The sequence below is a fragment of the Mastigoproctus giganteus genome, chromosome 11, assembly GCF_048544385.1.
Source record: "Mastigoproctus giganteus isolate SK-2022 chromosome 11, ASM4854438v1, whole genome shotgun sequence".
NCBI classification, from domain to species: domain Eukaryota; kingdom Metazoa; phylum Arthropoda; class Arachnida; order Uropygi; family Thelyphonidae; genus Mastigoproctus; species Mastigoproctus giganteus.
The window spans coordinates 8,268,455-8,412,633 of record NC_143585.1 but is presented as its reverse complement, the minus strand read 5'-3'; the positions used below and the strand labels follow the sequence as shown (position 1 = coordinate 8,412,633).

General features: G+C 39.6%; 1 protein-coding gene and 6 non-coding genes across 9 annotated transcripts; 2 read left to right on the top strand and 5 right to left on the bottom strand.

Moving 5' to 3' along the window:
* Positions 1 to 26,753: 26,753 nt before the first annotated feature.
* Positions 26,754 to 100,500, bottom strand: LOC150077677 (alpha-tocopherol transfer protein-like). Of its 3 annotated transcripts, none has more exons than XM_090384663.1 (6): positions 100,357 to 100,500; positions 65,423 to 65,584; positions 59,183 to 59,428; positions 44,712 to 44,905; positions 34,416 to 34,526; positions 26,754 to 27,435 (listed from the first exon to the last, which is right to left on the bottom strand). In XM_090384663.1, the coding sequence occupies exons 2-6, from the start codon at positions 65,571 to 65,573 to the stop codon at positions 27,208 to 27,210; spliced, it is 930 nt and encodes a 309-aa protein (XP_090240789.1). In that variant the 5' UTR covers positions 65,574 to 65,584; positions 100,357 to 100,500; the 3' UTR covers positions 26,754 to 27,207. The 3 variants fall into 3 exon arrangements, with proteins under 3 accessions (XP_090240789.1, XP_090240791.1, XP_090240788.1); XM_090384665.1 differs by lacking the exon at positions 100,357 to 100,500 and adding an exon at positions 96,167 to 96,270; XM_090384662.1 differs by lacking the exon at positions 100,357 to 100,500 and adding an exon at positions 75,193 to 75,279 and having other exon boundaries at positions 26,755 to 27,435.
* On the top strand, positions 37,239 to 37,310 carry TRNAG-UCC (transfer RNA glycine (anticodon UCC)). The gene has a single exon. It is a non-coding gene; the product is annotated as a tRNA-Gly (tRNA).
* On the bottom strand, positions 38,210 to 38,281 carry TRNAG-UCC (transfer RNA glycine (anticodon UCC)). The gene has a single exon. It is a non-coding gene; the product is annotated as a tRNA-Gly (tRNA).
* On the top strand, positions 42,656 to 42,727 carry TRNAG-UCC (transfer RNA glycine (anticodon UCC)). The gene has a single exon. It is a non-coding gene; the product is annotated as a tRNA-Gly (tRNA).
* On the bottom strand, positions 46,980 to 47,051 carry TRNAG-UCC (transfer RNA glycine (anticodon UCC)). Its single transcript has one exon. It is a non-coding gene; the product is annotated as a tRNA-Gly (tRNA).
* Positions 50,329 to 50,400, bottom strand: TRNAG-UCC (transfer RNA glycine (anticodon UCC)). Its single transcript has one exon. It is a non-coding gene; the product is annotated as a tRNA-Gly (tRNA).
* TRNAG-UCC (transfer RNA glycine (anticodon UCC)) lies at positions 58,363 to 58,434 on the bottom strand. The gene has a single exon. It is a non-coding gene; the product is annotated as a tRNA-Gly (tRNA).
* Positions 100,501 to 144,179: the final 43,679 nt, after the last annotated feature.

Here is a 144,179-nt window from a genome sequence, read left to right as displayed (position 1 = left end):
GGATTAAGCAGCCGTCTAACATCATTGGAAGATGTGTTTGATTTTGCTTCAGTGATAAGATCATAATTGCAGACCTGGAAGAATTTATTTGGATTCAAAGTTTAACAAATATTGAGCTAGGTGCAAAAGTTTTAAATCGATGGCTTTAGTGATTTGTTGGTGGCTATCTGTTGAGGAAGAGTTCTGTTAATTTTTTTTTAAACATCTGCATAGCAGATAATGTCTGATCTGTTGGCGATGAATGGGATGTGGATGGCTGTGGCGAGTTATCCGGAAAGTATACTACCTTGTGAAACTGCAATGAAAACTTTTCGAGTCAGCATAGACTTTCAGATTTAAAACATCTTGGCGTAATTTTAGATGACAGGTTAACCTTCTCCTCTCATATTAATCACCTTGCCTCGAAGATTAAGAAGTTCGCTGCAGCAATTATCCGAATTTCCAAATTGGACTGGGGACTAAATAGGAAGACTCACTTATTATATTATACAGCAGTATTCGTACCAATAACAACATATGCTTCTGGAGTCTGGTTTCATAGAGCCGTTAATGTTAAACTCCGTTCCAAGCTCATCTCCATTCAAAGGATTATGCTGCTTGCCATGCTCCGGGCCTGCAGAACAGTGTTCTCTGCTGCTCTGCAGGTCTAGTGGTAAGACTCGACCTGCATATCATCTTCAAAGGACTATGCTATCGTCTAAAGCAGGGAGTTCCCGGCGAGATTCTCGGCATCTCATGCAACTTAACTGCTAACATCAAAGACGAGAAACGGAGAATCTGGAATGAACTTACCAGTGTGTGGCAATCACGATGGGATTCCAGTACTACTGGTAAAGTCACCCGCTCTTTTGTTCCTGCAATTACCTTCTCTCTCAACAAGAACGTCCGCCAATGGTTTTCTCCCAGCCTAACAACATCGTATATACTTACTGGGCACGGCTCCATCAACTCCAAACTATTTCAATTTGGCTTGTCTGACACCAGTCTCTGCTTGTGTGGTGCTGAGGAAACCTGGACGCACATTCTGTATCACAGCAGCCTGTACCACGATGACAGATCTACACTACAAGCTGCTGTCAGCAACTTCTCTGAAGGAAATGAAGTGGCGCTGACTGAAAATTCTCAATCGTTCTCAGCTCTACAACAATTCTCCTCTGCTGTTTTGACCAAAAGAAAGCAACTCTTCTCAAGTTTATCAACATATCAACAACAAGGAACCAACCCAACACCTGCAATGTCTATCGATATTTCTTAAAACTGATATTGCCTGGCATGTACTATTTTTTTTTTTTTCGTTCTTTCTAGGACAGAAAAAGACTGCTGTCTTGCGGTTCCTGTGCCACAATTTATACTTCTGATTAGTTGCGTGATGTGATTTGCTGTGTGAACATGTTACATGTTCATTACACTTATAACATTGAACTTAACCCGATTATATGTATATATCATTGTATGTATCATTATATATTGTATCATATATATGTCATTGTATATATATCTATGTATGTACATAGCGGATTTGCCAGTTTCTGGATAGGGGCCGCTTGTTGTGTTTTTTTTTTTTTTTTTTTTTTGTTAATAAAGAAAAAAAATAGACTTTCAGATGATGTATTCTATTGGATAGAAGAAGAAGACTTAAGAAAAGATAGTTGTTCTTGTTGTAGGGTTTTAGGAGCATCAGCGACTAAGGCCATATTGCTCCGTGTACACTGTCTGTCAATTGCGTGTGTTCTGAGGTAGATTTTCCGTTTGCTGGATGATAAACCCGAGTTTCCGTGAGAAAAAACCATGTTACCCTTGCCTAAGACCGACTAACTCACACACGTTATAAAGCACGTCCATAAAAACTCCTCGCATCATCCACTCGAACTCAGGTCTTTTCCACCCGGTGTGGGGAGAACAGCGATTCTACCAACTTTGCTACCACAAAAGCCAAGGATGTTGACTTTGATTACATAGTATTTTTCACCGAAGTGGAGGAGGCTAGAGATTCCAGGAAGAAGAAAAAGAAAACTAAAAAGAAATCCAAGTACCGGGAGCCTCGCTCTCCCCCTCTGCTTCCCCTTGATGATAACAGTAAGTCTCCTTGTGCCGAGCCCCCAGATTCCGACCCAGATCCGCTGATGTCATCAAAATTAGAATTTAGCATGTCGACACCAGTTGCAAATTCAACTACTAAAAATCCAGCTTCAGATTCTTCTCATCCACAAGCCTCACCACCACTTCTGAAACTGGCCACTAAGGCTTCTTCTGCATCTCCAGCAGCCTTCCAACTTGCTGCAGTTCAACCGATATTGCCAACCCCAAAAGCAGCTTCCGCATTACTCTTAGCAAGCGATGCTACCCCGGTTCCTGCAGTAACTAGCAATACAGCCTCTACTGCCCAACAAAGCTATTCAGCTGCAGCCACTCCTGCTACTCTAACTGCGGCTGCTCTGACACAATCGGCCTTTGATCAAACTATAGCGGCTGGAATTCAAACCTCCAGCAAGCTGGCAATTCCATCTACATTAGTCCCAACTCTGACTGTCAACACTGATAATACTTCATCTCTATCCCTGCATCAGGTAGTAGCAATGCTACACAAAAAACTGGTTGCGTTCCTAAACCAAGACTCCAATAGGATTACGAAGTCAGCTAGCAATACGGTACAAGAGCTTTGGAATAATTTGGAGACTATCTCCACAGCTCTCCTAATAGACAATGAGAAACTAAAAGCAGTTAATGCTGAACTCAAGTCCAAAATCCAGCTATTAGAAAAAGTGGTTGATACAGTCTCCAAGTTCTCACCAAATCTCTCAGAGAGTTCTGAACAAGACATGAGCCCTCCTTTGGAAATTCCGCTGGCACGCACCTATGCTGCTGCAGTGAAAACATAGCCCTCCGGAACCAGACCAGAACCAACCTCCAACCTACGGATAAATAGATCAGAAATGCAGAGCCCACAACATGTCCTACTACTGAGAGCCACTGAAGATTCTGAGTTAAAAACAAGTAGCGCGGTAAAGGACCTTGTTCAAAACACCCTGAAGAATGAATTTAAATCAATCAAAGTCAAGTCACTGCGCCCTGTAAGAAACAGAGGAGTTATTATTGAAACTGCCTCAAAACAGGACCTGGAAAACATCTCTACAGCGAGTTCATTTCAAACTGCTGGGGTTACAGCTGGTCCTCCAAAGATGAGTAACCCATCAGTGATCATCTATACTATCCCCAATTCAATGACCAACGACGAGTTGGCAGAAGACATGTACCACAAAAACCTGGTGGACTATGGAGTCACCTTGGATGAAATAAAGAAAGGAGTAACATTCAGATTCTCCACAAGTGCGAAAGGCAGCTCTACTGCCCATAGAGTCATAACACTAGATCCCTATCTTTACAAAAAAGTTATATCGCTCAACAGAATTTTTCTGGGATGTAGTTCCCACAAGTTCAGGCCATTCACTGTGGTAACCAAGTGCTTCCTTTGCCTGGGCTATGGGCACACTTCTGTCCACTGCACCCACACTTCTCCAACGTGCGGACACTGTGCCCGAAGCGGACACGTTCATGCTGAATGTCCGTACCGAGACGAACTTCCAAGCTGCATCAACTGCAAACGGAGAAAGAAAGACCATCAACACTCAGTTAGAGAGGTAAATTGCCCAGAGCATCAACGAGCTCTAGAAACTGCACGGCAAAGGACCACTAATGGATAAGAACCTAATTTCTCAACAACAGCTTACCAGACCTGCCCCGGCGGCATCATCCTCAGCAGCCAGTAATAGTCAGAACTCCAGCCAAATTAAATTACGCATCATGCAGATAAACGCTCACCATTCCCGCACAGTTGCGGATGAAATAAGACAGGCAGCCGAGACTCACCAAATCGACATAATTGCAATACAGGAGCCATACACCATCAAAGTCCCAGCAGAAAACACACACAAGATAGTGGGCTATTCAATGCAGACAAGACTCATACAGCCAGCTAGCACTGACCCTAAGACCTGCATAGTTGTACTCAATAAGCAAATTGATGTCCTTATAATTCACGGGCTCTGCACGAAGTTTGCTACTTGCATCCAGGTTAGGTTCTTTTCAATCACACTATATATCATCTCCCTCTACTGTCCGCCTTCCAGGGATATAGATGACTTCCTAAGATATATTGAGTTTGCCATTGACCTTCTTAACTCTAACAGTATACTAATAACAGCAGATGTTAATGCCAAATCCCCATTGTGGTTCTCAACTTCCTTGGATGCACGTGGGCGACTTCTAGAGGAATTAATTCTGAACAGAAATTTAACCATCCATAACCTACCCAACAATCTTCCGACATATTGTAGCACCACTGGACAATCTAATATTGATGTCACACTAACCACCAATGACTTACGGACATGCGTCTGGGATTGGGTCACAATACCGGACTGGACGATAAGTGACCATCGGGTCATCTATTTTCACATTGGGACCAGGCGCCTGCCGACAACTACTAAGGAAAGAGTGACAGAATTAGTAAGGTTTTCCCTAAGAACAGTCGACTGGGATGCCTTCGACTTCTCCATCAATAGAGACTTTCCAACACACGACCCTCTCCAATATGAAGAAGCAACACCAGAAGAATACAGTGAAGTAATACAAACAGCAATTACCAGAGCTTCGTATAGAGCAACAAGGAAGAAAGTCCCATGCAACAGACCTTGTGCATGGTGGAACACGGAACTTATGACACTAAGGAGGGAAGTCCACCGCGCACGAAAGCAGTATCAGAACCGACGAAACTGGCCAGCAGCAGACGTCGAAAGTCTACACAGGGAATACTTGAATAAAAAGAATACATACACCAAGGCAATAGCAACTAGAAAGCGAGAAACCTGGGCTACATTCGTCCTAGAATCTGGAAATTCAAACCCCTGGGTGTTACTGTATAAAATCACACGGGGAAAAACCTTCACAACAGATATCTCTGGCACTGTCCAGGCTGATCAAAATGAAACCACCAACTGGACTGACTCTGTCAGTGCCATCATAAATAAGCTCTTCCCAGACGACAACCCTCAGAATGACTTGCCGGAACACAAAAGTATCCGGAAGAAGAATGCCGAATATATAACACAGACCCAAGCTGAACCCTTCACCGGTCTGGAATTGAATCAGGTCCTCAAAAAAGTAAATATGAAAAAGTGCCCGGGACTGGATTTAATTGAATATGCCTTCATCATTAGATTTCACAAATTAAAGCCAGAACATCTTCTATTATTGTACAATAAATGCCTCCAAAAATCAAAGTTCCCCCAGCCCTGGAAGGTTGCACTTCTCCGCCTAATACCAAAACCAAATAAACCAATAACAAACCCTCGTTCATACAGACCAATTGCCCTGCTGGCAAACCTGGGCAAGACCTTGGAAAGACTAATGGCCATCCGAATCACGAATCTCTTTCTCTCCAAAGGTATGATTTCACCAGCCCAATATGGATTCACCCAGGGCAGATCATGTGAAGATGCCCTCTCTGATTTGATCCTGCATCTGGAAACTTCGCAATCCAAATATGAACTCGCTCTGTTTATTGACTTCGAGGGGGCCTTCGATAATGTATGGTGGGAAAGTGCACTGGAACGTCTTCGCACAGCAGAATGTCCAAACAATCTTTACTGGCTGTTCAGAAGCTACTTCTCACAACGTACAATAGTAGTTAAGTCAAAATATCACCAAGTCCTTAAACCCATCCACCGTGGGTGTCCCCAGGGCTCTGTCCTGGGGCCCTTGGTGTGGAATATGGTGCTCCAGAGCTGGCTCAGTAACAGTTTTGAAAAAACGAAAATCATAGCATTCGCCGACGACCTCACCATCGTGGTCGCTGGTCATTCCAGAGCAGCCCTTGAATCCACAGCACAGCGCGTACTCAACCATCTCTCTACCTGGACAACAATCAACAAATTGCAAATCAACCCTGCCAAAACTAAGATGGTGGTGTTTAAAAACCGACTCGACTTACGAAGGCCTCCCCAGGTCAAAATCTACGGAACCCAGCTAACCTTCGTAGAACAGACAAAAGTCCTGGGAGTAGTAATAGACAACCGTCTGTCTTTCTTCCCCCATCTACAGCATTTGAGTTCCAAGACCAAAAAGTTCTCCGCCGCAATTATACGGATCTCAAGAAGTGAGTGGGGACTATCAAAACGAACCCTTCTTCTTTATTATAAAGCTGACTTTCTCCGAATAGTAACCTATGCTGCCGGGGTCTGGTTTCACAGAGTTCCCATCATTAAGATGAAAGAAAAGCTAAACTCTATACAAAGAGCTATGTTACTGGCGACCCATCGAATCTGCCGTACAGTCTCTTCTGCAGCTCTCCAACTTATAGCAGGCACCCTCCTTCTCGACCTTTATGCAATCTACAAAGGGCTCTGCTATCGAATTAAAAAATGTATTTCGGCAACGATCCTGGATATAGAACTCTCACTAACTACGTATATAAAGCAAGAGGAATCTCGATGTCTCAATAAAGTCTTCAATGTATGGCGGACCAGATGGGATTCTTCTACTCTAGGGGTTGTAACTCGGAGTTTTCTTCCGGAGGTAGCCTTTGCAACCACTAAAAAGAAGCCCGATGGTTCTCCCTCAGCCTCGAATCTTCCTTTCTCATTACCGGACACGGTTCTCTAAATGAGAAACTGCATACACTGGGACTCATCGACACTCTCTACTGCTTTTGTGGACAAAGTGAAAGTTGGAAACACTTGCTTCTAGAGTGTGTACATTACAACGATATCAGAAACCGTCTCCGGAATAAGATCCAGGACTTCCCACCAGCAGATCTGCATCAACTGATATGTACCCAAAACAACCTCGAAGCCTTCCAGACCTTTGCAGCTGAGGTATTTGCCTGGAGGAGGACACTGGTCGTCAGTCACCGACGTGGAAATGCCGATCATTAACAATTCCACTGCCAACTGAAAGTCACCCCTTCTACTGACTATTTTTTTTTTTTTTCTAACCTCCGTTCTGCATTGTTTCCGGGTCCTGCCCTGGAACTAGGAGCAGCTTTGGCTCACCTTTTCTTCTTTCCCACTATGTGCAGGATAGATAACCACTCTCCCATTTTTTTATTATTTTTTTTTCTTTTTCATTCTCTCTCTGCTGGCACCCGATTTACATCTTTCTCTTCACTGTAGCCAGGGTGTGGGATTAAAATTATTTATTTATTCCTTAATTATTTTTATTTTTTATTTATTTTTATTTTATTATTATTATTATTTTTATTTATTCTTTTTTATTTTTCCTCAAACCTGCGTTCTGTACTGTTTCCGGGTCCTGCCCTGGAACTAGGAGCAGCCTTGGCTCACCTTTTCTTCTTTCTCCCTCTGTGCAGGATAGATAACCACTCTCACATTTTTTTTTTTTTTTCTCTTACTCTCTCTCTGCTGGCACCCCGACTTACATCTTCCTCTTCACTGTGGGATTAAAATTATTTAATTATTCTGTAATTATTATTATTTATTATTTTTTTTTTCTATTTATTTTATTATTATTTTTTTTCTATTTATTTTATTATTATTTTTTTTTTTTCATTTACTTAGCTTCATTTTTTTTTTTTTTTTTTTTACTCGTGCTCTGTTCTGACAACTGGGATGTGGACTATCATTGGTGCCAGACAGCTCTCCCTTTTTTTTTTTTTTATCACAGGGAATTTATTTTATTTTTCTTATTTTATTTAATTATTTATTTTATTATTTTATTTATTTATTTATTTTTTATTATTTTTTTTAATTTTTTTATTTTTTTTATTTTATTTATTTATTTATTTATTTTTATTTTATTTATTTATTTTTTTTATTATTATTTTTTTTTTATTATTTTTTTTATTATTTTTATTTTTTTTTTTATTTTATTTTTTTTATCATTATTTTTTTTTATTTATTTATTTATTTATTTAATATATTTTCTTTTTCACCACGGGGAATTATTATAATTATTTATTTGTTTATGATTATTATTTTATTTTATTTATTTATTTTTTTTTTATTTATTATTTATTTATTTTTTTTTTTTTTTGTTTTGTTTTTTTTGCACCACGGGAAATACATTTTGTTTCTGATTTTAGTTTATTTAATTTTTATTTTATTTATTTATTTTTTTCCCCTCTCTGGAGTGGGCCCCCAGAGAAATCTGGCCCACCTTTTGGCAACATCAGATGGTTCAGAGTCTCGTATCGAGACAGTACGTGCTCCATTGGGACTGGCCCACCTTCCCGTGGTGTGGACGAGTACCCAGAATCATCTATCCAGGTGACTGATGCTTCTGGGTAGCCAAGAGGACAGAACAGAACAACAGAACACACACACAATACACAGAAACCGACGTCACACACATCTGGCCCATTTGTAGTGATACTGTTCTTCACAGAGATACGAGGCGGAGTTGAACTCACGTTCTAGGAGCCGCCCTTTACAAAAACACATGTCTACACATGTCCATACTGACTGTGTCAAAAGCTGCTTGAACGTCTTGATAGATGATCGGAATTGTCTTGGAACGAAATAGCACTGTTTATTTCGCTACTAAACCAAACTGTATTAAATCAAAGAAGGTTTAGTACAGTTGACTGTGGGTCCAGCGCATCATGAGTAGGGCTTTACGGTTGCATTTGGGTGGTAAATATTGGGAGTAAAATTTCTTCATGAGTTTAAGTAGTGCTGAGGCTTTTTAAATTGGCCTCAGATGGTTTATGGCATTTGGTACACTGATTTTGGAACTGTTGTAACTAGGTAAACAGTTCACTGAGTGAGAAAGTCCTTTAGAATGCCATTATATATGTTAAGAAGGACATCTACTATAAAAGAACACAGATATTTAAGGAGGAACTGAAGCACCTTATCTACTCCAAACGTTTCTGCCATTGGCAAAGATTTCATGGCGTTTATAGGTTGTTCTCTTGAGACATGAATGTTTATCAGAAGGAATTTGTTTCTCCTTCATTCTCCAAATGGAAATTATAAGAATTATTATTTACCTGAATTTGGTGATATGTTCAGGCCAGACTGTAGGAATGTGATCGGCGGGAAATTCCACTGTAGCCTAAGTATAAGGCAGTTTCCCTTTTCAGAGTTCTTTGAAGATAGCTTTTGATGGATCCTGCTTTTCTTTTTTCTGTTGAAGACCACCTTTTACTTTGGAGTATGCCGGTCTATCTTGTGGGTCCTTTCACAGTGATTGAAGGTGCTGCTTAATCTTGAATAAAGTAGGTAATTGCGGAATCCACCAAGCATTTGATCTTGTGGGGATGGTTATTTTCTTGGATGCACAAGTAAACTAGATTAAACCATCGAGTAAGAAAATAAATGGAAAGATCAAGACTACAGCCACTGAGGGCGCCGCAGGGAAGAGTCGGGGCAGTGAAAATCGTAGTTGGGAATGCAAGCATGATATTTGGTATAAATGTGAACCTTCTAGATCTAGAAGGTTCTGCCCTCTAGCAGGAAGATCATTAGCAATATTAAGGTCAGCTGTTGCGAGTTATTGCAAAAGGCATAAACAAATTTTCAAGATAGTGTAATTGTCACGGTAGATTAAAATAGTTGCATATGATATGGGTTGCATTCAGATGCATTTGGTCAGTGAACGAATCAGTGGCTTCCGAAATGACGGCTGCATCCGATGCTTGGGGAATATAAATACTGATCACATCAAGTAGTTGTTTATTAATTGTCGACGTGCAGATCGCTTGAAATGTTTCAGTTTCGCTGGAAGACTTCTTAACAAATAAAAAGTTATCTACCTTGTACATGATTGCAGCACCACCTCCCGCGCGATTCTTCCTTCATGTGAAAGATACTTCGTAGCTGTTGTATTTGCAATGCTTAGGGACCCTTTTGAATATTTCAACCACGTTTCGTTTGGCAAAGTATGTCATATTATCGAGACAAGAGAATCAGTTACAGAAAGTCGAGCTTATGTATTTCTAATGCTTCTGGAATTATTATAGAATATATGTAACTGGTGACCACACATGATGTTTATTCTTATTAGGCATCTCAGAATACAATAGACTTTGGCGGTGAGTGATCAGAGTATCCTTGGGCGGTGAGTGATTCTAACTGGGATTGCGGAAAGTAGGACCTCTTGATGGCATTTTTGCAGTTGAAAAATCAGGTTAATACAGGTTAATACAATATCTTATACAGTAGTGTGTGGAGAAAGTCTGGTAGTCTGGTGACCAAGAGACTTTTTTTTTTTTTTTTGTTTGATTGATGCCTTTTTATTATTATTATTATTATTATTATTATTCAATTTATTCCATATGCTTCACCCCTGAACAGCCTTCAGCTAGGAGGGTGCCTATATACATTTGTACATTATAACTTAGACAGCAAACATAGAAGTCGTACATAAATTACGCATATTATTATTATTTCTATTTTATAGAAACAGTTTCTATATAATATTATATACATTAGTTTCTTTTTCCAACGAAATAACATCTAAAGTGAGCAAATATAGCGGATAAAAATATATACAGTGACATGAGCAAAAGGTTGAGACATATAAACACATACGCGTCCTAATGTGTGCATATACCGCCAATACATATACATACAAAACACATAATGATTTAAAACAAATTAATTCCTCAGCAAAGTAGAGTTCATGGGAGATTCCATCCTGAAGGAGATAATCAGGAAACTTCTACAGTTTTATGTGGTGGTACATGTCCTGTATCTTCTCAGATCTGTACGCTTTCTCATCACAGAACTTGTGAGGATCAATCTTCAGGGTGTTGTACGTTTGGAGGATGTTAGACGGAAAACATCTTCTAAGCATAGTTAAATTCTGTAATAAGCTTCTTAGGGGAATCCATGAACTATTGCAAAGGACGCGGGAAAGCCTAGGACCTGCAACAAGATTATGGACATTTGGAGCGTCAAAGCGATCTGTGAGGAGTTGACAGAGATTACGCAGATTTCCTGTAATGAGCAACTGATTCCAAGGGGTGCAACCAAGGTTAGTATACATGACTGATCTCGAGATGGTGAAAGGGTGGCCATTAACACGGTTCAACCACCTTAAAATCCAGTACTCGATACCCATGAATTTTTTGATGTTAGTGAGGGAAGCAGAGGACCAGATCGTCGAGGCATACATGGGAATCGGAACAAGACATGTTTGTATGTAGTGAGTGGCAAGTTTTTGGTTGTTTACTCCAGTAAGTTCCTGTCTTATCGCCCACATTGCTGACAGAGTTTTTGCTTTAGTGTTGGCAAAGTGCTGTTGGAAGGTCAGGCCTTCATCCCAGGTGAGCCCTAGATCAGTGTGATGAGAAACCTTTTGCACTCTAATACCATTTATGTAGATGTTTATGTTCATCTTCTTCTTCAGGTTGGTGAAAGACATTTGTGCTGACTTGGTCGGATTTATAGATAGGCCAATATTCTCAAGATAATGGTCAAGTTCTTCCATTAGGGCAGTGGCATGGGCGTTGATTGCTTCAGATTTGTCACCGTGTTTTGACGAGATGAAGAGTTTTATATCATCTGCGTAAGAGCTGCAGTCAGGATGCGTAGAGAGGAAGGGGTCCAAAGCGGCAGCAAAAAATAGTGCGGAAAGGACGCCACCTTGGGGGACTCCTCTGTAGACGACGTGGTTCGATTGGAAGGTTCTATGTTCTACTCTCAAATGCCTTTGTTTGAGAATGGAAGCGATGACTTTTAATAGGCCTCCCTGTATTCTGAAATGCCTTTCAAGTATTGTCATCAAGGAATTGATTGAGACATTATCGAAAGCAGATTTAATATCTAAAAATACTACATCAATCTGTTCTTTGGCGTTCAGAGTCATTTGGATCCGAAATAGGGTGTCCATTAGATTAGTCACAGTTGATCTCTTTGGAATCACAGTGTGTAAATATGGTGGTCTTTTATGGAAAAAATGCATAACAAGAATTGGCAGCAGAGTCTTCTCGAACAATTTTAGTAGATTGCAGCTTATAGAGATTGGACGAAAATCCTTCTTGTCTTTCGGATGTTTGACTTTAGGCACGGGTTTTACAATATAATGTTTCCATATTTCAGGGATAATTCCAGTGTGTAGGGTTTCTCTAAATATGTGTAGCAAGACCTCGATGATGAATGGACTGCTTACTTTCATGATGAAGAGGGGGAACATATCGGGGCCAGAAGTAGATTTATTTGGGAGACTATTTAATGCCTGAATAACATTTTCTTTGGTTATGGTGATTTCTGTTAGTAGAGGTCTGATATCAAGATTGGATCCGGACGGAGTCATGTTATTCATGTAATTTACCAGCCAACTGGTATTGTCTGTTGCGAGAGAGTTATTCATTAAATTAGGGTCTGGAGAGATTCCGAAGGTACTGTTCGCCCATTCCCTAAATAAAGTTTCATCCATGGTGAAGTTGGTATTCTTGTTGTTATTGATTCTTTTAGACTGTTTAAGCTTTTTAGAAATTGCAAAGTTGTACTCTTGGCGTTTGTGCTTTAAGAAACAGGCTCGTTCTTTTTTGTAAGCGATGTAGTCTTCAGCGGTTCTGGTTTTCTGCCATTTTCTGTAAGCCTTTTGTTTTCTTACAAACACAACCTTCATATTGTTGTTAAACCACCAGTTAGATCGATGTGAGATCCGAATCTCCTTAGACGCACCAACACAAGCTATTTGAAATAATTCTTCAGCCAGGATGGAAGCGGCTTCAGGCCCTGACTTTTCTAACAGACAGTTCCATTTATACGTAGTGAGGCGATGGAGGATTATTTCTTGCTTAATGAACTTGTTTGAAAAGACTCTTCTCGTATGCAGCGGGCCACATCCTTCAACCGAGGCATTAGAGAGGTCGGAATGGGCATAAAATTCACAATCTAACGGTTGATGATCTGATTTGAAGAAGATGGTTGGTTCGATAAGTTCCGCATGAGGTATGTTGTGAAAAATGAGGTCGATCTGCTGATTTCCGCGAGTTGGGGGAGTTTGAAGAGGATGAAGGTCGAGCATATGTAGCATGTTTTCCAGAGAAGACCGAGCCGTTGAGTACCTTGGCAGGGGCATGTTGAAGTCCCCTACGAGAATAGTAGGGACGTTGGGTTGGAGATTGGTAGTGATCCAGGTCGCTAATTCCGTTCTAACCTCTAGGGTGTGTTCTGGAGGGAGGTAGACAGTGCAAACCTGTATTCTAATTTCATTGAGGTCAAGGATTACAGAGATGGCTTCAAAGTTTTCGGAACTACTTGAGTTGGTCCTATGTCGAGAAAAGGAATTTTTATAGATAATTGCAACTCCACCACCGCGGCGAATGGCGCGTCCATTAACTTGAGAAGCATAGTTCAAAGGGAGGCAAAGAGTGTCAATACATCGATTGTGGTTCATCCAGGTCTCCATTAAACAAATAATATCGTACTCTGCAGTAAGGAGAATAGATTGAAGTGTATGGAGTTTGCAACTTATGCCTCTTATGTTATGAATGTAGCATCTGATAGTTAGAGATGCCGGTGTGGATGGGACACTCTGTAATTGCTATACCTGAGTATTATTATGTCCCCTCTGGAGCACGCTAGCTTTTCTGTTTTCATAAGGTTTAATTAGAGTATTTTGTGGCCATGGGTCCAAGCTTATTAGCGGTTGGCAGTGGTCAGCTGGCTTTGAGACAATAAAAGAGGCATAAGATGCGTGCCGCGTACGTAGTTGTCTAACATCTACTCTGATGGAGTATTCCTTCCAATACATTTCTATGATTGCCTGAGTAGTGGTTTTTGGATTTAATCTTGACACAAAGATTTGGTCCCGAGTCAGTACAGCCGTTATGTTATAGTTATATGCTGGGCACGTCTTTCGTTGATTGGGTTTCTGATTATGTCTTATGATACCCTTTTCATTGATGTTTGTTAGAGATGGAGGGAAATACGACACAGCGCTGGGATTAAGAGGTTGGTTCTCTTCGTGGGTGCTGTTTTGGTTGTCTCTACCTTTGGGTCGGATGCCAGTTGGGCTGATAGCGGTAACGTCGGCATAAGACCGCCAAAACGATTGTTTTTGCTGTGGCCGGTTTGGGCAGCAGCCGACTACCTCATTGACTGTATCTACTGAATTAGTGCCAGCAAGTGTTACACCCCTTATCTTCTGAGTATCCTTTTTCAACGTATGCTCTGTTGTCTTTTTTTTTTACTGTATGAATTTCAGATGAGGAGTTTTTATGCATTGAGATGCAGCTCTGAGAGGAAACGGTTGCACTGTTATGCGGATGCTTATCGATTTTTTCCTGTTCGAAGATGACAAAACATTCTTCAGCTTGCGGTATGTGTCCATTTGTTGCTGAGATCATCACTGGGAACTGTTTGCTACACGTGGATACTGGTACTCTCTCTGGCTCTAGTGTGACACCGCTATCAGTGACCCGTTGTCGGGTTTCTGTTGAGATCGCGTCTGAATCATGATATTCATTATCCTGTTGTTTGTACTTGCCATATTCTGTACTTTCAGGTCTCATTGTATGTTCTGATAAATTCATTATGACTTGCTTGAGGGTGAATAGCTCTTGAGAGATTTCTATATTTTGCGCTCGAAGTATTTGGTTTTCGTCAATCAAAACCGCTAGATTTTCTTGAACGTTCTTCAGATTCAGAGCTATACTTTCTATTGCTGCTGAGAGTTGTTCAGGGGCTTTTCTTGTGTTCTGAAAATCCGTATTTACCGTTAGCAGTGCATGACTACTCTCGGCATTGCTTATACTTTCAGTTTGAGTACTTTTATTCAGATAACGTGTACTGATTTCCTGATTGTCAGAGGCTCGATAGGACTCTCGATCTAAGTAATCTTGAGTGCTCAGAGGAAATTGTGTAAAATTACTATCATCCAGCGATTCATTTGTTTCTTCATTCATTTTTGAAGCTATTTCTAACGTGTGGTCACTCTCAGGAGTATCGGCATCGATATCCGTTAGAGTTTCAGGGTGTTTATTTTGTGGTTCTTGAATGAGAGCTTCATCTGGCGCCTTACAGGAAGTTATTTGTTTCGTATTTTCTTTACACTGATCGCAAATAAATAGCCGTCTTTTAGCTTTGGGCAATTTAGTTAGGTTTATCTTGGTACAAGAATTACATATCAACCCGAGGCATTTAATGCATTTGATAATCGTTTCTTCATTATGTCCACAAATTTTACATATTAATAGACCCGGAATGATTTCTTGCTGATCCATAATGTGGACTTAGTATGCAATTCTGTATAGTTCTGAAATTGTTCTGCTACCTTTAGTGCACTTTTAAGATTTCTAGTACTTTCAGTGATTAAGAGGTTATTGTGCCACCTGTGGGGTGGTACATTGTTTGACCATTATTGCTTGCGGCATTGTCATGAGATTATCTGGAGCACTCGTCTTACTTCTTAGTTGACTACCTATAGGCAGCATTTACACGTGGTGAATCCCAAGGGGTTTATCCCGACAGCGATATATCCTGAAAGTTCTTGTTGGTAATTAATGTACAAAGCTCAGAGAACTGCCTATTTTCATCTTAAAATACAAATAATATATTACCTGGATAAATCCAATATTTGAGTGATGTATCCTCTTGTTCAGCTCACAATGATGAATCCAACCATACTAAATTATAAGTTAAACTTGACGGAAAAGTTAGTAGAAATACCTGAAAAACGAAGAGCACTAAAATCGGGCGACTGCACTCTTCCAATGTTCAGGTTATTTTTTCCAATGTTTTAGGTTATCTGGCTCGAAGATTCGATGTTTGGGTTGTCTCCAGATGTCCCCATATCCACATTACAGATGTATCATTTGTTGCCCCTGTGGTTTATGTGTGGCTTGGCCCATCCAGTTTTTTGGGAGAGAATTATTATTAGTTTTATTTCTCCTAGGAGACATCCGGTTACAGCCATTGACTAGGGTGTGTCGATACATATTCGGTTATGCAACAGAGAATAATATTATACACAATTTTGTTATGCAACAGAGAATAATATTATACACAATTCTGTTATGCAACAGAGAATAATATTATACACAATTTTGTTATGCAACAGAATTACATATAATGTAAAATCACGCAATTTTACATTATATGCAACATTCGTTACTAAATTATACAATACACGTAGCACTTATTATCAGAATTATACAATACATTAATAACTTGTAATCTGTTTAAGACTTAATAAATAAACGAGAAAATTTTATACTGCTGCGTTTAAAGCATAACATCACCGTATTTACATTAGCACGGATATTCGCAGCAGAACAGTATACAGAATACAATATCATACAGAGTAAAATGTTCATTTTTACTGTTTTCAGCAGCCTGTTTCTTCTGTGGGAGTAGAGTGGAGTAGGTAAGGCATATCCAGGAGAGTGTTTCCAGATGAGGTCGGGATTCCTGTCAGCTACTGTATCGAGGTTCTTAGTGCTATTTATTTTTGCTTACATCTGTAAATGCAGGTAGCAGTTTTCGAGAACTTCTTTTCTGAAAGAAGAATAAGCTGTTAACGTGCCCAATACCCTGTAGAAAAGGGGGGGGGGTGTTGGGAGCAGCACGCTTTCCGTATCTCTTTGGCATCCTGAAGAGAGCGAGAGATCGTTTGCGTTAGGTTTGAACTAGAAGATTGGTGCTTGTCTGTTTAGTATCCCTGCAGAGAGATCGTTTGTGGTAGGTTTGAACTGGGAGACTGGTGTCAAGAGACAACAGACTGACCAGGTAGGTTTGAACTGTGAGACAGCAGATCAAATGAGAAAGAGGAGGAATAAATACATGACCGACAAGGCGAAGTATGTTTGGGCCTTGCACTTGCGCATGGTTGTTGAACAAGAAAATTGGCTTTTGCAGGTTCCCTTGGTATGCTACGGCTTCCTTGAGCGTAATTAAATGTAATTATAATTCATTAATATACTTTAAGTAATTAAAATAATTAAAATCGTTGAACTACTAGAGGAAAAGGCGAATTAAGGTTGTTTAGTTACATATATGAGATAATAATTATATTAAGTGTATTAAAGTTAGGAAACTCTACTTATCTCCGCAGAAAACATATTTATGAATAATTCTGCAAAATTCAGTTGTATCTTGGAATGAATGCTCTTCTAAATGCGCCCTATGGAAATAAAAGAAAACTTTAAGGGGGGTGGGAGGGTTGTTTATTGATAATTGTAATAGTTTTTAAATGTTCATTAATTCTTGCAGCATTTCTTAATTTTTATCGCGCTCTCATATTTAACTTTCAAGCTATTTGAAAGTTAATTAGAATGGCTCAAACTTATTCCTGTTTTTTCGCTAGTTACAAGTTTCTTTTTTTTTATTTTAATAGCGGAACGACATAATTATTACTACGAATTATATTTCCAATTAGACATTGTTTCATTTAAAAAATATACATTTTTTTTTTCAGTCAGTTCTCATTGTATGCATACCTTTAATCAGATACATTTGTCTCTAGATTTGTATTAAACCCACATAGTAATCTGCGTATTAAACCAGCCTCTTCAATTTCTTAATACAGTACTTAATACTTATAGTAATTTATTATTATTACAACATTTGTTACTAGATGGCGCCATGAACTAACTGTTCGCCACCGATCTAGTCCATATTTTCCTTGACAACATGCAGCTTTTGCGTCACGTGTACCACACGAAGATTTGTTTTTAATATAATCATTACACCAATCTGCATAGATTTTGATGTTTCCAAAATTTACGGTGTTTCTCGGTGCAGTTTCCGTGTTAATCCAAACATTTTTACCAATCATGTTCTTAATTAAAAACAGTTTGACTTTAAATGGGATTTTCATTTTTTTTATTAACATACACTGGCGTACAAAATTTAAGGACCAGTCAGGTTTTCACCTGTGGTTTCTCATAGGAGTGGCCTAGATAAGAGAAAGGCATACCAAAGAACATTGTGAGGTACAGAAATGATGAAGGAAACAACACCGACACAACAACGGAAACAAAACGGTATTTCAAAAATGGCAACAGAGCACTGGCTGCCATGATACAGATGCATCACTGCCAAAGATGGAACAAAGGGAAGAGGTGGTCCTCAGTAGGAGATATGGCCATCCCTAATGTCGATGCAGGCTTTGCACCGCCTGTCCATACTTAGAACAATGTTGTTGAAAAGTTCTTGCGGTAACATCCTGTATTCCTCTTGTCAGCGCCATCTTCAGCTGGTGAACATTTTCTAGTGGATGTGGACGTTCCGCTAGGCGTCTCCCCAGAGCGTCCCCTATGTGTTGATGGGATTTAGATCGGCAGAAACGGGTAGGCCAATCCATACTTCCCAAAAGCATATCACAGCTGCAGTACGATGGGGTGTGGCGTTATCATCCATAAACACGAACTCGGGGTCAGTGGCACCTCGGAACAGACGCACATGGGAAAGGATTACCTCAATAAAGTAGCGTGCACCGATTACAGTCCCGCCTTCCAGTATCTGGAGTTGTATATGTCCATCCAAGATAACGCCTCCCCAGACGAGAACACCTTGACCGCCATATCGATCCCTTTCAGTGATGTTTTCGGGGCGATACCGTGTGCCAACCTCTGACGTCCAGTCTCATCATTAAAGAGTACTTAAGTAAAGATTTTGCGGTTATAACGTTTACAAATAATGTTGGTCCTTAAGTTTTGCGCACCAGTATATATACAAATATACATATGTACAAACACTTTTCTTATACTATCATCCGGTTCTGCAGGGAACCGGATGGTGTATAATCCTTCTGATTATACACCATCTCATAGAATAAATAACAATAAATAACAAAGAAAGACTCTAAGGAAAAACATGTATGTGTGTATGCATGTAACTGTTCAGTGTGGACATGTGTATACGTAAGGGCGGCACCTAGAACGTCCGTTCAAATCCGCCTCGCATTCATGTTAATTTAGCAGACTCTGTAAAATAGGCCAGACGTGTCATGATGTCATGTTTGTGTAATCAGTGTGTGTTGTGTTGTTTGGTGCTGGCCTCTACCCAGAAGCAGCAATCACATGGAAAGCTGCTTCTGAGTGCTCGTCCACACCACGGGAAGGTGGGCCAATTCCAGTAGATGGAATACTTTTATGGTCTCAGATGAGACAACAACAACAAAAAATAATAAAATCCACTGTGGGGGATCCACTCCAGAGTATAAAACAAAAACAAAAATAATAATAAATAAATAAAAATAATAAAAAATAAAACAAATAATAAAATAAATGAATAAATAATAAAATAAAATGTTCAGTGTAAAATGTAAAATGTTCCGAGTCACCTGGAACAGAATTCAACTCACTTAAATTGGGCCTTCTTAATACTGTCCGGTTGGAAATGTTTTCGTATGTGGCCGCAACAACCTCAAGAGACAGTTGATGATAGGACATCGTAGGATTCCGCCTTGCTGTTAGAGCCAGATAGCGGTCTGGTTTACCTAACCCTCGGGAGACCTTGTCTAGTTCTAAAAAAACCAAATATTTAGGTCATCCGAATAATGAAATTCATCTGCCGGGTTGTGTATCTTATGTCTGTTAATTGCGTGTGTTCTATGGTCGATTTGTCTATTTGCTGGACGAAAAACCCCAGTTTCTGGGGGAAAAACTTGCTATCTACGCCTAAGACCGACTAACTCAACCACGGAGTGAAAAAAGCCATTAAAATTTCTCGCGTCATCGACGGTATTCGAACCCGGGCCTTTTCCACCCGGTGTGGAGAGGACGGTGACGATACCACTGCGCTAAACGCGCAGACCTTGTCTAGCTCTACTTGTAATGGTTCCTGTCTTCCGAAGCTGCTTCCATTGTGCCGAGACGACACAGCGTGACACATTAAGCCAATGTGCCACCTCCGCCTGCGACTTCAAATCATTGAACTGCCCGCCATCTGAAAGAATCATCAAAACGACGATGAATTTTTCCATCCTGAGTACCGAAGATGTGGCTTTCCTACTGAGCTAGCCAAAACGCATCAACGAAGTGATGTGATCGCAAGATGTGTTTTCATAGGCATGAATAATTTGCATAATGTGTGGCTCTGTAAGGTGGTAGATCGATTTCTATTCGATACTCCGAATTTGCATGCCGGGATGCCTATTATATCAAATATTCACCTGCGGTGTTCACAATAAAATATTCACGAAAGACATTTTGTTCTGTTAATTTTGTCGAGCAGTGTAGTTGGGACAGAAAGTTGAAACAAACAGCATCAGACAAAATTACACATTTTTGTCACCTCTCAATACACTTCCGCACGCCGGATTTCTATAGATCCTCTGACTGTCCTTCAAACCACGAGTAGGCAGCAGAAATCACCTCATAATCGGCAGCAAATTGGCTTCCACAAAGCAAGGACTTCGGTGAAGGAAAGAGGAAGAAATCTGAGGGTGCAAGGTCGAGGAGAATAAGCAAGATGTGGCAATATTGCAGTTTTTCTGGCATATCGACAACATTTCATGTGCGTATTGTTCCCTTTCCTTCTTTTGTGTTACATTTTCGGTAACTACGTTGTGGAGAAATCATGGCACGATATAACATCGTTGTTGAAAAGGGTATATGCTGCAGATTTTGGAATAAAATTAGTTTACCGAGATAAATTGGGGCCTCCCATAAAGTGTGCCGTACATGTGAGGAGAGCTTGCAACGGGAAATGTGGTAAAAAGAATCTCCCATTCCCATGGGGCGCAGGTAACCTCGGGATACCGGCGAGCGAACTCAACGACCTAGTGAGAGATTTAAATCTAAAAGGGTCTGCAGATTTTTTAGGGTGAAGATTGAAATCCAGAATCTGCTGGTTTCAGGAAGAGTCTTTTCATGGTATCGATATCATAAAGAACAATTGGCTCACCATTTTTCCGAAGGAGGCTCAGTGATATATTACAAAAACATTCCTGCAGCTATATGTCTTTTTTTTTTTAATGATCTACCAGTCACCAGAGTGGAGGCTATTTATTAACTCATCGAGGCAACGCTACAAAGGAATTCTTCATGGAAACAAGTATGCACCCATTCTTCTTGCTCATTCGCACACTTAAAAGAAAACTCCGAAAATGTTAAGCTTCTTTAGGGAAAAAATTCAGTGCAAGGATCGTGATTGGCTAGTGTGGGAAGATTTAAAATTTATTAGTCTGCTACTCGGCCAACAACTTGGTTACCCAAAAATGCCTTGATTCCTGAGCAAGTGGGATAGTCGGACAAGAAGTGAACATTATTAAGGAAAATGTGGTTACCAAAACAGTCGCTGACACTAGTTCAAAGAATATTAAAGTAGAGCCACTAGCAGATCGAAACAAGGTACTGTTACCTCCTCTGCATATAAATTTAGTTTTAATTAAACTGTTCGTCCAAACTCTTAATAAAGAGGTATTTTGGCATTGAATTCCCGTCGCTTACATACAAAAAAATTCAAAGCAGGAATTTTTGTTGGAACTCAAATCGTGAGCTGCTGCTGGACTATTTGAAGAAACCATTGACCAAACTGAAAGAGACGCCTGGACTGGCTTTAAAAATCTGGTACTCAATTTTTTGCGAAACAATAAACATCCAAGTCATAAAACGATCGTGACTGACGTGCCGGAGAAGTTCAGAACACTTGAATGCAATATGAGTGTTAAGTTACACCTCTTGCACTCTAATCTCAACAATTTCCCAGAACATTTTTGTAGTTTAAGCAAAGAAAGGTGGGAAAGATTCCTTCAGGATAAAAAAAGAAATGTTAAAAATGTACCAAGGGAGATGGAAAGGCAATATCATGGCCAACTTCTGCTGGATGCCAAAAACAGAAAAGCCACCGAAACCAGCTGCTTGAGGAAGTGAAAAAAGCGCAAGTTTAACCCACTGTAGAATATTAAAAAATCCAGTTTTCAGACGTCTATGATTGACAGGAAAACGTTGCCTTTGTTATTTTTGTCAGTATTTTATATAAAAATAGGCTATTTGTAAAAGCTCTAAAAATACAAAATAAACTAAAAGCACTTCCATCAATATATATATTTTTTTATATGTAAAATATTTGGCAAATTTCAAGTAACTTTCGAAATCTCCATTAAAAAATGTAATTCAGAGTTCTTATCAGCAGTAAAACATTTTTTAGATCTTGATTCTACTGCAACAAGATGCGGGAAAATTAAGCAGATACGCTGAGAAGTGACTAGGTTTAACATTGAATATTTATTTTATTATATTCTATTGTTGTTTTTGTAAAAACCGAGTTTCCGGGAGAAAAAGCCATGCTACCTTCGCTCGAGACCGACTAACTCAGCCACGTTGTAAAAAAAGGCTTCCTAAAATTTCCTCACGTCATCGACGGGACTCGAACTCAGATCTTCTCCATCCCGTGTGGGGAGAATGGCGATTCTACTAACTGTGCTACCAACAAGGGCCCTCAAGACACTGTGCAAGCTCATGGTGTAGAATTTCTCTGGGGTGGTCTTATTTGCTAACAGAAGATACAGTTTTTACAGGGATGGTATACGCTTAAATGGAAGGGGTGCCAAGAATTAAGGGGTAAAGGAATATTAGCTGATGTTATCAAGGTGGATCGAAAAACTTCTAGCCTCGGGGAAAAACACACGAACTAAGAGTTTAACAGATCCGTAGGCAAAGGTGAAGCTGATTCTTGCACTGCTTTTGTTGGAACATGCAACAACCTAGCAAGCAAGGTGTGGGACTACAAGGCCATCATACGACAAAGAAATACGAGTACATAAGCAATGTTGGGGTTACTAAGACCAGAAACAAGTGCGCGTATACTTGTTTGTACTCTAATAATAATTTACTAATAAACGAAGGAGGAACTTGAAGACAGGGTCGAATTTACATATAAGCTAAACAAACCTCCGCTTAGGGCATCACATTATTGGGGCCTTGCTCCACCTAAAAAAAATCCTTTTTTAATATTGTCACAGGTGAACAGTAAGAAAGAGAGAGAGAGAGAGAGAGAAGGGACTCATACTTGTTATAGTTTAGGGCCACAAATTTAAATCCTGCCCTGCTTGAAGTATTAATTAGATCATCAATAAAATCTAAGGCAGTGCTATCAGTTGACAGGGGTGGCCAGTGCAATATTGAGTCAGTTTGGTGTGACATAAGCACTTGGAAAACAGAATTGAGTAGGAGCTTTTTATAGGCCAAATTACTGCGATCAGTAGTACGAAGGTTTATACAGACACACAAATGGGCCAGTAAATCAGCATGTCTTAACAGATTCTAAGATTGCATAGCAGATTTTATCATTCCGGATATGGATTGGTCACTCACACAATAACATAATTTTTTTGGATTTATTGGATGGCTGGTTTCAATACCAGCAACAAAAGGAAACAACTGCAAAGGCAACAGCAAAACATAACGCTATTCATCTGATTATCATTGAGAATCTTCATGCATTAAAAATCTGAGAAAAAAAAAAAAAAAACACTGGGTAGCAGTGATGACAGTGTGTTGATGTTGTTGTTGTTGTTATGGGCGTTTAATGGCGCATAAGTGTGTGTTGATGTGGCATTTACTTAAAGATATAACTGTTGTCAAGAATAAAGGGAAGGATTTTCTTTTTATAAATGGGTCAACATTTGTATTTACATTCACGAGTAAAGAAGGTTTTTAGGATGGAAACACCTGAAGTACACCACGTTATAACTGGGAGCTAAATTATTTTGTGATAACCGAGAAAAAAATGGAAGAAAATTGTTGAAGCTAAAAGTAAATAAAGAGCCTGAGACTGATGGCATCTCTCCAATTTTATTAAAAGAAGCAGCAAAAGAGATAAACACAACTTTGACTATGATTATGAGCGCGTCCTTGGATTCAGGGGAGTTCCCTACAGACTGGAAATCTTCAAATGTGTCTCCTGTTAATAAAAGAGGTCAAATGGGAGACGTCAGCAATTAGAGACCTTTAAGCTTGACTTCTTCCGGGGAAAATAACAGTGAATGGTTTAATAAGTTTTGCAGGATCACTGTATGAAATGCACTTATACTGCACAGTAACAGAACTTTCCTGGATTTATTGGATGGCTGGTAGCCGAGTGGTCAGGAGCGGGAGTGCAGTACACGCTCTTTGAGTAGACCGGGGTTCAAGCCCCTTACTGCTAAATACGGTCGATCTGCCAACCCGCACTGGATCAGCGTGGCAGATTATGGTCCATTTCCCCCACCATGGATTGCTGAGGAGGCTTCTATCCTGCAGTGGGTTGATAATAGCTGCAGTTCACCTTTTTTTTGTTTTACTTATACTGCAGTCATAGCATGGATTCGTTACGGGCCACCTTGTCTGATCAATCTGATTAGCTACTATGACATTGTCACAAAGGAACTGTAAAAAATGCGCAGAGTAATAGTTTCGATATCTTATAAAGATTGCCGTGCAAATTGGAGCGGTGTGGCATCAGGGAAAAGTTACTGCTCTGAATGAAGGGAAGGTTGATTTGCAAGAACAGAGAGTTGTTATTAAAAATCATTAATCTTTATAGAATCTTATTGAGTGAAGTTCTTCAGTGTTCATTGCTGTTTTCAATATTTATTAGTGATATTGTTCGGGCACATCAAGTTGGTCTTAGTTTTCTGATAATGTGAAGGTTGACACTGTGATTAATGACAGTAATGAGGATATACAACAGCAACACCTAGAAAAAGTAAACAGATGGACTGAGACGTGACAATTGAGGTTTAATATCATTAAGTGCACGGTGCCGCATTAGGACAGCAGTAATCCAGGAATAACATACCAACCATGTGGCATAACACTGACGATTGTGGAGAACGGAAAAGATCCGGGTGAGGGTTATTGTGTGCAATATGACATGATTCTCTCAAAGCAGTGCAGGCAGAGGCTGACAGGACAGTTCGTAAACTCCACGAAACGTCCTGTGAATGATATTCAGGAATTTTGTAGGGACAAGGGAGTGATTATTCCCTTACACATGTGGATATTACACATAATATCCAGATGTGGATATTGTGTAAGGCAATATCCACATCCTTATTTTGGGAAGGATGTGGTCTGTTAAACGAGTGGAGACGAGCGCGCTCGTTCAGCAGTGAGACGTGCAAAATTCCCCTCCTGACCCCTCTGAGAAGACCTGTTTGAAGCAATTAAGTCTTTAAGTGTACTGAGTAAACTAAATCTTTGTGGAAATCTTATACTTTCTACTTTCTAGAGTGATACACATCAGAGGATATAGATTTAAGGAGAAAAAGGATCGTTACAGAATAGGTTTGAAAATTTTCTTTCAGCCAAAGAGTAATTAATTGTTGATTGAGTAATTGATTTATGATAAAGTATATGATAAGAAGAACCATATCCTTTATTAGAAACAACGATCTGGTGTTGTGGTAGTGAGCAGTAAGTGATTTAGGAAAACATTTTAGAGGTGGGGATAGAAAAATGATGCAGGTAATTTTTTCCTTTATTATTATTGTTAATTTGTAAGCTTGCTTCCTTACATCATTTTCTACTATTAACGATAATACTAATAATATTACTAAGAGTTCTTGGAGATGAGAACAACAGGAAGAATGGAAGCAGGAGAAATTGTGGCAGAAGTGACTGAGTGTCCGTGACTCGCAGCTTGTAAACAAATTGTGGACGTAGTTCCAAACACACAGTTTGTGTTGTGAAAGACCTGTCTGCGGCTGTACTCGTGTCATCTGTAAGCAAGATGGCCATTATGGATTCTGACTGATTGGCATCGTGAAGACTTCACAACACGACAACTTGCTTTAGAGCTCGTTAGGATTTACAGGAGGGCTTTTACTCAGTCCTTTTAAAGGCTTGGCGGTAGTAAAAACTCTCTCCCAAAGCTCACCCTTGAAATGCTCTAAACACTAAAGAAACTATTTGAATTAGTGGCAACATGATTTCGATTAGATGAACGAACGGTGCACCACGGCGCTTTTCGCTGATGAATTGAGACAGAATATTCAATCATATTCTCGATGAACTTTCATCTGGAGGTAACGAGAAATCAAATTCCATCCCGCAAACATCGCCGAAAGAGACACGTTTGAACGTGGTGGGATCATCGATATCATGGAATAATATTGTCCAACCACATCACGCCGGATTGGTTGACTGCAATCTGCAGTTGAACACCATTATTTATATGGCGTGGTGAGCGCGATCTTCTCAACTTTCGCTATTGAGAATCCACAGAATGTTCTTGAAAGATGTACTGTTGTGAACATTATTGTGGACATTATTTTCCACATGTACTTCTCGAAAATCTATCAACACCCACTGAGTCACCCTCGTGGGTGACTCAGCGGGTATATTACCTTCCTCCTACCCAGTACTCGATTAAAATCATCTGCATGCGAAATTGAAGTCGAATATTTTATAGGTTCTGTCGATATTATCAGTTTTGTCACTGTTTCTTAGGTTCCAAAATCCAGTGTACGTTAAGATGAAACTTATCATCCGTTCAATCACTGTAGATCAGCTAACACGTATTTTTGGTTTCAGTATATCGAGAAAAGCATAAAAGATTTATGCTTTTCTCGAATATGAAAGATTAAATCAATGTATTTGAAATTATTTATTTATTTTCAAACTGCTGTATATTTTATTCCAAAAATTTGCGAACCGTATGAAATTATTTTAAAATATCATTTAAGGTATATAAGAAATTTTAGAAAAAATATTCTATACGTGGTGTAGTCTTTGAGTTAGTATTTTTATTTACGTGTTAATTCTATTCGGAGGTTTGTTTTAATAAAATAACCTCGAAAACAGTAAATATCGTTAAATCTTTAAATTTCAATGGTTCAAAGCTCAGTGAAAAGAACAAAAATTACGTTGTAATAACTAAAGAATCTAACCTATACCTTACAATACAAATACAGACCGGGTATTTTTTTTTTTACTTTTGTGGGAAACAGGGACACATTGTAAATGGAGAATAACTGAACGTTGTAATTGGAGAACTGAATTGGAACTGAGCATTTTGAAATCCGCACAATAAACATGAGAATACTCATAATTTACAATTATACAAATATGCTATGCTGATTCAGTCCATTAATTACAGAAGGTTCATTTGATTGTCAAGTAATCTTTCAAAAATCATCTTCTTCCTGATGGACACCAAGATTATTGATACCATTTAAAGGAATTAACTAATTCCAAAAAATCTTTGGCCTCCAGTTCAAAACGACGCCAGTTTCAAAACGCTGTTTGCTGAAGTTTGGCGTCGGTGTTGAAAATTAACGCTCTCAGTGACGGACGGACAGAGCCGGTTAATAATTGGCCCACTCGAACCAGCCTCTTTTTCTCCTGGATGGAGCAGATTCCTCATCTACGTAGCCGAACTTTAGATTATACTTGAAGGAGTCCTCGCTGGCCAGCAGTTTCGCCGCCCACTCACTGTTGTCTATGGGGCCCAGCGTACCTCCGAATTCGTTGGGAAGAATTGAAGGTGGAAAATGCTTGTGGAGCGCGTCGAGGTTTCTGCCATGGAAATGAGCCTGAAAAGAGATTAAAACATGCGGTACTTTCTGGATATTGCCATCGAACACACATACACGCACACATACACACCAGATAGGTAGAACACCGATTCTCAAGGCCCCCCAACCAAAAAAAGAAAAAGAATAACTTAAAGCTCTGTATTGCGCATAAACTCAAATTTTAGTGGCAGGTATTCTTGATACAATATTGGGACGCTGCCTCATCTAATGAATAATAAAATATACGTATAAATTACGTATCGGTATCAATATACAGCATGTTTTGCATGATGCAAAACATGCACGATGCTCTTTATGCCTTACAGCCTTAAACTAAGTTTGAAATACTGCACACCTTTTGACATATTTCATATTAGGAAAATATTTCATAACTGCGATATGGAATATTTGTGCCAGCTATCCTGACGCACAATTATTTTGGATATTGTCAAGTGTAGATCAGTATAACAACTATCATAATTAGGGCTACTCGAGAACGAACTTATCTGCTTATGTGTAATATGACATGTGTTCTCTGCTCGATTTAGCTGTTTTGTTGGACAAAAAACCCGAGTTTCCGGGACTGGGGGGCCTTATTATTCGCGCCTGTGACCGACTAACTCAGCCATGGAGAGAAAAAAGCCAGTAAAAGTCCCTTGCATCGATTCGATTCGATTCCATCCGGTGTGGGGATGACGGTATTATGACCATGGACAGTCTAGATAAGTATCGAAGATTGGAGCAAAATCAACTGATCGACTTGGAGCAAAATCAAATGATGGTTAATTTTGCTCCAAGAGCGACAGTACGCAACGTCATGCGGCATCGGTATAGTCTTCCTATAAATCGCAAATATTCTATGGCAGCTGTTTTGGCGTAATGAAAAAGCTCAGTTTCCAGGAGGAATCCATATAACTAATTTTAGCATGGCCGTGTTAAAACGCGCACATAAACATTCTTCCTGAGTAGACAGAATTCGAACCAGACTTTTTTTTAAGACAGTGTGGAAGGGCAGTGATCTAATGACTGCTTATCTGAGAAGACTCACTGTGACTAGAAGCCTGTAAAATATCATTATCGTCTGCGAACAACTGAAAGTCACCTTCAATCAGAGGAACTGGACATTATGCAGATAGTCCCACCTACAGCGTGCAGAGGCAGGTTCAATACAGTGGAGAAAACAATAGAAAGTCATGACTTCAACGTGAATGGTGAAGACATTGCACAATAGTTGAAATCAAAGTTCGGGAGGCAGAATTTGTCAGGGTGAATAATATCATACTACAATACGGCGCGCACTACAATATGAAACATACTACACTGGTGTGCAAAACTTAAAGACCAACACTATTTCTAAAGGTAACAACCACAAAATCTTTACTTAAAGTACTCTTTACTGATGAGAGTAGATTCAGTCTCAGCAGCGATTTTGGACGTCAGCTAATCTGGCGAGAGGTTGGCACACGGTATCACCCCGCAAACATCACTGAAAGGGATCGATATGGCGGTCGAGATGTTCTCGTCTGGGGAGCCGTTACTTGGATGGACGTACACAACTCCAGATACTGGAAGGCGGTACAGTAACCGGTGCACGCTACTGTACTGCTGTAATCTTTCCTCATGTGCGTCTGTTCCGAGGTGCGATTAACCCCGAGTTTGTATTTATTTATGGATGATAACGCCACACCCCATCGCACTGCAGCTGTGATATGCTTTTAGAAAGTGAGGACATTGTTCGTACGGAATGGCCTGCCCGTTCTACTGATCTAAATTCCATCGAACACATATGGGACGCTCTGGTGAGACATCTAGCGGCACATCCACACCCACCATAAAATGTTCACCAGCTGAAGATGGCGCTGACAGAGAAAAGGACGATGTTACCGCAAGAACTTATCAACAACATTGTTCTAAGTATGGACAGGCGGTGCAAAGCCTGCATCGACATTAGGGGTGGCCATATCTCCTACTGAGGACCCACTCTTCCCTTTGTTCCATCTTTGGCAGTGATGCATCTGTATCTAGCCAGCCAGTGCTATGTTGCAATTTTTGAATAAAGTCCCTCTGTACCGTTTTGTTTCTGTTGTTGTGTCGGTGTTATTTTCTTCATCATTTCTGTACATGACGAGGTTCCTTTGGTATGCTTTTCACATATCCAGGCCACTCCTATGAGAAGCTACATGTGAAAACCTGAATGGGCCTTAAATTTTGCACACGAGTGTACAATATGGCGCGTACCAAGGTCTCAGATCCTGTTGGGGACCTCAAACTTTAAAATAAAAAATATATATATTATACTTTCACTTCTACACAGTATATTTATTTTTATGAACGTACGCGTGAGTAACACACTAGTTATAATTCTCGTCCATCCCACACCTGATGCAAAAGACGCGAGCCTTTTAAGGCCCGCGTCTTTTGCATCAGGTATGGGATGGCGAGGTTTTTTTTTTTTTTTTTTTTTTGTCGCGAATACTGTATGCGGAGGTTTCGTCCAGCAAACAGCAAATTGACCACGGAACACGGTGTTACAGTAAAACTAAAAACAGAGCTTAAATATCTAGGTTTGATCTTAGACAAAAACCTTTCCTTCACTCCTCATCTAGACCAACTCAGGATTAAGATCAGGAAGTATGCTGCCCAAGTCTCAAGAGTTGCCCGGAAGGACTGGGGCTTAAAGAAGAGAACGCTGTCACTCTTCTATAAGGCAGTTTTCATCCCGGTTATCACCTATGCTTCTGAAGTCTGGTACAAGATGGCCAATACCGTAGTAAACAGATCGCGCCTAGGAACTATCCAGCGCTCTCTTCTCCTTCTGTCCTCGCGTGCCTGTCGCACTGTCAGCACCCATGCGCTCCAGGTCCTCACTGGATCTCTTCCACTGGACCTGGAGATTGTTCGTCATGGGTTGCTCTACCAAATAGCCAAAGGAAGAGCAGTTACTTGTGCAGGTTTCACCACTGACCCAGCAAATAATAGAAACGCTGAAAAGAAGAGACTTAATGAACATCTAACAGACACCTGGCAAGATGGCAGGCATCAACTAAAGGCGCTGTCACCAAAAGATTCCTCCCTGATGTCAGGGCCTCCTACCCCCTCACACCTGTCTCGTTTTCACCAGGACTCTATGCTACCTACCTCCTCACTGGACATGGCTCCTTCCAGAAAAACCTACATGACTTCAGAATTTCAGACTCACCCCGCTGCCACTGTGGAAAGGATCAGACGTGGGAGCACCTTGCCCACAGCTGTGAAATCTACGAGGACTTCAGGAGGATCCTAATAACAAAACTACGCTTCAACTACCAAAATCAAGAACACCTCACCCTACAGAATGAAGAAACTTACCGAGCTCTGACTCAATTTGCAATGGACTTATTTACCAGGCAGAAAGCACTACCACCACCTTAGTATCCGAATCAATAGGTCATAACAACCATGACTGCCAATTGTTGCTATGCATCATTGAGCCATGGATGCTAACGCCTTGGACCAACTTGCACAAGACTTGACCAGCAGTGCAATAAAAGACAGGGTCTGCACATACCTTGACAAATTCCTCATCATTGATTTCTGGACAAACTTCTCTAGACCAGATGTGACACATTTCATCAAGAAGAGGCCTAGCATCGATCCCTGGACTTGACCATCAATCTTGGACTCCCAGTTTTGACCACCCCCACTGTTCGTTCTGATGGACTACTGGACCAGCCTTCAGTCTGGATGCGACACAGACTCACCAAATGGAGCCCCAATGACGGCACCTGAACTAGACCTTACTGAACATGACCCATCCACCATAGCAGCACTCACACTGCTGGATTTCCAGCAAGTTGTCGGCTCCAACTAACTGGCCGTGCTAGCTGTACCTACCCTGAACTTGCGGAGTATATCTCTCTCTCATTTTTTATTTTATTTTTTTATTTTTTTTATTTTATTATTTTTTTTTCAGCTTCTTTCTTCTGTTTCCTGCCATCCGTTCTTTTACTCCCCCCCCCATATTTTTCTCTTACAGAATGATTTTTTTTCACTCCTCTCTCTGGTGAGGCACTGGGCATGCCACACTGTCATCAGGGGCCATATTCCCTATTGGCCCCTTTCTTCTGTTTCCTACCCTCCAGTCTTCTGCCTTCCTCCCTTACTTTTCTCTTGCACAACGTTTTTTTTTTTTTTTTTTTTTATTTAGTTTATATATATATATATATATATATGTGTGCGTGTGTGTGTATATACATATATTTATATATACACACACACGCATTCCCCACAGGTCTAAATCTAAATACATCAAAATTACTGCCCGACCTATTTGGCCCTAGAACAAGTTATCAGCGAACAACCCTACGCTCTGTTAAAATTACAACCGTTGCTCAAGAAACAGCGATCGTCTCATTCTTAAATCTGGTCCTAGCCACTGAAATCCCAGGAAAGTAGGTGGCAGGACCCGCCAGAGTACTCTAGCTACAGTGGTACACCCGGTCAGCCTCCCCGTGGCATGGTGTGGTAACGTCGGGTCCCACTAGGGGCTCGGCGGCTAATAGACCGGAGGAACAAAGGGCACAACACAATATACAGCACATGACCCCCACACACTTCAAATCTCTGGCCCCGATACAATGTACACCCGCGGAGATGGGAGAAATCCCAGGAGCCGTTAGACACTACCATACCTTACACCTTACAAACTTGTTATATACAAAGCAATATGATCTAAATTACTGATGCGCCTGAAACCCTACAACCAACCAACCAACCAACCAAACCAATAATGTAAGTAAGACAAGATCCTTATATGTAAATATAATTCTTAAATTTTTTTTTGGGTTACCCTATTAATAATTTTATTATCTGCGGTGTAAGAAGGTGAGTCATTTAACTTTCATTGAACTTTAAAGGTAAGTTTATTCCACTGGTTAGTATTAATTGTTAAATTATTTTTATGCACCCAACTGTTTAATTTATTTAATACGCAATGATTCACTTTAAATTTTCAATGGTTCAAAATATTTTAATATCATCCGCATATCACAGGTGGTAGATGACTTTCATCAACCGGTGAAATACCACCACTTTGCTTATTGGAGGCTTGAACGGCGAAACCCATGTTTAGTCTCTAGAGCAAAGTTTCCGGCACCCCCTTCCCCCCCATACTTCTCCTTCAACCCATGCACAGTACTAAGTACTATAGGTTTTGATACCTTTCGTGTTTGGGGTTTTCATAAAAAAAAAAATATATATGTTTTAATGCCTTAAGGAAAGCCTACAAGGCTATTGATATGTTAAATAAAAGTGGTTCCAAAGAAGGACCCTGTGATACTTCAGTACAAAATGTGACATCCTTGGAGATTTAATTTGGTATATTCGATCCGCGATATAATCCGTAATCCAATAAAAGGGCTGGTAATTCCATACGCGGTCAGTTTTTAATTCAACAAGGCGTGATCAATCGAATCAAGAGTCCTGGAAAGATCGATATAAAAGATATCAACCGTGCTACCCTTATCTAGCTCAGTAGAAACATTTCCAGAAGGAGATGAGGTTGCCCTTCACCGATCTCCAGGGCGAAAGACTTGTAACTCTTTTTTTTTTTTTTTTTTTTTTTAATATAATATAGGATTTATAAAGGAGGACAATTTCTTTCTGAATAATAGAGTCAAATATCTTGGAAATGCTGTTTAGCAATGTTATAAGGTGGTAATTTGCAATCTGAGATTTCGATTTTTTTTTTTTTTTTTTCGTTTTGTTTGTGAATGGGAGTAATAAATGCTTTCTTGAAGTCATTGGAATAAACTGCTCTTGAATTGATTCACTAAAATATTAAAGGAGACGAATGTTTTCCAAACTATAAAAAAAAATGATCAGGACCCTTTGCTTAGTTATTTTTCAGGGATTATTAAAACGTTTTGGATATCGTTGTCCTCGATATAGACAGTTGATAATATTTCAGAGGAGTTAAAGGGTTGAAGGTAGGGATTTCATCTTAAATAAGCCGTAATGGAGAGAAAGAGAGACGTATGAGGTCTTCTAGGGTACCTCTGAGCTACTGGAGAAAAGATTATAGAAGTAGTTCGATCTATGAAAAGCATCCCAAGCATAGCTCTAGGGCTAAAAGATGGTGCTGCAACCCCACGGGGATAAACCGTTCACCTCGCAATCCGATAATGCGGTGGTCAACCAACGACCAACCTAATGCGGTGTGGTTGTTCATTATCATGCTGTACAATGGAGTAACATACTGTCTCTATTAATTCAGACACTTCCCCCCCCTTACTGGGGTTTGGGAAATACACACTATCGTCATCTTATATAGAAGACACCCTCCAGAAACTTCCATCATGAAACTCCTGTGGCGGCCAAGAGGTACAAACAGTCGAGATAGCCGTTGTCATTCTGTGTTGTTGTAAACAAAAGAAGGTCCTCACACGCCTTTTTAAACTGGTACCAGTTCCCGACTCTTGGAACTTTCTTTAAGGTCTGCATAAACCGTATAATCAACACCTGTTTCACATTGATCACCCACGAAAGAGGAATAAGCTACATTTGTTATCACCAGGGATCCGTCCACGTTAATTTTTAAGGGGTATGCGAAATTACTCCATCTTTTAGATGTCCAATGATCCTTTCATTTCATGTTTACAATATATGTGAAAATATGTTAAAAAGCAGGTTCATTCAATTTTGGAGACCCCTTTTATTTAATTAATTTATTTATTTGAAAATGATGCATACGTTACAGCGATAATCGCTGGTTCGCCTGTGAACTAGCGATTATCGCTGAATAATATGCGAATATTTACAGCTTTTAACAACGTATAATTACATATGCATAATAACGTAAAAACCGAGGCTAATTACCCCTGGTTAGTCTTAATTAAACATAATAGGTAAACAGTCGAGTTTAACAGAACCCGTGTATATTAATTTCGCAAATACATCCGAATATCCAACATAATTGGAATATTTATGATTCCTGTTAGAAATTAAAGGCTAATACGTACCCTGTTATAGTGCTTCTGTTGAACAAAAGGTTTCGTGAGCGTATATGCAATCCTCAAGAAGGCTGGCTCAAAGATATAATGGCCTGCTTTGAATCTTCCTGGGAAAGTGTCCTGTGGAAACGAAAGAGAAAAAAAAAAAATATATATATATACATATATATGTATAAATAAATATATATGCACTCATGAGCCAAAACATTATGCAACCCTTGTTTCTACGAGTGGACGTATCCCATAGCACCTAGAAGCGATGTCACCGACCGGCAAAGCATATATAATGACGGCACGTTAGTGCCTGTCAGTTCTTCAGTACGAAACCCGTGCGATGGGGAAAGGGAAGTACCTGACGGAGTTTGAACGGGAATAATTTGCGGTGATAGGTAGGCCGGGGTAACATCTCAGCAACTGGATGTTCAACGGACGCCGTAGTGAGAATGGTCACACAACCACCCAATGTGTGAAGTTAACAGCGGTTGGTAGGTGCTTTACGGAACAAATATGGCTCCCAATCCCTCGATTAACGGCATACTACAACCAGGGTGTACAGAGAAACGTTTCTGAGCACACTCCAGCGAACCCACTTGCAATCGGGCCTCCAGAGTAGCCGACCTGTTCATGTGCCCACGTACCGATCGTCATCGACACCTGCAATGTGCGTGGTGTACCGTTCCTAGATATGAACAGGTAAAAAAAAGAGTGGCGTGGTCTGATGAATTAAGGTTCCAGCTCAATCATGCCGATGGGAAGGTGCATATTGGACAGCAAGCAGATGAACGTCTGCAACAAGAATGCACGGTTGGACGAAAACAGAACCGCGGCAGTGGTGGTATCATCGTTTTCACTAGGTCTCCCCCATCCCCATTGAACACACCCTCACCGACAGATCCTACTTCGGCATAGTTTCAGACCACGTTTTGCCCTACATGGTGAGCGTGCATCCAGGTGGCACTGGACTCTTTCAACAAGATAACGAAGAAAGAAGAGAATTCTTTCCGAGACTGAAAAAATATATATATATTTCAGCAGAGGAACATTTGTATGCTCTGAAGTATTTTTATTTTATTTTAATTTAAAATCATAGATAAGTTTCAGGGTCCTACTACGTCTTAAAATCGTTTGATGGATAGAAATCTTCAGCGGTTTGACGTAGCCAAGCCAAGGAACAGGGATGACAGAGAGTAGCAGAATATGCCTTTTCAGTGGACTGTGGTTCAAGTCAGTGATCGTTAAATATGGTTAACAGTCGCGTTCATGATTTATTACAACCTCATGATTTATTACAACCTTATTATGGAAAGTTTTGATATAAAGTTACGGACTGTAACCAACCAGCAAAAAACAGATATGCAGCATTTAAGGGACATGATAGTATGGTGTTTCAGGGATATTGATGAATTTTTATACTTTTTATAAATGTCATAAACATAGAGATGGGTTGATGGTCTGACCTGAAGTGTACAGAGATAGATAGGTCAGCAACATCTATAGCAGTCGTGTAATTTTGATACAGACTTTAGCAACCTCTTGTAGAAAAAAAATTAACGAGTCTTCAGGCCATTGGGTTAAACTGATTGAGAAAAAAAGCATTTTAATTTTTTAAAGTAAAAGAGGGCATATTAAAATAATTAGAAATACAATTACAATTAATTAATCAAATTTTGTTTTCATATCTCAGATAAAGTCCAAGGTAAAAATTGATTCTTAGCAGATGGGGAGAAAGGTAGATACCGATGTTATCTTTAAAAATATATTATTTTCGGTTTTAGATGAACAACTTGCAGGTTTTGACCTGCAAGCTGTTCATTTATCAGTTATGATGCCGTCATAACAGATGCTGTTAAATGGATTAACTCTAATTTTAACCCTGTCTCAAATCGAAGATTTGCCACAGAGTTAAAAGTTTCTAAATATTTCCAATGATTGATCATTGGAAATATTTAGAAACTTTTTGAAAGCTATGAACATTTCCCAGTGGCATATAAATATCCATTTATCAGTGGTGAGAATATTAATAAGTGAAGAGTTTCTACGAGAACATCGGCCTGCTTGGGATAAACATCAAGGTCGTTGAAGTGTTCACAATACAGAAAATGCTTGCTCTCCAAAAATTAAACTGAACCACATAAACATTAAATTATATGCGTTACAGATATGGTCTTCACAGTTCACAAGTTACCACAATAAGCTATTTGGTATGGAATATTGGATCACAAGGTGAATAGACAGGATGGGTAGCAACCAGTTCACCATCTACAGAACAATATTATAGGCAAACACGGAAATTTGCATTTGGACCAAGAATCTGACAACGTATCAAAGGTCATATCTGGCCAATTAGAGCCCCTAATAGAATATAACCTATGGTAACTTGAGGAAAATATTTGCATATTTTATAGTCATACACATATCCAGCTGCAGTCAGATACACTCGTGTGAATTGACCGTGGATCGAACTCATGGGATTGCTAAATGGGGTGCTGCTCTAGTATTCCATACACCTTGTAAACTCCTCTGACTTGTCTAGCTGTTCCCGAGTGTTAAGAGAAAATTTATTTATTTTATCAGAGGGGGTGTCCATATCCGTCGGTAGGAAGCGTAAGTAACATTCTGTAGAAGAAAATTCATGCTTGACGTCACTAGCAATGCCCAACAGGAGAACGTATTCAGGCTTCAGTAAACACATCCAAGTCGCTTATGAAAAACAGGTCAGGTAGGCTGTAATACATGCTTGTTCTTCTTTCTGAATGGTCACCTTCGTGACGTCACTTGAAACACAACTTTATCTTCAGTCTTTGTAAGAGACGTTAAAGAACTCTATCGTATGCGACGGTGGTATAGCGGTTAGCATAGCTGCCTTCCAAGCAGTTGACCCGGGTTCGACTCCCGGCCGTCGCAATGTTTTTTTTTTTACCCTTTTTTCCTTCCTTTCTGTTACGTCTGAAATATAGTATCCTATTATGTTTATCACAAACAATTTATCGGCATATTATTAGCCAATAAACTACTTTTATTTCATAAAATATGTCTTTCACATTAATACGATCAAGTTCTATTGAAAACCGGAACTTTGCCTTACAAAATTAAAAATTTTATCTAAAGTATTTCACCATTCATTCTGTATGTAATTACCAGTAACTTCCATAATATGAAGTTTATCTAAATATTTAACTAGATTTAAGTGACAGCAATCGAATTAAAGTGACTAGTGATTTAAGTGACTAGACTGACAGCAATCGAAGAGTTCCACGATTCCTCATGTAGACGCAAAATTTCAGATGCAAAAATTCAGTTTGTCAGCTACCTGAGCGGGATCATCAACTGTCGAATCGTCGATATCAAGTAGACCAATCTGATTCATCCCCTTCCTTCTAGAGTTTATATAAGTAAAATGTCTTTGCTGTTCCTCTTTGCATCCTTTGCCAAGCATTTCTCGTAATCTGCATTCGCCTGCCTAACCTCCTTTGTAACTTGGTTACAGACCAGCTTATATCTGTCATAAGCTTCCATGTCACCCATTAATTTATATTTATCCCATGCATTTTTCTTCTCTGCCATATGTCATTGGTAATTACATACAGAATGAATGGTGAAATACTTTAGATAAAATTTTTAATTTTGTAAGGCAAAGTTCCGGTTTTCAATAGAACTTGATCGTATTAATGTGAAAGACATATTTTATGAAATAAAAGTAGTTTTATTGGATAATAACATGCCAATAAATTGTTTGTGATAAACATAAAAGGATACTATATTTCAGACGTAACAGAAGGAAGGAAAAAAGGGTAAAAAAACATTGCGACGGCCGGGAGTCGAACCCGGGTCAACTGCTTGGAAGGCAGCTATGCTAACCGCTATACCACCGTCGCATACGATAGAGTTCTTTAACGTCTCTTACAAAGACTGAAGATAAAGTTGTGTTTCAAGTGACGTCACGAAGGTGACCATTCAGAAAGAAGAACAAGCATGTATTACAGCCTACCTGACCTGTTTTTCATAAGCGACTTGGATGTGTTTACTGAAGCCTGAATACGTTCTCCTGTTGGGCATTGCTAGTGACGTCAAGCATGAATTTTCTTCTACAGAATGTTACTTTACGCTTCCTACCGAAGGATATGGACATCCCTCTGATCAAATAAATAAATTATCTCTTTACAGTCGGGAAGAGCTAGACAAATCAGAGGAGTTTACAAGGTAGATAGAATACTAGAGCAGCACCCCATTTAGCAATCACATGAGTTCGATCCACGGTCAATTCACACGAATGTATTATTGTATCTGACTGCAGCTGAATATGTGTATCACTATAAAATATGCAAATATTTTCGTCAAGTTACCATAGGTTATATTCTATTAGGGGCTCTAATTGGCCAGATATGACCTTTGATACCGTTGTCAGATTCTTGGCCCAAATGCAAATTTCTGTGTTTGCCTATAATATTTTTCTCTGGATGGTGAACTGGTTGCTGCCCATCCTGTGAGCAGTGCAAACGGGCTGCAAGAGTAGCTCATGGTGTCTTATCAATGTTATACAGGAATTTTTCTAGCAGGGATAAGGAGATGATTATTCCCTTATACGGTGCTGTTTCTTGTATTCTGTCTCTCTTGTTAACTCCTCTGACTGTTTGGTCGTCCCGGAGTATAAACAGAAAATTTATTTATTTTATTTATATAAGGCAATGGTCAGGCCACGCCTTGAGTACAGAGAAGGACAACGAGATTAGTGAATGGAACAAAGGGTGCTCTTACGAAGAAAGGCTTAAGTTTTGCAATTGCAGTGTCTGGAGACTAGGCACCGGCGAGGTGATCTGATAGAGGTGTATAAAGCCTTGAATGGTTTAAGCATGCTCAATGCTGATGGGATTCTTCCTCTAGCTCAGAAAAATCACCTGAGAGGGCATAAATTCAAATTGAGGAAAGACAGATGTAGGATAGACGTGCGGAAATTTGCCTTTAGCCAGCGGGTGATTGGTTGGTGGAACAGACTTCCATCCCTTGTGGTGGAGGTTGATAGCCTAAATAAATTTAAGGCTCAGCTGGACAGGTATTTCGAATGAACAGAGGGGTGAAGTGGAAGTGGGTTTTTTTTTTTTTTTTTGGCTGATGCTGCATATGCTTGCTTTCTTGCATCAAATGCCTCTACTAATGCTAATGCTAATGTCTTATTAGTTCATCTGACATCCACTTAGGCCTAAACCTTGAACAATATTTCTTAGTTGGTATGTAAAGCCTACTAGCTTCAAGAATTAATTCCTTGATTGCTTCCCATTCAGAATTTGCTCTTTATAACATCATAGAATTTAAAACACTATAGGACCAATTTAGTCACCTTTGCAAAAGCAAAAACTGTTCGCTTTACCCTTGATGGTAGTTACATCTTTGAGTAAATCCCACTTCAGCACACTGATCACTGGCACCTGGTGGTTCCTTTATCTGTAGATTCTTAATGCATGAATAATTACAGCTGATAATCAGATGAAGAGTATTACTCCCTTTGATTTCCTCTTCAACATATTGTTGTAGAAAAGAATCCTCCAATAAAAATACAAAAGTCTTGCTAGTGTGCAAGTGATCAACCCACAAGTTCCAGTCAATATCTGGGAAATTAAAATCTCCTATTATAAGATGATCAGATTTACTGGCTCTCTATTTCTCAGTACAGTTGTTCGTTGTACTCATCAAAGTCATTAGGCATATAACTCAACCCCACTCTCATTTTTGCTTTCCTAGTGGTTACGTCACACCGAACTAACTCCACATTGCACGGTCACCCATGCCAACTGGATGCACTACCTTAGAATTTATGTTTCTTAACTGACAGAATAACCCCTCCTGCCTTCTTCCTATCCTTTATGTATACATTTTACACCACAAATTCCAGTTCTGCATTTCATATATCTGTGTGACACCATTTCTGTGGTATTCCAACAATATCCGCGTTTTATATCTTCACCAGCACTTCAACTTCATCAAATTTATTTACTAAACTCCTAGCATAGGTGTATATGCAAGTATACCTGCACCTGGTGTTACTCTAGCACAACCCATGTATTTTCTTATTACATGATGACTCCCAGCAGTTCTTGAAATCCCCAGCAACTTGCTTTCATTCCAATGCTGCTGCTCATTCCAATAGAAGCAGTGCAAGAATTAGTTTCACCTCTGTCTCCAGCTACTGTTAATCCATTAGTCTCTGAATCCCCTCTCCCAAGCCAGCAGGTTTGGGACCCACCTAACACTGCCTCGATAGCATCAGCAAATATTCTTGCACCCTTTCTATTTGATTGTATCTAATCCCTTTTGAAGCAGTCCCTCCTGTTAACAAGCACAGACCGTGCTGTGAAAAATTCTACCCCATGTACCTTGCACAATCTGTCCAGGGCCGAATTCATTGACAAGGGTCTCATCTTTTACTGCCTACTAACGTGTCTGTGCAGAATTGCAGACATTTTCAAAATTTAACCCTAACTCGCGAGTTTTTTCAACACTGTTAAGTCCGTAGGTCTCCTACTCTTAATGTTATTAGTGCCAACGTCTAGAACAATATCATCTTTTGTGCCCTTAAAAGATGATATCTGCTCTACAACTTCAACTTTTTCCCCTGAAACACATAACCTGGTCCTATTCCACCTATCCTTTTTGCACAATATATTTCCCGTTTCCCTGACAACAGAGTCACCAACAACTACTAGTTCCTTTGGGACCAGCGCATTCTGCCTTGGGGATTGCCGCTGTGTTGCCTGATGATTAGGTGCAAGCTCTAGCATTGATGTGGCAGCTGAGAACTTAATGGGCCTCGAATTTAAATCCTTCGAGGGCTTGCACTATGTTCTTCAGGCTCACGTAAAGGCCCATAACAACCCTGAGTTGGCGCCTAACATCTTCACTCTTTACATTGAGCACACACACACACACACACACAAAGACATTCCTCTTGGAAATATCATGTCCCGTTCCTGATTGTCCCTCAAACATCAAACAAGCAGAACATTTCGTTCGTAAGGCTGTGATTCTGTGGACGACCACCCCTCTGAGTTCTTCCCCGTGCCACAGCACTCACACTTCCTTGAGCCTTTTGCTTTGGTGCTATTGTCTAAGGTATGATTTCGGTTGAAATTCAATATAATTAACTATGCATATGAAGTTTAGATTACTGAATATATATATACATGATGCTTATGGTATACGTATTTCATATCGCCTACCAAGTTTAATTTATAAGTGTAGAGTTAAAACGTTGCGTTTGTAATTTCCAGGTAGTTATAATTGATAATAAATTTAACTATCTTTCGCCAGCCTACGTGATTCGTACCCTCCAGCGATCTATTTGCAATACTATATCTAGGCCGAATCACCGATACTAAAACCTGTACGAATATTAAGGAATTAAAAGTTAGAGAAAAACAAGAATTTCAAATCAATAAATAAAATAGTGGCTTCCGAAAAAAGCGTGTACTTCACAGCCTCGACAGCAGAACTAGGGGGTCTTTGAGTGGACCGTAGTTAAGTCCGCGTGATCGTTAATTGTGGTCAACAATTATATTGTGAGAGCCTTGGAAAACACAGTGGGGGCACAGTGTTCTCTGCGGACTTCCAATCTTCAGCAGTTGTCTACTTGGAAATGTTTAATGCCTAGCAGTAGGGAGCACTGGCATTTTCAACATGTGACATCCAATAATCATTCCTCTTTCAAACTTTGTCAGCTCTTTTTGACCGTGAGCTCATCGCTTTGCCTATTTTTTAAAATAATCCAGGCTCACCTTTATAGACGAAAATATTTGCATATTTTGTAGTCACACACTGTGACCTCCAGCTGCAGCCGAGTGGTCGAATACAGTAATACACTCGTTTCAATTGACCGTGGATCGAACCCCTGTGACTGCTAAATGCGGTGGTGTTCTTGTATTCTCTCTTTACCTTGTAAACTCCTCTGACTTCTGTTGTGGCTATCCCTGAGTATAAACAGAAAATTTATTTATTTTATCAGAGGGGTGTCCATATCCTTCGGTACGAAGCGTAGTAATATTCTGTAGATGAAAATTCTTGCAAGACGTCATTAGCAATGGCCAACAGGAGAACGTATTCACGCTTCAGGAAACCCATCTAAGTCGCTTATCAAAAACAGGTTCAGATAGACTGTAACACATCCTTGTTCTCCTTTCGGAGTGCTCACCTTGATGACGTCACTTGGCAACAACTTTACCTTTACTCTTTTTAAGAGATATTAAAGAAGTATATTGCACGCGACGGTGGTATAGCGGTTAGCATAGCTGCCTTCCAAGCAGTTGACCCGGGTTCGACTCCCGGCCGTCGCATTAATTTTTTTTCTTCCTTTCTTGTTGCATATGAAATGTATTTCCTATTCTGTTTATCACATTTCTACCCAGTCAAAATACTTTTATTTCACATTTTTAATTTTAGACAAAATAAATGCTTAGAGTACAATTTAAAAATTTAACCATGATATAAAAACATAACAGCAGCAATGAAAGTACAAATTCTGAGCACCCCCTCCTCACACGAGATTCCCGAATGGACTCTTCTGTGCCATTTAACTATTTTAGAATAGCCAGTTTAGTCAACCAATGAAAGTACCATATGATGCGTCCTCATTCATCTTTTGGAGTGCCCACTTTCATGGCATCATGGCTGTTTACACCTTACTTTGCTAAACACCTAACGAAATCTGGCAATGAATCTTCGAGTTGGCCGTCCACCCCATTCTTTTGCCTTTGAACATATTTATCGGTCGTGAAAGAAGTGGGCGTTTACGTATAGGCGCACTAGGCGTTCTGCCTATAGCCCTCAATATCTGAGGGCTAAAAAAGTTGAAATATATATACAAATGCACAAAATCTGTAACAGCAGGAGGGCCCCAAAAATCCCATCGCGTCTTAAAGGCCCACAACTTCTCTGAATTACTTGTAGCTGTTGGAGGACCATTTATCTCATTATTTATGAAAGAAATGATCTTCCGTGACTTCTTTAAACCATTGAAATCATCCCAAAAAATTTAGTTATGGACATAATCTCGTTCCCATAAACTTCTTTTAAATCTAATCTACAGATTTCAGAAGTGGTATTCTCCCCTGTTGCCGGAATCGCCGGCCCTTCCACTCCAGGCGGAAAAGAGCTGAGTCCGAATCCCGTCAATAACGTGAGCAATTTTTATGCACTTTTTCACAGCGTGTGGGTGCGTTGGTAGGTTACTTGGTCTCAGTCCAGGTAGCATGGTTTTCGTCCAGCAAACAGGCAAATTGACCACAGAACACTCGCAATTTTCAGACACATTATATACAATGCAATATAACCTAAGTCACTGATGTACCTCAAACCCTACAACCAACAATCAGAAGTGGTTGACTTAACCTAATAGAAAATTCTTGGGCAACTGTCCATCGACAGATGTCGAAATCACCAGTGCAGTCGGTTTAAGGATTACAAGAAAATATTTTTTAAGTAAGTTTTTTGAAAAATTCTCTACAAACCTTTCTGTAAAACAGTTAATGAAATCGTTGCTCAGCAGAAACAGGGGAAAACTGTTTTTTTCTCTCTCTCTCTCAATTTTACTGCTAAATGAAACCTATTGCAAAAGGAATCAGGTCAAAAACGTGTCTAGTCTTTGAGTTATTCAAGTTCAAAGATAATGCGGACAGAAGGACATAAGCACATTACTGTATAGATAAGATACTTTTGATATTATGCATAACTGAACTACAAACAGATGGGTGTTCAAAAATATAGTAATAATTTTATCGAAGGATTTTTAATGTACACGGTTATTCAATTAAAATACAATAAAGTCTGCGCTTCCAAAAAAATATATTAAAAACGAATACAGAATTCAATAAAAACTGTTACAAAATGTAGCAAAAGTGTTCAACTTGCTCGTGTAAACTAATAGTGCATTTGATGAAACTCTGCGAAGAATATGTTGAACAGTAGGGCAAATGAGATGAAATTTGCCTTATTTGGTACAGGACTCTTTGGATTTTTATTACTGAATGTCTCTTTGCATAAATTATTTGGAAGCAAGATAATCTTCCAAAGTAATCGCAGGTTGACTGATTAAAAATCTATTTACGAAAAGCACTAATAAATACTGTATTTCTCCTCAAATACCACTGCAGTCTCATCGAAACTGCCTTCTGCCACCTGTCGAAAAATATCTTGAATGGAGGAAAATTCCGTATAGGAAAGGACATAACAGAGTACTGACTGAAGAAAGGAATAATCTCGTATTTCAGGCTAGACTAATGAAAACAATTCAACGTTCAATATAAATGGGGTTTGATATACCTGCAAGGCATAGATGGACGTTGTGTTACTGTGGCTAAAAACATATCTCAGATGGCTGAAAGTGAACCCCGTGAAGTCACAAAGAACAGAAATACCACAAATCTGCGCAATTTCATCTTCTATCATCTTCTCGGCACACATCAGGGTTGTCCGAAAACCATCGAAGAATTGCTTGCTAGATGCGGGAAGGATTCCTGCAAAGAAACAAAACACTAGACTTGAATTGAACTGCTAGCCAAATTAGGCAGCTGCCGAGAGCAGCAATATTCGTAATCATAAATGCAGAAAATGTTATTGATTTTGCCAATGTACAATACGGAATTTTAAAAATTAATTAGAGGAAGATCCAGCGACAATGATTCGCCTAGAATGTCTAAGATGATTTCATCACCCGTGAAAACATACTGTTCACGGATTGTGCAAATTACCCACGAATTAAATTTGTTGAAAATTAAATGAAATGAATCAAATTTGTAAAAAAGTAATTAATAATTGCCGGATTTCTATTTGTCTGATTTTAATGAAATTTGATCTGATCCCACAAATATTTTAAGCAAGCCCAAATTTAAAATTTCATGAAAATCCGTCCATGGGAGTTGAGTTCCTCTGTTCCATGCGGACGGACATGGTGAAGTCAACAGGCGCTTATCATATACGCTAGAACGCTCCTAAAAACATTTAAAGTCTCTCTCTATCTATCTCTCTCTCTCTCTGTCTTTATAGTTCCTTGCTACCTTTATTGCTATTATAAATACTGCAATTCTGTGGTCAAATGAAGCAATAAAATTTATATTTCCTCTTGGCCGTACATTAAAATTACGTAAAAAGTATATTTAAATTATTGCAATAAATAACGTTACAAAATGTACAGTAACGCCGGTGTTAATTTGTTTTTAGATTATGACCCCAGTGGGTGGAACAGCAATGGTGACTAATGCCCCCCGCTTCGCAAAACATAATCTCTAATCTCAAACAGCGCAACTGCAGAACTATGTCAAGGATATTTGAAAAAGGGTCGCCGCAATTATAAACGTTGCCTTCTTATTAGATGACCCGCACTTCCTCTCCTTTTTAATTTATACTTCAGGTTCGCTCTAAAGAAAGAAATCTTGAACAGAAAGAAATCTCGATCTTACATTATTTCTACATTTTTCTGTTTATTAAGATGCAATCCTGAATTGCAGGCAGTTTACATTTGTTTCATTTTATAATCCTTGCACAGGTAGCGCAGTTAGTATAATCACCATAGTTTCTTAGACTATCTTGGGGTTCTGTTATTCTGTGTAACTCCAAGGGGATGATATGGCACTTTATTAAAATGATGTCAGCAGAAAACAGCTAGTAAAATGCCCTTGACTGCAATAGAAATGGGAGCCTCTTTAGGTGAAGTTAAAGATTCTCTTGTTAGATAAGCTACGATTGTTTTTAAATGACGGCGTAAATGAAATCACTGATGTACACGATTGCACAAGGCACTCTCGATGATCCAAGAACAAGATGGCAACGCTTTTGTTCTCTGCAATAGCAAAACGAGAAAGGAACAAACATCCAATGAGTTGAAAATTGGAGTTATTTCGTTAGAAACAACCATTCAAGAATTGAATTGCTCCACTGCTAGCAATCGGATGGAATGTGGAGGATGGTTCTTTTTTCTTTTTTTTTTTTGAAATGAGTGATCACTCTGTCTTTCGAAACAAAGAATTTTATGTCAAATTTTCATAAAATTGGAAAGGAACAAACGAGTTCCTTTCCAATTTTATGAAATCGCTAAATATTTGATACAAATCAAATATTTAGCGAAATTTATATAAACGAGATTACGCCTGCAGAAAGAATTGTTTGGACCACTGTTAATAATTTAAAACAAAAAAAAAAAAAAAAACACAAATTTAATACACAAACCTTGCACAAAAGCAGCAATGACCGGAGGAAAAAACGTCAGAATCTTCAATGGAAAATTGCCGAATTCACGAAAGTCAATAAACCAACCAGGTCAAAATCAAAAGTATAAACAACGTTGACGTTTTGTAATTAGTTTTAATAGAATTGTTTGTTCAGAATTCAACCTTCCTAATTATCTAAGAAAAAGGAAAGATATTTGGTCAGCTAATGTATTCTTGACCAGCACAATGAACCAACTGAAGACAATAACAAAGGAAGTTTAGCAAAGAAAAAAACAATTACTGAGGTTAAAAATATTTCGGAAAGTTATGTGCAATGATAAGCAAGATAAAAATAATTTACTTGCGACAGAAATAAAATTTCCTTTGCGACGGCCGGGAATCGAACCCGGGTCAACTGCTTGGAAGGCAGCTATGCTAACCACTATACCACCGTCGCTTGTTTATAACTGCCTCTAAAATTTTTCAAGACGTTTTGGAGGAATAATTTATGTTTATGTGTTGTCAGTATGTGGACTCCAGCGAAGAATGATGTTCAGCAACAGCATCGGAACCTGTTTCTGCCGACCAACTTAAAGTCAACAAAACGTGATAATATCTAGTACAGTATTTTGTATTTGTCATGCATGAATTTTTAGTATGGGATGCTTCAACACTCAGCGCACTTCTTTTCTTTTATTTATTATTATTATTTATTTTATTTTATTTTTTTTTTTTTGAGATTTGTTCTGAGACAACATACTGACTCCAAGTGTATATTTGTTTCCTCTAACTGTAAGATGAGAATTGAGAAAAATATTGGGAATGTGATTGAAGATTCTGTGAAGCCCTCACGGAAGAGCTTCTCCGTGGACAGAACCACTTTACCCATATGCACTTAGACAGCTCGCATTCTCCAAGCATATTGATAGCATTATATGGTGTTTTCAGAATTTGATGAGATTCTTTGGTTTTATTACTACCTTTCTACTTCGAACTTTGGGGTTTCTCTTTGTCTTTTCCCCATATTTTCGCTTGAACCTTTTCGATTCTATCCAGGTGAAAATCATCAAATATCTAAAGCAAGGGTTCGCAACTTTTCCATTATATCCATTATTTTAAAATTAAACAAGGTCCCGAGATCAGCTTATATTTCATTAAATTTAAATATTTAATCTTTAAATTTAAATGTTAATATTTCTTAAATCTATTTTAAATAAAAATTAAACAAAATAAAAGTATTCTGGTTACAGAATATCATATTTAAAGTTGCATAAGTAAAGTTGCAAATAAATCAGGGAAGTAATTAATGAGATTTCTAGCATTGGTGAGCTCGAGGAATTTATACTCTATGATATATCATCATTCTTCTCTTTCTTGATGATTTCCTTCTACTTCTGACTCTTGTTCTTTCTCTCCCCCCCCCCCCTCTCTCTCTCTCTCTCTCTCAGGGTAATTCAGAATTTTTTTTTTTTGGCTGGTGCAGCATAAGCCTCAGGCTTCCTTGCACCATACGGTTAATAATAATAATTACTATACTACAATACGAATCCCAGGCAGTACCAGAGACCCGAACCCACAAGCTGTATTGGGATCGCGCCATAATAACGGATAAGACCATCCCGCACAACAGACCGGACATAACCCTTGTGGGCAAGATGGAAAAGTCTATCTACCTGATTGACATAGCGGTGCCGAACACCAGAATACCCATGAGGAAAAAATGAGGAAGTACACGAACCTGAGACATGAGATCAAGGAGATGTGGCATATACAAGAAGTATCAACCATCCCAATCATCGTGTCAACAACTGGTATGGTACCAAATACTCTACATAGCAGCCTAGCAGCAATAAGTCCCCCAGAGAACACCTACAAGGAACTCCAGAAAGTCGCAATCCTGAACACCTGTAGGATAGTCAGAGATTTCCTCGACCGACAGTAACACCAGACATTACAATCACCCTGTGTACTTGGTAGCAGTACCCGTCACGGAGTGGAATCCCCCAATCAGGGAGAAATAATATAAGAGCAACAACAACAATAATAATAATATACTGTATTATTATTTCTGTACATCACGATCGACCAAAATATGCTTTGTGAGTTAATTTTTTTTTTCAGCTGGCAAATCAGCATGTTGTGCTGGCTGAAACACGCAGCAGAATCCACAGAGAAAATGTACTCCCTGTCTTCTTTCGCCTGAAATCGACTTCTCCAAACGAGTTGCAGATGGCAACGAATCCCAATTAAAATAGGCTGGAGGTTTCTAGTTTCAATTTGCACCAGAGGACATTGTTTCCGATTTGAACCCGCTGCTGCTGAGAATCTTTGGGCGTCCAACGAAGCATCAGCCAAACATGACATTAGTTTGTTGTTTTGTTTTGTTTTTTTTAATGCTGAGCAGGTGCTTTCCCTTATAATATAAAAAATGATTATTTTAATAGATATAGAAATGAGTTTGTTAATTCAGAAATCAGAATATCGAGTACAAATTTTACCAAAGATGAAAGGTTCTCGCCTGTGTTTATTTATAGGAGAAAGCCTTTTAATTTTATCTGAAAGAAAAGGAATATAGGGGAGTGCAAATTGAAATTGTTGTAAAGTTGATGTTTTTATGAAAATAATATATTTTCTCTCCATGAGGAGTCGGTATATTTGTTTTCACTAACTCTAAGATGGGAATTGAGAACAATAACGGGAAGAATATAAAAAATAATAGATGCTCCTTACTTTAAATCCCTTGATAAAAACGTTTTTTTCTTCCTTAGATCTCCCAGACACTTGCGAAGTTTATCTGAAGCCCTCAAGGAAGAGCTTCTCCTTGGATAGAATTCACTGTAAAGTACTCATATGTACGCAGACAGTACGCATTCTCCAAGCATACTGATAGCATTATATGGTGTTCTCAGAACTTGGTTAGATTCTTTGGTTTTATTAAGCTTTTCCTCAAAACATAATCGAATTAAATATGTCATACCCTTTCCTCCTTTATACTTCGAACGTTGTGGGTTCTGTTTGTCTTTGCCCCATATTTCTCATATGAACCTTTTCGATTCTATCCGGGTGAAAATCATCAAATATCTACAACAGGGGTTTGCAACTTTTTCCATTATATCCGTTATTTTAACAAGGTCGGTGATCAACTTATAATATTTTTTAAATAGTGTATCTCTAATTTAAATAAAAAACTATAATTATTATTGTAAATATATAATTATATACACTTGTTATTAATATTTTATTAAATTTATTTTTAAATAAAAACAAAAATGGTTCTGGTTATAAAAATTTCTCTATTATAAATATAATAGAGAAAATTATAAATATTATATTTATATGTACCTCGCTACGTAGGTACATATAAATTTAAATTAAAGTTGCAAACTAAATAATACAAATAATTAATGAGATTGCTAGCATTATTTCTGTGCATCACGATCGACCAAAGTATGATTTGTGGGTTAACGAGTTATTGAATTAAGATTATTACTCTATTTAATACACTCTTGAAATTAATAATATAGTTTATTCAGCTATTCCCCTAACTACTATACATTATGATAACGTTTCAGGTATCTTACCGATACCAATGGGTAAGGGGACTGTATAAATTAAAACTGTTAGAAAATTGATGAGTTTATGAAGATAATATATTTTTTTAGGATAAAGACATTTCGGTAACTAAAATTGTATGCAGAAAAAGAGATATACTTAAAAAGCTGTAAAAATTCTAATGCGACGGCCGGGAATCGAACCCGGGTCAACTGCTTGGAAGGCAGCTATGCTAACCACTATACCACCGTCGCTTGTATACAAAAAGGCTCTAACACACATAAAGAAATTTATAGATTAAATTGACTAACCACCTCGTTTCAGAAGAAATGATGGCGCAGGTAGCAGCACTTGAACCAGTTTCTCACAAAACAAGCCAGTTAGACAAATTCCCTGTAGGGTAATAGGTTGAATGCTATTGTGCGCTATTAATTATGGCTGTCAAGTATGAATTTTAATATACAGAATATTCCAACACACGATTTGTTTTTTCCTTTTAAATTTCGCTGAAGCAAGTCATGAGGACTTCAACGACCCGTGACCTATTAACTTGTATCTAAAAAGCCTATAAAATTTTCCTTCTGCTGAAGATGGAAGAATAGCGGTCGTATTTGCTAGCCTTGATTGTGCTGCCACCAACGGTTGCTGGCGATTAAAATTGATGGTAATTCCAATTGATATATCCTGCACAACTGTACCTAAACGAACCTCTATTCATGTTAAAGATATAAAAATTCTAAACAGTTATGATGGCTTCATTACGTTTCTTCGAAATACATTATTAACTGAAACGTTTAAAAATGATTAACGTTTACCTTGGCCCATTAAGGAATTTAGGCTGAGTTTAATTTAGTGGGTTGAATTTATCTTTTTTTTTAACTACGAATTTTGAATTTTGATTGTTATTCAAACTATTAAAACCCAGCCTTCCAAATAAGTTCATAAACCAACTCTGCGCAGATCAATTTACTTTCTCATTCATTTCAAAAGGCAACTGTGCGTTGTCCCCATGATGTGAACCAGAGCAGAAAAATTGTCCATCACAAAACATATTTTGGTCGATGGAGTGCAGAGAAATCAAAACAATACAATTTTCTTGAGGAAAATGCCACAAATTTCATTAATTTACTTTCCTGTTTGGTGAGGCGTCAAGATACAAAAGAAGCGCTTTGAGTGACCGTGATTTATGCAACTACTGAATAAGGTATAATGCTCTTGCATTCTCTCTCTCTTCTGACCTTGCGGTAGTTACAAATTATAAACACAAAATTTGTTATAATTTTTTAAATTTCATTTTAATAGAGACACACTTTACATTTAAAGAGGAATACACTTGTAAACAGTTCTGATAGGTAGATCCCGAGACTTTTATTACAGTACTTTTAAAGTATCTTTTTTTTTTTTTTGGACGCTGATATTCTATAATCTCTTTATGAACACCATGTGCCATGTAAATATTACTATTAGTAGTGGTAAAATATTCAACAAAGCAAACTTATAAAACACCAGCTAAAAAGGCCTTCACACATCACCTGTCCGTCTAACCAATAATTTGTCTGACTTTTCCTGGAATTTTTTTTCAAACTACTACACCTCCACAAAAACACGGAAATTTATGCAGCAATCAATCACCCGCTGGCTGATGGTAAATTTTCACACATCTTTCCTGCAACCATTTTTCCTCAATTTGAATTTTTACTACCCCCACAAGAGTGTGTAGTGTGAACAAGAGGAAGAATGCCATCGGTGCTGAACTTGCTGAATCCATTCAAAGCCTTACCCGCCACGATTAGATCACCTCGCAAATGCCTAGTCTCCAGATGTTGCAATTTACAGAACTGAAACATTTCTTGGTAAGATATTACCCCTTTGTTCCCTTCACCAATATCTGCACTTGTTCCAGCTCACTTGCACTCTTCCTAAAATGAGCCCTACAGACCTGCATGCATTACTCAAGATGCAGCCTAGCCATTGCTTTGTACAATGGGATGATCACCCTCTTATCCTTTCTAGCAAAGTTCCTGTACAGAAATGACAAAACCCCATGAGCTGTGCCAGCAGCCTCTGCACTGGTCATAAACTTCATATTTGATTACGCAATTACCTCAGGTCTTTTCATTTTCCACTACCCTGAGTGTAGTGTGGTACTACACTCATTTCATGGAACGTTAATCTGAGATTGCTGCTACCCATACACAATACCTTGCATTGGTCAGTGTCAGTGTTTTATTTTATTATTTTATTATTATCATCAGTTTGTTTCTCTTAGGAGAACACCCGGTTACAGCCACTGGCTAGGGGGTGATCATACATGTACAACTATGTTACAAAATGTAATACAATTATAAAATACATGAAATACATGACATCTGATTTATAAGTACACTTTATCTGGAATATAAAATATTTGAGTTATTAATTACTCGCAAAGGCTTTTACCACTTAACTACTGTAAACTGGTAAGAACATAATACCGTGACAACCGAAGCATACCTTCTGTTTAAACACACACAAATGGGAGTTTCACAATATTTACAGCCAAACAACGTACAGCATATGAAACAACAGGAATGACCGCGATACAGCAAAATAAAAATTTGAAAGTTCAATTTTCCAGCAGCCGTCTTCTTCTGTGGGGATTAGAGTGGGGTAGGTAGGACAATCCTAACACCTATTTCTTGATGAGGTCGGGTTTCCTACAGACCAGTGGCTCGTGCCTGGCCGAACAAGGTACGGAAACTGTATCCTTACATCTGTATTTGCAAGTAAGAGTTTCTGAGAACTTCCTTTCTCTAGGATTTGCAATTGTAGAGCTTTTCAGGATTGATATTGAGGTTGTTGAACAGCTGGATGGTGTTTGCTGGAAAGAATCTTCCGAGGCTATCCATCTGCCTAAATGCCGCTTTCAATTGCGGTTCCTTATCTGCAACTCGTCTTGGTTTTTCGTCGGGTATTATTATCCACTCTCGGGCTTTCGGTGCATCCAGTCGTCCCGTTAAAAGCTGAGCGAGGGTCATTATGTTTCTTGACGTGATTATTTGTCTCCAGGGTGTGACCTTTAAATTGGAGTATAGTATAGCTCTTGAGATGGTAAAAGGCTTAGCTGAAATTCTGTTCAGCCATCTCAAGAGCCAGTATTCGAGTCCTAGAAAGGCTTTGATACTGCTTTCGGGAGCTGAAGACCAGATTTGTGCCGCGTATAGGGGAACAGGACTAACACATCTGTTGATGTATTGCTTCATCAGACCGGGGTCTTTAATACCGGTGAGCTCCTGCCTGGTTGCCCAAAGCGCCGCGTATGTTTTGTTACGGATGTATGCGAAGTTCGGGCGGAAGGTCAGGTCTTCGTCCCACTTGAGTCCAAGATCAATGTGTGACTCTGCCTTTTGGACGAGGATGCCGTTCACAAATATTTCCATTTTGTTTAGCTTTATTTTATTTGTGAAAGTCATTTGTGCCGTCTTTTTTTTTCATCCAACCGCAGCCCGATACAATCTAGATACTCTTGAAATTCTTTTATTTTAGTACTAGCCACTTGGTTGTGGTAGTCAGCTGATTTCTGATCTTCTCAGGCAATAAAAAATATCATCGGCGTATGTGATGAAGTGCTTCTTGTTCTGGGCTAAGAAGGGTTCGAGGGCTATGGCAAAAAGTGTGGCAGACAAGACTCCGCCTTGCGGGACACCTTTATCAACCTCATACGTTGCGCACATGTTTTCGTTTGTCACCGCAATCTGTCTGCGCCGAAGAGTGCTCTTTAATAAATGGAGGGCATTTCCTGTAATGTGAAAGTAGTCCTGCAGAATGACTATGATAGCGGGGATGGATATGTTATCATACGCGGCTGCCACGTCTAAAAAGACTACGTCCACCTGCTGCTTGCTGTTTAGTGCTTGTTGGATCCTTAGCAGTGTCCCTATGAGATTGGTGATGTTTGATCTCTGTGGAAGTACTGAGTGCAGGTATTGTGGCCTGTCCTTAAAGCAATGCTCGATGATGGTGTGCAGGATCGTTTTTTCAAAGATTTTTTTCTAACAGCATCCGATAGCGATTGGTCTGAAGTCTTTTACAGATTTTGGGTTTTTTATTTTGGGGATAGGTTTTACAAAATAGCCTTTCCACAGCTTCGGGAAGTTTTCCTCCATCAAAATTCTCTGGAATATGTGTAGTAGTAGATCGATGATGTAACAGCTACAGATTTTGATCATAAATAGTGGGAAATTATCTGGCCCAATCGTTGCTTTATTTGGGAGGCTGTTGATTGCACTTTTTAAGTTGTCTCTGCTGATACTGATTTCCTTTAGATGTTCATTGTTAATAACAATCCGATTACTATTGATATATTTCTTAAACCTCTTGATTACATCTTGTATCCTATTACTGTTTGCTTCGCTGTCAATTTGGTTTTCCTTGAGTGGTGTTCCGAAAGTGGCTTCGGTCCATTCCATAAAGGATGCCTCAGTCATTTTATGCACCAGACTTTTTTTTGCTGACAATTCTTTTGCCTTTTTTTAGTTTTGCTTTAGCCATATCTATGTGTGCCCGTTTCTTCCCCTTCATGAAACGTGCTCTTTCATGTTTGTACCGGGTGTGGTCCTCTGGATGCCCAGTTCTTTTCCATTTCCTGAACAATTTTTGCTTATTTTTGAAGATTACTTTCAATTGGAGTTGAACCAGGGCTTTGCCTTGTCTGATAATTTTATTTCCTTAGATGCTCCTTCTTCAGCCATATGCATGAGTGATTGTGAGAGCGCTGGTAAGGCGTCATCAGTGCCCAAAAGGTATAGGTTTTGCCAATTATACGTCATCAGATGTTTCAGAATGACGTCACTTTTAATATATTTTGATGAGAAGATTATCTTTGTATCACTTTTTGGATACGGACCAGTTTGACGGATGTCCCGGATTCTTCTTAAAGTGGCTTCACACGTGAGTGGTTGGTGATCCGAATTGAATTTCATGTAGTTACATGTAGTTATTCCTCAACTTTATATCTCGGGTATTGTAGTATATGAGATCCAGGCACTGAGTTCCTCTTGTTGCTGGTGTTTTCAATTGGATCATGTTTAAAGCTTTCATTGTATCGTCCAACTCGCTTTTTGCCTCCCTATAAAACATCGGTAGTTTTGGTAGTGGCATATTTAGGTCCCCCATTATGATTGTGTCTGTGTTCGTGCTCAGGTTTGAGGTGAGCCACGTAAGAAACTCGGCTCTGTTTTCTTTAGTGTGCTCCGGTGGTAGGTATATTACGCCTAATTGCAATCTCCTCGTTTCCATACCAAAAGTGGTAATGATAACCTCGAAATTTTTCGATTGCACCTCGAGTTCGTTGACTACTGAGAATCTTTCTTGAAGAGAATCATTACACCGCCTCCTCTTTTACTCTCTCTTCCATTTGGGATGCAATTGTAACCGGAGGAGTGTGCAAGGGCGTCCAGGTGTCTGTTGTTATGGAGCCATGTTTCAACTAAGCATATGCAATTCATTCTCCGAGTTGAGTAGTAAGGTTTGTAGTTCGTGAAGCTTATTCGATATGCTTCTTACGTTTTGCAAGAAGATAATAATCTGGTTCGATCCTTTTGCGAGAGTTAAATTGACTGTTGATTGCTATTGGGCTCTTCGTAGGTTCGCTGTGCTGTTCCTAATTGTGGGCCTCTCAGCCCTTTCTCTGTATGTCTTCACTAGCGTTCCTACTGGCTAGATGTTTCTGTCCAAGAGCCGTCCTTCACTATTTAGTGAGCAGGAGAGTACGAAAGAGGAATATGCAGGATGTCTTGTGCGTATTTGCTTGACCTATACGTCAATCCCTAATCCTCTGTCGCACATTTCTTTAATAAGATTTGGACCTCTCTGCGGGTTGAGTCTTGAGATAAATATCTTTCCTCTGGTTTGTACAGAGGATTTGTTAAATCTATCGGCAAGCCTCTGACTGTGTCCTGCGACAAGTTTTGTTGTGGTCTCGGTTCTATTGTGCTCATCATTGATTTGATTTGTTCTTTGAACCCTATAATCCGCGAGATTGTTCTCAAACATGGATTGATTTGTGCGGGAGGGTCTGAATGGGGCAGATTCACTCGTCTTGTTTTGCTGCGGTGTCTTCGGGGGAATGGCCGCAATCTGTGCAAAGGTAGGTTGTCTAATAAACCCAGTATTTATTTCAGCCGTCATTGTACTCTAGGGGTTGTCATGGGTTGATAGGGAGAGGGGACTAGCTTTGGCGGGGTCTATTCTTGTTTCTGGCCTAGTCGTGTAGTTTTTCTCAGTGGAGATTTCAGATCCTGACACTCTTAGACGCAGTAGTGACTCGCCTCCCTCATTTCTAAAGTTATTATTCTTATCGTTCCTTGCTTTTCCCTTCGTATCCCTCTGTAATTTGGATGTCTGCGTATGCTGATCTGTCCGTGCCTTATCCGCATCCTTGTATTATGCCCTATTTTCCTGTTTCTTCATAGCTAGTACAGCAGTGTCAATTCTTCTATCCGTTAGTTGTATCTGCGCTAATAGTGTGTTCAATTTTTCTTCTAATAACTTTTGACTTCTACCGATTTTAATGTTTTGCTCCCTTAGCTCATTGTTCTTCTCTTGGGTCTCCCGTAGGGCCCTGTACATCGGAGAGAGGAGCTGTGTTAAGTAATATTCATGATTGCTCGTGTAGGGTTCCGAGCCGCAGTGTTGGTTTTTCCCAGTTCCATTGCAATGAGGGCATTCAGCAACACGCTGTACAACGAAGTTTGAAATTTTTTCAGTGTCTTGGGTTCTGCTGAGAAGTCTCCGATGTTCGCAGTCATCTGGACATGCGTCGCACCCGGGGATTTCCGTTATCGAGTCACCAATGACATTAATTGGTTCTTCGGGTACCCCAGAGAACATACCTTGAGAGGAGTCCGTAGTCTCGCGATCGCTGCAGGCGTCATCGGCCGACTCGCCTTCGCTAGACTCTTCTTTAGACGGCTTATTTGCCTTTTCACCGCCATCGTTCTCTTTCGTGGATTTACATGTTAAACAAAGAAATTTCTTCTTTCTCGATCGATTAAGTCGAGATATGTCAACCGATGAGCAACACCTCCCAATAACCGCCTTGCATCCAGTGCATTTGTTCACTTTTTGGCATGTATTACATATTTGATCAGTTGCTTCTGATCCCTGTTTTTCCATACTTTGTAATCCAGACATGTGTTTCCCTTTGGCTTTTAAGGTCTCTCTTTCCCTGAGGGCAAAAGAAGTATAGTGAGCTACTGTAACTTTACTAAGGCCTTTCTGTCCACCTATTAAGGGGAAGTACAGCGGGAGGTATGACCTTGTAGTGATTTCGGAAGACTACCCTCGGTAGGCGGGCACGTTGCGTATATACGAACTAGAAAATGTCCAATCAGATATTCGCAGTTTTAATCTTTAGAAATAATATTTACCCGCATGCTTTAGTCTTCTGTTGGTACTTGTTTCAGAAGCTGGAGAAGAGAGCTACCCACTGATACCAAATACTCTTAGTTTGACACTTTTAATCCATACTAAATTAAGGTAAAAAGCGAAGCACCATAATTCAGCAGTTAGTCAACTTCCGCCACCTAGTGGCTATCAAAAAATTTCAAAATTGTCAAGTAATTTTTCTACATCTTCTTGCACTAGCTTACCCTGATTGCTGTCATTAGGCACCCTGCCTGCCTTTATATTATCTGCAAACTTTGACGATTTAGCATAAAATGCCGTCATCAATATCATTAATAAATATAGAAGACAAAAATGGGCCCAGGATTCAGCTAATAACATTAGTCCACGAAGAACCTTGTCCATGAATAGCTTTAATACATTCTGTCTTCTTCCCACAGGTACATTTATTAGGGGATATGGTCCTATTACATATGCCTTTTACGAAATAAACAAATAAATCCTTAGTAAACAAATTCGTTAGCAAATCCTTACAAACCTTAACAAGTAAACAAATTCTCAGGAAAACATTTTAGTAAAGTCTTCGTGGACTTCTTTAATAAATCCTTTAGTAAATTAATCCTAGTAAAACACTGAAAAATTCCCGATTATAATCTTCTTATATTATATAACAGCCGATAAAAATGAGAAAGTCCTCGACTTTCGCTTTATAAACTTTGCTCACGTGCATTTATTAGATAAAATAAAAGAGAGAAAATAATCAATCATGGAAGTACCGAGAAAATGCTGATTACAATTCATTAGCGCCTCAAAAAAGCAAAAACTTAATCTGCGACGGCCGGGAATCGAACCCGGGTCAACTGCTTGGAAGGCAGCTATGCTAACCACTATACCACCGTCGCCTGGTATGACTTTCTTTAATTTCTCTTAAGACGTTTTCTAGCTAACTTGTTTCTTATTTGACGTCACTACAGTAGGATATTTATCCCTAAGCAAAAAATGCCTCAAAGCAGCGCACAAACCTGTCTTTCACGATCCACTTAGAAGAATTCCCTGAAGCGTGAACTGGATCAAACCAAGCCCTAACAGAGGGGGGGGGGGACAAGATTGGTGTAGTATATCAAGTACTCAAAAAGAAAAATCAACGGTATAGCTGAACCGAAACATGACAACTTCTGAACCACACAAAGACAATAAAGCAGGATAACGCCTAATTAAAACTGACGAAAATAAATGAAGCCAAATTTAAAATACTTTTATAGAGAAACTTTCTGTGGTTTTTTAGAAAGTTGTGATGAAGAAAGATTTCATTATTGCTACACTTGCTGAACAAGATTACTTCTGAGGTTGCGCTCGAGGCCGAGTTAGTTGGTCTCAGGCAGGTGTTGGGTGGTGTTTTCTCCCGGAAACTCGTGTTCTATGCAAAGCACAATATCACATCGATGTTTTTTTAATTTTATTGTATAGAACGAAGCACTGTTATATGAAAGATCAGTAATGGAATGTATCTGATTGGATATATTTGAAACTGATTAAATCTGATTGAATATGAATATTGAATTTATGATATTTGGGACATCATGAAAATACACAAATATTTTATTCGACGAAATTTTTACCAATCCCATCACTGACGGGTGCGTCACTTACCTAGTCTTACCAGGTAGATGGCTCGGTTGTGCTGATCCCGGTAAGGCAAATAAAGATGTCTGTTGTGGGACAAACTCTCCTTAATGGTGGACGGAAGCAGGTTCTGATAAACGGGGTTTCTGGCACGGATGTCATAATAGTTGAGGATTAACCTGAAAGAACGGTCGTAGTGGAACTTACGTGCTCTTAGAAAGCGAAGTAAGAAGGCGTCATCCATGCGAGCTATCAGTCCATTCTCTCGCTCATCTGTGGAGAATAAAGCATGTTAATAGGAGAGCAGTCACTGAATTAATTAAGTTCAGTTAATATAGTTGGAACTGAAGTTTTTATTTTATTTATTTGGCTTGGAATATTTGTGCGTGTACTTGGAATACTCTTACCAACAAAAACCGATATTAACTTTTCTTTCGGCCTTTAAACATTATCTTAGAGAAAATCCATTTAAGGTTTTCTGTTGAATGCGAGTAGGTGCCTATTGATGGTGCCTGCTATCTAACCGAACACACTCTGAAATTTTGGTCTGCATCCAATTTTTCCTTATCTAGTAATCCCTGGCATCCAAAACAACTTTCATTTACCGTATTTTCTGGAACATAAGACAAACTCGTTGGAAAATGTTGCCTAAAATTCCCTTCCATGTTATGGTCCGAATGTCAGATGCGCGCAGTGATGTTTTAGATCGGGCTGTACTGCTATCTCTAGCACATTTCATTGAAGCCTTCTGCATTTTTACTTCTCACTAGAGCATGTCCTTTATTGCCAAGAAAACGTTTAATAAAACCTTACTTCTGTCTAGAAACCTCAAGTCTTTCAAGAAATATGAAATTAGTAATGCCTTGATGGCACTGGCACTGATGACAATGAGCTCATTGAAGAAGGTGAAAACTTCAAACCTTAACATCGATAATAGTGAGTGGGACTATACGAAATCTTTGTATCTACAACGATATTATATAGTTAATTACATAAACCCATAAGAAATCATGTCTTGTGCATTTTGTTTTCTAATATATTATATAGAAATATATATATACGACATCTTTGTATATATATATATACATTTCAGAAGCCATTATGATTAACTGCAGTTTGGTGTCAGCAGTTATCCATAATCGAGGTGTATTATGTAATTTGCTGCAGTATTTGAGATTAATGCTTGAATAATTGCTTTTAAACATAAATCATAGTAAATGTGTTAAGAATTTAAAATTTCTAATAAATTTGACAGTGCTGAATTTCACACTACAATTTTAGTTACTTGTGCAGGGTTAAACAAAAAACATCATATTAACTATAAAAGTAGTAGTAGTAGTAGTAACAGAGGCATGAGATGTAAGAAAGAAAGAGTATGAGCTTATGTAGTATCAGCCAAAAAAAAGACAATTTCACACATTCATTTCCTCTAAATGTTTCTCCAGTTCCTCCTTGAATTTATTTAAGCTATCAACTTCCACAACGACAGATGGAAGTTTGTTCCAGCAATCAACCACCTGCTGGCTAAAGGCGAATTTTCGCAAATCTATTCTACAATTGTTTTTCCTCAATTGGAATTTATACCCCCTCAGGTTCGTAATCTCAGAAAGCGGAAGAATCCCATCAGAATTCAGCGTGCTCAACCCATTCAAGTCCTTATACACCTCGCAGGTATCTAGTCTCCAGCCGCTGCAATTTGCAGCGCTTAAGCCTTTCTTCGTAAGAGGACCAACCCCTTCATTCCGCTCACCAATCTCTTGCCTTTCCCTGTACACGCTCAAGCAACTCCACATCCTTCCTAAAATGGGGCCTCCTGACCTGTACGCAGTACTCAAGTTGTGGCCTGACCATTGCCTTATACAAAAGTATAATTACATTCTTTTCCCTGCTAGCAAAATTCCTGTATATCATTGACAATAACCCATGACCTGCTCTGGCCGCATGTCTGCATTGCTCAGGAAACTTCATATCTGACTGCACATTACTCCTAGGTCCCTTTCATTTTTTACTACCCTAAGTGTAGTACCACACAGTTGGTACGTTCCTCTGGGGTTACTTCTACCCATATGCAGAAATGTAATCAAAATGTCACTTCTGATCAAATAGAACAAGCCACGAGGGCATTTTACAACTTGGAGAGTCAAGTTAAAGGAAATATTTTTAACATAGTTTAACATTTGTCATAGATCCTGTTGCAGTAGCACACTGCCATTACTGTCATTAACAACCCTGCCAACCTTTGTAACATCTGCAAACTTGGACATTAAGCCTGATATTCCTTCATCAATATCATTGATAAATGTACAGAACAACAGTGAGCCCAACACCGAACCTTGGGGAACTCCACTAATAATATTAGTCCACGAAGAGCAGCGCCCATTGACATTGTTTTATAAAAGAAACAAAATTTATGGGTGTACAATAAAGATGGCTAATAATTATCATTGTGACATACAGAGTAATGATCAGATAGTGATCCTCCAATACCCATAAACTCAAATTCAAGGAAACATTTTCATATTTATTCGTATTCATCGTCAGATTGAAACAAGGAAAATATTGCCCATAACCCAGCTACGGAAACAAATCGTTCAAATACTGGACGGAAACGGAGCTGGAATCCTGACAAATTGGCTCGAAATATTCAAACCATAAAAGACAACAAGATATGCCTTGCAAAAATAGGAGCGGAAGTTTAATTCCTGCAAAAGAATTTCAGATAAACCATGTGAGTGTGCTCGGAAATGTAATCAAAATATCACTTCTGATAGAAGAGAAGAAGCCATGAGAGCATTTTACAACTTGGAGAGTCAAGTTAAACAAAATATTTTTATTTTTAAGTAGTTCTATTAGGATTGCAGCAATAAAAAGATATCGTCCCAAAGATAACACCGGGACTTTCTTTCCACAAAATCATTAGAAGATTCCATCACTAACAGAAAAAAAAACAGTTACGGGATTATCAGTCAACTAGCTCAATATGCAATGGATTAAATTAGACAAGTCGAAACCACAAATTATACAATTCAAATGTATGTTTAACGAAGACAGAGAGTTTTATTCAATAAATATTATAAAATCCCAAGCAGGTAGACCATCAATGATGAAAACCATAGACTAGCACTTGCTATATCGTTCTGGTAGTTCTGTAACAAAAGAAAAGACATGATGGACCTATTGAAATAGATTCCTCCCATTAAACCCGACTACAGTATTACAAAAATTTAAAGACAAATCGAAGTGAAGGTACATTGGATGCATCTGACATTGAAGATATTATTTATGTTGATAATAATAATAAAACAGTTCCTATATCGATTTTCTGTTGAAAGTTCCATAATAAATAAAGTTATATTGACTTTTGTCGTATTTATATTTATTTTTTCTGCAATTTCCATATTTTCAGTTACCAAATTGATTAACTCCATAAGTTTATAGAAAATTTGTAAAAACATGAAAAAAAACTTTTTGATATATTTATTTTTATGTATTTTATATCTTGTAATATAAAGACTACATCTTAAACAATACACTATATAATATTTGTTGGTGCGCATATTTCATTTTAAATTTAAAAAAAACGACATTTATAACTTCATTAATTTTCTTTATATATATATATATATATATTTAGACATGTAGACATGCATATTATTTTATGTAGGGCGGCACCAGTAGTAGGGGAGGCACTTTGAACGAAACTGCTACCTTTGTCCGCCCTAAAGGGCAAAAATGTATTTAGAAAGGTAGAAAAAATTCGGGTTTTTAATAGCTGATTAACTCGGAGTCGCTATTTTAGTACCTGTGAGGTGCCCCGCCAATATTACAGGGCTAAGCGAAGTCCCTTCGGCATCAAATCGATATATGAGTGAACTCCGTTACTGTTCATAACAGTCCACGAGGAATGTTTCAAAAGTAAGGAGCACATGCGACACAGCTTTTCTTAATTGACGATACAGCTGCCTGCATGGATTGATGGTCACCCCTTGGGAAGCGTTACCATCCATGCAGTACATGATATTAAACGAAATAAGTTATGTCTGTTCAAGCCACAATAGTAAATCTTATTTCCATAATTCCGTAACAGATAAGCAAGGGTCAAAAGGGATGGCAAGCTTCGTAACTGATTTGAAAATCGGTGGAATGATTCTTAGTAATAGAGCAACCCGGCAGCCACAATCGCTATAATATTTTCCCTTGATGTGAGAGTGAGCATAATATCTCGACTTTCAGTGGACGATTTTCATAAAGTTTTATGTTTAGGCTTTGTAGACAACATTGTCCACTCATTCTAAATTTAATTGAAATTCCACCAAATGAAATAGGACATTCCCCCTCCTCTTAATTATATTGGTTTATCTACAGAAATTAATGTCGAATATCCCAAAAATCTACAGAAACCCATGTCGAATATTCACGTATTTCAGGAAATACATACGAAGAAAGGTTTCCTTCAAAGAACAGAAGAAGGAATAAATGTACATGGGGAAAAAAGTCAGTTCAGTAAGTTTCGATGCACACGTAGTCGAACTTACGTGTCACCGCAATTACGATAATATTCTCTGATGTGGTTGCGTCGCGGAGTATAAACAGGAAATTTATTTATGTGCACGGCATAAATACAGTACAGTACTAAAGTAGTCTTAAGCCAGTCCGAATTTGATGGGTATCAGTATATGTGGCAAGTTCGGACTGGTTTAGTATTGGTATTGGCCAAATAGTGCAAAGAAACCACAGGCTTTTAAAAGCTGCGCCAGCAGAATAAAAAAACAAATTAGTTAATGTACACAGTGCGCTACATTGCAGGCTTAAGCATATAGTAATAATTCATGATTTATAACCAAAAAAAGAGCATAAAGCAAACGCTCTTTTATACGTGAACCTTGAAAATTTCGTTTCTGCGCATCCGCCACAATTACCTATTCATCCCTCCAACCAAAGTATGCAGAGCACGTAATGCCCACTGCTTCAGCTACAATCTTCGGTATATGGATAGCCTATAAGATATGTATTATATATATATATATATATATATATATAACACAAATATAAAATTTCAGGAAAATTCATCTAATGGAAATCGAGTTATTTGATGCGGACTGACAGACAAATTAACTGATTAGTATCAAATTTCTATTGGTGCGATTTTTTTAAAATGTGGAAAAAAAAAAAAAGTGGTAGGGCTTCACAAATATTTTTAATAGACCCAAATATAAAATTTTATAAAAATCTCTTCACTGAGAGTCGAGTTTTTATACGAGGACGAAAAAATTAGAAATATTAAATTTCGGATTGGTATTGCTCCGATTTTAATGAAATTTGGAATGGCTCGATATATCTTTTTAAAAGGCCTAAATATAAATTTTCGTGAAAATCCGTCAACTGAGAGTCCAGTCCTTACATGCGGACGGACGGACACGTTGAACACAATAGGCGCATTATTCATAAATGTTAACGTGCAAAAAAATAAAAAAATAAATTAAAAATAAATAAAAATCAACATAAAAATCATCGTAAAATTCCCCAATCTGTTTAACAATTCGCTGGATAAAAGGAAACTTTGCAATCTAGTCTAAACCTCTTCAGCCTAATTTGAATTTATGTGCACTATTTCCAAAATCATCTGTAACAGCAAAAATTTCACCTTCGTTCATGTTACTGTTCCCTCTAAAGTCTCATACATCTCAATCGGGTTCCCTCTCTGGTTGCCATGCTCTATTCAAGCTTGCATATTCGAAGTGTTTCCTCATATGGTTGTCCTTTTGCCAATTTGATCGAAGATAATAAATAAATAAATAAATTTTCTGTTTATACTCTGGGACGACCAAACGGTCAGGGGAGTTTACAAGATACACATAATACAAGAAACAGCACCGTATTCAGCAGTCACGGGCTTGAACCCCGGTCATTCAATGCACGTATACTTCTGCACTCGCGCGCCTGACCACTAGGCTATGATGCCCATCTTAGGACCCATTTAAGAAGCTGGATGCTTTTTCTAGGTACGGTCACCATAATTGGACACAGTTTTTCAAGTGCAATTTGAAAGCGGTTGGAGTACAGATGCTAATTCTGAAGAACACTCACTACCCATGCAAAATTTTTATGTCGGATTAATTGGAGGACTGGAGAGCAGGTCTGTACTTACTTCTCTTCAGACTCTACAAAGTCTGAAGAGAAGTATGGCAAAGAAAAAGTGTGAAATTTCCTAAAGGGGAAATTTCAAAGGGGAGATCGAAAGGCAATTCTCATTTGAAGGTCACTTACTTTCTAGCATATCTCGTAGAGCCTTGATACCCTCAGTGCGCGTCTCGCTGTCCTCATTCAATTCTTCTTTTGCCTGCAGAATGATGTCAGGAGTCAAGGTGGTGTCCGTTAGTGGCCGATAGATGGCGGTATCAACGCCATTGCTCTCCATGTTTAGTACACCTAAGGAAGAATACGTGTTTATGTTAATACGATGTTTATACAATCTGTATGTAAAAGAAGCTTCATTCAAATATTAATAAGCGTTCATTTTATATAAATGTCCACTGCTTCGCCAAATAAAGTGCCCCTTTTTCACTGTGACATTATGCCGTTTTTACATTATTTTTAAATTACTATTTCCAGTTATAATTTTATACTTTATGCTGAATATCAGTAGGCAGGCATAAATAATTTATCGCTATTAGTCATGGATACGTTATTAGTTATGTCAGGTCAACTCATGGATACTGTAAGGACCCAGCCTTACAATAATTTAATAAAGTTTGTTAAATATTGGAAGAATTAATTGTGGCGTATATAGTTAGTTTCAGACAAGTATCATTTGTTAAGAAACACTGAAATTCGAAGGTTATTCCAGACACACCCAGTTAGTTAAATCTCGGTTGTATGGAAAAATTCCTTAAGCGAGTCAGTAAAAGCAATCATAATGGACCGAAACAAATCCCACTTAAGACAGGAGCACATACTCTATAGAAAGGGCACTGAGTGCGGAAGTGGCCCTATTATAGATTTCACGGTTCGACCTCTAGCAGGTGTGGGCGACTAGAAATGGATATGGGGGTGAGGTCACAAAGAAAGCCTGAAACTCTTAGCTGACCGGAACTTACGTTTAATTTCGAGAAATTACCAGTATTTTCCAGATTATCGGAAGTTCGGTCACACTAGGAAAAAGAAAGCACGCCCACGGAAATGAAGGGAGACGAATAGGATCACGAATGAAAGGATGTGGAAGTCAACGATTGGCCAGTAAGAAAGCGGTGGGAAATTTGAGAGAAAGGAGAGAAGGGAAGAAAAAATTGATACTGATCATTCGGAGAGGAGTTTTTGTGGTGGAAGCAGTCCTGGGGAGATGGAAGCTGTAGTGGGAGAATTGATTATAAGAATTTATTTTGTGAAAGTCTAGAGTCGGAAGTATCGTTCCCTTGAAGAAGTAATGCAGTCTATGGAGGAAGAATGGTGAAACGCCCTAGAGGCAAAATTTCTCGATTGAGCAGTTGAGTGACTAGTCGACCCGGAAGGTATCCCAGTCCTCGGACGCAACGCAGATGGAGGAAGAAAGGAGATAAGATCCGGTATTATCTTCAGCCGTGCAGTACCCGGTAGAGAAACCCAGGATAGATTACTGTGTTCCCCGGATGAGCAACCTTTCGCTTTCCAGTCCTCACCCCGAACAGATAGGAAGAGAGACCGAGCAGGGAGGAATACCAGACCATTGCGTAAGTGTTAGAATAAGTACTGAGAATATAATTTGTAAAAAAAAGGGGAACTAATTTAATAATGAAAAGGACTCTAGGAGGACGCTATAAGTTTAAGAGAGAATGTCAAAGTACTAAATATATATACATATATATTTGAACGAGTGTAATACTTAAGGAGTGATAATTTAATTTAGTATAGAGATCAGAGTAATGCAATTTAAGAGTAAGTTAATCTGTAGTAGGAAGTAAAAATTTTGTCCTTGAATTATTGTGAATGTTAAATTGCTGTGAGTATGACTTATTTGGGGTAGAAAATGATTAAACAGGTAAACAATTAAATGAGCATCTAGCCCTAATTGTGAAATAGTGGATTAATTGAACGGAAAGGTAACTAAGTAAATTGGTTGGATATTGTTGACTGTTGACATGTTTGCAAGTAAGGATTCTGGAATGAATATACATGTATTTCCTAATAAGTTGGGAAACGAGCACTTATGAAATTATATTTTGTCTGTTCATTGGCTGATGGTGGTTTATTGACTTACATGGACTGTTAAGGAGCAAAGAGACAGATTGTGCATTGTGAGGGGTAATAAATGCCCGGACCTACTGAAATCTTTGTAGAGCAACATGAAGAGACACAGTGATATATATGTAGATATATATAAGTATTAGGATTTAGTAGTTCTTTTGATAACAAGGTTGACTGTAAATTACAAGATATATACACATTTAAAAATTAGTAAAATAACAAGTGTCAAACTAAATACTGTATTCTGTTAAAGGTTATTGTAATTTTCTTATATATAATATGACAATAAAAAACAAATTTGTATATTCTACATTCTTGTGTGTGTGTCTGTCATTTCTAAACTCAGCCAGTCCAGTGGAAGAATACCTTAATATATTAGGGGTCCCCGTGAGTCTGGGAATTTTCTGAAATCAATCAAGTCAGGTGTAAAAGTGGGAGGGGTTAAAATAAGGGGATATAAAAAAAATATAACATAATATAATATAATTGTAGGCCTCTTTGAGGAATAGGATTTTCAGAATAATAAAGATAACGAAATCCCCCCCCCCCACAATTGGCGAGCCAGAGCCAGGATAATTCTTCACGACGGAAGGCTGAGTTCAGAACGACAAAAAAAAAAATATATATATATATATGTATATGTAATCCAGTTGCTGAAACTGATAGAAAAAAATTCAGCTGGCGAGCCAGAAAGTGAAAAGTGAAAAAAAGTAAGTAGTTAAAGTGGGTACTGAATTAGAATTTGTGTTTTAGAATTAGGTGAATTAAGTTATAGAATAAGAAAGGTATTGACAACAAATAACGAGTTAATTAGATTAAACCCCAACCTCGAAAGATAAGTCATGGCTACAAGGAGAGCGAACAGCAGTAGGGATAGAGAAAGGGAGGAAAATATCAACGGGCAGGAGACATCAGGAGAAACAATTGTTAGTATAGGGAATGATAATAGGGGCCCAATTAAGTTAAGCAAATTTTTAAAAGTATTTAAAGGGGAACCATCAGAAAATGTGGAACATTTTCTGAGAAAACTAAAAATGATTAAGGAAAAGGAAGAATTAACGGAACTAGAAATAGTCATGATGGCGGAATTCAAACTGGAAGGCAGGGCCCAGACTAGGTATTTAAAGGAGACCCAAGGGATGGAAATAGAAACATTAGACAAATTTGAAAAGATATTAAGGAAGTTATTTTCCCCAAAGATCACGTTCCTAGAAGGAATCGGGATATTAAATAATTATAGTCAAAATAATCGCGAAAGCATTGAGGACTATTACAAAAGATTTTTAACAGTAAAATTAACAACAGAAGTATCGGAAAAAGAAAATAGTGCCTTTGACAAAATCCTGATGGGACAGTTTTTGATGGGGGTCAGGGATAAATATAAGCGAGAAATCCTTAGGAGAAAACCCAATTCATTAGCTGAGGCCATGAAACTAGCCACTGATGAGGAAAAGCTAGACCTCCAAGGTCGGGGGGCTATAAGGGGGGAAATAAATGTATTAGCGACAGAAGAAGAGACAAAACGGAAAGGTAATAAAGAAAGGGAAGGCGAAATTAAGTTAGAAGGGCTAGAAAAACAGATAGCGGGAATGGAAATAAAATTAAATAAATTATTAGAGCAATTAAACACAAAAAAGAATGCACTAGATGAAAATAATAGGCAGGGGGGCGAAAGACCACAAACAGGGCAGAGCACAAGAGGCAAGTACAACAACACAGAGGGGTGGAAGGGGGAAGTCAGAGAAGATAGGCGAAACGGACAGAGGAGGTGTTACATATGTGGGGGCAAGGAACATCTCGCTAGATATTGTCCACACAGGAATAGCCAAAGGGGATACCGCGGAGGTAGTAACTACAGCCAGGAGCAAAACCCTGGGAGGAGTGAACAAGCATTACACATAAACACAGCCAAAAGAAAAAACATATCTTTAGGCGCTGTAAGTGATAACGGAAGGGGGAACGACCTGTTATGTGTAAAGGGAAGCTTAGGAGGGGTACCAGGTAAATTTCTTGTAGACACAGGAGCCTCGAGGTCAATATTAATGTGGGATTACCTCATCAGATACTGCAAAGGGTCAAATAAGGGAGATGTGAGATGTTGCCGCGAATTTCTTGTGAAAGGGGTAGGTGCTGAAGAAATTCACACCAACTATATAGTCAGAGACAAGATAAGATTACAGGGATGTGAAAACATGGTGCCCCATTCATATTTAGTGGCAAATAGAGTAAACAGTCGTCGACATGACGCAATACTAGGCACGGACCTACTAAAGAAATTAAGAGCCAAGGTAGATGTGGGAAATGGCAGCATTAACTTTGGTAGTGATACCCAGGTGAGGCCTAAAGTAGACAGAAGGCAAAATGCTGGCAGCAGAGCCCAGTACGAGCCAGAGCGAGGGGAATCTTCAAAGGGAACGAGTGTGAAAGAATTAGAAGGGTATAAGGCAAACACTGTTAATAAAGTTCTGGTTGCACAAGAAGAATTAAGGGAATTGAAGAAGAACAACAAAACTAATAAGAATAATGAGAGAAAGTGTCGAGAAAGTGGAAGGATGTTACACGTGGGAGTTTTGGAAATGACAGAAAGGGTCAATGGAAATTCTGGAAAGAAAACGTCTCGAAGGGAAGAGACACATGAAGATAGCGAACTTTTAAATAAAGCGGAAGAAAGTGGCGGTGAAAAGAATGGGAATGACCACAAACTAAATGGAACAACAGAAATTAAAAGAATCGAAGGATTGGGGAAATGCAGATCTGAAGCTTCCAATAGGGAAAGGGTCCACAAACTGAAGGAGATAAACAGGATACAGCAGATGTATTTAGGAGCAGTATTCGATGAAAATATAGGATGGGAGTAGTTTAATGAAGCTTAATATACGTTAAGTAATGTCATGTATATAATTGTATATAGAAAATTTAGAAGGAGGGATAGATTGTAGTTAATAAGTAGGCCCTGGAAGAAGGCACATCCGCCTGAGGACCTGTATAAAATTTATATATATGGGATATAAATTTTAGGGGGAGAGAGATGCAATGTAAGGACCCAGCCTTACAATAATTTAATAAAGTTTGTTAAATATTGGAAGAATTAATTGTGGCGTATATAGTTAGTTTCAGACAAGTATCATTTGTTAAGAAACACTGAAATTCGAAGGTTATTCCAGACACACCCAGTTAGTTAAATCTCGGTTGTATGGAAAAATTCCTTAAGCGAGTCAGTAAAAGCAATCATAATGGACCGAAACAAATCCCACTTAAGACAGGAGCACATACTCTATAGAAAGGGCACTGAGTGCGGAAGTGGCCCTATTATAGATTTCACGGTTCGACCTCTAGCAGGTGTGGGCGACTAGAAATGGATATGGGGGTGAGGTCACAAAGAAAGCCTGAAACTCTTAGCTGACCGGAACTTACGTTTAATTTCGAGAAATTACCAGTATTTTCCAGATTATCGGAAGTTCGGTCACACTAGGAAAAAGAAAGCACGCCCACGGAAATGAAGGGAGACGAATAGGATCACGAATGAAAGGATGTGGAAGTCAACGATTGGCCAGTAAGAAAGCGGTGGGAAATTTGAGAGAAAGGAGAGAAGGGAAGAAAAAATTGATACTGATCATTCGGAGAGGAGTTTTTGTGGTGGAAGCAGTCCTGGGGAGATGGAAGCTGTAGTGGGAGAATTGATTATAAGAATTTATTTTGTGAAAGTCTAGAGTCGGAAGTATCGTTCCCTTGAAGAAGTAATGCAGTCTATGGAGGAAGAATGGTGAAACGCCCTAGAGGCAAAATTTCTCGATTGAGCAGTTGAGTGACTAGTCGACCCGGAAGGTATCCCAGTCCTCGGACGCAACGCAGATGGAGGAAGAAAGGAGATAAGATCCGGTATTATCTTCAGCCGTGCAGTACCCGGTAGAGAAACCCAGGATAGATTACTGTGTTCCCCGGATGAGCAACCTTTCGCTTTCCAGTCCTCACCCCGAACAGATAGGAAGAGAGACCGAGCAGGGAGGAATACCAGACCATTGCGTAAGTGTTAGAATAAGTACTGAGAATATAATTTGTAAAAAAAAGGGGAACTAATTTAATAATGAAAAGGACTCTAGGAGGACGCTATAAGTTTAAGAGAGAATGTCAAAGTACTAAATATATATACATATATATTTGAACGAGTGTAATACTTAAGGAGTGATAATTTAATTTAGTATAGAGATCAGAGTAATGCAATTTAAGAGTAAGTTAATCTGTAGTAGGAAGTAAAAATTTTGTCCTTGAATTATTGTGAATGTTAAATTGCTGTGAGTATGACTTATTTGGGGTAGAAAATGATTAAACAGGTAAACAATTAAATGAGCATCTAGCCCTAATTGTGAAATAGTGGATTAATTGAACGGAAAGGTAACTAAGTAAATTGGTTGGATATTGTTGACTGTTGACATGTTTGCAAGTAAGGATTCTGGAATGAATATACATGTATTTCCTAATAAGTTGGGAAACGAGCACTTATGAAATTATATTTTGTCTGTTCATTGGCTGATGGTGGTTTATTGACTTACATGGACTGTTAAGGAGCAAAGAGACAGATTGTGCATTGTGAGGGGTAATAAATGCCCGGACCTACTGAAATCTTTGTAGAGCAACATGAAGAGACACAGTGATATATATGTAGATATATATAAGTATTAGGATTTAGTAGTTCTTTTGATAACAAGGTTGACTGTAAATTACAAGATATATACACATTTAAAAATTAGTAAAATAACAAGTGTCAAACTAAATACTGTATTCTGTTAAAGGTTATTGTAATTTTCTTATATATAATATGACAATAAAAAACAAATTTGTATATTCTACATTCTTGTGTGTGTGTCTGTCATTTCTAAACTCAGCCAGTCCAGTGGAAGAATACCTTAATATATTAGGGGTCCCCGTGAGTCTGGGAATTTTCTGAAATCAATCAAGTCAGGTGTAAAAGTGGGAGGGGTTAAAATAAGGGGATATAAAAAAAATATAACATAATATAATATAATTGTAGGCCTCCTTTCAGCCTAGGATTTTCTACATATAATAAAAACAATAAATCCCCACCCCCACAATACAATGTGTTTCTCAAACTTTTTTTTTAATCATCGCCCCTAAAGGGCTTTTTTTAGAGAATTTTTTCCTAATGTCCTCCCCCCCATTGAAATTTTAAACAAGGAAATACTTTATACTCTTTTTATTCAATGGGATCTCTGAGCCTGATGCTTTGTAACTAAAAGTTAATGTTCGGTATGATGTTAGTAGGTTCAATTCTAATGTCTCCTCTTGAGCATATATCAATTCTCTTTGTTTCCTTTGTTAATATTTTATTTAGTGAACCAAAACCACTTTGAACCATATAAGACGTTGGAAAACAAAGAAGTATTTGGCCATTTCAGACCACATTGTTGGATAAAGAAGTTTATTGTTTTTGTTCCCCACAACTCAGCCATTCCACCTACAATATTTAGAATTTACATTTACATTCTTCGTTACATTTTAATTCAATGAGTTCCTCTTGAATTTCTTCACTACCAAACCCGGCATCGCATCCAATTCAATCTAACATTTACGGCTTCAGTTCAAAAGAAAATAAATCTTAAAATCTATTTCTCATTTCACCTTTTAAAGAACACAAATGACCTGAATAATTCCTCAGATCATTCTCGGTGAGAGATTCATTGATTTCAGCTAACTCTTGCATACTATGAAATTGTTATCTCTCATTAAATTGCTTTCAAATATGTTTTTTTTTTTTCAGTAAAGGTTTTTAATACGCGTTTACAGTCTTTAATTTCCCTTGAAGATGAAGTGATACTTCATTGTTTTCGAAAAATCAATCAAGCCATATAGAACATGTTGTTTTTGTGTTTGCTGATCTTTTGCTAAATTTCCTCCTTCCCTTTCTAAAAAACTAATCATCGTATAAAAAGGTTTACAAATCTTGTTAAATTTGTAAACCAATTTGTTTTAGAAAGCCATCTCATCTGACTTCTGTATGTAAAAGAAGCTTCAAATACTGTTCTTCATTATCAACACAAAATTCTCTGAAAAGGCAATCATATTTGCTGTGACTTTTTTATTGATGGTTTCAATAACTATACTGAGTGATTGATAAAGAACTGGACTGATATTTTTTGCATCCAGATGATGTCGGTGCATAATGCAGTGTATTGCGAGAACTTCGGGACATACTTCCTTTAGGTGGACCAAAAAAACCTTTATGTTTTCCAACCATGGAGGTAGCACCATCAGTGGTAGAGGATACCAAATTTTCCAATGGTACTTGTTTTAAATCAAACCTTATTTTTACAGCAATAAAAATGGTGCTCCAGTACAGTCAGTTTCTATAGAGTTTACAAACATCTCTTCTTGCAATTTACAATAATCCTTGAAATAACGAACGTATGCCATTAGAAGGGCCTTATTGTCAGTAATTGTGGATTCATCAATTTGAATACAAAATTTTTCTCGTTTTTAGTTTGTCAGTTAGCTGCTCTTCAATGTTAAAGTGTCAAGTATATTTAGTGTCTAACGGCACCAGGAGTTCCCTCATCTCTGCGTTGCTTTCATTGAACTGACATCTCATCGATTCTTTTTCGAATTGAATCGTTGCTCGATGGCAATGTGTTTAAAATACTGGAAGGATTTTGATGCATCGCTGTTGGAATTACAGTCTCTAATGCGGGTAGTCTAACAGTCCCAGAAACTGTATGAGCACTACGAGTTTTTGCAATGATTTCTGCAATTTTATAAGACGCAATCATTCCATCCTTCCATCCAACTTTATCAGGATGTTTCCTTTTTAAGTGATCTAAAAGTCTTAATGGTTTCATCAAGCCTCATTTGAAAAAGAACACATAAGACGCATTAGACTGTCTTGATCGAATGGGCTTTCAATAAAACCATAAGCTAGATATTCATCCAGATACTGTCGACACTTTTTTTTTTTCAGCACTTGACATGATTGATCATGGGTTGAATAACCGCAGAGAATTACATAATAAAATATAAAATACTTTTGTTTAATCATTGCCCGTGTCACTCACAAAAGCACTGTGGATCAAAAATAACCAACTTCCACAAGGAACAATAATTCAATAATTGTCGCTTAGCAAGTAGAAACAATAGACCGAAACATTTCCTCATCCCATCCATGCCTCATATATTGACCAATGAAACAAAAGAAAAAAAATAATAAACCACACCCATCACGCCGCCGCCAAGGTCGCAGCTGTGGAAAAGGCGCAAACGCCAAGGGTTGCGGAGACAATACCTCTGAAAGCACTTATGCCTGTGAAAAGTAAATGTGGTTTAATTAAATCACGCCCACTATCTTCCTTTTATCAAAATTTCTCACTCACGCCTAATATAATATACCAAAATATTAAAAATCAGTTGTCTTAGGAGAAAAGAAAACCCAGTGAGAAAAATCAAATGTTAAGGAATAAGATGCCGTCGGGTAGGGATGAACTCTGGAGGACAACAAACTGTTGTGATACCCATGATTCGTTTGCCCCCATTCGGAATCCCTGCTTTAGATTAACTCGTCCTATTTAAACAGTCCAAGTTGTATCACTGTCAGAGAAGGGACAATACGGCCCCCAGTAAACAAAGATAGTAAAAGCATAAGTAAAGTTTTTTGTTTTGTTTTTTTATGGAAAATAAATTTCCACATAAGAAGTGCATGGTTCAAAATCCATTTTAAGCATAATTGTTCAAAATCGGCCACATCTGATTATATAATTTCACGGTAGCTATTAAAACAGGAAAGAAATGCGTAAGATCGAGACAACACTTACCCTTTAGATGTGTTCGCCCGGGCAACCTGACTCACAGTGCACCTGGCGGGCCTCTGCCAACCTTTCTCTGTCTATGCGTTGCTAAACATTGTGGTTAACCTTGGAGAGAAATCACTGCCCAAGGCAAGTTCTGATTTCGTCATGGATTGAAAGTGTCAGCGAAAGATAGGTCGGCCGGTTCAAATGACGCTGTCAGAATCTTACTGATTTCCAGGCTGGAAGTAAAGGGGCGGGAGCGGTGTTATGTGTCTGCTGTAAAGGGAACATAAAATACTTTGGCGTGAGAACATTACGTCATAAAATCGCCATAAAAGAGAAGTTATTTCGCCGGTCATAAAATAACTTCGATGTTCGGGTAGGAATGCACTCCATGAATGAAGAATGCAACGAACTCTATGGTGTGTCGATTGGGTGGGTTAAATAACCCCCGCTCCCCCATCTTTTGATCTCGGCAATCGACTCCACTCTTTTGAAAGTAAAAGAAAACTGCAAACACGTAAAGTGCTTCAACTTGCTTTCCTGCAACCACCGCTTAATATGCTTTCTTAGAAAGAGTCGGGGGTGGGGGGAGAAGAAATCCACGAAACTGCAGTAGGGACACAGCGACCTGCTGTTACTGAGTTCCAGAAGGAACCAGTTTTCCAAGTCCAAGTCCATTCCTAGCAAAATTATCCGTTGATGAACCATTCTTTAAACCCCAAACTTCGATGGGCACGTTTGGGGTTCACTACCTTACTTTTACTGAAAGGTCCAAGCTCTCTCTCTCTCTCTCTCTCTCTCTCTCTCTCTCTCTCTCTCTCTCTCTCCCCACAAAAATTAAAAGTTGTTTGTTTTATGAAGAGTTATTTCTGGATATAGAATGGTGAAGTGGTCAGCATGCTGACTAGAAAACGTGTCCTTTTTAAGCGCGTTCGCATATAATATATGCATACGCGCCTATTGTCTTCTCCATATCAGTCCGTCCGCAAAGAAAAACTCGACTCCAGTATACAGATTTTCATGAAATTGTATATTTGGGCCTTTTAAAAATATTTGTCGAGCCATTCCAAATTTCATTAAAATCGGACAATTATTATTTCATTTTTCCATACAATTTTTATGAAAGAATAAATCAATATATTAAATGAGTTTTAATGCAATATTAGAGTACGATACGTGCACGCACGCGTATATTGCATGCAAGGCTTGTGAACGTCGCGCTGCTGTTGAAGAGATGCATGTGTACAAAGAGAGAGAGAGAGAGAGAAAAGAGACATAATCAGGTTATTATACATGTTATAATATAATATAAATCTGTAATTTTATTATTAAACATTTCATTCTGCAGAATTTACGAAGTCGAAATCAAACTTGAAACACAAATTTCACATTTTAAAATGTAAGAACTTTTCATTACATAACCGGAAATTCAGTATACACTGAGTTGACCTTGCATTTGCAACACCTACCTAACATCTCTTTGGCAGTATTATTATTATTATTGTTGTTGTTGTTGCTCTTCTATTATTTCTCCCTGATTGGGGGATTCCACTCCGTGACGGGTATTGCTACCAAGTACACAGGGTGGTTGTCTGGTGTTACTGTTGGTCGAGGAACTCTCTGACTACCCTACAGGTGTTCAGGATTGCGACTTTCTGGAGTTCCTTGTAGGTGTTCGCTGCGAGACCTACTGCTGCTACACTGTTATGTAGGTCTTTGGCACCATACCTGTGGTTGACACGATGATCGGAATCGGATTGGTCGTTACTTCTTGCATATGCCACATCTCCTTGACCTCATGTCTCATGAGGTCAAGGAGATGTGGCATATGCAAGATACTTCCTAATTTTTTCCTCATGGGTTTTCTGGACATTGCCAGTGTTGGGCACCGCTATGTCAATCAGGTAGGTAGCCTTTTCCATCTTGTCCACAAGGGTTATGTCCGGTCTGTTGTGCGGGATTGTCCTATCCGTTATTATGACGCGGTCCGAGTACAGCTTGTGGGTTCGGGTCTCTATTACTGCCTGGGGTTCGTACTTTTAGTATGGTACACTTTTTTTGGTCAACTGGTATTTCCTTGCTAGCTTCTGATTTATTATCCTGGCTTCGTAGTCGTGTCTATGAGTGTACTCAGTCTGGGTGATCACCTTGCACCCCGCGGTGATGTGTTGGATCGTTTCTGAGGCCAGGTGGCATCGTCGACATGTGTCATCTAACACTCCGGGCTCCTTGGCGATGTATTTTCTATAGTTCCAAAGCAGCATGTTAGTACTGGAGCTGCATAGGTGTTTATGGCTTTAACTGTGTTCCCTTCTTTCAATTTTGCTTTCAGCAGGCTTCTAAGTCTCTGATGATAGTTTTTGGTCAGGCACTTCTTGATTTCCTTCTGCTCTAACTGCTGAGCCTGCATCAACCCTATTTGTAGGTCTCCCCTTCTGCTTCGATCTCTTTACCAGTCATCAGCTAATAGTTTCGGCCGACTAATTTTTTCCCTGGTGCAGTGCGTGGGTCTTCCATTTGTCTAGACCAAATTTCATCCTAATGTCCTTGCTGAATTCTTTGGTGATCCAGAGAAGATGCTGGAGTTGATTCTCGGTTGCCGCGTAGAGCTTGATGTCATCCATGTACATCAGGTGGGTGAGGGCGTACAGGTGTTTTCTTCTTTCTTTGAGGTTATATCCATAGTTGCTGCCATTAAGCGTGGTGGATAACAGGTTGAATACTAGACAGAACCACAGTGGACTTAGTGGACTAATAATCAGCGAATTTTTACTTGTTCAACCATTTGATAATTTTTGATAATTTGATAATTTATTTATCCCTATTTTGTGTTACAATTGTTGGGAGATAACAGCAAGAAGGGAGAGAGAACACATAATCCAGAGGCTTTTTAGGGGGTGTTCCCTTTGAAAAAGATAACAATAAAACCAAATACACCATGAATCGGACATATTTCTACATTCCATTACAGAGACTTCGTATTTAAACAGTCACACATGTCGCGTGGTTAACAACAGTACTTATAATTACATTGCGAGTACTTTTACAATAACAAGTATGAAAGAAAAAAAAAAAAAAAGAAATAATTGCGTAGAGTGTTACAAGCTTTTTGACAGCTATTCCTTCAACTTGTTTACATAATTTCTAAACTGGTATGCATTGTGGAAAGTTCAGGAGTTGAGTGGAAGGTGATTTAGATCAGACATCCCTGGTGATGTGTTTAGTCAGGAGCTTCTTGAACCTGTTTAGTGAAATGGCATTTTTGATATTTTCAGGAAGATTATTCCAGGTTTTTGCGCCTCTGTATTTTATATTTTTCTGACCGATGTCTTTTCTAAAAAGTGGAACCTTCAGGTTCGCTTCATTTCTTAAATTATATCTTATTCCTTCTTCTTCTATCGTTATAAAAAAGGATCTGAAGAGAGGAGGAAAGTTTGGTGTTTTCAAAGCATTGTAGACAAAGACCGCCTCAGCTTTTTGTATCAGTTGGTAGATGCTTAAGAGTCTCGCTTCCTTATATCTCGAACTCACCGATGCATTCCAGGGAAGGCCCAAAATTAAACGAACACATCGATTGACAATTGAATTGATTCTCGTAAGGTTATCTTGACTGGTCGTACCCTATGAGATGATTCCATATGTGAAATGAGGCTGTATTAAAGAAAGGAATACTAGTCTGAGAAGGGAAGGAGGTACCCAGGCAGAGGCTCGGGAGAGTATTCCTGCTAGTGACGAAGTCTTCTTTCGTAAGGTGATCATTTGTTTATCCCAACTCAGCTTGTCATCTAGCCAGATTCCTAGAAACTTGGTATCATTCACCCTTTCGAGTTGTTTTCCTTTGTATGTTATTTCGAAATCGATATTTAATGGTTTATTTTTCGTCCTAAGCACCATATATTTGGATTTTTCTGGGTTTACTATAAGCTGATTCTTTTGAAGCCAACTATGCATTTCAGAGAGCATGGCAGAGATCTTGCATTGAAGTTGGTTAGGGTCTTTATCAGTGATTAGAATGGAGACATCATCGGCATACGCTACTAAGTGGGTAGATGGAATATGACAAAGAAATTCATTAATGTAAAGAACAAATAGGATAGGTCCGAGAAGTGAGCCTTGAGGTACTCCCCTGGAGAAATAAGAAATATCTGAAAAAGACTGGTTTCTTTTAACGACAAATGGCCTATCAGTAAGGTAGTCTTCAAGGAGAAGGTTAATTTTTCCTCTCAAGCCAAGATTGTTGAGCTTGTTGAGTAGGATATCATGATTTATGCAGTCGAAAGCTTTTGATAGGTCTAGAAACAGTGCTTATTGCATAGCGACCCTTTTCAAGCCAGTGTGATCCTAGAGCAGAAGTCAACAATTGCCAGGTCAGTGGATCTTTTTGAACGATAAGCGTACTGTTGTTGGTGGATGAGCTGATTGACTTACAGGAAGCCCATGAATCTGCCGTGAAGAATTTTTTCGAATAATTTTACAAAAAACTGAGAGTAGAGCTATTGGACGAAAAATTGTTGATAGAGTTACAATAATTTTTCCCCTTAGGAACAGGAACAATGACTGCTTTTTTGAATTGAGACGGGAATTTACCAGATTGAAAGGAAAGATTGTAAATATACTTCAGTGGTGTTAGAATTGAGTTAAGGACCTTTTTCAGCAGAGTAGGAGATATTTAATCAAAGCCAAGGGCTCCCTTTTCTTTTAATTGATGTCCTGCTTCTAAAATCTCTTGATCTGAGAGCGGAGCGAGGAAAAAAGAGCTCCTCATTGAGTGCTTGACAAATTCCTTCGTTGCATTATCTCTATAGTCAACTTCATCTTTAAAAAAGTTATTCACACTTGAGATAAAGTGATTACGGAAGGCTGCGGCCTTTTCCTGGTCATCCGAAATGAGTACCTCGTTCTCAACTACATCTCCAACGTAGCTCTGTGATTTCGTTTTTCTTCCAGGTAGTAGCTTATCCGAGACTGTCCACTTTGTTTTTGTACGTTGTGTATTTGTTTTTATCCGCCTCCTTTCCTGTTTCTCAAGCAATTCTTGCAAGTTTGTCCCTTTTCTTTAGCATGTTACAAATTTTGTTTGACATAAATGGGCATAATTTCCGCCTTGGCTTAGTGGTCTTTTTATTCCCAGGGATCCTGCTGTATGACGCGCATTTTTCGTAACTATTTAGGATATGCTGAAAGAAGAAGTTCGTCGCAATTTCAGGATCATCTGTAGCAATCAGCCCATCCCACGAAGACTGCTGGAGATCATAACAGAGCTGATTGAGAGAGCCTGGAGTCACAGATCTGTGAGTGTGCATGATCTCTTCCACAATTTCTTCATTTTCAATTACCATTAAGATGGGACCATTAAGAATTACCATTAAGATGGATGATCAGAAATGGTTGCATCCAGTACTACATAGGTTAGTGAGCATTCCCCAATTGCGAAGTCAAGAAGGGAATTGTGGGACTCTCCCATTCTTGTCGAGATGATTCCGTCAGCCAATCTGTGCAACATGTGCAATCAATCAATTTGTGCAACCAATCTAAATCATTTTAAAGCAAAGTGGTTTGTTAATGATTTCAAAATAGGAAAGGTGGTTAAACACCCTACCTATCTACAAATCATCAGGAAAATTGACAACTTTCCCTGCACTCACATCAATATCATTAAGAAAAATAAGAAAGATAAGTGGCCCTAATACTGATCCCTGACGGACTTCACTTACTACACTGATCCAATCTAAGGTATGTCCATTTATGACTACTCTCTCTGTCTCCTATCTTGTTCCAGTTTGTGCAATAGCCTTTTGTGGGAACCATATTAAAAGCGTTAATGAAGTCAATGTAAATAATGTCAAAGTTGTTTCTTCCATCCGGCTGTGTTATGATTCTTAATGACAATTAACTAAATTAGTCAGGCAAGGCTTCTCTTTCAGGAACCTATTCTGTGATCCATTAAGGATACTGTTACTATCGAGATGGTTCTGTATCCTTAAATAGACGCGCCATGATTTTACCCACCTCTGAAGTCAAACTCACCGTTTCCACAGTTGTCCTCTACATTTTTCTCAACTCCTTCATGGACTGGGGAGAGACATTAGCGCTTCTCCAATCTTGTGGGGAAGGATTTCCCCTGGACTAGAAAATCGGATTTTAATGATGATCTGGTTAACATTCTCAATGGAATGATGAACTCACATGCCGCTTTTTTTTTTTTTTTTTTTTTTTTTTTTTTTTTAGATTTTTTCAGTGTAACCTTTTTTTATGAATACCACCCAATGCTAGAACCTTGCCTTCTAGCATTGGATGGTATCATCATCAGCCATTTTCAATCCACTGCAGGATGAAGGCCTCTTCAACAACTTTCCAGTTCCTTCTGTTTTGAGCATTGGCCATCCATTTACTACCCACAAACTCATGAATTTCATCTGTTCATCTCCGTTGTTGTCTTCCAGGTTTTCTCTTAGCACTTCTTGGGTACCATTCTGTTATTTTCTTAGTCTATCTCTCATCATGTCTTCGAGCTATGTGTCCTGCCAAAGACGATTTGTTCTTTAGTTTTGATAAGACTATCCTTTACTTGAGTTTGCTGCCTAATCCATGTGTTTCTCTTCTTATTTGACAGTCTGATTCCCATTATAATTCGTTACGTTCTTCGCTGTGTAGTTCTCAGCTTCTCTTCCATTCTCTTGGTGAGTGATGGTTGGATGGTATATCCTTTACATAATTTACAGTACACTGACTCCTTGTCACTGATCTGTCGTGTTTCGAATGGTCTTTGAACTGTAAAGATCATTGCAAAGGACCTAATCAGTTCATATGTCACTTCTGCTGAGCTTTGCCAATTCCATCAAGTAAGGAATCTATTTAATTCACTCTGTTCCTTTTTGTACTCAGATAGGAAAAAAACTCTTTGTCTCCATTTTATAGCTCCCTTTGCTAGAGTTCTTGTACTCAGCTTCATTGCACGCGCAATTTGCAGACATATTATATACGACGCAATATGGACTAAGTCGATGCGCCAAACACCCTACAACAATAAAATCAACCCTATTTGTGGATGGTACCATATCTCCGTTGATCCTATTATATCTGTGTTGATTGATCTAATCAAGGGCTCGAATTGGTTTAATTTATTTACAGTTCTCCCAGCATTAATATATAAAACAAATTAAATTCTGTATCTTTTTGACTTTTTACAACCTTAACGCATCCGTTATAACTGCTTAAACGAAATTCCCAGTGGAATATGGCTGCTTTTTTTTTTTTTTTTTTATGGAAACCCCAAACACGAAATGTATGAAAACCTATAGTACTTAGTACCGTGCATGGGTTGAAAGTAAAGTATGGGGGGGATGCCGGAAACTTTGCTCTAGAGACTAAACATGGGTTTCACCACTTCAAGCCTCCAATAAGCAAAGTGGTGGTATTGCACCGGTCGATGAGAGTCATCTACCACCTCATGGTTTTTGAACTTATTTCAATATTTCTTTCTGTGTATAAGGCAATTTACGGGTGCAAGCAAGTACTAATAGGACCAAACTTTAATGAGGTTAGGTTCTACGAGTACTTGCTTAATTTAAGAAATATATGGCATGACCTTATATTTCTTAATAATTTCTTTTGTGTTTTAAGTCATTATTGCCCACATCCACCGCCGGACACCCTCTATTACTCTAATTTAAATAACAAAAATATTAAAGTAAGCGCCAGTGAATTACTTTTAAAAATTTTCCCCTCAAAAATTACCATAATATACTGAATAAAGCCTAAATTTAGTTTTAGTAACCTCTGTCAAAATGGGCTTATCAAGGTCAAATTGTCTTATTTTCTCAACCAGTTGAGCAGTTTACTATTCAACTTCAAACTCATAGAACAAACTTTCCTTGTATATTCTGGAAATTACAATCTACGGGAATTCAAGGCAAGTACTTCTGCATTCTCAACGGTCAGTTTGTATTACCTTTTTCGTGTTTGAAATTTTCCTACAAAAACAAACCGAAAAAAAAGTCATAATCTGTTATATTTCCTCCACTTTGAAAGCCTCATTGTTTATTAGGAAAAGTCACTCTTCAGCCCAAATGACATCGTTTTTAATGGGCCTGCAATGCAATTTCCTCATCCAGAGATATCCGGCTGGTGCCTTCAATAAAAGAAGAGATTCCCGGAAGAGAAGTGTAGAAAATTGTGCCAAAAATGTCTTCGCGTGCAAGGACTTAATTAGCTCCCATCTAATGAAGGCCGTGTGACATTCTGAAGGTCAGAAACTGCAGGTATCTTAGGATCTGCAAGTTTCTATACAGTACCGATTGCTATAAAGTAATCGTCAATTAAATTTAAAATATTTACACTTGGTTTATTCCAAGCAAGTTGAAGACAGCGTTACTAAATATCACAACTAATTCATTGCTAGTTTTCTGTAGTAGAGGAGAGAACAGAGAAACAGAGGGAAAGAACAGAGGGACAGTCGCATTTCAAATGTGCTTGCGCTACACCTGAGGTGGATAATTTTGTAAATCAAGTTGAAGTGCATCAATGTGTGAATATCTGCGAAAACATGTTTATTACTGCACATTTTTTACGCCCATAAGGAACAAACAGCCTCCGTTATGTACGCCGGGTGGTGCCTACTTTTTTTTATCAAAATTCCACACACAAAAGATATGACAACCTACAGTACTTAAGAACTCAAGTACAGTACTAAGTACCCTGCATGAGATCGCATTGAAAATTGACAAGACAGAAGATAATTATTGATATCACAGCTCAATTCCACTAGACTATAATTTTCGGAAAGTTTATACGAAGGAAAGTTTTCCAGAAGTAGAAGGAATAAATGAGCAACACGGAAAAGTCAATTCCGTGATTTTATATTAAAGATTATATATATATAGTATCTTGGTAAAACACCTCACACCATTCCCAGCACACTCCATTCGATGCCTCCTGTAGTTTTCCTTGAAAAGGATGTCAGAAGGATTTTGATGAACCTTGATGCTAAGAAAGCTCCAGGTCCTGATGGTATTTCTCCACTTGTTCTCAAAACCTGCGCTCCTGAACTTAATCCAGTTCTTTGCTTCCCCCCCCCTTTCTTTCTTATTCTAAAGGTGTTTTTCCAACTTCTTGGAAATTTGCTCATATCCAGCAAGTTTCTAAAAAGGATAACAAATTCCTCCCATCCAATTATCGTCCCATTGCAATTACTTCTACTCGTTCTACAGTAATGGAGAAATCAGTTAACCGCCAACTCTTAAACTATCTAGAAACCTTCCGTCTGATCAATGATCGCAAGTATGGATTCCGTCAGTGTCCATTCACTGGTGATATTTTGGCTTATGATACCCACATGTGGACAAATGCAATGGAAAAGTTCGCTGAAACATAAACAGCTGCTCTTGACATCTCAGAGGCTTTCGACCATGTTTGGCATAAAGGTCTTCTAAAGAAGTTCCATCTTATGGTTTACCAACTGTTTTTGTAATTGGTTATCCAGTTTTTCTCTCTGACTGCTCAAAAAAGACGATGGTAGATGTCTCTCTCTCTCTCTCTCTCTCTCTCTCTCTCTCTTCTAACTTCTTCACTAATGCTGGTGTCCTCCAAGGTTCAGTTCTTTCCCTCACTCTTTTCCTCTTGTATATTAATGACCTTCTTCCATTGACTGGAAATCCTATCCATAGTTTTGATGATGATAACACATTGCATTCCACTTTCCATTTTGCGAAACCTTGCCCTGCTCAAGCAGCTTCAACTTCTCGAATATCCGCTACGAATTCCTTAAATGCCAATCTCCATTGAGGCAAAGACAACTTAGTTGATTTCAACCCTTCTAAAACTCTGTTTTGTCTTATATCTCGCAAAAAGGATTCTTCTGCTCCTATGCTTATCTTTAGTGACACAATGATTGATCTCTTTTGGGTTTACCCTGACTTCAAATGTCTCTTGGCACAAGCCCATTACAAATATTGCTTCTTCTGCTTCTAAAAAACTTGCTTTTATCTTTCGCTCTCGGCGTTACGTTTCTTCCAAACAACTGCTCACTCTGTATAAATCGAAAATCCGCCCTGCTACGGAATATTGTTCCCACATCTGGGGTGGTGCTCCCAAAACCTCTTTCAGGCTTCTTGATTCCATTCAGAAGAGGGCAGTTAGGTTAATTAATGACTCATCTCTTACAGAGTCTCTCCACTCGCTGTCTCATAGACGTACTGTTTCTGCCTCTCCTACAGATACTTCCATGGGCACTGTTCTTCTGAATTGGATTCTATAATTCCCGCTGTCTCTTTCAAAACAGTCCAAACACCTACCGCCAACATCCATTTACTGTCCAACTTCAAACTCACAAAACCAACTTTTCATCTTCCTCATTTATTCATTCAACTGCCGTTTTCTGGAACAACCTTCCTTCGTACGTATTTCCTGAAAATTACAGTCTACAGAAGTCCAAGTCTAATTTCAACGAATATCTTCTTTCGTCCTCTCAACGTCCAACCCAAGCACGGTATTAAGTACTGTAGGTTCTAATACTTCTTGTGTTTGGAGTTTTCATAATAATAATAATAATAATCGTATAAAATTTAAACAAAAAGACAACAGGGTCGCCATTGGTCGAACGTTATTTGCTTATTGGAGCAATCTCGATACACCAGATATTTAGGACATTGTAGCCCCTCCTCTTTCAGACATAGTGGAATAAGTAGCAATAATGCAGTTTGTTCAAAACAATTGTTTCCATGTGCTGTATTACCGGTGGACTGTTCCATTTTAAAAAATGTAGGTTGAAGTCGACCATAATGAGACAATCGTACTGAGTAACCCGTTCAATTTGAAAGAGATTTTTCGAACAGCGTTCTGGAGGACTGAATAAAGTACATGTTCTTAGCTGTAAACAGAATTTAGAGTAATTTATATTTCCATTCAATTACATAATTTGTTTAAAAATATTTTATTTTCTATGATATTTATGAAATTAACATCTCCAGGATATTTGCTGCCCTAACTGCATTTGACCCCTTCTGCCTGGACTTCAGTTTTGGATCCGGTTCATGGCCCCACGTTGACTACTTTTTGCTTGGAACTAGGTTTGAAATAATTCCAAAGACCGTAGGTATTGAGTTACTATAGTGCGGTGCAGAGCAGAGTTTTAACTGTTCAACTAATCTGTTCTGTTGTGATCAGACGAGTGGAGAGAACACAGTCCAGTCTGGTTTTGTGCAGTTTCACCGTACGTCAGTGTTTATGCGCTGTGGGCTACTGCAGTGGCTCACCTCATTTTAAAAGAAATGCTAATTAACTGAAGAGGACCTCTGCCAAAAATCGCCAGTTATCGGTCATACCAAATTATGGGCCTTACACTGCTGATTGATTTGTCGAGTCCTGGTAATCTAGAGGGTATTTCAGAAACATAGTTTTCGTATCTTGCCTTAATTCACTAAACAGTGGAGAATTAAATAAAACGGTGCATAGTCTAGCGAATCGCAATTCCTGCTCTTTCAAGAAGATGGTAAAAACTTAATATGGTGAAAACTGTACAAGTCTAAGGAATCATTCTGCCAGGCGTCAGCAATGCAAGTTGGTGGTGGTAGTGTACTGGAGTATAGGGCCCTTTCTTTATGCCCTCTGGGTCCATGATATTTGTGAATCTACTTCTAGATGCAACAGTTATCTGGAAATTATTTCTGACCAGGCGCATCCTTTCATGGCTGCAGTGTATCCATAGCAAAAGAGTTCTTTCAAGAAGATAATGTGCCATGTCACTACAATAGAATGGTAAAGAACTGATTCTAGGAACATTACTGTGAATTCAGCTTATTCTGATTGCCACCGCAGTCATCAGATCTCAATACAGTTGAGAATCAGTAGGATGAGATGGAATGCGCTATTCAGAGATGTACAATCATTCACTTTTTTCTTTCTTTTTTTTTTTTTTTGTGAAAGCCTCCAACAGGAAAGGTATAAGAACCTGTAGTACTTAGTACCATGCGTGGGTCGAAGATTGAGAAGATGAGAAGACGACTGTTGACATTATATTTGAATTTTTGAAGATTGTAATTTTTTATTTTCAAGAAATACGCCTGAAGAGAGATTGTTTCAGAAAACGGAAGCTACGTGAATAAATGAGGAAGACGAAATTTGATTCTGTGAGTTTGAAGTTGGAAGATAAAAGGATGCTACCTGGTTGCGACACGTGTTCGGACCGGTTGTTGACATTAGACTTCAATTTCTGTAGACAGTAATTTTTAGTTTTCCGGAAATACAAGTGAAGAGAGGTCGTTCCAGAAAATGAAAGTTGAAGGATTAAATGAGGAGGAAGCAAAGTTGGTTCTGTGAGTTTGAAGGTGGACAATAAAAGGATGCTGACTGGTTATGGCACGTGTTCACAGTGGTTTGGTAGAGAGAGAGAGAGAGAAAGAGAGAGCAGGAACTATAGAAACCAATTCAGAAGTACAGTGCTCATGGAAGTATCTGTAGGAAAGGCATGAAGCAGAAACATTACGTCTATGAAACAGTGAATGGAGAGACTCTGTTATAGATGTGTCATTAATTAACCTAACTGTCCTCCCTTGAACAGAGTATAGAAGTCTGAAAAGACTATGAGAGCGCCGCCACAAATGGGAGTAAAATGTTCTATAAAATTCCTGAAACCAGAAATCATCCCCAGACGTCTCAGAGAATTCAACTGGACACACCTGTTTACTGTCCCTCCTGACGTAGCCCTAAGCCACCTAGCCGAAGAGCTTTATGGAATAGCCAAAGAGGGAGCTGCAAAAGAAATACGCATCACCTCCAGAACCTCTGTATGGTTTAACCAAACAACCAAGCAAACTTTCCTCCAGAAGCAGAAGGCGATGGAGAAAATCTGCTGACGTCGAAGACTTTAGCGCCTATAAAAAGGCAAGAGCTCACTTCTTAAGACAAAAAACGACTTGTCTGCAACCAACTTGCCCTGAACAAGTTGAAAATATCTAAAAGACTCCAGAAACAGAGCCATAAGCAAATCATTATGAAGAAGAAATATTTAAAGAACGGACTGAGTTCACTTTTCAACAGACCGACCAGTCACATGCACAACCCTCTGTTCCACTTTTTGGCCCGCCTTGTAAACCTTCAATATCACTCATAACCATAACCCGAAACCATCTGATGGAGATCGTTAAAAAACTTCAACTGAAAGCTGTTGTGGGTCCCGACCGGTTAGCATTAGCATTAGCATTAGCATTAGTAGAGGCATTTGATGCAAGAAAGCAAGCTTATGCAGCATCAGCCAAAAAAAAAAAAAAAAAAAAAGTAACATAAATAAATAAAAATAACCACTTCCACTTCACCCCTCTGTTCGTTCGAAATACCTGTCCAGCTGAGCCTTAAACTTATTTAGGCTATCAACTTCCACGACAAGGGATGGAAGTCTGTTCCACCCACCAACCACCCGCTGGCTAAAGGCAAATTTCCGCACATCTATCCTACATCTGTCTTTCCTCAATTTGAATTTATGCCCTCTCAGGTGATTTTTCTGAGCTAGAGGAAGAATCCCATCAGCATTGAGCATGCTCAAACCATTCAAGGCTTTGTACACCTCTATCAGATCACCCCGCTGGTGCCTAGTTTCCAGACACTGTAATTTGCAAAACTTAAGCCTTTCTTCGTAAGAGAACCCCGTTGTCCCATTCACCAATCTAGTTGCCCTTCTCTGTACTCGTTCCAGCAGCTCTACATCCTTCCTGAAATGAGGCCTCCAGGCCTGTATACAGTACTCTAGGTGTGGCCTGACCATTGCCTTATACAAGGGAATAATCACCTCCTTATCCCTGCTAGAAAAATTTCTATATATCATTGACAATACACCATGAGCTACTCTTGCAGCTCGTCTGCACTGCTCAGAGAACTTCATATCTGCCTGCACCACCACCCCCAGGTCCCTTTCATTCTCTACCACTGTCAGTGTAGTACCACAGAGTTGATACGTTGCTCTGGGGTTGCTGTTTCCCATATGTAGTACTTTACATTTGTCAATGTTAAACTTCATTTGCCACCTCGAAGCCCATCTGCTCAACCTTTCCAAATCCTGTTGCAGCAGCATAGTGTCAGTAGTGTCCTTGACAACCCTGCCAACCTTTGTATCATCTGCAAACTTGGACATTAAGCCTGATATACCATCATCAATATCATTTATAAATACAGAAAACAATAAAGGCCCCAATACTGAACCCTGAGGGACTCCACTAATAACATTAGTCCACGATGAGCAGTGTCCATTGATTACCACTCTCTGTCTTCTCCCCCTCAACCACCCCTTTATCCATAGCAGCAACTTGCCTCCAATGCCACACTGCTCCAATTTGTGCAGCAGTCTTCCATGTGCAACAGTATCAAAAGCCTTTCTAAGATCCAAGTATATAATATCAAAGTTATTCCCTGCATCCAGTTCTTTTGTGACTGCATCATAGTATCCAATCAAATTGGTCAGGCAAGACTTCCCCTTAACAAAACCATGCTGTGTCCTAGCTATAACTGAAGTCTTGTCTAGATGATCCTGCAGTGCTTCTTTCACCAGTGCCTCCATTAATTTTCCGGGAACAGAAGTTAAACTCACAGGTCTATAATTACTTGTGTCAGCCTTTGATCCCCCTTTGTGAATTGGGGTCACATTTGCACATCTCCAGTCAATGGGTACCTCCCCTGAGTCCAAGGAAGCTCTCATAATTATGGCTAAGGGTTTGCTTACCTCCTTTGCTGCCTCCTTTAATATAACTGGATAGATCCCATCCACCCCAGGTGCCTTTCTTGTGTTTATCTTCAACAATTTCTCCTCCACTTTGCTCTCAGTTATTACAAGATTCTCTAGCTTACTGCTAGAGTTGAATACACCTCTGGCATTCCCCTCGCTGAATAACTCCTCATGTGTGAATGTCGATGCAAAATATTCATTTAGTTTGTTAGCTACCCGAGCAGGGTCATCAACAGTTGACCCATCGATCTCAAGTGGACCAATCTGATTCATCCCCTTCCTTCTAGAGTTTACATAAGTAAAGAACTCTTTGCTGTTTTTCTTCGCATCCCTTGCCAAGGATCTCTCGTAATCTGCCTTCGCCTGCCTAACCTCCTTTGTAACTTGGTTACAGATCAACTTGTATCTATCATAGGCATCCGTGTCACGTGTTAATTTGTATGTATCCCATGCATTTTTCTTCTCTGCCATATGCCTCATTAGTTCATCTGACAACCATTTAGGCCTAAACCTTGAACAATATTTCTTAGTTGGTATGTAAAGCCTAGTAGCTTCCACGATAAGTTCTTTGAATGCTTCCCATTTTGAATTTGCTGTTGGCAATATCATCAGTTGATCCCACTGTATAGAATTTAAATACTGTCTCAGTCCATTGTAGTCGCCTTTACGAAAGCAATACCCCTTCCCTTTACCCCTAATGGTAGTTACCTCTTTGAGTAACTCCCACTTCAGCACACTGTGATCACTGCCACCAAGTGGTTCATTTATCTGCAGATTCTGAATGCATGAAGAATCACTACTGATAATCAAATCAAGAGTATTACTCCCTCTAGTTGCCTCCCGAACATGCTGATGTAGAAAACAATCATCCAATAAATCCACAAAAGCCTTGCTACTGTGTGAGTGACCAGCCCCCAAATTCCAGTCAATATCTGGGAAATTAAAATCCCCCATTATAAGACTCTCTGATTTACTGGCCCACTCTATTTCTCCGAACAGTTTCTTATTATACTCATCAGAGTCATTAGGCCTATAGCACACTCCTACTCTCAATTTTGATCTCCCAATGCTTATGTCACACCAAACTGACTCGACACTGCACTGTCCAGCGATGTCGACTGGCTTCACTTCCTTGGATTTTATGTGTTTCTTAATTAATAGCATAACCCCTCCTCCCTTCCTATCCTGTCTATCCTTTCTGTACACATTGTACTCCCCAAATTCCAGTTCTGCATTTCTTATATCTGTGTGACACCACGTCTCTGAAATCCCCACAATATCTGCCTTTGATGTTTTGAGCAATACCTCAAATTCATCAAATTTATTTACTAAACTCCTAGCATTGGTGTACACACAAGTATACATGCACCTGTTCTTTTTCTTAGCTACCCTAACACAACCCATGTGTTTACTTGTACCCCAATGATTCCCAGCAGTCTCTGAAATATCCTGCATCTTATTTTCCAGGCTGCGGCTCATTCCAATAGAAGCAGTGCAAGAATCACTTTCACCTCTGCCAGTGGCTACTGTTAATCTATTAGTCCTTGTATCCCCCCAATCTAGCAGTTTTCCGACCCACCTAACATTGCCTCGATAGCATCAGCAAACATTCTTGCACCCTTTCTATTTAAGTGTATCCCATCCCTGTAGAAGCAGTCTCTCCTGTTAACAAGTACAGACCAGGCTGAAAAAAATTCTACCCGTTGAGCCCTGCACAATCTTTCCAGGGCCGAATTGATTGACAGGGCTCTCATCATATACTCCCTCCTATCGTGTCTGGGCAGAATTGCAGACACTTTCAATTTCAACCCTAATTCACGGCTTTTTTTCATCAGTGACCTGTACTTGTCAAGTAATTCCGCCGGTCTCCTACTCTTAATGTCATTAGTGCCAACGTGTACAACTATATCACCTTTTGTGCCCTTAAAAGATGATATCCGCTCTACAACGTCATCAACTTTTGCCCCTGGCAGACATACCCTGGTCCTATTCCACCTATCCTTTTTACAAAGCATGTTTCCCGTTTCCCTGACAATAGAGTCACCAACAACTACTAGTTCCTTTGGGACCAGCGCATTCTGCCTTGGGGGTTGCCGCTGTGTTGCGCGATGACCAAGTGCAAGCTCTGGCATTGGTGTGGGCAGCTGAGAGCTTGATGGGCCCCTCACTTGTAATCCTTCGAGGCATCCACCCTATCCTTCAAGCTCTCATATAGGCCCATAACAACGCTGAGTTTTCGCCTTATCTCCGTACACTCCTTGCATCGCACACACACAAAGACATCCCCCATGGCAGTATCATGTCCCATACTTGACTGCTCCGCAAACATCAAGCAAATAGTGCATCTTACAAGGCTGTGATTCAGAGGACAACTGCCCCCCTCAGTTCTCCCCTGGGCCACAGCATTCCCATTAGCTTGAGCCCTTTGCTTTGCTGCTCTGGTTTGAGTCATGATTTAGATTTACTTTCAATAAAATTTCAATTTCTGTACAAAATTAAATCCTAAACTTGTATCCAAACACAGTTATAACGCTATATTTATGTTTCAGTAACGAGTGTTATCTACGAAATATTTACGTTTCAGTAACGAGTGTTATCTGCGAAATCCCTTTATATAACTTTCGTATCAAGTTATGTATTAATTATTTGTTTTTACTAATTATTTATGTTACGTAACCTAAGTGGTTATATGTATAATTAATTATGTTAAATAAAATTAATTATATTACGTTTGTAATCTAAGTCGTTATATGTATTTATTTAAACGTACAATTTAACTGCTAACGAAGTTCAACTAACGCTATCTAGTACGGTATATCGTATCACAAAGGCGGGAAAATTACGAACGGTTAGCGGAGTTGAAACACGTGGAAACCTTTACCGATACTTTTATGCAATTACAAGGCCGAGTAAGGAATAAATACACCAAATTAATCAGAAAATCACAAAATAATGTTATACTACTAAATTTAAATCAAAAGTTTTAGAAAAACAATAATTAACAAAAATCCACTTAGCGGCTTTGAAAACGACCGTCTCTAGTAGCCTCGTCAGCAGACTTTTCCTCTGTTTCAAATCAAAATCTGTAGTTCATATATTATAGACCCCCTAGTCCATATTTTCAATAAAATCTTAGAAAGTGGAGAGATTCCAAATATCTGGAACACATACTTTGTTCGGCCAGTCCCTAAATGCAGAGACCCCAAGCGGCCTCAAGATTTCAGGCCTATTGTCATCGGCGTGGGTTCCTCAAGATATTTGAAAAAGCAATCAAGCTCACCATTGCAGACCACTGTTTCAATCACAGGCTTCCATACCTCCATACCGTGATTAAGGGGAGCTCTACTAGCAGCAACCTCCTGGACACCCTTACCAGAATCCAGAAAGCCCTCAACAACAGAACACAGTTTGATGTTATTTTCTTTGACATGAAAGTGGCCTATGATAAAATAGGCATAACAGCTCTAATCACCATTCTCCAGCAGTACTTCAACATCACTGAAGGACTCTCAGTATCATTAAATCAATCATGGAGCATAGACATCTCATCACATCACATCGCAGATTTCAGACAACTTGCATTACTAATAGGAGTGTCCCACAAGGGGGAGTCCTAACACCAACCCTATTTGCCGCAGCGCTGGAGCCCTTCCTGGCATCTCAAACTGACTTCCAATCATACGCTGATGACCTGAAATTTTATATCAAATCTTCTGACCAAACTCAGGTTCTTAGCACTACCTTGCAGGCAAGTAAAACCATACATAACCTCCAACAATATTTGGCTTCCATCGGACTACAGATTAATCAAATAAAGACAGCGCTCAAATGTCCTTCACCTGGAAGAAGTCACGCAATGACATTAATCTTACCATCAATGGATCACCCATTCAGAAAGTTAAAACATACAAGGATCTCGGATTAGTATGGGATGAGGGGCTGACATTCCAGGTTCACTTCCTGAACACAAAAACCAAAATGTACTCCGCTATGTGGGCGATCCGCCAGGAACTAACGGGAATTCATGACGCCGAACTGGTAAAGAAATATGTTGTCCGATGGATCTATCCCATACCTCTCTATGCAGAAACCATTTGGTCCACTGCTCCCACAATACACTTCAACAAGTTCCTTAGCCTGGAATACTGGCTCCTGAAATGACTCAACTGGTGGACTGGCAACCAATACATCAATTTCTAGGGTCCAGCTCTACATAAATCTGGAAGTCATCCCATGGAAACAACAGATTGTGGCAGAAAACCTTCTTACACTTACCAGGCTAATCACAAGAGGACTCGACGCCCCTGACATTACTAATCTAATAAAAACTCCTCGCATTGCCGGAAGGAATCAAATGGACCCAAGGCTCCCACTGACAATCAGTTTGAATAACCTGAAAGTATTGAGACGCATGTTCCCGGGAAACACGGAAGATTTCATGAACAATCTAGCCATCGTCCTGGATAGATTCTGCGAGCAGCATATATACAGACGTCAGAAGCTGACGGACACACATGCAAACGTACACTTATGAGACGCCACCAGAAGGAAAATTGTCACGGTGAACGGAGAGTCTATTCCATGGTGCATCCCATGAAAGATGAATGAAAAATAAAATAAAGTGAAGCCATCACTGGTCCTCTCTCTTAGAATCTACTACTCCAAAGTCGCCTGGCTGTGAGCACTAGGATAGGCAAGATTGAAGAGATACCACGGGCAACAACCGGTGAAGGACTGCCTCATTTCTCTATATTATGTACAAATTTCTCATGGTTTTGTAATTTACAGCACCTTTGAGAAAATAATATCCTTTAATTCGAGGCACTTCGGTATTGCACAACTTTCAAGTATGTAAAATAATAAACACTCTTAAGTTCTGTACCTTTCAGGTTAAGCATACATGTGCTCCATGTAACCGCCCGACACATGTCCCTGACTTAATCTCTGAATGTAAATATCACCCCTCTAGCTTACTATTGTCCATGCGGTGGATCTTCAGCAGAGCAATAAACAGATTTAATAAATAAATAAATATGTAAATGATAGAGCGGATTTGCAATTTGTACAGAGTTTGGAAGAAAACTAACGCCGAGAGAGAAAGAAGAAACCCAGTTTTTTAGATGAAGAGGAAGCAATATTTGTAATGTGCTTGTGCCAAGAGAGATTAGAAGTCAGGTAATCCCCAATAGAGATACACTGAGTGATCTCTGAATTATGACCACCTACCTAATACTTCGTAGATCCTCCTTTTGCCCTTAATACAGCAGCTATCCGAAGTGGCATAGATTCAACAAGATGTCAGAACCGTTCGGGGGGTATGGCCAACCAAGCTGTGTGTAATGGGTCAGCAATGCAGGTATGAAAGTGATTGGTGTATCCAGACGCCTGATATGTGGCGCCTCCGTAGCCAGGTGGGCAGGAGTTTCCATTCGAGTTTCCATCCTCCAAAGCTCGAATGGAAATTTCCACAGCATCCCAATGATGCGCCACAGAGTTCATGTCCGGTGAACGGAGAGTCTATTCCATGGTGGTAAAATCTGCGGAATGCTCTTCCAACTATGTTCTAGTCACCACGGCTTCTGTGGGGCGCATTGTACTGTTGGAATATTGCAATAGTGCAATAGTCCATTGCACTGTGGATGCACGATGACCATAAAGGGATTCAGATGGTCTGCAAGGATGTACACATAATCTGGACCGTTTACAAAACCATCTTCATCCCTGTAATTACATATGCCTCACCTATATGGTACCACAAATCCATAACTGCTGTAAACAGAAGAACCATTGATACCACTCAAACAACTGTATTCTTTGTTATCACCCAAGCTTTCCGAAAAGTCAGTACCCATGTTCTGCAGGTCCTCCATCCTATACCAGCTTGCAAAGGGAGTCCCCATCACCTTTGCTGGATACACCATAGATTCCACAAACAAACAGAAGATGGAGAAAGCCAACCTAATCCAATGCAGAACGCATGGCAGAACAGACTCGCGCATTAGACGAAAGAAGAAGTGACAAGAAAATTCCTATCAGATATTGACAGGGCGAACCCCGGCACCCTCCCTGTTTCATCCAGGACTGAATATGACCTTTCTAATCACAGGACATGACCCATACAACGCCAAATTGGCAGCCTTTTGCTTGGTTGATAGCCCACTATGTATATACCGGCAAGCGGAGGCATGGGACCATCTGATGTACCGATGTGAATACTATGAGGACCTGCGATGCCTCCTAATAACAACGACAAAATACACGCCGCTGAATCAGAGTCGTACTTACTCGAAACGGAGGACGACTACAGAGCGCTCTCAAGTTTCGCCCAGGACTTATTCTCCAGGAGAAGGATGTTGATTGTTGTTCACGGTACCAACTAAACACAACTCGAACGAGACGAAGAAGAGACAACACATAAGGAAAATTCGAAATATGGGACATTCCACTCCCTGGTTGGACACACGTATAACCCGACAAGCCACACAAACTGGATCTCGAGTGAACCAAAAACTGCCAACATCAAGACAACCTCACCGGACGGGGCTTCCCCATGAATGACTCACAGCGGAGCTCCGACAACTGAAACGGACTCTACCACTGACTGTGAAAACTACCAGCTATGCTGGCGCCATTGGCGATCTGTATCTCACTCTGGTGAGGTTCCCCTATCTTTCCCCTTCCTGGCGGGGGAGGAGACGGTGTGCTGTCACCTCCCCTCCCCTTCCCGCCTTAAGAAGGCTAAACTTCAGAATTAAAAAAGAAAATACCAACGAGGATACATGGCATAGAACAAAATCTCAATGCTGACCCCAAAGCCGAAAGGGCTCGCTGTTATAAGGAACTCATCAACATTCGGCAGTCTAGATGGAATACCTCACACATCGGCTCTGTTACCAGAAAATTCCTCCTTGATGTCACTTTCACAACTTCGAAAACGGTAAAGACCTGGCTTTCCCTCACCTTGAATCCTTCTACTTGCTTACCGGACACGGGTCCCTCAACAAAAAGTTACATCTGCTGGGTTTGCTACCAACAGATCGCTGTTTCTGGGGCAGGCCAGAAAATTGGAAACATCTTCTTTTCGAATGCAGGTTGTACGACGACTTAAGAAGGACCCTGTGCCAGGTATCTGGGAACAACAACCAGCAATCTAAAGGCATTCCAATCCTATGCATCCCAAATCTTTGAGCGCAGGAAGCAAGCAGAGATACGTTGTTGTAACTGCACTTAACAATACCTCTTCAGTGACTTAAGGGTTCCATATTCGCCGCCGCCTTTCTTCTTCTTCTTTTTTTTTTTTTTCTGCCTGCGGTTCCCACTTAGTGCAGCTAGTTTATTTATTTTAATTTCATTTTGTTTTATTTTTTCTTTATTTTAATATTTTATTTTATTAAATTATTATTTTTTTATTTATTTAATTTGTTGTTCACACGCTCTGCCTTGAGTTCCCACTCAAGGCAGCCAATTTATTTATTTATTTATTTTATTTTTATAATAATAATAATAATAATATTTATTATTATTATTATATTTTTTATTAAATTGGTTATTTTATTTTTTATTTATTTAAATTTTTGTTCTTCACGCGCTCTGCCTTGCGTTGCCACTCTAGTGCAGGCAATTTATTATTTTTTCCTCTATTTTTTTCTCCTCTTCTTTCTTTTTTCTCCTTCCTCTATGGGCCCCCAAAGGAATCTGGCCCACCTTCTGGGAACACTTGGTGGGTCAGAGTCTCTCTTGAGACAGTACTTGTTTTGCTCGGACTGGCCCACCTTCCCGTGGTGTGGACGAGTACCCAGAATCATCTGTCCAGGTGACTGTTGCTTCTGGGTAGCCAAGAGGCCAGACCAGAACAACAGAACACACACACACAAACCTACACCAGCACATTTTTGGCCCTGGCCCGTTACACTTGATTCTGTTCTTCACAGCGATAAGAGGCGGAGCTGAACTGACGTTCTAGGTGCCACCTTTACATATACACATGTCCATGTCCCCGCCACCCCACTCTTTGCCTAGTGAGGCATGGGTCTGCCTCACTGATATTCCGGGGCCGTCTTCCCTATTGTCCCCATACTTCTGTCTCTCACCCATCAGTCTTCAGTCTCCCTTCCCTCTCTAGCTATCTTACTACTAGGGTTTGACCCTTGTCAAAACTACGCAAGCCCCACACTCAAAATTTTTAACTCTACCCCTTATCCTGCATAACTTATATATCTTTCGGTCTGACCTAATATATAGTGCCTATTTTTTCTTTTTTTTTTTTAGCCACTGAAATCTCAATACTGGACTACCTGGTCTGCCTCCACCACGAGGCTTCGTGTGGGCAACGGTGGGTTTCATTAGGGGCCCAACGGCTAAAAGGCCAGATGAACAACAGTACAAAACATTGCACACCACAATATCCATACACTTTTAAACCTCTGGCCTCTACAGTGTTCTGTATCACACCACAATGTATATTATGCGGAGATGGGGGAAACCCCTGGTGCCATTAGACCCTAAACACATTAACCACTAAAAACCTGGACCGTTCAGAGATGCGTCTATACCTACCAGAGGTACCGACGTGTGCCAGTTTAACACACCCCAGACTATTACCGACCGTCCAATGCCTGAATAGTTCCTTGTTGACGTGACCGGTGCATAACTTCGTGCGGTTTCAGCCCGATACGCACCCACGCCACTAGCCGACCGGGCTAGCCGGGTGAGTAAAGTACCTGCCTAGCAACCCAAAGGTCGCGGGTTCGAATCCCGCTTCGGGCTTGGTGCAAAAACCTTGGGAGGTACATTATGGCCACAGATGCCGATGCGCCAACAATTACCAAAAAAAAAAAAACCCACACCATTGCTCGAAATAACTGGAAACGGGACTCATCGTACTAGGAGACCCGTCTCCAATCATCCAAAGTTGCCGATGTTCTTTCATGCAGTTGAGGAGTAGAGTCCTGTGTCGTGGTGTTATCAATGGGACTCTGGTGGGTTCCATAACCTATTGCGGCTAATGATTGCCTGATGGTCTTGGTGGAAACGTTTCTGGCACCTCCCTCGTTGAAGTCGGTGGAGATTTGGGCCACTGTGGGTTTCCAGTTGGCTGAAACAATGCGAAACAGACGGCAACGGCCACGTTCATCCACCACCTTTCTCCGCCCACAGAGCTGTCAATGATGAGATGTTATTCCAGAAATGGTGTATTCTCGAGACATTCTTGATACTGTCGAACGAGGATAGTGCAATTCAGTACCACATTCGCGGTATAGTGACCCATGCGTCGGGCACCCACTAACATCCCTCTTTCAAAGTCGGTTAACTCACGACGTTTATCCATACTGATATCGAATTACCGGCTATGTGAATGCAGTGATGTAATGTACCTATATACCTGCCAAGTGGTGGGTTCGTCCACTAGCGAGAGGGCTGACAGCGTGGCGTTGCCCAAGAACCAGGTATCCAATGAATTTTGTCGTGTCAGTGTATATACGAAGCAATATGACCTTAGTCGCAGTGTTCCTAAAAAGAAACAATAACAACACCCCATGACACCCTCGTGCCACTGGTCCTCTCCATATTTTATGTACTGAGGACATTGGAACTTATCCAATCCAAGGAGATTACCCCTGAGATGACCTCGTGATTAATCTAATAAATACATTTTTTTTCAGCTCCCTTCTGAGCTTGAATCGGCCTTACCGACTTTCAAGCTCAGAAGTTTTTCTGTTTACTCTCCTCTGTAATAATAACACTACTTATCCTACAGTGCACAGATGCCTTAGTGCAAGAGATCAGCCACATCAGCTAGATTATCTATGGTTATACAGTTTCCATTACGCAAATGGACTACATCGTTTACTCTTTCCCTCCTCGTTTGAAGCACGAGTAAACTCCTGCTCCCTATTATTGACTGTCTTAGCTAGTGATTTCTTGTACTCAAATTTAGCTTGCCTAATCCCGTTGTTGTTGTTGTTGTTGTTGTTGTTGTTGTTGTTGTTGTGTTCTTGTTGGGTTTTAGACACATTAGCAAGTCAGCAACCCATATTGCATCGTATACAACATCTTTGTAAATTGCATGTGTTCTGTGGTCCATTTGCTGCTTGCTGGATGAAAAATCCTAGTTTCTGGGAGAAAAAAACCATACTACCTTTGCCCGAGACCGACTAACTCGGCCAGATCAGTCTTAAAAAATCACGTCCATGTCCACTTGTTAATACAAAACAGGTTTCGCTTTCTTTTCTTTCAGTTCCAGTGGGTTTTCTGTGTGACATTTCAAATAGACGATACGTCCAAAAAGGATCAATATACAATGAATTAATTTTCATTGTGTATTGGGAGAGTTGCTGCTCAAAACCGCCGAATATTTGAATTAATAAAACAATAATGCATTGTCAGCCAAAACAATTTTATTTTTTAAAAAACCGTGTTATGCGTAGCTAATTTCTCAAGAACAAGTTAAGGGACAACCAACGAAAATTTCTTACCTGGTTTAAAAAATAAGACTCTTTAAGAACACGATCTTCGGTATTGAAGCCAAAGGTCAATAGAGAAGCGATACTCATTCAGCAACAATATATTTATACCATGGGGTCTTAAAAATTGACCTCCGTTTGTCGTTCGATTTACTTTAAAACTAGTGATACTTCTCAAAAGGCGAGGTCATTGTCGCTGCACTTACGTGACATCTCGTCCAAAGGACGCGTCACTACGATATTTGCATTCGAGTGGAGAGTCGTAACTCACTTTGCAGACCCCCCACTTTACACCATGCTTCAGTGAACGAAAATAACGAAAATTTCTCGCTTGGGGAGATAGCGGGAGATCTCAGCTAAGTTTCAGCATCCTTGGTTTCCACTGTAACTTCGTCACGTAGTACCATGCACATGGAACTGAGTGACCATGATGCATGGGAAGTTTTCGCCTTGAGATGAAAACTTCCCATACAACATGGTGAGAAAGTAAATATTATCGTTATACTGTCGCTTGTAATAAGAAGATTAATTTATCTTGAGAAATTTATAAAGATATCGTTATTTCCTTTATGCTTGACTGATGAATCTTATGATCTCAAACGTCACCGTGTTCTATTGATACCCCCCAGTGTTTTGATACATTGAAATATTCAAGCGATCTCCCCACACCCTAACAGTAAACAAGCCGCTAAGCAACCCAAAAAACAGTCGTTATCCTTGTTCCATGTATTTTAGGTCCATCGTAGGTTCGATAAAGTTATTTAACGCTCGAAATGTCACGAAAAAAAAAGTTGAAATTTTATAGAACCTTTTGTTTCTTGCACCATACGGCCGTATGGTGCAAGAAAGCCTATGGCTTATGCTACACCAGCCAAAAAAAAAAAAAAAAATCCGAATAAAACAATGATAAAAACAAAAATAAAATAAAATAAATAAAATAAATAACTAAATAATAATAATTAATAAATAAAAAAATAAAATAAAATAAAATATAAATAAAAAGGAAATTAATCCTATCATCCTATGCGTTTCCCTTACCCGAAAGTACTATCCAGATGACCTTTGAATTTCCCCAAACTGTCGGCCTCTACCACCCATGAAGGCAACTTATTCCAGTAATTTATAACTCACTGGCTAAAATAAAACTTCCTGCAGTCCAATCTAAACATTTCCTCCCGTAACTTGAATTTACGTCACGTAGTTCTAGCATCATTTATAATCTTGAAAATTTTGTCCTCATTCATTTTACTGATGCCTCTCAGAGCCTTAAACACCTCAATCAAATCTCCTCTAAGGTGTCTAGTTTCCAAACTCTGCAACCCACATATTCCAGATATACACAGATGCCAGATGAAACAAACATGTGCTAGGAGTCGATTGAATGGACACTTTCTTTGGCATCTGCAAGATGCCAAAGAATGTTCTGCCGCGCAGGACATTCTTTCCGAGATATTGTTTGGAATGTCCTTCATTATGGAACTGATATGTTTGATTAATGAATCACATAGCCAGCAAGATTACGGAAAGTATTGGAGAATATTAAATTTGGCTTTGGTATTTTGTACTTATTTTATCAATTTATTTATTTTAATAAGACGATCAACGTCTAAGTAATTAGTTGTGTATCTGGAATGGATTCTACCAACCTACTGAAGCCCTTGCTGGTTGTTTTACTGAAGCATCTAATCCATTCTGAAGCTTGAAGAAACAGAAAATTCTTCAGTGGCTTTCTGGCCTATTTACATTTTGTGCGGGCTGAAAAACCTGGAATAACTCAAGGAGGAAAACCTTACTCCCTCTGCCTAAGATCGCTAATTACAACCTCTGTTGAAGCGGACTTTAGAAATTACTCCAATCACTAATGAGAATCGAAACTAGACCTCTCCGAACGCGTGACAGACGGAGATGTATCGTGCCGAATAGGCTGCCGTGCAGGACATTTCTTTCCAAGATATTGTTTGGAATATCCTTCATTATGAACTGATTAGGCAGGTGAACATTTTTAGCCTTTGCAGCCACCAGAGGCAAACCATCATGTGGTGATCAAACTTCAGTTCCATCTTGACCCCCCCCCCCTCCCCCCCCGCCAGAGGCAAACCATCATGTGGTGATCAAACTTCAGTTCCATCTTGAACCTCCCCCCCCCCCGTCTCATCCTACACACAAGCCTGATCTCTAAACTCGTTAAAGTTGGGGGAAGGGGGGATTTGTGTTCCCCATAAGGTTAAATTGATCCGGAACGTTCAAAAATCCTGATTTATGATCGAAATGACCTCATTCATAAACCCTGAATCTTGTTCTATTCACTTTCGATTAACCCACGAGCCATGAGGCGTCTCTATATTATGATTGTAAATTGTGTGTATTTTATGATCGGGTCGCTTCATTTTCAAGGATTAAAAACGCGAATTTCTGAAGAAAACAGTGAATCCTCTCCTGAGACCTACTAAAACCCATAATAGCCTCCCCCTTCTCCACTGGATTCGAACTCATCCCTTTTCCTCGAAGGACAGCAATCTTAATCATTGTACTAGCCGTATGGGACAGTATAAGGAAAACAGTCGTTGCCACTTCACTACCTGGAAGCAATGAATGTGAGAAAAAGGCTCCTGCGGCAATCGTGGAACTCCATTAATTACACACTGATTAACAGAACAACCAAAATAATTGGTCATTTCAAAGAATTCAGTTTCCCTCGAGTTTCCTATATGAGCTGTTCTGGAAGGCACTGATATTATCTGGAGCCCTGAATATTTATCTCACAGATGAACTGGAATCATCTGTGAGAATGCAAAAGTGACTTTTCTTTTACAGGAACAGCGTTGTTTATCGTTATTAGCGTTGTTTATTATTATGTTATCCAGTGTACTGCGAATTTAGGTTGAGGCCGCTTGATGAGAAAACTTCCTCTTGAGACATATGCACACGTAGTCTATTCTGCATAATATTTCTTAAGAATTAATACTACGGTACTAGTGGGCAAATTTTGTTATTCTGTTACTCACCAGGCCTTGTTCGAAGTTAAAAAATTTACTGTTCGTGTGAATTTAATCTTCTTAACCTGTCACTTAAACTCTGTAAGTTCCTAAACGAATAGAATTTAACGCTCTGCATAAATTGCTGTCTAAAGAGAATAAAAACACTTCGTGTGAGTTATGCACAATTTTATGGCAGGTTGAAGAGTAATGCCTAAGTCCTTTTTGTTGTTTCCTCTCCCCATAGCTTACACCCGACTCCAGGATTTCTGTTCCACAAATGCATAACGCCACATTTAGAAGCATTAAACTTCAGTTGTTTCTACAAAAATCAGCAGACAAATGGCATGCCATAAAAAGGATCCCCAAAACGTAATACCTCGTGAAAGTATTTTCTTGGTTGAAAAGGCTTTTAAGAATTCCTCCAGTTGGGAAGGGAATTTGAACCCAGTCCTGAGAAAGAAAGAAAAATTATGCAGACATTATAAACATAATTTATATTGTGCAAAATGCACGACAAAATTAATTTTATTTACAGGATATCGAGGTAAAAACAGAACTTGTATGTATGTTTACAATATCGAAACCCAAGTACACCCAGAAATAATTCTGTTACTGCTAATAAGTGTAATGTTCACATGCATCTGCCCCTTTGTCATCCACGTCGACCAAATAACGCATGGTCGACGTGGATGACAAATGGATTTTTAATTAAGGAGTTTTAAGAGGTTTGCTTCTCCTCTAAACAATTCTATTCTGATCAAAACCATATTTACTTCATTAGTGTTACCCTGTTTAGAATTCGCTTCTCCGGTTGGGTTCCCACACTCCCATAACAAACAAACCGAAAAAATACATCTCCGGCGAGTTGAATACCAGTTGTGATAGGTGGAATTCAGAAGTACAGTATAACTGTAATAGGAAGTGAACTGCCCTTATTTATCTAAATATAGTACGAAACCTCTACATCAGAAGATCCACACAAAGATTAAAATTAATTCATAAGATCGCAAAAAGTCAATGCTTAAATACTTCACTATTTTCCGATATAAAATCAAGAATCGACAGAAATCCAGTCATGTTTAAATAACTTACTGAACAGGTTTAGTGGAAATATAAACTCCTTCGTTCTTTACCAAACTTAGCAGATCAATAGAAGCTTTATCCATTTTATCATTTTCATTTAAAGGAAATGTGTTAAGCTCTAAATAACATTCCTTTTTATCATTTATATGTTAATAATTTATATTTTTAATTACCATTATTAAATTCATATTTCATACGTGTTTAAAAGTTATTACTCATTTTGTAACGATTCTGAGTACTTTTAATATACCGTGGTATATACGGTGGCTGACAGGAAAACTGCATCACCTTAAAAAATGTAACGTTGGTAGCGAAACGTATAAGATATTGTTTGATTACAGTCATTTTCTTTGTCGCAAAGAAAAGGTATTGCGTCAGATAACGCTCCTATTGCATCAGACAGTAATTGCGAGGTGTTGCATCAGCCGTTTCTACAAATACTGCTTTGGAAGGGTATACACGCTCATTAGTATCCTAATATCGACCAGAGAATCCACGCAATTTACAGACAAAATAAATATGGGTCGATGTAATCATTTACAGGGGACCCTAATTTCATAATTTGTTTTGACCCTATCCTTATGAATTGCGTTTGGTTAGTCCCTCTTTTCCAAATATTGATGCATTGCATTTCAGAAAAACATGGTGACTGATTTTGTTCATCTTTCCTCATTCGCACAACTTTGTTGACTTAGGGACCAGTAATTGAAAAAAAAAAAGAAAAAAACGTTATCGAAGCTGTATGACTCTGGATGGGTTACTATTTGTACAAAAATCCTTAACACCGTATCACTATCGTTTCACAAGGGCAGATGACTGTCCTATGTGCGAGAACTGCGGCACCATTTTAACTATTTGTCACATTTTAACCACGTTTTAGACACGAACGTGATTTATATTTTACCGCTTTTAGTCATCTAGCTGAGCCTCATACACTCAATCAGATTTTATCCGACAATGACCACGTGTCTGCTGTTTTTAGCTTTTTAAAATCAATAAACGTATTTACTCGTATATAAAATCTACATTTTATTGTGATTTTTTATTGATTTATCTTTTATACCTTTTATACATTTTGAGATGGTGACCTAACTGATTAAGTCGCAGAAAGTTTAAAATTTTTTATATATGCCCTGGTGTTGGCGCATTATAGCCTTAGTTGCTAATGCGCCAATAAAATCTAAACCAACCAATCAACTATCGTTTCATATTCAGGGCACGAGGTTTACAAACGCCCTCTACACCACCTTTCTTCTAACAGGGCATGGCTCTTTTAATGCCAAGCTGTCAACCTTCGGCATCAGGGATTCCCCATTATGCCACTGCGGAGAAAACCAAACATGGTCACACCTAATGCACGATTGTCCCCTCTTTGAGGACATCAGATGTCATTTCATCACAAAGATACGCTTTAATCCGAAGGAACGGGAGCACCTTATATTACATGAGGAGGAGCACTACAAGGCCCTCTCGTGCTTTGCACATGAGCTGTTTACCCGGCTAAGGGCAATGACCCAACCTCCCCAGGCTTGATGCAGGACCTGACTACAACTACAACTCATCGGACGGGACTCTGCTCTCATGAGTGCCATTACTTTGTCAACTGTACCAAAAAGCTCAAAGTACCACGATATCGGACGGGACTTTGCTCCCACGAACATCACAATCAAACACGGACACCCTGTCAACTGGACCGACAGCGCATGTAATTTACCCAACGAACTACCCTAGAATGTGACAATCACCATATGCAGGAGTGACAACACTGCATCGACGCCCAGATAACAGAACAAACAGTGAAAGTGACCACATACCAAGAATGACCACCCAAAATGGAAATAGAAGGACCATGACCACGACCAAACTGGATGAGACCTTGATCCCATGACCAACGCCGGCATTCAACCGATCTCTGAACAAGTCGGTAGGGACCTTGTCCCTGTATGTACCTCCTGGTGGGGCCAGTGTTATGATGCTGTCCTGAACCTGCTGGCCTAGCCACCACTCTGCAGCCAGGCTGCACACACGCCATATTGGCGACCTGTGCCGGCTCCCTTGTCCGGCCCTTTCTATCCCATCCCGGCAGGGGGGAGGAGACGGTCATACTGTTTCCTCTCCTCCACGCCACCCCCATTCTTCCTTCTGGCAGGGCATGGGCATGCCCTGCTGACACCAAATTGAGGCCTCCTACTCTATTGGCCTTATCCTTCCTCCTTTAACCCCCCAGTCTTCATTCTCTCCCCCTTCTCTATCTTTACACAAGCGAATTCCCCCACACACATAAATTCAATGAATCCAAATTAACTGACGCCCATATTTCGGTCTATCCCTATTCAAGCGACATCACCCTACGCAATCGAGAGATATCACACATATATCTATACATATATGTGTAAAAAAAAAAAAAATTTTTTTTTTTTTTTTTTTTTTTTTTAAGGTCCTAGCCACTGAAATCTCAGGAAATTAGGTGGCAGGACCTGCCAGAGTGAACTAAAGACTATCGGGTACCTGGTCTGCCTCCACGGGGCGTAAGTGGGACAACGTTGGGCCTCAGAAGAGGTCCAGCGGCTAAATGGCCAGAGGAACAACGGTACAAAACACCACACTTCCATAATCCATACACTTTTAAATCTCTGGCCTTCCCAGTGAACTGGTACACCCACAATAAAAGCAACGCGGAGATGGGGGAAACCCCTGGTGCCGTTTGACACTGAAAACACTTACACTTACAAACTCCCTCTTTTGTATTGATAATAGATAATGTATTCTACAAAAGTATTATTATTATTATTATTGCTCTTATATTATTTCGATAGGTGGTTATCGATATTATCGATAGGTGGAACAGGACCAGGGTATGTCTGCCAGGGGCAAAGGTTGATGACGTTGTAGAGCGAATATCATCTTTTAAGGGCACAAAAGGTGATATAGTTGTACACGTTGGCACTAACGATATTAAGAGTAGGAGACCGGCAGAATTACTTAACAAGTACAGGTCACTGTTGAACAAAAGCCGAGAATTAGGGTTGAATTTGAAAGTGTCTGCAATTCTGCCCAGACACGATAGGAGGGAGTATATGATGAGAGCCTTGTCGATCAATTCGGCACTGGAAAGAATGTGCAAGGCTCAAGGGGTAGAATTTTTTTCAGCCTGGACTGTACTTGTTAACAGGAGAGATTGCTTCTACAGGGATGGGATACACTTAAACAGAAAGGGTGCAAGAATATTTGCTGATGCTGTTGAGGCAGTGTTAAGTGGGTCGGAAAACTGCTAGCTTGGGGGAGACAAAGACCAATAGATTGACAGTAGCCACTGGCAGAGGTGAAAGAGATTCTTGCACTGCTTCTATTGGAATGAGCAGAAGCCTGAAAAACAAGATGCATGGTATTTCAGAGACTGCTGGGAGCCATTGCGGTACAAGTAAACACATGGGTTGTGTTAGGGTAGCTAAGAATAGAAACAGGTGCAGGTATACTTGCGTGTACACCAATGCTAGGAGTTTAGTAAATAAATTTGATGAATTTGAGGTATTGCTCAAAACATCAAAGGCAGATATTGTTGGGATATCAGAGACGTGGTGTCACACAGATATAAGGGATGCGGCACTGCAATTTGGGGAGTACAACGTCTACAGAAAGGATAGACAGGATAGGAAGGGGGGAGGGGTTATGCTATTAGTTAAGAAACACATAAAAACCAAGGAAGTGAAGCCAGTCGACATCGCTGGACAGTGCACTGTTGAGTCAGTTTGGTGTGACATAGGCATTGGGAGATCAAAATTGAGAGTAGGAGTGTGCTATAGGCCTAATGACTCTGATGAGTATAATAAGGAACTGTACAGGGAAATAGAGTGGGCCAGTAAATCAGAGAGTCTTATAATGGGAGATTTTAATTTCCCAGATATTGACTGGAATTTGGGGGCTGGTTACTCACACACTAGCAGGACTTTTGTGGATTTATTGGATGATTGTTTTCTACATCAGCATGTTCGGAAGGCAACTAGAGGGAGTAATACTCTTGATTTGATTATCAGCAGTGATTCTTCATGCATTAAGAATCTGCAGATAAATGAACCACTAGGTGGCAGTGATCACAGTGTGCTGAAGTGGGATTTACTCAAGGAGGTAACTACCATTAGGGGTAAAGGGAAGGGTTATTGCTTCCGTAAAGGCGACTACGATGGACTGAGACAGTATTTAAATTCTATACAGTGGGACCAACTGATGATGTTACCAACAGCAAATTCAAAATGGGAAGCATTCAAAGAACTTATCTTGGAAGCTACTAGGCTTTACATACCAACTAAGAAATATTGTTCAAGGTTTAGGCCAAAATGGATGTCAGATGAACTAATGAGGCATATGGCAGAGAAGAAAAATGCATGGGATACATACAAATTAACACATGACACAGAAGCCCATGATAGATACAAGTTGATATGCAACCAAGTTACAAAGGAGGTTAGGCAGGCGAAGGCAGATTACGAGAAATCCTTGGCAAGGGATGCAAAGAAAAACAGCAAAGAGTTCTTTACTTATGTAAACTCTAGAAGGAAGGGGATGAATCAGATTGGTCCACTTGATATCGATGGGTGAACTGTTGATGATCCTGCTCAGGTAGCTAACAAACTAAATGAATATTTTGCATCGACATTCACACATGAGGAGTTATTCAGCAAGGGGAATGCCAGAGGTGTATTCAACTCTAGCAGTAAGCTACAGAATCTTGAAATAACTGGGAGTAAAGTGGAGGAGAAACTGTTGAAGATAAACATAAGAAAGGCACCCGGGGTGGATGGGATCTATCCAGTTATATTAAAGGAGGCAGCAAAGGAAGTAAGCAAACCCTTAGCCATAATTATGAGAGCTTCCTTGGACTCAGGGGAGGTACCCATAGACTGGAAATGTGCAAATGTGACCCCAATTCACAAAGGAGGATCAAAGGCTGACACAAGTAATTATAGACCTGTGAGTTTAACTTCTGTTCCAGGAAAATTAATGGAGGTACTGGTTAAAGAAGCACTGCAGGATCATTTAGACAAGACTTCAGTTATAGCTCAGACACAGCATGGTTTTGTTAAGGGGAAGTCTTGCCTGACCAACGTGATTGGATACTATGATGCAGTCACAAAAGAACTGGATGCAGGGAATAACTTTGATATTATATACTTGGATCTTAGAAAGTCTTTTGATACTGTTGCACATGGAAGACTGCTACACAAATTGGAGCAGTGTGACATTGGAGGCAAATTGCTGCTATGGATAAAGGGGTGGTTGAGGGGGAGAAGACAGAGAGTGGTAATCAATGGACACTGCTCATCGTGGACTAATGTTATTAGTGGAGTCCCTCAGGGCTCAGTGTTGGGTCCATTATTGTTTTCTGTATTTATAAATGATATTGATGATGGTATATCAAGCTTAATGTCCAAGTTTGCAGATGATACAAAGGTTGGCAGGGTTGTCAAGGACACTACTGACACTATGCTGCTGCAACAGGATCTGGAAAGGTTGAGCAGATGGGCTGAGAGGTGGCAAATGAAGTTTAACATTGACAAATGTAAAGTACTACACATGGGAAAAAGCAACTCCAGAGCAACGTATCAACTCTGTGGTACTACACTGACAGTGGTAGAGAATGAAAGGGACTTGGGGGTGATTGTGCAGGCAGATATGAAGTTCTCTGAGCAGTGCAGACGGGCTGCAAGAGTAGCTCATGGAGTATTGTCAATGATATACAGGAATTTTTCCAGCAGGGATAAGGAGGTGATTATTCCATTGTATAAGGCAATGGTCAGGCCACACCTAGAGTACTGTATACAGGTCTGGAGGCCTCATTTCAAGAAGGATGTAGAGCTGCTGGAACGAGTACAGAGAAGGGCAACAAGATTAGTGAATGGAACAAAGGGGTGCTCTTACGAAGAAAGGCTTAAGTTTTGCAAATTACAGTGTCTGGAGACTAGGCACCAGCGAGGTGATCTGATAGAGGTGTATAAAGCCTTGAATGGTTTGAGCATGCTCAATGCTGATGGGATTCTTCCTCTAGCTCAGAAAAATCACCTGAGAGGGCATAAATTCATATTGAGGAAAGACAGATGTAGGATAGACGTGCGGAAATTTGCCTTTAGCCAGCGGGTGGTTGGTTGGTGGAACAGACTGCCATCTCTTGTGGTGGAGGTTGATAGCCTAAATAAGTTTAAGGCTCAGCTGGACAGGTATTTTGAACGAACCGAGGGGTGAAGTGGAAGTGGGTTTTTTTTTTTTTTTTTTTTTTTTGGCTGATGCTGCATAAGCTTGCTTTCTTGCATCAAATGCCTCTACTAATGCTAATGCTAATGCTATTTCTCCCTGATTGGGGGATTCCACTCCGTGACGGGTACTGCTACCAAGTACACAGGGTGTTGGTCGAGGAACTCTCTGACTGTCCTACAGGTGTTCAGAATTACGACTTTCTGGAGTTCCTTGTAGGTGTTCGGTGGGAGACCTATTTCTGCTAGGCTGTTCTGTAGAGTCTTTGGCACCATACCTGTGATTGACACGATGATCGGGTTGGTCGTTACTTGTTACATATGCCACATCTCCTTGACCTCATGTCTCAGGTTCGTGTACTTTCTGATTTTTTTCCCATGGGTTTTCTGCAGGTGTTGGGTACCGCTATGTCAATCAGGTAGGTAGCCTTTTCCTTTTTGTCCACAAGGGTTATGTCCGGTCTGTTGTGCAGGATTGTCCTATCCGTTATTATAGCGCGGTCCCAGTACAGCTTATGGGTTCGGGTCTCTAGTACAGCCTGGGGTTCGTACTTGTAGCATGGTATATTTTCTTTGGTTAACTGGTATTTCCTCGCCAGCTTCTGATGTATTATTCTGGCTACGTAGTTGTGTCTATGAGAGTACTCAGTCTGGGTGATCACCTTGCATCTCGCGATGATATGTTGGATCGTTTCTGAGGCCAAGTGGCATCGTCGACATATGTCGATTCTGACATTCCGAGCTCCTTCACTATGCATTTTCTATAGTTCTGGTGTTGATTACCTGGTCTTGGATGGACAGCATGATTCCTTCAGTCTCGGGGAAGAGCGTCCCACTTGTGAGCCATGCATTTGAAGCAATGTTATCGATGTGATCTTGATGGAGGTTATTGTAGTGTCTGCCATGGAGTGTCTTCTTTGCCCATCTTTCTAGCTTCGTTTCTTGTGTCGTCTGGGCGGGAGGGGCTCCTCGCTTAGGTTGAGCTGGGTATACCACTTATCTATCTTCCTTATGGCCTGGTGGAGTGGTGCTGTGTTGTTCTCGAAGTAATCCTTCAGGTTAGCTATCGCTGTTTTTGTTGCTCTATCAGGTCTATCAGGCTCCTTCCTCCCTCTTTCCGAGCTATTGTTAGTCTCTCCACTGATGGCTTCGGTTGGCGTTGGCGGCTCTTGATCATCATTGTCCTTGTCTTTAGCATGATATCTTCTAGCTCGGTGTTAGTCCAATCTATTACCCCAAAGGAGTATGTTAGTACTGGAACTGCATAGGTGTTTATGGCTTTAACTGCGTTTCCTCCGTTCAATTTTGCTTTCAGCAGGCTTCTGAGTCTCTGATGATATTTTTCGGTCAGGCACTTTTTGATTTTCTTGTGCTCTAACTGCTGAGCCTGCATCATCCCTAGGTATTTGTAGGTTTCTCTTTCCGTCATAACTTCGATCTCTTTACCAGTCAGCAGCTGGTAGTTTCGGCCGACTAATTTCTCTGGGGCAGTGCGTGGGTCTTGCATTTGTTTAGGCAAAATTCCATCCTGATGTCCTTGCTGAATTCTTCGGGGATCCGGAGTAGTTGCTGGAGTTGCTTCTCGGTTGCCGCGTAGAGCTTGATGTCATCCTCATACACCAGGTGGGTGAGAGGAGAGTGTACAGGTTCTTTCTTCCTTCTTTGAGGTTATATCCATAATTGCTGCTGTTAAACCTGGTGGATAGTGGCTTGAATGCTAGACAGAACCACAGTGGGCTCAGCGTATCTCCATTAAAGATTCTTCTTCTAATGGGGATTGGTCTGGTTGTGATGTTCTCGAACTTAATGGTGGTACTCCATTTCGCCATTGTTGCTCCTAGGAAGTTTGTCACTATCGGATTGACCTTGTAGACCTTCAGGGTCTCTATTAGACAGCTATGAGGTACGGAGTCGAAGGCTCTGCGGTAATCAATGTAAGTCTTATATAGGTTGCGGTGCTGCTTGTAGACTTGCTCCATAACTTCGGCATCTATGGTTAATTGCTCCTTGCAGCCTTTGCTCCTCCGTTTGCATCCTTTCTGCTATTCGGCCTTTATGTTCTAGCTCTCCAAGTGGTCTGATATCTTCTTGGTTATGCAGCTGGTCAGGATCTTGTACATCGTTGGGAGACATATCATTAGCCTGTATTTTACTGAGTTTCTTGTATCTTCGTCTTTAGGCTTCAGATATGTGACTCCTTCAGTGAGAAACTTCGGGATTGTCTCTGTGTGCCTTATCATTCGAGTGAACTGCTCTGCTGTGTGTGTGCAAGTGAGCTTTTAGTACCAGTAGTTGTAGATGTTATCAATTCCTGGAGTTCGCCAGGTGAGAGTGTTCCTGATCAACTGTTTTACTTTTCTTCTCGAATCTCCCAATGTCATATCTTTTACGTCCTTTGTTTTCTTCCGTTCTACTTCTATCCAGGGGTCTTGGCTGTTATGTCTTACTTCATGGCCCCAGAACTCTTCGATCGTCTTTTTCTTGGGTGGTCCGTTTTCTGCTTTTTCATCTTCTCCCAGTTTCCTGTAGAAGGCTGTTTGGTCCTCATCGAAGATTCGGTTGTTTATTTTCCTCTGGGGGCTCTCTTTGTATCGGCGTAGTCTTTTGATGAGTGCAAAGAGGTTCTGTTTCAGTGTGTCCAAGTATTCTCCTATTATTTGATTTCTGGTTTCATATTTACTGTGGTGGATGCTGTCTCTTTTTTTTTTTTTTTTTTGGTAGTTGTTGGCGCATCGGTTTCTGTGGCCATAGTGCACCTCCCAAGGTTTTTGCAGTGCTTTGATCCAAAGCCCGAGGCGGGATTCGAACCCGCGACCTTTGGATTGCCAGGCAAGCACTTTACCCACCTGGCTAGCCCGGTCGGCATGCTGTCTCTCTTGAGGATGCTCTTCACTTTTCCAATCAATTTCTTACTTCCATTACCCTGTTAGTACTCTGTCAACTGATCTATCTTGACTCTTAATTCTTCTATCTTCTGCTAAAGTCTTCTTTCCCAAACTGGTGGTTCCTTCTGTTTTCGGTTCTTGTGCTGCCGATCTCTCCTTTCTTTTCCATTAATCCTAGTGGCTGCTATGGCAGCACTGTATACGGCTGTGTGGATAGACTCCTCCAGCACTGCACCATTGTTGTCAAGGTAATGTGGTATTATTTGCCGATTGAGATGGTCTGTTACTTTCCACAGGATTTTATTTGGCCTCTGATTAAGTATCACGTGAGTTCTTGTGGGGTCCATTCCTTCTAATGGACTTTTTCCAGTCGTCTTCTGTTCTGTATATCATGACCTCGTCTCTTTCCACTTCAGCTACCCTGGATTGTACTTCTTCTTGCTCTTCCTCCTTCCTTTGGTTCCGTAGTATGCTGTTCCTGCTCTGGGTCCATATTGACCATATTCTTTGTTCTTTGTAGTTGATCGCTCACATCCTGCTTGATTTTTCCAAGATGGCCGGAGATATTAGGTTCTTCGTGACGATGGTCCATCTTGGGTCTGCTAATCGCTGTTCGGTGACCTTGATATCCGGGAATCATCCCAACTATTTGGTATGTAGTCGCGACCTGTACATTGTCATATCGGTCTGGTTGTTTCATAGTATGCTCGCATGATGTACGTATTCATTTTGATGCTCCGCTTCATGCGTCGGCGTCTTCTTTCTTCCTGGGTGGTCATTAGCGCAGTTGCGCAGGAAGCAGTTCCAGTTGTTGGGACTGGATGGTCTTGCCCACGAGCTTTCCAAAGGCCCACCTTTATATTGATAATAGATAATGCTTCTAAATTATAATAATAATTATTATTATTAGCCATAGGGTACAAGGAGGCCTGAGGCTTTTGCTGCACCAGCCAAAAAAAATTTCTGAATAACCCTGAGAGAGAGAGAGAGAGAGAGAGAGAGAGAGAGAGAGAGTACAAGTTTCAGAATTAAAGGAAATCACCAAGAAAGAGAAGAATGATGATATCCAGCTCAGGACCCTGGGTGTGTGCCAAGCCCACCACATGTGAGCCCCTGGGGTCAATTTGTCACATGTGTTTTAATTTATTTAGTGTTTGATTATTTTACTTAATTTCGATTTTGCATTAAACAGTATTCGAGATCATAATTTGTGATCAGTTTTAATTAATATGATTACAATTATCACTGTTCTTATATCCAGCCCAGGACTCTGGATGTCCTGAGCTGGAGAAAAGGTTCTACTTTGGCTTTACCTCATTCACGCATTGTTATTCTGAAGCAACTTGCCTCGTCATATTTATAGTATCCATCACATACACTAGATGGCACCACCTACATTTATTTTTGTACTTTTATGTTTATGTTTTTGTTTTTTATTTCTTTTAACTGTATTACCATTGAACTTCCTCAACCGTACTCTGACTACATCAGCGCGTGTAGCACAGTGGAACCAGATTGGTCGAAGGAACAAATAAAATGCTTCAGTTCTGAAAATTGCGTTTGGAAACTGCGGTGAGATCTTATTGAGGTGTTTTGAGTGGATTGAACCAGCTGAGAGCCAATGGTCCTTGAGGTTGTCACAGATATGCCAGACAAGCTGTACTGGCTACCTGGGAGTCTAAAACGCTGATGGAACTGATATTCGGGTGACACTCAAGTAAAGTAGATCCAATTTCGGAGAAGTCCGGACGGTCTGTGACTGCCAAATCCTCTGCTTGCACCTTCACGATGGGGGGACTGTTAGTAATCCTGGGCATAACCTCTATGCACAAGCACACTGTAAGTGACCACCCAGGCATGAACCAACGTAAGCAGGGATCAAAGTGTGGCGCCCACAACACACGGAGGAAGGTTTACGGAAAAGTTGCCCTCGCATTTCGCCCCCCGCATTTCGCCTCGCACATTTCGCCCCCGGCACATTTTGCCCCAGTAGATAATGAGTAGATCCCTAAATTTAACTCTAAAGTCCAGCTACAGGACCAAAAAAAAATAATCGGTCCATATTTATTAAACAGTTTAGACCTTCAAAAATCTAATTTTATGCCAATCCACATAATGGTTTGGCTGCCAGAGGCATGGTGTTTGAAGACAGAAGTCTTCAGCGCTCAATGTTGAGACCGCACGGTCTGAACACTACGGTTCTGACAGTGGGGGAGATGTCCTACCTGCTTTACAAAATAGATATCGCCATCCTCAAGAATTATTAGCGAGATGGACTAGGAGAGTTGGAAAACAAGCTTCCTATATCTAAAATAAAGGTAATCCTTGTTGATTTATAATATAATAGAATATAGGAATTATCGAGCACTTAATAGCTCTGAATTATCAAATCCATTAAACAGTTTTTAATGTATGATTCTGAGGACGAACTGCTTCCGGGTCGCATGCTTATTTTTTCCACTAGTAACAATCTTCAGTTATTGGTGCGTAGCCAGGAGTGGTTTTCTGATGGAACAAGAAGTATCTTCAATTTCTGCTAGAATCAAAAGAATAGTCCAAGATTTTCAAAATCGTAATGTGATTGATTACCTTAGAGGCATTGCATACAACTTCGAGTTTTAAACAATAATAATGTGTATTTATTCTATGATTGATTACGTTTGATTTGATTACCTTTACCTTTGATTGATTGATTACCTTTGATTCATTCATTCTATTAAAACAAAATAAATTAGAATTAATAAAAAATTAGGTGTACTGTATTATTTACTTTTGAATAGCCTATTCATTATCTACTGGGGTCGAAATGTGTCGGGGGCGAATTGTGGGAGACAAAATGCGGGAGAGGGGGCGAAATGTGAGAGACGAAATGCGTGGGGGGGCGAAATGCGGAAGGGAAACTTTTCCGGAACCCACGGAGGAATGCCGCCCCTCTGTGTTACCAGGCAATACTAGGTGGTAGATGACCCTCATCAACCGGTGCAATACCACCACTTTGCTTATTGGAGCCTTGAAGTGGTGGAACCCATGTTTAGTCTCTAGAGCTAAGTTCCAGTCAAACCTTCCCCATCTCTTCCATCATGCAGTATGACTGATATCTTTTGAGTTTATACTGAACATTAGTGTGAGATCCAATCATCCCTACATTTCGAGGATACAGCTCTAAAACGGTGTTCACAGGCCGTCCGCTACTTTGTACACAGGACCGAACCTATTTGTAACTCTCTAGGAGGCTTCCGGATCACCTATTGTATAATCTTCCTACCTCTACTCTGACAGATAGTGACTGGAGGGAGTCCGAGTAGTGTGTATGCGGGGGGCACTGTCAAGGTGGCGGTACATGTTTAGACCGTTTTGAAAGAGAGAGCGGGAATTATAGAAGACAATTCAGAAGAACAGTGTCCATGGAAGTATCTGTAGAAGAGGCACGCAACAGAAACAGTACGTCTATGAGACAGGGAGTGGAGAGACTCTGTTAGAGATGAATCATTAATTAACCTAATTAATTAAACTGCCCTCTTCTGAATGGAATCAAGAAGCCTGAGAGACGTTTTGGGGGAACCACCCGAGTTGTGGGAACAATATTCCGTTGTAGGGCGGATTTGCGATTTATACGGAGTGAGCAGCTGTTTGGAAGAAAAGTAACACCGAGAGCGAAAGAGAAAACCAAGTTTTTTAGATGCAGAGGAAGCAATGTTTGTAATGTGCTTGTGCCAAGAGAGATTAGAAGTCAGGGTAATCCCCAAAAGAGATATATCATTTTGCCTAAAAATCGGAGTATCACTAAAGATAAGCATAGGAGCAGAAGAATCCTTTTTGCGAGATATAAGACAAGACTGAGTTTTAGAAGGGTTGAAATCAACTAAGTTGTCTTTGCCCCACTGGAGAATTACCTGAATATCGGCATTTAAGGAATTGGTAGCAGAGTTTCCAGAAGATGAAGCTGATTGAGCAGGGCAAGGTTTCTCAAAATGGAAAGTTGAATGCTATGTGCTATCATCGGCAAAACTATGGATAGTATTTCCAGTCAATGGAAGAAGGTCATTGATATACAAGAGGAAAAGAGTGGGGGAAAGAACTGAACCTTGGGGGACACCGGCATTAGTGGAGAAGTTAGAAGACAGAGAGCCATCTACCATCACCCTCAGTGAGCGATCAGAGAGAAAACTGGATAACCAATTACTAAAAACAGTTGGCAAACCATAAGATGGAAGCTTGTTTAGAAGACCTTTACGCCAAACACGATCGAAAGCCTTTCAGATGTCAAGAGCAACTATTTGTGTTCCACCGAATTAGTACATAAATGTACTAATTCGGTGGAACACGGTGTTTCCATTGAATTAGTACATAAATGTGTAACATAAGCCAGAATATCACTAGTGGATCGACACTGACGGAATCCATACTGGTGATCGTTGATCAGACGGAAGGTTTCTATGTAGTTTAAGAGTTGGCGGTTAATTGAGTTCTCCATTACTTTAGAAAGAGTAGAAGTAATTACAATGGGACGATGATTGGATGGGAGGGATTTGTCACCCTTTTTAGGAACTGGCTGGATATGAGCAAATTTCCAAGCAGAAGGAAAAACACCTTTGGAATAAGAAAGTGAAAAAAGGCGGAAAAGAATAGGAGTAATTTCAGGAGCACAGGTTTTGAGAACAAGTGGAGAAATACCATCGGGACCTGGAGCTTTCTTACCATCAAGATTCATCAAAATCCTTCTGATATCCTTTTGACGGAAGCCCACAGGAGGCATTGAATGGAGCGTGTTGGGAATGGTGGGAGGTGTTTTACCAAGATCATTAATTCATGAGTTGGAAGAAAAATGGGATGCTAGCAGGTCAGCTTTATCCATGGCTGAAGTGACAACAGAATCATCTTGTTTGGACAGAGTTGGGAGCAGAGATGGGCAAAAGGTGTGGCCAATAGCTTTGGCAAGAGATCAGAATGCTCGGCTACCATTAGGGCAAGAAGCAAGTTTTATACTCTTAGCCTGTTCAAACTCTAGTTTGGACTGATTAATAACTGCTTTACAATTGTTGCGAGCTTTGGTGTAGGCAGAAAATGAAACTGGAGAATTAGAAACAAGCCAATTACAATACCCAACATTCTTCTCTTGAACAGCCTTAGCACATTTATTGGAAAACCAAGGTTTAGTTAAAGGACGCCATTTTAAAGTGGAGTGTGGGATAAAGGATTCCATTCCTGCAAGAATAATTTCACTGACACGATCTGAGCAAACGTTGACATCAGAACTTTTGAAACAGTAATCCGACCAAGGAAAAGAAGAAAAGAAGTCTCGCAGGTCATACCATTTTGCATTCTTGTAATGCCAAACAACACGAAGTTGCGAATAGCCATGAGATGAAGGTTCCATTGGAGAAGAGACAATCACCAAGTTGTGATCTGAAGTGCCTAAAGGACCTCTCACTTCGACCGTGTACTTAGAAGGGTTGTTTGTGAGAAAAAGATCAAGCGTATTGGCTGTATGATTAGCATTATCAGGTATTCTTGTAGGTAAATGAACAATCTGTGCAAGGTCTTTAGTAACTGCAAAAGCCTCAGCATCTCGGCCAGCTGGGAAAAACACCTTTGGAATAAAGAGACTAGAAAACGGAAGCCAGCTGGAGTTGTGAGCATTAAAATCACCAAGGAAAATTACCTCACTCTTAGGAAAGTTGGACTGGAGAAAGTCAAGTTGCAAAGAGAGGAAGTCAAAGAGCTCCAAGTGATTTGTGGAATTGGAAGAACGGTAGAGAAGATCAAAGAGAGGAGATTCTAAATTGCCAAGTCTCTGACAGGGAATATCAGAACGGAGATATGCACAAGTACCACCTTTGAGGCGAAAGGAATCATACAGCGAATAATTTGGGTATCTGAGATGAGCAATAGTTGAATCAACCGATAACTGAGATTCTGTCAGAAAAAGTACATGGGGTTTGGCAGGCTGCAAGTGGGAATGGACATCGTTGAGATTAGAATTGAGACCACGTATATTTGTGAAATGAATTAGGAAGTGCTTTCGAGGTTTCGATCTTTTCGCAATAAGCCTGCTCTATTAGTTTGAAAATTCACGGTGTATTCAATAGTAAGAAAAAGTGGGTGGGACATGCTGTATGAAGTAATGAAATTTTTGGATATGGCGTACATAGGGTAAGAATATACCCAGATCCTTGACATATCGTGGCCTTGACAATGCTCCCCCTATACACACTACTCGGACTCCCTCCAGTCACTATCTGGCAGAGTAGAGGTAGCAAGATTATACACTAGCTGATCCGGAAGCCTCCTAGAGAGTTACCAATAGGTAAAGTGTAAAGTGTAAAGTGTATTGATGTCTAACGGCACCAGGAGTTTCCCCCATCTCCCCGTTGCTTTCATTGTAGGTGTACCAGTTCACTGGGAAGGCCAGAGATTTAAAAGTGTGTGGATTTTGTATATGTGTAGTGTTGTGTATCGTTGTTCATCTGGCCGTTTAGCCGCTGGACCCCTACTGAGGCCCAACCTTGTCCACACTTGGCCTCGTGGAGGCAGACCAGGTACACAGAATGAAGTTTTACTCTGGCAGGCCCTGCCACCTAGTTTCCTGAGATTTCAGTGACTAGGGCCTAAAAAAAAAAAAAAAAAAAAAAAAAAAAAAGACTCGGTAGGGGTGAGCGCTGAAATTAGAAAAGCCAGTTGAGGTGTATGCGGTTTAATTTGGACGAAGTTAAGTTTTGGAGTTTGTGTGGGGTTATACGCTGGCGTATTAGGCAGAGTAGGGGGGGAGACTGAAGGCTGGGGGGAAAAGACAGAAGTATGGGGACGATAGAGAAGGCAACCCCAGGATTTTCAGTGAGGCAGGCCCAAGCCCCACCAGGAGAAGAATCAGGGATGGAGAGGAGACAAGACTGTCTCCTCCTCCCCACCAGGGGAAAGGGAGTAAAGGTACCAGGCAAGGGAGCCCGGTACAGATCGCCATCAGGCATTGACAGTTGTGAGCACGTGGGTGTCCAAGCGATCTGAACTGGATCTTCTTTGGTGTTCTTTTTCAATGTAGGAGTCAGATCCCAGTCGCAGGGTCATACATGAATCAAGTCCTGTGTCAGGTTGTCTCTGGTTCAGACGTAGGTCTTCCTGGTTGTCAGTTCCCTCGTGAACAAGGCTAAATGTTCGTAGTTGTGGGTACAGTTTTCTTGTGTGTATTCTGGTTTTCTCTAGTCCTGGTTTTGGGATTCATCATTAGCTTCTGGGTGCTGTGCATGGTGGTTTGCTATAAGTGCTCGCCTTCTAGCAAAGAGTTTCTGTGCAAAAATGGTAAGGGCTTTGTATGCTTGTTCCGAGTCGAGAAGATGCTGTTCCATGTTCTGGGGGAAGTAGGTGATAGCAGTGGTGAGCCTGCATCGCAGGTCCTCATACTGGTCGCAGTCATACATGAGATGTTGCCATGTTTCCTCGTGGCCACAGAGGCAACGGGGATCCTCAGTGATTCGCAAGCTAGATAGTTTTGCATTAAATGGCCCGTGCCCTGTGAGCAGAAAGGTGACGTGGAGCCCTGGTTGGAACCAACTCGTGAGTTTTGGAAAGACTCTGTTTACGCTAGGGAGGAACATTTTGGTGATTTCCCCTTTAGTGGATTCTGTCCACCGATCCTGCCATTCCTGTCGGAGGTGGTCGAGAAGTCTGGTTTTTTCAAGCTTCCTGTTGTTGGTGAGATCCAACGTGAAGTTTAGGATAGTGCACGGTATTTCTTTTGCCATATTATATGTCAGGGCGCATCTGATGATTTCCAAGTCCAGCGGGAGGACTCCGGCCAGAACCTGGAGTGCGTGCGTGCTGACTGTAGAGACAGCTCGTGTAATTGTCAGAATTATTGACCGCTGGATGCTGTCCAAGGTTCTTCTATTTACCACTGTGGTTACCTTTTTGTACCAAACTGGTGAAGCATATGTGATGATCGGGATGAAGGTAGATTTGTAGTAGAGGGACAGGGTCCGCTTGTTTAGCCCCCAGTCCCTCCTGGTCACTCTTGCAACCAATGCAGAATATTTCCGTATCTTTTGTTTAATGTACTTTAGATGGGACTGAAAAGACAGATTTTTGTCAATGATGATTCCGAGGTATTTTATTTCTGTAGCAAGTTTTATTGTGGTGCCTTGGATTTTCACTTGCGGTGGTCTGGGAAGGTCGAGTCTGCCCTTCAGGAGTACCGAGCAGGTCTTACTTGGAGAAATCCGCAGGCAATGGATTGTAGCCCAGTTTTGCAAAATTCGAATCGCGTGGTTGGCTTTTTCTTCGATCTGCGCTCGTGAGTTAGCAGCAACAGTTATTATCAAATCATCGGCGAAAGCCTGGGCGCCGACTTCGCCAATATCAAGGGCCAGGAATTCATCTAAAATCCTGGGCTCTGTCCAGGGTTCCTAGGACAGAGCCCTGCGGGCACCCCCTGTGGATTTGTCTAGTTAGCTTCCTATACGGTGCATGTACTTCGATCGCTCTCTGTGTTAGGTAACTCCTGATTGTGTTATACAGGTTTAGGGGCACTCCAGCCCGCCTAAGTCTCGCGAGGACGCTCGGCCACCAGATAGCGTCAAACGCCCCCGCGAAGTCAATACTGATAACAAGAAAATATTTGGTAGTACAGGCTTCTACTTTATCCAGCAGTGTCTTGAGAGCTTCGATCGGGGATAGGCCAGGTTTGAATCCAAATTGCATTGTGTTTGTTAGGTTTTCCCCTTCGTAATAGTGGAGTAGCCTCTTGTGCAGCATTCTCTCGAATAGTTTACTTACAACTGGGAGTAAGGCGATCGGACGGCAGGACTCTGGTTTTTCTGGCTACTTTGATGGATTTTTCAATTTAAGTTTGATGTTGGCAATTTTCCAGTCGTTAGGAAAGGTTCCTTCTTGGAGGCAGGTGATATATAGCGTCAGTAACAGATCCAGAGTGTATTCCACCGTTTTCTTCACAATTTCCGGTTTAATTAGGTCTGAGCTAGGGCATTTTTTGCTTCTGATTTGCATGGCGGCCGCATGCAGCTCATCCACATTGAAAGGCGTTTCTTGTTGGTCAGTGAAGTATGAGTCATTTTCTTGACAGATCCGCAGTTGTTCTGGGAGGGTAGGAGTTACCTGTTCCAGGAAGATGGTGTTTAGAATATTGGTCACCGAGTCATCCCACGTAGTGGTCAGGGTACCCAGCGGGGTTATTGTTGCTTCTGCGACTTCTCCTCTGGAGTGTCTGTTAGTGGCTACTTTATAGACCACTCCCCAGGGGTTAGCGTTCCCTGCTGTGGAAACAAGATTTTCCCACGTTTTGCGCTTGGTGTCCTTTATTAATTTTGTGTATCGATTCCTTGCGTCTTTATACCTATCCCTCATGGCCGCGACCTCAGCGACCAGCCAAGATCGCCAGGCCCGTTGGATGTCCTTTCGTCGTCTCATTACTTACCAATAGGTTCGGTCCGGTGTACTAACTAGCGGCCGGCCTGCGAACACCGTTTTAGAGCTGTACCCTCGAAATGTAAGGAATATTGGATCTCGCCACGATGTTCATCATAACCTCAAAAGTCATCAATCATACTACATGATGGAAGAGATAGGGAAGGGTTGGCCGGAACTTAGCTCTACAGACTAAACATGGGTTCCACCACTTCAAGCCTCAAATAAGCAAAGTGGTGGTATTGTACCGGTTGATGAGAGTCATCTACCACCTAGTACTGCCTGGTAACATAGAGAGGCGGCGTTCCTCCATGTGATGGAAGGCCGCCCACGCCGGTGGAACGCAGGTGGTCGAGGCGCCACACCTCGACCCCTGCTTACGTTAGTTCAACCCTGGGTGGTCACCCACCATGTACTTGTGCATGGAGGTTATACCCAGGATTACTAACAGTCCCACCATCGTGAAAGTGCAAGCAAAGGGTTTGGCTGTCACAGACCGTCCGGACTTTGCCTAAATTGGGTCCACTTGACTTGAGTGTCACCCGAATATCAGTTCCATCAGCGTTTTAGACTCCCAGGCAGCAAGTGCAGATTGTCTGGCAAATCTGAGAGAATATCTGTGACAACCTCAAGGACCAAATTGGCTGTTCCGTGAGTTTCAAAGACTTTTTCGAGGTAGTAGTAGTAGTAGTAGTAGTGGCATGTGATGCAAGAAAGCAAATGTATGAGCTTATGCAGCATCAGCCAAAAAAAAAAAAAAAAAATCATACCATTCCCTCCAAATGCCTGTCCAGTTCCTCCTTAAATTTATTCAACTTATCAACTTCCACAACGACAGATGGAAGTTTGTTCCAGCAATTAACCACCATCTGGCTAAAGGCAAATTTCCGCACATCTATTCTACATCTGTCTTTTCTTAATTTGAATTTATGCCCCCTTAGGTTCGTAATCTGAACAAGTGGAAGGATCCCATCAGAATTCAGTGTGCTCAACCCATTCAAGGCCTTGTATACCTCAATCAGATCACCGCGCAGGTGCCTAGTCTCCAGCCTCTGCAATTTGCAGAACTTAAGCCTCTCTTGGTAAGAGGATCCCTTCATTCCCCTCACCAATCTTGTTGCCCTTCTCTGTACACGCTCAAGTAAATCTACATCCTTCCTAAAATGAGGTCTCCAGACCTGTACGCAGTACTCAAGGCGTGACCTGACCATTGCCTTATACAGAGGGATAATCACCTCCTTTTCCCTGCTAGCAAAATTCCTATATATCATTGACAAAACCCCATGACCTGCCCTGGCAGCCTGTCTACACTGCTCAGAGAACTTCATATCTGACTGCACAATTACTCCCAGGTTGCCGACCGGGCTAGCCACGTGGGTAAAGTGCCTGCCTGGCAGCCCAAAGGTCGCGGGTTCGAATCCCGCCTCGGGCTTGGATCAAAGTACTGCAAAAACCTTAGGAGGTGCACTATGGCCACAGAAGCTGATGCGCCAACAACTACCAAAAAAAAAAAAAAAAACTGCCAGGTCTTTTTCATTTTCTACCACCTTAAGTGTAGTACCACACAGTTGGTACGTTTCTCTGGGGTTACTTCTACCCATATGCAGTACTTTGCATTTGTCAAGGTTAAACTTCAGTTGCCACTTCTTAGCCCATCTGCCCAAATTATCTAGATCCTGTTGCAGTAGCACATTACCATTACTGTCATTAACAACCCTGCCAACCTTTGTATCATCTGCAAACTTCGACATTAAGCCTGATATACCTTCATCAATATCACTGATAAATATACAAAACAACAGTGGACCTAACACCGAACCCTGTGGGACTCCACTAATAACATTAGTCCAAGAAGAGCAGCACGCATTGATTACCACCCTCTGTCTTCTCCCACTTAACCATCCTTTTGTCCATTGTAGCAACTTACCCTTAATACCATTCTGCTCCAATTTGTACAATAGTCTTCCATGCGCAACAGTGTCAAAAGCTTTCCTGAAATCCAAATATATGATATCAAAATTATTTTTTGCAGCCAGTTCCTTTGTGACCACATCATAATAACCAATCAAATTTGTCAGACAAGACTTTCCCTTAACAAACCCATGCTGTGTCTGAATTATTGCTGCGGTCTTGTCTAGATGATCCTGCAATGCATCTTTAACCACCGACTCCATTATTTTACCCGGAACGGAAGTTAAACTAACTGGTCTGTAATTACTCGTGTCACCCTTCGATACCCCTTTGTGAATTGGGGATACATTTGCACATCTCCAGTCAGTGGGAACCTCCTCTGAGTCCAAGGATGCTCTCATAACTATGGCTAAGGGTTTGCTTAGTTGCTTTGCCGCCTCCTTTAATATAACTGGATAGATCCCATCCACCCCAGGTGCTTTTCTTACGTTTAACTTCAACAATTTCTCTTCCACTTTGCTCTCAGTTATTACAAGATCATTAAGCACCCTGTAACAATTTGATAACCTTCTGCCATTTTCAAACCTTAATAACTCCTCATGTGTGAATGTAGATGCAAAATACTCATTCAGTTTGTTTGCTATCTGAGCAGGATCATCAACAGTCGAACCATCGATGTCAAGTGGACCAATCAGATTCATCCCATTCTTTTAGAGTTTATGTAAGTAAAGAAATCCTTGTTGTTTGTCTTAGCATTCTTTGCCAAAGATTTCTCGTAATCCGCCTTTGCCTGCCGAACCTCCTTTGTGACCTGATTACAGACTAGCTTATATCTGCCATAGGCTTCTGAGTCGCTTGATAATTTATATGCATCCCATGCATTTTTCTTTTCTGTTACGAGTCTCATTAGTTCATTTGACAACCATTTAGGCCTAAACCTTGAATAATGTTTCTTAATAGGTATGAAACTTTTAGTAGCATCCACGATTAATTCCTTGAATGCTTCCCACTTAGAATTTACTGTTGGTAACATCGTCAGTTGATCCCACTGTACAGAATTTAAAAACTGTCGGAGACCACTGTATTCCCCTTTACGGAAGCAATAACCCTTCCCTTTACCCCTAATGGTAGTTACCTCTTTGAGTAAATCCCACTTCAGCACACTGTGATCACTGCCACCTAGTGGTTCCTTTATCTGCAAATTCCTAATACATGAATGATCACTGCTGATAACCAGATCAAGTGTATTACTTTCTCTGGTTGCCTCTCGAACATGCTGCTGCAGAAAACAATCATCCAATAAATCCACAAATGTCTGACTAGAGTGTGAGTGACAAACCCACAAGTTCCAGTCAATATCTGGGAAGTTAAAATCCCCCATTATAAGACATTCCAAATTACTAGCCCACTCTATTTCTCTGTACTGCCATTCTTTGTACTCATTCGCGTCATTAGGTCTATAACACACTCCTACTCTTATTTTTGCTTTCGCAGTGCTTATGTCACACCAAACTGACTCAACAGTGCACTGTTCATCTATATCAACTGGATGCACTCCTTTTGATTTTATGTTTTTCTTTATTAACAGCATAACACTTCCTCCCTTCCTATCCTGTCTATCCTTTCTGTACACATTGCACTCCCTAAATTCCAGTTCGGCATTCCTTATATAATGTAGAAAGAAAAAGACGATACGGTTACAAGAATACTGTATTTTATAGTATTCTTGTACACTATTACAAGTAGAATATTAATCACACAGACTTGAGATGACTGTAATATCTAGTTTCTTGTTTAATCTGACAATGCCGATTTAGGATCAGGGACTTGAGTATGTACAACACGAGAGGCCAAAGAGAATCCCGTAACTTTTGAATATCCGCCATATGACTGTTTTGAGAAATAATGCTCCTGTATTCATATTAAGTCTAGATGGTGTTCTTCACTGACAATTCTTAATTCATCTGTGACACTTCGAGATCTGTGTGCATTTTTTTGTAGTAATTCAATTGGATTTATTACTGTATTGCTGTTTATATCCGTAAGGTTGCCATTGGAAATAGTCGTATTATTCATTTATTAGTTTCGTACGAGCTATCTTAAGAGCGCGTAAGTATTCAGGGCACTGAGTATCTCTGACCGACTGAGTATCTTTTTCTTCTTTTGCAGTTGATGCATTTGGGTGGTTCAGCCTTGTGCGGGCAATCTGCAAAAATGTGTCCACCATTGGCACAGTAACCGCAGGATGTTGAGTTATGGGTGCAGTGATGAGAAGAGGGTCAGTATCCCAAGCATTTAAAGCATTTGGTTGTAACAGTAAACCGCCGATCTTTGTGTGCATTATGCCCTAAGTATATTCTATGATTACTCTGCAAGAGCTTGAAAATTCTCGGAGAGAAGCCAATTACCCAATTCACAGTTGACTTTGATTTTGAAGCTGTATTAAAACGGAAAGATGTTTCTTGTGCAACTTCTTCATGAGAAAAGCTATAGTCTCTGAGGTTCTTGTAGAAAAGGTCACTCCCTCTATCTTCTTTGGACGTTTCTTTTGGAATCTCATAAATGAGCAGAGTTGGATTTGAAAGTTTGGGTTTATCGGTATAAATTCCTATATTAGAGAAGGAAGAAGAAGAAGCAATCTTTTCAAGATCTTTTTGGGATGCAGTTTCTATCAGTACTCCTTTGTTGTGAATGAGACGAAGAGTTTTAATTCGTACGCAGAGAAGAGCAACCAGATTAAGGAAGAACACAAAGGGGTAGTCTTTCCATAAAAGGTACTACAAATTTCAGCGCTTATAAACTAGGCGCCGCCTGCGAGCACACCTGATTGAAGTGTTAAAGTTTACTCAATGCATTTACAGTGAGCTGTAAATGGATTGAGTAAACTTAATGATGATGCTATTCCAACTCTTTCTCAGATAACACCCAGAAAGGGGCATAAACTGAAATTGAAAAAGGATTGGTGCATGATAGATTTGCCTTCAGCTAGGTAGTAATTGACTGTTGGAAAAACTACCACCTGGTATTGTGGAAGTCGGTAGTTTCAATAAATTTAAGGGAGAATTAGATCAGATGAGAGGGCCAGTGTTTTTTTTTTTTTTTGGCTAATGCATAGTTGTATAAGCTTGGTTCCTTGCATAATTTTCCAGTACCACTACTATTACTAATAATAATAACAGTAGTGACAGTTACAATGCAATGAATTTCAGTTGCAAAACACCATCCACCAGATTTGATAATTTAAAAGAATTATTTTTAAAAACAGGGGATGGTTCTTCGAGAATCTCTTTACAGGCTTGTTTCAGGAAGAAATGTATTATTTATGCAGAGAGCTGTGCTTTTAAATAGAAATCCTGAGGCGTTCTTTAGTGTTCATAGGTCTTCCGCCCCAAAAATTATTTCACCCCTGAAGGTGCCAAAACGTTATGGAAAATAAAAAATAAAAAACCGGAAAACTCGATTTCCTCATTTAGAAAGTACAAAATACTTTCCTAATACGCTTCGATAGTCCTATTATAAATATTTTAAATATATACGTTTCTACTATTTTAGCGCTGCAATAACTGGAATAAAATCATAATATTGGGGGTTTTTTTCATTGTGTTTATATAAGCTTTTAGAGTTGAATTAATTACTAGAACACACTCAGTGAGTTGTAAATATAGTTCAGTGGTTTTTAATTAAACTAAATAAAGGACTAAATGCACAAATCGAAAACAGGAATCAATTTTCGCACTGTATGAAATTATATTATCAAATACCATCGCTGTGTTTTATTTTGTCTCCACAAGATGGTGCTGCAGAACAAAAACGAATTTCCCACTAGCTGTAGAAAAATTTATGATACAGCTTTAGCGCTTGACAAACCAGTCTTCTTTTAAGTGAGTGTTGTTAATGGAAAGTAAAGTTCAAACTAAGATTAACTCACCAATCATTGATACCAAATAACCACCTGGAAAGCAAATTAGCAAAACGTTCATAATAATCAGCAGGGCCGGATTTAAACTTGTTGTAACTCTAAGCTATAACATGTATGAGACCTTTCTCTCTTACGGTTCACCTGTGACAATATTAAAAAAAGGATTTTTTTAAGATGGAGCGAGGCCCCTTATAATGTGAAGCCATAAACTGTAGCTTGTTTAGCTTATATGTAAATTCGGTCCTGATAATCAGTGCCGGCCCTATCATATAGACATATATTTGTTTTTCGACGCCTATGACATCGAAAAACAAACTCATTGCACATTTGCCATTAGATTTGGGGGTGGAGGGAAGTAACGCCGATTGCGTGATGAGCCTAGGGCGCCACTTACTGACGGCTGGGATAGTACCGCTTCTGATAATAATCTATATGTTAGGATTAGTAAAACAAGGTGGTTTTTTTTTTTTTTTTTGTTTGTTTCATTCTCCTACTAGACCCCAATGACTGATTCTAGTAAGCTTCATTCGTTTTATTCGCCTCACGCTGTAAGCCTGTGCCCCAGGTGTGTTAACAGAACATGACCTCCCCTCTAACGTTCTACTGGCACACTGATACAGTTGAGACCACTTCCCCGTAGTACAGTTCTTGAAAATGGATTCACTGTTTTATTTGTGTGTGTGTGTGTGTGTGTTATATTTTTGATATCTTATCATCTCAGTCTTGAATCGAAATGCATTTAATACTGCGCATATTCGGATATCCGGTGCGCTAATGGAAGGGATGAAAAGAGGGTTTTAGTTGAATCATTCTAGCATATAGGCATTGTCATATCAAGGTCAGTGCGAAACCCGAGGCTACAACTAAACGATAGTAGATCTCTCTCTCTCTCTCTCTCTCTCTCTCTAGGACTAGGAATTAATGAAGACATTTCTAGATCACAGTACTTTCGAAAGTGGGAGAAAAAAGATCAAGGCTGTAATCCAAGATTATATCCGCCGTGGTTTCTTTGGACCTAATAGTACGTTATGTAAAAGGAACGTGTGCGATAACCTTTTATTTTACGAAACTCAGACTGAAAATGCAGCCACTTAAAGTAATGCAGACAGCACTCATCAAGCATGCAGACAGGCTTTCGAGTAAAAATCTCTTATTAATCAAGCTAAAAGCCTCCAAATAGCCACTGTTGTCACGTACCTCAGTTTGCTCTTGTAGTAAATAAATTAATAGCTTTCGAAGAGGAACGTGAAAATCAGCAAAATTTACATAAAAAGTATGGTATTTTCTTGTTTATCTTCGATACCACCCAGGTTTGAGGCGTTTACACTAAATCATGAATGCAATCGTTAATCGTATGATTCTGTTTACAACGAGCATTCCAAAAGTAATGAGACCGCTCTCCTCCCCAAGGGGTTGCCTCCAGAAACTTGTTTTTACCACATAACTCGTATCTGATTCAAGTTACGAACATGTTTGGGAACTCAAATCTCAATTCATTTCTGGCTGAGTATTTGCTAGGTGCTAAGCTCCAGTGCAACTAAGAGACGTCACTATACTATGTCTAGACTAGTATTCTTTGGTCGGTTTGCTGGACGAAAAAACCCCAGCATGGGAAAAATAATCTAGAAACCCTCGCCTGAGAAAGACTCATTTTGTCACATGGAAAAAGTCCATAAAAATTGTTCGCGCCATTAACAGGATTCAAATTCATGTCTTTTCAGCCTTGTGCGATGTACCATATCTGAGGAAGCGATCTTCGAAAGTATAAGTGTGTGTGTATTAATAATTATTTTCACTTGGAAGTAAACAGATGCTGTAACTCATGCAAGAAACTTAAAAACAAAAAACTCTATCGCAGAATGAAATCTGTAGGTAGCATAAATGGTTTCCTGGAAAAATGAAAGTCGAAGAAAGCTTCGAGATACACGATAAAAAGAAGAAAAAAAAATCATAGTTAATATCATAGAAACTGGGACCTACGTCGGTAGTGCATATAAATGCAATTACTCTCCTCTCACACCAGGTGGAAACGCCTGGTTTCGAATCCCGACCCAAAGAATTTTTATTGAGTTAGTCTGTCTCAGTCGAGGATTAGATGGATTTTCCCTCCCGGAAACTCGGGTTTTTAGTCCAGCAAACAACAAACCGACGACGAATAAATGCAATTACAGACACGATATACTGATGCCTCATTGCCTTAGTCACTTTGACACTTGATGAAGTAACTTCGTTAAATTTTGAAGTTCAGCAGAAATGAAAACTTTGTGCATAAATTCTTCTATATGTCCTTTTCTTTTTATTTTTACTAGACCGGCATTAGAATAAAATTGTTGTCATAAATCAAACCAGAATTTAAAAAATTAAAAAAATCGCAAAACATAGTTAAAAATAAACTTCAGTTTTTAAGTAATAATATCCTCTCTGTGTATGACTTAATTCGATTACATAAACTTTTATGTCTGAATTACAAGACATTGGTATCAGCAATAGAGGAGGCAACAGACTTTTCTGCACCAGCCAAGTGAAAAAAATAATAATAAATAAACAACAAAAATAAAAAGAATAAACTACTTGTGTGTTCCTTCTCCACGTACTTAACTATCCACTTTAAATGTGTAATTTTTGAAGCTGTCGACATCAAACTACCCATGGGCGCAACCTCCAGTAATTAACAACTCGCTGGCTAATAGAAAACTTCCTGCAATCGAATCTAAATCTCTTTCCCCATGATTTTAATTTATTGTCACCAGGTATGGAATATTTATAACCGTGAAAGTTTTATCTTAATTAATATTACTGTCCCCCCTCTTCTTCTTCTTCTTTTTCAAGAGGAGTGTTTCCATTTACAATGGGTTTTCCTCAGCCTACAAGTTATTTTTTGGTAGGAATTTTTTCCCACCACAAAGTGCGGTTCAAGATGTCTTGGTCGGTTAAGCCTCGGGCTGTCATGCACTCCCGTACTCCATCCATCCATGTCCTCCTAGGTCTTCCTCTTCTCCTTCTTCCAGGAGGTATCCATTACAGGATAGCCTTTGGATATCTGGTTTCTTGCATCCGTTTGACATGACCATACCATGTTAAAAACTTTTCTTTGATAGTGTCAACAATATTCTTTTCACTTCCATTTTCTTTCTTATGCCTTCATTCCGTTTTCTGTCTCTTCTAGAAGTTCTTGCTGAGCGTCTTCAAAAATCCATTTCTGTGGAGAGCAATTTGTTTTCCACTCACTCGCCTATCCAACGTCCAGGTTTCCGCTCCATACAATAGAAGACTTTGTACAATCGTTTAAAATATAAGTTTCGTTGTTTTAGGATATTTTTGCTCCACAGAACAGAATTTAACGTGCCGATAGCCTTTCTGCCATCTGCAATTTTCTTATTCATCTCCCTATCCACCCCCCCCCCTCTCAAAGTCTTAAACAGGTCTTCTCTAAGATGCCTGGTTTCCAAGATCTGTTGACCATATTTTCGAAGTCTTTCCTCGTGGTGTCCCTTTACAGCCCTCACTAAGCGGGTTGCCGTCTCTGTATCCTTTCAAGAAGCTCAAAGCATTGTCTTTTTTTAGATGGACCCATTTCTGGACCCAGTGTTTCGAGCGCGTCTTAGATGTGACTTGTACAGTGGGATTATAACCTTTCTAATGATCCATAAATCATCGATGGGGCACCGTGGGCCACTCTTTTCGCCTGTGTGCACTGCCGGGAGAACTTCATGTCCGCCAGTGTTGTAATTCTCAAATGTCTTCCCTCATCTACTTTTAATTCAGCTCCTCCAAGTGTATAAGTTATTTAAGGGTTGCTACTTCCCAAGTGTAAAAAGACCTTGCATTATCCATTATGAACTCATGTTATGGTACTTTAATGTTGAAGAGATAATAAAAGCTGTGGCAGAGCTGGGACGGAGCGGACGAAAAATGTAGGAGTGAAGAATAAAAAGAGACGTCAACTCAGTTTGACACCTTAATTTCTTTGCTGATAATCATTGCATTCTATGCTGAGCAACCTGTGTGGCCAGAGGAGATAAAACACTTTCCAAGCACTTAACAACTTCATCCCAAAAATTAGAATATTCCAGAAACATTTGATGTCCTTGGTTAATTAACGGTGTATGTTTCCATGAAATACTGGAATGATTTAGATATTATTATGCAGATCTTCTTTGCATGAGTTTTACGAATGGTACGTTAATAAATTTGTTGATTTTAATTCATTTTTAAGCACATTCATGAATAAAATATTGGGTCATAAAATTAGAATTTTAAAAAAATGTTTTATAAATTTCGAATATTAAAAAAAATCAAAAAATTAGGATGTGAATACATTTTATTTATTTTTGAATTAATAGGCGTACCAGTAATTAATACCTGATAGGATTTCCATTAATCCTAATAACAAAACTGCGCTTTCTTTTTATTCACTGAACGAAAATTTTGGTTCTCCATACATTCTCAATGGTGTTTAGGTTGGGAAAGGGGAACTGGGCGGGCGTCCATGTGAAGTATTTATTTCATTTGCTCGAAGTTACTCTTTAGAGCTTTTTGAACTCTAGACGATGACAAAATCGTATTATGAAAGGCACTTCTAGATAATATTCTAGCAGAACAAAAAAAATAATTCCTTAATGACAAAAGCTTGAATGCGCGTGAATTAACAGGATTACCTATAATATGTAAGGGTTTTATTCTTTCTGGAACCCAATTAGTCCCAAATCATTTGAATGTTTAACACTGCACTGTACAGAAATCGTGAACCGATTTCTGTACAGTGCAGTGAATCTGCTGTTGTCTCTTGTTGTTGGGTGACGACCACAACATAAATTTATACCTTACTCTCGTTAAGGGAATGAGGTGTTTTAGTGATTCTTAGGTCAAGGTCAGAAACATAAAACGGATGACAAAGCTCAGAATGACTTTATACTGACGTAGTTTTCTGTTTAATCATCCAAATGGCTCTCTGTTTTTATTTATTATTATTTATTTATTATTATTATTTTTTTGACTAGTTAAGAATACTGCTCGTGAGGCGTTTCTGAAAAAAGATAATGCCCAAACCCATGTGCGAAGTAATTTCGGTATGGCCTTATCATGAATGAATACACTCAATGATCACTGAATTATGACCACTCCATCCACAATGGCCTATGATTGCATAGCTAGCAGTATAAAAAGCCAAACAGCTTCGTACTGTAAGATGTCAGTCTTACAAATATGGAGTTTTAGAAGTTATGGGAAAATTTGTAATTTGGAAATAATTTAATCTCTGATGTGGAAAGGAAATTTTTACACTTAAGAGAAGCATATATGGGAAGAATACTAGATTTAGAAAATAAGCGATTACAGAGGTGCAAACTGAATAGCAGTCAAATGGAGGAGAAAGTACCATATAAATGTAGATCCGGGGGAAAGGGGGGTGAACGGTGAGTAAACAAAAACAGCTGTCCCATACTAGGGAAAGAGTGGTCATTAGTGAACAAGCGGAAAGGGGTTACTGGAAAAAGAAAAGGTGAAATGCAGGTGATTAAGAAACGTCTGATCTATGCCGCATCTGGACATAAGTCCCGATGGGCTAGCGTTTGGGTCGAAAAAGACCAGGTCACTGTGGCGGCTTTTTGGTAAATTGTCAACATTTTCGCAAATGGGAAAAGCCGAAAATGGCTATCCTGGGAGACGACGGATGGCAGACATGAAAGGATTATGCTACCCTGAGAACTAAACAAGAAAATGGCTTGGTTTGCACACGGGGCAAATAGTTATGGTAAGTTTTTTTAACGAATAGAAAAGAGGGAACAATTAGGTGAATTCCTGGGATTGGTAGAGAGTCCTGGGGAAGGAGGGTCAAACGACAGAGAAAAGTTGGAGTCGTCAATGTGAGAGGGACAGAAGTGGCGAGAAGAGGAGTGTGGCTAAAGCGGTGATGGTGGAGACAGAGTGAGAGAAGTAAGTCGGGCAGTGCAGAAATGTAGGGAGTGCAAAAAGGGCCCTAGACTAGATAGTAAGGAGAAAAATAGTCAATAGTGGAAAGATAACGGGAAAGCTAAGGATGAGAAGCAAAAGGTTATGAAAGACAGTTAAGTGAACCAGGAAAGGTAACGACCTCTTGGAGAAAGATGCATCTGAATGATCCGTAGTAAGGGAGGAGTTGTGTATTTAAAGCAGGAGAAAGACGCCAGACACATGCAGCCAAGAGTTCCGGAAAATCATCTGAAGCAGATTCAGGAGAAAGCAGATGAAGGAAATCCTTCGAAGATAGCCTGGAGAGCCTAAGATGGAAGCTTGAAACCTTCCTGGAGAAGAAGAGAAAAAGATAGAAGTAGGTGAGCGATATAAAAAATACAAACACTAAGTTAACAAGGACTGTTAGTGAAATAGTAGAGTAATTAATGAAAAGGGGGTAGCACTAGAAAGTAAACTGAAGGTTATAAATTATCTCTGAGGTAGATATACTAACAGAGTTATTATGTGCCGACCGGGATAGGCGGGTGGGTAAAGCGCCTGCCTGGCAACCCAAAGGTCGCGGGTTCGAATCCCGCCTCGGGCTTGGATCAAAGTACTGCAAAAAACCTTGGGAGGTGCACTATGGCCACAGAAGCCGATGCGCCAATAACTACCAAAAAAAAAAAAAAAAAAAGTTATTATGTTAAAAAGGAGGGTTAATGTATAATGCAAGGGAAACGAAGGAATGAGTAACAGATGAAATTGATGTACAAATAGCTATAATGTGTTAGAAGGCTAGTAAAGTGTAGAAAGAAGGATTCTGAATACTGTATGTTTTAAATGATACAAATTTACGTTATATGAGCAACTCTGAATATAGTGTTTTAATTGATGAAGATTTGTTGGTTTCTCTGAGTGATTAATAACAAGTAGGGACTTTAGAATACTGAAGATTGGTCTACAAGTATATTGTAACAGAGTGGTGAGAACACAGAGCTGAATGATGAGTGTAGCATATTTGATTATTATTATATGAAATAGTGTTGTGTACAGGAGTAAGTGAAATAGGTATAGTGAATGTACAAGTGTTAAGAGTTAGTTGGGGAATAAGGAAAGTAGAACGAATCAGGTGGTTTTTTTTATATAATTGTAAAATCAGAATAACTAGTAAATGGAAACTGTAATTAGAATAATATATTCAAGATATCTCTGAGTCGGCTATGTATATTAGGACTGTTTGCTTTCTAATTCAACTGTATATTATGTTGTATATGTGTATGTAATAAATGTAATGTTTTGTTTTCCCTTTGAGTCCTGTTATCCTGAACGCTGATTAAGGGGAAACAAAAGAAATTGCCCTCATGATCCTCAGAATCTTCTGTGATATATACAGGGTATAGCAGTCAGGTGGCAAAAAAGTGGGGCCTTGATAGGTGTGAGGGCACCTAAGAAAAATCTAAATAAATATAAATATAAATAAGGGTAGTAATCTTGTGTGAGATATAAGGTAAATAAAAAAAACGATAATAACTAACATTAAAAATCCCCCCCCCCCACACATTACGTTAGAGCAGTGTAATTTGCAATCTGGTCGTACAATTCAAAGAGATAAGTTATGGAACGTAATAAAGATATCACGAAGTTCCAAAGTGGAATTGGCATCGATTAGCACCCCCACCAATGTATTTTCCCTTCTTCGAATGTTTTCTAGAAGCTCTATGTTTTTCTTGAAGTATGACTTCTTAAACACAATATTCTAAATGCAGTCTCACCATCATCTTATATAAAGGGCAATGACATCCTTTTCTCTGCTTGTGAAGGTCCTATATCTCATATACAGGACACCATGTGGCATCCCAACCACTTGTTTATTCTGCATTGAATGTTTCTTGCTTGACTGATTAATAACCCTTAAGTCTTTTTAGTCTTGAACCTCTTTTAGCTCCACTCCTCGTTAGCCTTTAAGAAATTTCTGTTCCCTTGGTGAAAAATCTTACATTTAGAAACATTAAACTTAAATTGTCCTTTTTTTTTTTTTTTTTTCAGATTATATGTGCGTCCGATCTGAGTCATTTTGAAGCAAAATGATTTGGTTCTGTTGTTAACCACCCTTAATAACTTAAAATTATCCAGCAAATTTTAACACTTTCCCTGCACTTTCTCATCAATATTAACTAAGGAAAATAATAATGACGTGACTCCACTTACTGTTCCCTGAGGGACTTCACTTGCTACACTGGTCCAAGTTGAAGAATACCCATTTACAACCAATCTCTTGATCCAACGAGGGATCTTGCCAGTAATTCCAATTTGTTCCAGCTTAAATGATAGTCAAAGTAAATAATCTGAAAGTTGTTTTTTGCATACAACTATTTTATAACTTCAACATATAATTAACTAGAATGATCAAGCAAGACTCTCTTCTAGAAGTTATGTTCTGATCCATTATGGATACTATTCCTGTGTCGATAGTACTGTATTGTGTCTTTAAGCAGAGACTCTGTGGGAGGGGGGGGGGGTTATTTATTTTCCTTTACTAATGATAATAATTCTATAACTTTATAAAATTCTTAATATCTCATATACCACCAGATTTTTTTCCTTTTTTATATACCCTAATTTTTACCCATCCTGCATTAACACCTGACTCGTTTAATTTTTCAGAAAATTTCAGATTCAAGGGGTCTAGTACTTCGTGTAGGCCTCCTCCGGTTTGGCTGGGTATTCAGAAAGATAGACACAACTCAGGTGCATCATATATAATATTGTTTATTCACACTATTTACAAGACAAATTAACTGAGCACATCATTAGTAGGTAAAATTGTTAAATTTCTAGCATTAAACATGTGCAATGGTGTAAAGACAATATAATAATACCAACACTTCACAACTATTTCTTCATGTCTCTGGACAATAGTTCCATTACGTCCAAGTTAACATCTCACAAAACACTATTCATTATCCTTACAGTAGACCCTTTTTTAAAGAATTTACAGTAGTGGACACGGCATACACTTCTGAATATATTTAACTTGGTGGCTTTGTACTGGCGTGCTCGTATCTGTTCTATTTTTAATTTTCGCTGCATCAGGACCACCGCTGTTCAATTCCCCTGCATTGGGGTTCGATCTGGGGATCGGGTGGCGGACTGATCTTTCGATCGATTCTCCTTTGCGGCGATTTGTCTTGGGTTCGAAATGCAGCGATTCCCTGACCATTATTGGCCTTGTGGTCCTCTGTTGAGATGGGACGTAATGGTCAGCCTATTTTTGGTTTATTTTTGTTTTGTTTTATTGTAGTGGTTTACATCTCTGTTGGTGATATTTCACATAAATTTGGACCTGGTGCCCGTCAGAGGGGGCACCGTTAAATTTCTATTTAATTGACTTTTAAAACTCAATGAATTATTATTCGTACATTTAGATTTTCTAAATTATTTTAGAGTTTCTGCTGCAATATTTCTACTCTTATTACCCTTCTCTTCCCTCCTTGCTTGGTTTGATTTAATTTAGGTTTATTTTGACTTTTGACTGTTGTCTTGCCATACTGCTGGCAATATTTATTTATTTTTTTATTTTATTTTAATCCTTATTCTAATTTATTTGTATGGTTATATATTTAACTATATATCTATATGTTCTTTCCAAAATTTCCCTTAATAACCCCTTCCAAAATAAGGTGTTTGACATTCAAGATAACGCGTCTCAAGATAACACATATCTCTTACGTGCACTTAGAACTAAGTTTACAGTCCTTATATCTTATCTTATATAGATATTATAAAAAAAATATATTATATATAAGTCTAATTTGTCTATCACACTCCCTTACTTCTCTTTATACTAGTGCATGTTCAAACTCTCTATTAATTTAAGGGTACTTCCTCTAAAGTCCTTTCCTTTCTTAACCTAGTATTGTGTACTTATCTAGTACTTACATATGCTGCTGAGTGGATCTCTCTGCAGGCCTTTTCTTTGTTTCTGCTCAGGCCGGCCATCATCTTCTATGTAGATATAGGGCATTGTCAGGATCCTCCTGGAAATCGTCGTCTGGCTAGTGGGCGGCGATTCTTCTATTGGAATCTGCTTTCCTTTGGAAACTCTCGCCTCTCTCTGTTCTATAACTGTTAAATCTCGTCAGGGCACTCATTGGCTTCCCCCCCCCCTCTGTCTGCTCTGTGGTGTCCGAATCGTTCCACGACTCTAGGACGCTTGACAGAATCGTCAGGTTTCGCTTCTCTGCTCTATCGGGAAACAGGACCTTTCAAAGTTCCCTTTTTCTTTTTTTTTTTCTCTCACTTTTCTTTCAATACAGAGACCTTCACTTTCTGCCATACTGCTCAGGTCGGTTCGGTTTTTTTTCATCTTTCCCCTGATTGGGTTATCCTTTTTTTCTGAAGTGACTATTCTCTTCCAGGACTCGCCTTTCGAACTGTTCCTAAAAACAGCGGCCCCAACTCCCACTACCACACTCCAACGATTCTCTCAATTCTGTCTCTCCTTTTTTTAATCCCCAACTCAAAAACAACAATCTCCCATTCTCTTCCCCGCATCGCCTTTTTGTTCCTTCCTACCCCCCTAATTTTTAGCCAATCATAGCCCGATCCCTATCTACCTCTTCATCCTCATTCGCTCGCCCTTACTATTTCCGTGACGAGGCCCTTATCCTTTCCAAGGGGACTTCCGACTTCTCGAATTTTCCAGAAGCTTCGCTGGAACTTCCGGGTGCTTAGAAGTTTCTCTATTCTTCCATATGTCCATCGCGGTCCACTTACTCCTTTAGTCATGCTTTGTTTCAAGCTACCGCTCCTTGAAATTATTAAAGTGCTCCCAGAGTCGGCCTGTTGCATCTAGTGGCAAGCTATCCCATCACGGCGTATGTTCAATCGCGGGTCTCCCCTTCCCTCTTAGTCTTAAAAGTTGGAACCTTCTTGGGTTAAAAGCGGTCCCTTTATTCCTTTCTATCAGAGAACTGCCCTCGTTTTGTTTATCGTAAACAAGGACTGCCCTTTACCGGTGCTCCTATTGTACTATTGTACTGTTGTGCTCCGAATGGCTCCCCTCCCCCGTTGCTACGTTAATCCTTCCTCTACCTAGCCTTACTGGAGATAGCGAGCGCACGCAAATCTGGAAACCGTCCGATTTACTTTACTAAGCTATCATTTTTTTTATTTTTTTCTACTTTATATTTTCTTTTCTCCGGGATATATCTATTATCATGGATACTTGTAAGAATAGGGTTCTTACAACTCTATGATCTTCCCTACCAGTGAAGTCAAACTCATTGGACTATAGTTGCTCATCACGTCATATTTGTACCTGCTTTGTCGTTTGGGGGACGTTACCACTTCTCCAGTTCAGAGGGATCGTCCCAGATCTAATGATGATCTCCTTAACATTTCCATGATGCATTCGTAGGCAACCTTTCTTAGTGTAACAGGATACAGTGTATACTGTCCTCTCTTGGAGTCTTACCTTTGCTCAGCTTTAGAAGTTTTTCCCCACAGACCCTTCTCTGAGATTAATACATTGCTTAATTTACAATAGTCTCACTCGGCACCTCTATGTACGTTATTTCCTCGTTTCTGTTTTGAGATTAATTTAATTTATTTTGATACTTCACTACTGCTCCTCTGAAATATCATTCAGCAAAATGTTTCGTTCTATCTTATGAAGAAAATATTGCAATAGGAGAACTATAAAAACTATTTCTAGATGAGGAAATCAAATGTTCACTTCAGTTCTGAATTACGGTGAACCCATGTCTGAGGAGTTATGTAAACATGAAAATTTACCATCTGTGAGGCGGCTCCAGAACGTTGCCCTCGTGGGCGGCACAGTTGGTAGAATCGCCGTCTTCCCCACACCAGGAGGAAAGACCTGCGTTGAGTCCCACGAGAGGAATTTTTATGGGTTCTTTTCACAACGTGTCTCAGTGAGTTGGCCTCAGGCTAGGATAGCAGGGTATTCTCTCCTGGAAATTTGGGTTTTTCGTACAGAAAAACTCTACTACTACTACTACTATTCCAGAACGTTACTTCAACTCAACTACGCCGAATTACTTTGTGATGGCACAGAACTCTGTAAAGTGGCCATAAATGTGTATAATGTTATATTTGTGCAGTGTGTGTGTGCCACACTGCAGGAAGGCGACTAAGTGACACACAGTGGAAAGCTCCTACCCCTTGGAGCAGACGGACACTGGGCAAGCTTTACAACTTAGTAAAAGTGAGTAAAAAAAAAAAAGTAAACTGCAGCCATTATCAACCCACTGTAGAAATGGACCATAATCTGCCACGCTGGTCCAGTGCGAGTTGACAGATCGACCGTATTTAGCAGTCAGGGGCTTGAACCCCGGTCTATTCAAAGAGAGTGTGCTACTGCACTCCCGCTGCTGACCACTCGGCTATGGAGGCCATCAAAAAAAAAAAAAAAAAATGAGTAACCTAACCAATAGGTGAGCCAATTTTTGCTATATGTACCATACACAGAATCACGACAGAATCACGCACCCACCTGAGGGAGTGCAATACCAGTGGGTGCTAGCACATCCCGTACTCTTGGGGGCCAATACAAGAGCATCAGCAAAAAAAAAAAAACTCCAGCGTCCACTGGAGGTAGTGCAGTACTAGTGTATGCCAGTAAAAATCCCGCACCCAAGCCGCCCAAACCTGGTACCAGCCAAAAAAAAAAAAAAAAAAAAAAAAATGTATACTACAGAGAGATCAATTACATCACACTTATGAAATAAATACCAAGAGCTTCGGAAAAGACTAAACTTAGATATATATACAAATGTTTATATATACTGTATATACAAATAAAGACAACACTGAAGTCCTAGTGAAGAAAATGATCTGTCCACACGAACTAAGCCACCAATGAGTTCCATAGCAATGACAGTCCTGGAACATGCATAATGTTATCTATTTGATATGTCTTTTCTACTATTGAAAAATTCATGGAGAAATGTTGAAAAAATGCTGAGCAGTTTATGGAGTTCAAATGGAATTGCTACATTACCCTCCTCGGAAAGTTGTGGGATAAGATTCAGTAGATAATTTTCAGTTTATCAAAAAGTGGACAGTGGTGAAAAACATGACTCTAGGTTTCTTCAGCTCCACATAGGCAGACAGGCAGGATTACTTTCCAGACCCAAGATATACTCATAGAAGGGTAAAACCATTTTTTTAAGAACTTGATGATGAAAATGAAACAGCAGGAATGAAAAATCGTGTGACATGACTTGTTTCACTAAAATTCCGGCGTGTCTGCCAGATATTATAAATCTCTTTCCAGTGTGGGGGTTAGGGTTAGGGTTAGGGACTTTATTATTCTTATTATTAGTTTGCCTTTAGTCTCCTAGACATGGGCTAATTGCTGCATTGATTTTTCCACTAGTGTTACGCCACTGTGTACATCTTTATACTTTAAATTTCCCTTCTGTATTTATATAGCCAAAAGACAAGCGAGTATAGCAAATTATGTTGTAGGCATTCATTTCCTTATTGCAGCCCTGTTTTGGTATTTTGGTTCTTTTAATCACGAAACAAGTTTAATATTTCAGTCATTTTTGTTTTCATTTCTCTTGCAGTATTAACAATGTTTGGTTGTTTCTGACCACAGGGAAGTAAATTTTAAGCAAGTTTAGACAAGATTTTTTTCAGGATGCGTTTTATCATGAAATCTGCAACGGCGCGCTTTCAACTTCCAAACAAGTAGCCTCAGACAGCACGCACGCAAAACGAAATCTCAAAATGGACGAATCACATTTCCCAAATGAACGAGAAAACAGAGAGTAGGGAGATGTTTACCGTTACACTCCCGTCAATTGCACCTACGGCTATGCAGCTGAACTCGGAAAAGCCCAACCTGTAAAGAAATCCCGCTTTCTGTCAGTAACCCAGGTACGCCTTACTGCTCTGGCATATTGGCCACGCGGATACGAGTTGTTGAACCGGTCGGTGGCAACTGTCTTATTTCCTTGTTGTTACGGCCAATGACTCAAGAAGAGTGCCACTATAATTCAGGTGCTACTGCTGCTAAGACGTGCTCCCGTTATTCTCTTTTGGGAACGATATAGACGTAGTTCAAGGCCACTGCGGCCACTTGCCCAGTAAACCTGGATGAAAAATTTCGATTTTTCTGTTGCTAATGTGAAGCGAAAAGTAAAGCGAAATTATATGGAATACAGCTATAGAATTATTTCTTCTGGAATTGTATTAATACTCTGAATGGATTTTTGAAGTGCGAATCATAAATATACTGATATTGGTTGGCACTAAACGGATATACTGCTGAAAGTGAGTAACAGTATGTTAGTTTATGCTATTCATTAAAATCTCAGAACCGTTATATTATCGTAAATATAAATTTTCTCCATATTTAAATATTTTAATTTTCTGTTTATACTGTGGTACGGCCTCATGGCCATACCAGAGTATAAACAGAAATTTTTTGTTTATTTCCTTGCTAGTAGTATAATGAATTACCCTCGCGCCATAGAGTGGATAATTAAAATTAAGAATGGTTGCAGTGGCTCTTCCATTAGACGGTGTTTTGTAAATAGGTTTATGACTTTATAATAAAATAAAACAGTACTGTAGAATAATACACAACGCAGTAATGGCAACCGTTGCATTCTATACTGTCCAACCTCTCCTGTCTAGAGAATTTCTTTCCAAACAACGCAGTCACCCTTTTTATTCGATGACATTAACCCTGTGAAATACTTTGAAAGCAAGCAGTACAGAGCGAAGAGCATCTCTGAAGCCTACAGCTTATTTCAACTATTGAACGGGAACACCCCTGATGAAACTTCTCAGATAAAGAAGATGGAACGAGATGTAATATTGTAATTAAGAAGTAATATCCTGTAACCAGTGAAAATGCAACATAAAATCACTGTTAAACCGTTACTTTTGTAAGGTACTGTTAATGATTGGCTCTTGTAATATTCCCAATAATTGCATTTTGTAAATAATAATAAACGGATTTAATAATAACAACTTACAGAATTTCACTTGAGTGGGATTTGCTAGAAAAAATAATATAATTAGTATTTATTAAGAAAGTGAGTTTAATTTCTAATTTCATTTAATTAAAATTCGAGTTTTTAATTCAAGTTTTAATTTTCGTTTTAGATTTCAGTTCAATGAGCATTTCAATACGAATGAATTTAAATTGTGTGTGTGTGTTATATTGAAATATGAATACATATTTATTATTCTTATTATTAGTTTCATATTGAAATATGAATACATATTTCAATATAACCCAATAACAAAAAAAAACCTAGCTATAATTGAATAAACAGAAATAGTTTTTAAATTTTATTTAATTTTTATTCAGTTTAATTTCAGTGCAAACAAATTAATATAACGCATGTTTATTTTATTTAATTATGTTCAATTTTTATTTGTTTAATTATTAATATATAATAGTTATTTAATTATTATATATTAA

Bases quoted from the DNA above. Each gene is read 5' to 3' on its own strand.
- LOC150077677 (XM_090384663.1), bottom strand. From the start codon at position 65,573: ATGGAGAGCAATGGCGTTGATACCGCCATCTATCGGCCACTAACGGAC. The intron at 59,429-65,422 runs GTAAGTGACCTT...TATTCTCCACAG, and splicing joins TCTACGAGATATGCTAGAAA to ATGAGCGAGAGAATGGACTG. The intron at 27,436-34,415 runs GTACGTATTAGC...ATCTCTTTTCAG, and splicing joins AACAGAAGCACTATAACAGG to GCTCATTTCCATGGCAGAAA.